The sequence below is a fragment of the Magallana gigas genome, chromosome 8 (genome assembly GCF_963853765.1).
Source record: "Magallana gigas chromosome 8, xbMagGiga1.1, whole genome shotgun sequence".
Taxonomy (NCBI): Eukaryota; Metazoa; Mollusca; class Bivalvia; order Ostreida; family Ostreidae; genus Magallana; species Magallana gigas.
Window position 1 is genome coordinate 36,932,397 of NC_088860.1, and position 121,896 is coordinate 37,054,292.

A 121,896-nucleotide genomic window follows, 5' to 3' on the forward strand; every position below is an offset into this window, starting at 1 on the left:
ACACATACAGTCTATAATGTTATCTACACAAATCATCTGCATGGTTGTTACTTAAAGAGACATGATGACGCACAAATATATCTATCATGAATGATTCACTACACATATATAGAGAATTTAGACACGATGAACTTCTGATAAATTACATCGAATAACTTCAAATTCCCCTTTTCTCAATGTGTATATACCACTGTCACTTTTTTTTAGACCGTACTCAAATCAAATAATGTCTAAAAAGTTAGTTTAGTTAGTTAGTTTACACGTGAAAATCTGGATGAGATTTAACTACTTGTAAACTTATAGGCGATTGATAATAATGCATGAAACCTCCCGTATAATCACATTTAATATATATGTTTGTTTTCTCGTTTTTTCCACTGTCAAATTCAAAAATTAAAACTTTTTTTTTGTCTCCATGTCTTTAAATGCAATTATAATGAATTTTCTTTACTTTACGTGTGATCCACTCGGCCACAAAGAGGTTGTCTCTAGTATCCATACTTAAACCCAATGGATATAATATATCACAGTTTTCAATGTAGCGGAGGAACTGTCCGTCTTGATCCAGGATGTGGATACAGTGGTTGTTCCAGTCTGCTGTCAGAATCCGACTCTGGCTGTCTGTAGTAATGCCGCGAGGATCAAATGATTCCTTGGTAGTAGAGGGAGGACCAGTGTAGGTAAACCGGAGTTTCCCGGCCTGAGTGACCACCACTACTTCACGGGCACCATTGTCTGACACACAAATATCTAGGTTTCTGTTCTCAGTGATGTATTTATAACCACCACCACACGAATAGAAAGGTTGTCCTTTGTCATCGTACTGAATACTTTGTTTCTCTGTGGAGCCAGAGTAACGCACAACTTTTGTTTGTTTATCATCACTGACCATGACAACCAGGAGATCATCAGAGGAGGTACTACAGACACCTTCAGGTCTCCACCCCTGTAGTCTGATCACTGTCTGTATCTGCATATTCTACACTATGTTGACAGTTCTATCATCGTCATCAGTATAAACCAGATCTCCACTCCTTGTCACTGCAATGTTCCATGGCCTTTTCCCTGACTTGGTTTTGATGGACTTCACAAGTTCACCCCGCAGGTTGTAGAGAAGTATTTTTTGTTATTAAAACATGTCCAGATATCTTCATCACTTTTACATGACACACTGCGTAATAAAACAGGAAATACACACTTGGTGTTTATCTCTGTTATGATCCGTGGTTCTTCAATCAGGAGTCTGACCCGGGGAGAAGAATCAGCACCAGGAGAATCTATCGTGTAGCCATGTTCTTCTGTTTTGATAGACAGTGCTGACAAAGAACCAAAATGTTGACAAAGTTGTTCTCTGTTGATCTTCTGAGGGGTAAAACTTGACAAAGAAACTATGAGCTTAGGAGGCAATCTTCGAAATTCAGCATTCCTCGATTTGTAGTCAGAAAAAAGGCTGGCATCATTGGACTCCAGAATTTTATTAAGACATGCGATGCTCTGTGTGATTTCAGACATGGTGTGTGTGATTTCATCTTCCTGTGTATTTAGGACAGTCAGGAGTTTGGTGTCTCTTTCATAAAAATCAGATTGTAGAGTGTAGATAATGGAGTCTATTTCTCTGTCTTCTCCATATTTGTTGATTGCTGTTGTCAATTTCTGGGAGTGTTCATTTAGATCAGCTTTTTGCACTGAAATGCTAGATACAATTTCTTGATATTTTGGATAAATGAAATTTTGTAAATCGTGTAAATCTTTCAGTAGGAGGTGTTTTCTTCTTTCTATACTTTTTAAAATGTCTACTACATCATGACTTTGATGTTCCTTGCAGGAAACACAGAGTGCACACATAGGAATTGTGCATTTCTCACAGTAACGTTCACATATTTTTGTTGCATGTTTATGACATTTAGGAATAGACCTCTAATATTTAAATTTTACCACTTTGTGGTCTTTGGATTGATCTGAGAGGTGTTTCCCCTCACACTCTTTACAAAGGTGTATGTTACAAATGACACAGTGTAAAAGGGGGACCTGGGTATCACAGAGATGACACCATGCCACATCTTGGAGGCAATACTCAGGGTCCATGGACATACGTGTTCTTCAAAACTTTATTAAAGACTGAAATTTCAAGAGCAACTTTTTATTCCAATTCATTTTACTGCATTGCTCTATTTTATTATTTCTGTTACATGTATCAGAATCACCGTATTATTCTACATCACTAACAAAAAATAAATCAAGTACGTGGATATTTATGAAAAATGTAATTACATATTATAAATGCGTTCATTAATTAAAAACTCTACCAACGAAATGTCGTCCAATACCGTAAACTATACATCTTTTAGGCCAAGATCTAGTAAACGAAAAGTGCCTACAGGTTAATTGAATTGAATAAGATATAGTATTTAACAATGCTGCTTGATAACAATAGTTTTGTTTCATTGGGTGTATCGGGGTAACAAATCACGTATTTTGATCTTTTTTCAGTAATGAAATCTATTTGGAATGCATTCAGTCTCTCCATAATGGCATTATACAAGCTCTATATTTCCTTTTCAAAATTTTATCAAATTGAATAAAAGATTACTTTTGCCACGATTTAGTAAAAAAAATATCAGGGTATTGCTCCTTTTTCAATTCAATTACCATAAAGACATTACCTACGAAAAGAAACATTAATTATACCGTCATAATGAATCTAGCACCAATAAGACTCTCTGTAATCATCTACTATATCGTGATCTTAAAATTGTTGGAATAATCTGCTTTGTCAATTTATATCTAACTCTGTAGAAGTTTTATGTTTTGTTGGTAAATTTAAAAAATCTTGAAAAAATAACGTGTAGAATTCACTTTTCATGCTACATAACATAGTTACGTAATTTGACATATGAACAGAAAAAAATATGAACCAGTTAGTTTTTTCCCTTACAAAAAAAAATCTTGTCAGTAGTTTTGACCTAATACCTGTCCTGTATTTACCCCAAGAAGCCTCATAATAAATAATTGTCAAAAAATCTTACTCAGAAAGAAATTAAGATGCATAAATAAAATTTTAACAAGAGACCCAATGGGTCACATCGCTCACCTGAGCAACACTGGCTTTATATGGCCATTCAAAGGATATTGTGTCATATGGCCCCTTGGTAGATTAACCAAAAATGAATATTCGAATTTTACTCTTATTTATGCATATACTTAATCTTTGACATATTTACCTTTAGGGAATACCATTTTTACCGAAAATAAGATCATATGCAATATGAATAACTAAATTTTCAGTTGGTGTTCACGGTTAACTTCCCGTTCCCTTTATTTTAGCCCCCCCCCCCCCCCAAAAAAAATCACTTTATAAAACGACTAAAATACATGAGAGCATGAAGGTACATTTTCTCCCTCCACTACTTACTAGCTATTGTATTTTATTTTAAAAAATCCTATATGTGAAAGAAGAAAAGTGTACCTCAATGCACCAGAATGAATGCGCTCAATTCCTCAATTAAAACATTGAAAAATTATAAACGATTGTCGTTTACCAGGCATGAATTATTTTCGTATGACGTTGCATATCTTTACTCACTTACCTTAACTGAATTCGAAAAATGTTGTCACATATGTTAAAGAGCTATAACTCAAATCAATGTATTGGCAGGCATGTCGCTCTATTATACCAAGGCCCACCCATTATTTTCATCTTTATTAAAAACAACAAATGTCTACAAACAAAGATGATATTCCGTTGCAATAATTTTTTAAGAAAGCGAGAATACTTTTATCCTCATAATAATGTGTCAGGACTATGGAAACTGTATTAAAGACGTCGTTTTTATTTGTGTTCGAAAAACTATCAAAAAATTGTGTAGATTTTATGCAATTCATCGTTTAAGAAGGTGCACCAGAAATTAGTTACAGCACATCATCCTTTTAGCAAGACATATCTATTGATCAACCAAAAAGGCGTCATCATTTTGGCGAGCTCTTGCATTCGCTCTGCTGAACACGCGTATGGTGGGAAAATAGGATAGAACGGGGTAACCAAGAACGCGGGTTGACAGGACAAGTTTGTCATGCATCGCAGACAGATACCTGTACTTTGGATCAACAGTCTATGGTTAATTTAATAAAACTTAATCATTAAAATGGATTTATTTGATGCAATTTCCATTTTATGATAGTTTTGATGGCAAGAACTTTCCAGAACGCAGTTAGACTAACTAACGTCATAGCGGAAAGTGAAGGATGAGTTAACCAATTGGATAAATACTAAATATAGCTGACAACTTTGCTTTAAGGAAGTAGTCTTCTCATTATCAGACATACTTTTTACATTAAGAAATTCGTGAAATTTTGATCCAGTCAAACATATCATATAACCAAATGATTCTATCAGTTTAATCAAATTTGGCCTTCTTGTTTTCGCTTCAAGGTCACGTCAAGGTCACTACCTTTTTCCTCAACTTAAAGGATGATTAAACTAGTCTAATAGTTATCTGCAGTTATGTAGATATCTGTTTAAGATATGAAGTTTCAATTTTTTACTGATCTATCAGCTTAGACAAATAAATTGCAATATTGAAACTAAAACTGATATTGCCTAGCCCGCATTTCCTCTAATTTTCTTAAATTTTGAAGATATTTTGATATTTTTTTATGCTTTCATTATTGAAATAGTTCTGATTTTTACTAATCATGAGGATCTTATATAAAAATATAACAGAAAATATATGACAGAAAAGCTAATATTTTTACCATTTAGAAAGAGAGAAAATCCAATTTTAGGGTTTTTTTCCACACAAATCTATATATAGAATGAGCGCTTAATAAAACTATTGAAAATGTAATTAGATCGGCAAATGATATTTTAAAAAAAATATTCTAAAACCCAGGTATCTTATCACTTGTTCACATTAGTTGAGAAACTCCAACATTAATGTTCTTGTTAAAAAATGCTTATTAAACTCATGAATCTACAGCATTTCTGAATTGCTAAAACATGTGATATTTTCCTACGCCAATGTTCCGCCAAAAATATAATCCTTGTTAGATTCTAAACTTTGATTAATATTTCCATGCCAAGTTGTGTGGTAGTAAAAAAGGAAAGAAAAATATGATATTTTAATTTCCTTTTATCTTGATTTAATAACAATTTAATCAAACTTACTTTTGACAAGACGAAAACCAGAAAAAACTCCTTCCTTAAAATTTGCAAATAAATATGCATACACTAGCGTTTAATTCTAAATTACATAATGTTTTAAAACGATAGATTAATAGTATCATTATGAAATAATTTGTAAACAATGAACAGATTGTAATCTACGTCTATATCAATAAATGATATGTATTTATAGAACGGGGAAGTTGAATGGTGGAGGACCCCCAGGTACTTTTTCAAAACCGCCTTTTATCTAAAAATCTTATTTGGAGCAGGGATAAAAATTACAGTGAAATTCGATTTAATGAACAATTTAGGGATATGACTCCACTAAAAACCCTCTCACTGATTTAAAATAAAATAAAAACTTTTTAATTTTTTTCCCAAACAGCTGCTAAGGCCACGCACATCACCCGTTTCAGTTTAGAGTTTTAATCCCTGCCCGATAATCCAAATATCTAGCCATGCAGTTAATTTTTATTTCAGTTAAAGATATGTTAAGAAAGCAATTAAGAAAAAATAGGACACAGTATGTACAAAAATTATCAAAAAATATGGTTCTATATATTAAGCATTGTATCATTTTAATATATTAAGTGTTAATTCCCGCGCTTGCGCGGGATATCATTAAGTTATTAATATGTCAGTTTTTAACATTCATTTTAGGCATAAACCTAGGATTTTCTTTTCAGCATTCAAAATGTAAACATAAATTTAAGCTGATTTTTTCATACAAATCAAAGAACTGTGAGCTCTGTATCTGCCTCTAACTCGAATACTGATACTCAAATTTTGATTATGTTTAGAAATACCTTACTGAAAGCATTGTAAATATAAAAAGAAAATGAATTTTGACCCAAATCGTGACTGTGCCCCTTTAAATAGTTTTCTATGTAAAGCTGGATAAGCTAAGAAAATCCCTGGCTGTTTACATTGATTTTCTTTTTAAAAAAAACCAATTACTGACCTAAATTAGCCATTTTACTATCACTATCAAAAATGAATATTGAAACATTTAACTGAATTAATGAGCCAACTATATCAATTCAATATTTTAATTTATTTAAACCTGACCCCCGTAATATTATTAAATACAAACCACAACCACCATTGCTAGTCCATGATATTTCTTCCTGGTCTGGTTACCAGGGACAACATAACATACTGTTAAAATATTCATGGCGTGACGTCAGACAACGTGAATTGAAAATGAGATCTATTTGAAGTGCTTCCACGTAAATAAGTTACCTTGTGTTATTTCATGCATTATACTTTGAGGTAAGTGTATATAACATATTTCTCAAGATCTCGCCGCTGCAGTGTCTTTCTTCATCATAACTGTTCTAAAATCTAAAGGTACACAAAATTACACAATCTTAGATCTAAAATTAGCATCTGCTAAATTCCTGTCACAGCAAGAAATTGCTATGCACTGATGGGTTTTAGGGTAAGGAACCATATTAAAAGAAACCAGGATTGATAACTTGAGCTTAGTCTTCCACATATGTGATCAATATTTCATCCTTTCAATTCGAAAACTACCGATATATTTTTCTTCAGTGTTGAAACTATGCACAAGGTGTAACCGAATATAACATTATACAATTACTTGCATTGGCTGCATGAGTCCAAAGCAACAGCTGTTTGATTTCGCCCAGGAATGAATCTGCTGTTCAAAGATCTATTCTGTAACTGCTTTGCTTTACAAATTTAATACATGTAGTGTTACACTATGCAGGATCCCTGAAGTAGTCAATGTATCCGCCAGAACGTCCGATATTGTGGAGTAAACCTTCCATCTCTTTTACCTAACATTGGCATACCTCAATTGAAGAGTGGTTTAAGGGTATGCAGTGAACTTGGACAAAATATCTATTTTCAAGATCAAGAGAGCAACAGATCTCTGGATTGAATCATTGTATTTGCGTACAGCTGTAATATTTCCCTTAATCCTATCGGGCTCATGCTTTACCTAAAGACTGCTCATGGGTAAAGGGTTTGCAGCGAAAATGAACCATATTCAAGGTTCAAGACGAAGCAATGCAATTGAAATGTCTAGAGGTTTGACACTTTGAGATGGTCACCATTTCAATGATGCCTAAAGTTTTAAAAGTTAATAGGTATATCACAGTCATTCAACAGATCAGGAGTAACTGAATTTTTTTTATGTACCTTGTTGTTTAAAACAAAGTCACTATACAAAGACGTCATTTATTACACATGCGTGGTAGTTAAAGTGCTGTAGACATCGACGAATAGAATTGATTTTTTTTCTTTTTTACGTTTCACTTTATTTGCAGGGATAAGATTTCAATGACAGAATTTTAAAAAACTTGTATGCAGGTATACTGTATACATGGATGAAACTGTATAATGTATGATCCGGTCGATGCAATCTGTCCAAACACAATTTTCATTATTACCTAGACATGATTTCACATGAGAATTTGGGACATTTTTTTCTTAAGTGTATATATATATATATATATATATATATATATATATATATATATATATATATATATATATATATATATATATATATATATATATATATATATATATATATATATATTTCCTTCCCCTCTTGGCTCCTCGCAAAATGCACATACAGCAATGGCCAGAAAGCGATCAAGCATAAACAAGGTAAAAATACCCAAGTGCTAAGACATCGGAGGAAAACTATTTTGCATGCTTATAACTAGTATTTACATGCTAGTGCTAGTCGACTTTCTGTTTCGAAATGTGTCGACAAATTATATAATGCCGCCATTTCTTATGTCTACAGGACTATTAGAGTACATGGTTAGGAAAAAGAGAATTTTTTTCGTCAAAGACGAAGGTAAGAAGGCCAAGGCCAGCCTTAATGTTATATTTTATATTAATACAAGAAGTAGTGTTTTCGATATTCAAAGCTTTTGAACCTTTTGAAATGTGTTTAAATATCATGCGTTTAAATGTTCTGCTCGATAATAAAGAATTGAGAGAATGACGCAAATCTCCTATTTTTGAAAACTAAGAGGAGAAGATTTACCAACGCAGAGATAAACTATTATTACGCCTCTTTTTCGGAACCGTTTTATTATATTTGTTGATGTAATTGTATTTGAATAGGATTGAAATATGGCTACTGGCTATGGAACTCCACAATTCCATCTAAATTGTGACCAATGTGAAGAACGATGTGGCTTCCACTGTAACATATGCGGTCTTAAACTATGTGATTCCTGCAAGGACAAACACAGCGTGGACCCAGTAACATCACACCACAAGGTCATTCAATTTTCAGACCAGGAAATTTTTAAATTCCTCAATGAGAAGTGTCAATTACACACTGACGAAAACCTATGTAAATTGTGTTCGAACTGTGAGACTCTTGTCTGTACGAAGTGCACTGTAAAGCCTATTCACAAGGACCATTTATTCCTTGACATGAGAGATTTGTATAAATGTTATTCTGAAACACGTAGAAGTGAAATATCGAAAATTCGGGAACGTCTAATACCAACGTCTAACAATATTGTTCGTGATGTCGTACAAGATGTTACAAATATAAAAGACATGTTTAAAATCATTAGGAGTGGTTTAATATCCGAAGCTGCTGTTCTTAAAACTTTTTTCGATGATGTAGTTTCTGATAAAATTGACAAACTTGGAAAAATCGAAAAAGATATTATCGAAAATCTTAATAATGAAGGAGATACTTTAACAGACTATATATCATATTTAACTAATCTCAGACAAACATACGAAGCGAAACTTCTGAATACAGATAAAAATGACATCATAGTCAGTCAAAGGGAAAATACGACAATAAAAATAATCCCTATTCCTGAAACTCACACTCCTGATACTTACGAGTACAAACCAAGAGGAGCCCCTCTTGAGGAAGTGACCAAATTGTTCGGTAGGGTCAGGCTTAAAGCAAATGGAGCAAAAAGGTTTGTGGATATTGATGATACATTGATATTAGATACAAAGCAGAAGATACCAGATAAAACAAAAATAAAACCAGAAATGGTTTTAAGAAGGTCAGTAGTGGCAGAAAAGTTGAGGGAAATAAATGTAAACGGAGTCCATGATGGGTGCCATCTTTCATTTGACATCGACAGATTATGGGTAAGCGACACTAGGTGCGTTATCCTCCAAGCCGATTTACATGGTAAACTCTTACAGAAGATCAATGCTGCTGGGGGTGAAGGATACCATTCAACAAACAAGGCTAGAGATCTGCTTTTCGCAGACAAAGAAAAAAGGGTCATCTGTAAAATGACGATTGAAAAAGAAGTGACAGACTTCATAAGTACAGAAGATTGGGTTCCGAAATGTGTGTTCTGTTCTTTGATAACTAAGGACATTCTCGTGGGTATGGTCAAAGAGACACAAGGGTCTAAAATTAGGAGTAAAATTAAAAGATACGATAACGATGGATTAATGATACGGGAATACAATAAGAATATGACAAAGCAACGTCTGTATGAATTCCCATCGTACATTTGCGAAAACAAGAACGAAGATGTTTGCACTTCTGACCACAGAAAGAAAGCTGTCGTAGTTGTATCAAAATCAGGAAGACATAAATTTTCCTATCAAGGGTCGAGTCAAAGAACATTTTCTCCAAATGGAATCTGCACTGATGACTTAGGACACCTTCTAATATGTGACGGGGCATCCAATACTGTTCACATTGTCGATGAGAATGGAAGTTTTATTGCCTTATTAATAAACGAGGAATTTGGTCTAAAGAATCCATGTGGACTTTGTCTAGATGAAGAAAATAACCTCTTAGTGGGACAATGGGACAAGAAAACAATATCCGTCTTTAAGTATTTGGATTACTGTTCTCAATAGAATGTGGTACATCTTTTGCAAATCCGTGAACTAATGTGGTGATGCCTTCTTATATAAGTATCCTTAATTCTTATTTTCATAATGATATAAACAATGTATGTTTTTACTTCTTTTCAAATGGCTCTTGCAAACCGTGTATTTAATCAAAAATAAACATAAGTTGTCGGAAGAAGAACCTACGATAGAGTTTCGTAAATGTTTCCATTATAGTCATTCACGAATATCGCATCTTCAATCCCTGTATTCATGTTAATTTTGAAATTTAAATCTACCGGCGTGTTGTACTAAGTATTGAGCCCCTTTTATAACAGGATGATTTTGTAGCTATATCATATATTAAGCGTTGCAGTTCTCAAGAATATCTTAAACAATTGTTCATTAATATATAAACTTACATCAGACTTTAAACACATGTGGGACCCAATATTTGTTTAGGGTCCACAGCCTAAACAATTTTGAATCAACAATGTCAAAGTCTGCATGTAAGTAATACTATATATTATAACACTTTTTGAAAATAATTTACTTTATCCCAATGAAAATTTTACCCCCACCAATGTAGCCCCATCAAATCCCAAGGGATCATAAATTGAACAACCTTCAATTCAATTTCAAACACTTCCTAAGGATGTTTCCACACAAGTTACAGCTTTTTTGAATTTTGTTTTTGAGAAAAGGATTTTAAAAGATTTTTCTCTTTACATTCTTATGTAAATAGTCGACCTCCTCCTCTTTGTTGCCCAATCCTATCCTTGGCTATCATGGCTTGAACAAACTTCAATATCTATCCTATCTGTAAATGTAATTCCTGAGAAAATGCACATCATTTCACTTGCAGGCGTTCAAAATACGAACGGTCCTTTATAACCATTGCAAACTGATTTTGATTATTCAAAGCAATTTGGTTTTTTACTTGATTTCGGAGCAATGTTTTTCTTTTATGTTGGAATGTAATAGTCTTATCTTAGACTAATTTTAGTCTAACACTTTCCTGATGTTGCCCTTTATTCTTTATAGGGCACCATAATAAAGTATATCTTATTTTGCTGTTTCTGTTTGCATTCTTTTTATGCCCTCCTTCGAAGAAGGGAAGACATATTGCTTCGCTGCTGTCTCTCCGTCGATCGGTCCACCAACAGTTTCCGTTCATTTTCTTTGCACAGGATGCACCTATTGAAATGGAATTTGGTATACAGAATCATCATAATAATATCAAACTTTGGGTATGATCGAGCAATTTTCGACAGAGTTATGCACCTTGAACGTGGAAAAATACCAATTATTTGCAGTTTCCTTACATTTTCTTGGCAGAGGATGCACATATTAAAATGAAATTTAATAAAAAGGTTTGTCATAATAATATCTAGGCCAAGTTTAATTTTGGGTACGCTCGTATTTTGACAGAGTTATGTGCCTTGGACTTGAAAAAATTCCATCTATTTGTAGTTTCCGTTTATTTTCTTCGCAGATGGAGGGGCATTAGTTTTTAAACAAAAATTACTCTTGTTTTTATTTATGTCCAATACCCTTGTAGTGTTTATTTCATTTAGTGTTCAATTTAGTGTTCATTTCACGTATTTAGTGTTCATTCATTACTTATTTTTCCACGTTTTAGATTTTGCTTTGAGCACCTTGGTCTTCATTGTGCTGATCTTGGGACTCTTCATTGATGGTCTGATGATCTGTCAATTTAATGTCTGTGTTGGTCACTCAGGTGTGACAGTGGAGAGAAAGTTTAAATACCCCATTCTTATTTCTGTCGATAACGTTAAACGCCTTTTGTATTTTGTATTTTTCGTCTCCTTTTAAACGTGTTTTTCTACTGTGGAGATATTTTTTGTGTAAAATGAATTAAATATGTTGGCCGGAAGTGAGTTCCCGGAAGTGGATTCCATATTGGTTTAAACTTTGTTTACATGTTACCATGCATATGTATTTTAATCATTATAGACAGCTATAAGATATTATATACTATAGTAATATAATAATGTTGCCTATGGCTGTTGCCTACATGGATTTATATACTGTACGTTTTGATACAGTTGATTCATTAGTGTTGACTTTGTAGCGTTGTGACAGTGGTCGATGAGCATGATGACGTTTGGATCCATAGGACTGTCTCACTACCACAACACACCACAACCAGCTCTAGGACTACAGCCCCAGAAATTGTGATGAGGGTGGACATGTGATTGTGTATATTGAACCATCAGCGCAGACGTTCGTATATCGATGGTTGAGATAAGTGAAACCCTATAGCGATAGGACTAGTGGACAAGAAGTGTTCTTGTGAACGTTTGGCAACATATAGAATAGAATATAATATACAATATAATTGTGTTTGCAAACTGAACATTATGAATAAGATCATTTAGCTGTCTATTATTTATTATATATATTAGTAATTGTCAAGAAGAGAATTTAATTTTGGGGGTTTAGATTTAAGCATTTAGTTTTTGAACGAGAGTGCGTGTGTGAGTGAGGGTGAAAGTGAGTGAGAATTTGTAAATATTTCTATTGATTTATTTTCTTGTAAATAAATTCATTAATTGAAACTGTCTTGAGTGTTATTTGGAGATCGCCTGGCTCAACCACGTTACATTTGGTGGCAGCGGTCGTTGAAAACCTGTCGTTCTCTAAATCAGTCAAGATTGTTTTAATTGTGAAGGTTTGCCAAACTTAAATACAACAGTCAAACGATAGATATAATTTAAATTCAAAGAATCAGTGAGTTGTTAGTCCCAGGTTGTGTGGTGATGATAGTATACCTAGAGGTAAGTTAAAGTATGGTTCACCGTTAAATTGTTAGGAGGTGAGTATACTAGATAAAAGTAAAAAGTTTAGTCATTAGACATTAGATGCTGATCGTCTTAAGGTATACTGGTTCACTTTAGTATTTATTACCATGTCTACCATCGCGGAAATGGAGAAACTCTTGGAGATGGGAGCCAAGATGGGACTAAAAGATGTGGAACTTAAACAATTTGTGCGTGATGAACAATCTCGTATGCGTGATGAACGTGAAAAAGATAGATCTGAAAGACAAGCAAGAGAAGAGAGAGAATTCAAGCTACAAATGGAAAAAGAATACAGTGATCGCGCTCGAGAAGAACGACAACATCAACTTGAAATGGAAGCCAGAAAAGAAGAGTTCGCCGCATCCGAGCATCAAAGAAAAATACAAGAACTTGAAGCTGACCAACAGTTTCAAGCAACAGAGAAAATGCAGAATCATCCATGGAATCAACTCACGTCATTCAAACTCAACAACCACTTAAAGGCCCTAAATTACCTCCTTTTGATGAAGCAAAAGACAATATTGATGCATATATTCAGCGGTTCGAAAGATATGCTACTGCGCAGAACTGGATTCGTATCAACTGGGGATCACATCTTAGTGCACCTAAAAAAAAGCTTGGAAAAGACTGGAAAAGCTTTGGATGTTTTCGCTAGATTACCACCGTTCTCTTGATTATGATGAACTTAAGAACGCACTTTACAAACGATTCGAAATGACAGAAGATGGTTTCCGTAAAAAATTTCGAACATCAAAACCTGATGGAAGTGAGACGTTTTGACAGTTCTCTTCGAGACTAGACAGTTATTTAGAACGCTGGATTGAACTATCAGAATCTACCAAAACGTATGAAGAACTGAAGGATCTCATTTTAAGGGAACAATTCCTATTGTGTTGTAATAAGGAACTTTCACTGTTTCTTAAGGAGAGATGTCCATCGAATATCCAGGAAATGGCACAGTTCGCTGATCAATTTGCGGAAGTCAGAACTACTACTTCGTCTTTCCTCACACAGAAGCCATTTGGATTCGAAAGAAACCAACAAAATAATAGACAAAACAATGATCGTCAATTTCAATCCAAAGACAATGGGCAAGCTACATCAACAAATCAAAGAGGTTGTTTTATTTGTGGAAAATTTGGACACAAAGCTAATGAATGTGATTCACGTAGACCAGTTAGAAATCAAAGTGACAGATTTAGTGATGGCGGTCGTGGCACCGAAAAATTCGGTAACAACAATAATACACGATACAGAAATCAGAATCAAAGTACAGCTAGACAGCAATCTAACAACAGAAATTTTGAAAATTTCCAAGGAAATCACGGTTGTGGAAATTATCGACAAGGCCAAGGATCGTCAGTTATCGACAAACAAATACACTTACCACATGTTAGTGAAACTGTGACATTTATTGAGACGAACATGCCAATCGTGAAAGGATGCATCGGTGACAGAATCATCAACGTTCTCAGGGACACTGGTTGCAGTCGTGCTGTGATTAGAAGAGATCTAGTTAATCCGGATCAAATGACAGGACAAAATCAAAAGTGTATTCTAGCAGATGGAAGAGTTGTCGAAGCAGATCTAGCTGAAGTTGAAATAAATACTCCTCACTACACCGGTACAGTGACTGCTTGGTGTTTTGACAATCCGTCATATGACTTGATCCTCGGAAATTTCAATGGTGTAAGAAACCCAGATGATACTCATACGTCATGGATTCGATCGACTGGAACATCAGCAGCAGTACAGACTCGTGCACAAGCAAAGAAAAGAAGTCCGACCTATAAACCATGAAGAGTTTCTGATGCAGTCTCGGAAGTTACACCAAAAGAGATCGCGCATGAACAACAAACAGATCAAACATTAGAAAAGTTAAGATCTTTAGCCAAAGACAATTCAGAAAAATCATATAAAGATGGAGGAAAAACCAAGATTTATGAACGGAACAATATTATGTACAGAGATTTCACAAATTCAAAATGTTCAAACGGCAAGGTTTTTCAACAACTTATTGTGCCAAAGAAATACAGAAACGCAGTGATGAAGTTGGCGCATGAAACAATAATGGCAGGTCACCTTGGAGTCAAGAAAACTACTGATAGATTAACATCAGAATTCTACTGGCCTGGTGTTCATGCAGATATCAGAAGATACTGTCAGTCCTGCGATATTTGCCAAAGAACAATCCCGAAAGGAAGAACCAAACCAGTACCACTTGGAAGGATGCCAATAATTACCACACCGTTTAAGCGTGTAGCAGTTGACCTCGTTGGACCACTTGATCCTCGAACCACCAAAGGAAACAAATACATACTTACCTTGGTTGACTACGCAACTCGATATCCAGAGGCTGTACCATTACCAGGAATAGAAACAGAACGTGTGGCAGAAGCTTTGGTCGATATATTCAGCCGCGTAGGGATACCAAGAGAGCTGTTATCTGATCAAGGATCACAGTTCACTTCAGACCTTATGAAAGAAGTCAGTCGATTATTATCTTTAAAGAGGATCACAACTTCTCCTTACCACCCATTCTGTAATGGATTAGTAGAGAAATTTAATGGTACTCTGAAACAAATGTTGAAAAGAATGTGTGCAGAAAAACCAAAGGATTGGGACAAATACATCAATGCGTTGCTTTTTGCTTATCGAGAAGTACCTCAAGAGAGTTTAGGCTTTGCACCATTTGAACTTTTGTATGGCCACACAGTACGAGGTCCTATGCAGATACTCAAAGAACTGTGGACGGAAGAAATTCCGGATGATGACGTCAAGACTACCTACCAGTATATATGTCATAGACTTAAGAGAGAAATTAGAGGAAACATGCAAAATTGCCCACGAACAGCTAGAGAAGGCGCAACAGAAACAGAGAAAATACTACAACAAGAAGACAAAAGTTAGGAAAATGAAAGTAGGCGACAAAGTCTTAATACTTCTTCCTACAGAAGCAAACAAACTACTTATGCAATGGAGGGGTCCATTTGACATAGTTGAAAGATTAGGAGACATGGATTACAGAGTCAATATTGATGGAAAGATTAAGACAATCCATGCAAACTTACTCAAACAGTACATCGAAAGAGAAGATGAATGCTGTGGTGCATTTTCAGCATGTGGTGTGTCATTGATAGACTTTGATGGTGACGATGACGAAACAGATGACAACGAAGAACATATTCTTCTACCACCTGCCATACAAACAGAAACTTACAATGATGTCAATATTTCAGAAAATGTCACATCAGAGCAACGTAATGCATTACAGAAATTATGCAAGTCGTTTGCAGATGTTCTTACTGATTTAACTGGAGTCACAAATTTGGTGGAACACAGAATAGAATTGATGACAAATGAACCTGTGCGAATTAAACAGTATCCACTTCCTTTTCATACGGAAAATACCATTAAAGAAGAAGTCGAAAAAATGCTTCAACTGAAAGTTATTGAACCTTCTTCGTCGCCATATTGCGCGCCAATAGTGATTGCCCGAAAGAAAGACGGAACAAATAGATTCTGCGTGGACTTTCGGAAGCTGAACAACATTACAGTGTTCGATTCAGAACCTATGCCAAATCCTGAAAGCATTTTCCCAAAGATGTCTGGAAAAAATTTTGTATCAAAAATTGACCTCAGTAAAGGATACTGGCAAGTGCCCATGGATCACCAAAGCAAACATCTCACAGCATTTTCTACACCATGTGGACTATTCCAATTCACAACTATGCCGTTTGGGCTAGTGAATGCACCAGCGACATTTAACAGGCTGATGAGAAAATTGTTGCATGGTATGAACGAGGTTGACAACTTCATAGATGATATACTGATTTCGACTGATACATGGGAAGATCATCTGGAGGTGCTGACAGAATTGTTTGTTCGCTTACAAAACGCTGGATTGACCGCCAGACCGTCAAAGTGTTTCTTTGCATTCTCCGAACTAGAATGTCTCGGACATATCATTGGTCAGCAGAGACTACGACCTGAGGAGGATAAGATTGAATCATTGAAGAATGCACCTATCCCTGAAACAAAGAAACAAGTTCGATCTTTTTTGGGACTAGCGGGGTTTTATAGGAAGTTTATCCCAAACTTTTCAGTGATCGCAATTCCTTTAACAAATCTGACGAAGAAAGGTCAGCCAAACAAAGTAAAATAGACAGAGAGTACTCAGCAAGCATTCGATACTTTGAAGGATTTGTTATGTAAGAGACCTATCCTTAAACTGCCAGATTTTGATCGCACATTTATCTTACGTACAGATGCTTCAGAAGATGGAATTGGAGCCGTACTCCTTCAGCTGGAAAATGATGAGAAACTTCCTGTGGCATATGCGAGCAGAAAATTGCAAGATAGGGAACAATCCTATGCAGTTATCCAAAAGGAGTGTCTTGCAGTTGTATGGGGAGTACAGAAATTTCACCAATATTTATACGGTCATGAGTTTTTATTAGAAACCGACCATCAACCACTTACGTACCTAGACAAGTCAAAGACTGAGAATTCTCGTTTGATGAGATGGGCATTACTTCTCCAACAATATCGTTTCCGAATTGTAACAATCAAGGGCAGCGACAATGTCGGAGCAGATTACTTGAGCCGTCAGTAGTGAGTATACAAATTTCAGAGGTACGTATTAGGTACATTTTGTAAATACGTTCAGAATATCTTCTTAACTTGTGTCTTGAATATATGTGATTGTTTTATTGAGAAAAATTGTAGACAATTTTCTTGGAAAGGTGGGAGGTATGTAACAATCACATATATCAGGTTAGCTTTACGGCCCTGTATTTTAAACCCGGCTGGGTATTACCCACAATTCTAAGGTGTGACGTAGGAGAATTTAGCCTTTTTCTCAGGTGTGCGGTCGTGTTGCAAGAGGGGCGCACGATTTTTTCTACTTGCAAGTCTATGCATACAGCTGCATGAATCACTGCATAACACGGGCACGGAAAACAGACTGTGGTGAGTACTGTACAGTGCATTCGATATGTTTTCTCGTTATTTGTTTGCATATAAAGTAGCTAGTCCACCTAAAATTTAAAAATAAAATTTTCTTCAGTAAACTTGCAAAACCTTGTTTCTTTGTCCATACCTTGACTAGAAGTAAACAGCTTTTCATTGGTTGATGGTTAATAAATATGCAAATCATCTATATATGTTGGTCAAATTAAATTGGCCTTGTGACCAAAGGGTCATAACTCCTACTCTTTATAATAGTGAAATTACCTATGAAAGACAACTCCTCTTTTTATAGTCTTTTTCAAATGTAGGAATGATCCAATCTAGTTGCTGCGTCTAAAATAAATGAAATACCGGTTATGTGTTTTATTATAAATAAAATGTAATAATATTTAATATAACCCAATAGATACAATTAACATTATACTACCTTTAAAGAATAAATTTCCGTCCTCAATGTCTTTGTTTATTTCTTGTTCTGTCAGCTGTCTGTCTTTTCTTTATCGTTCCAATACAAAACCTGAAATATTTAAATAATTGTAATGTCTGTCCTTATGAAATGATATTATGAATATTAAAATCAAAAATTTAATTATAAAATTCTTTTTTTTTTTTTTTTTAATATGACTATGAACACATACACAAACATTTATTCACAAACACTGACGTAGACAAACAAAAACATGAAACATTGAACAGTTTACTCAATTTTAAATATCTTTTGGATTCAGTGTTAAACATTATTACTCTTTTATTATTACTTTATTAAGTTTATATAAAATTTAGTAACAAATGAAATTGATATATATCAAAACACATTAAGTAAGTAAAATGCTCACCATTGTATCATTCATGATTAATGAATTATATATCTGAGTAAATATGCTATAACTTTTAATGACGTTTTACATAAAGTAATAGTAATTATTTGTATTGGTTAGGGGAGTAGGATGCCATTTACACCATTTTTGTAAGAATCATGCAGTGCAATTTTGTGACTAAATTACTTTAAAAACTCCATTAGCATGGCTTAATATTTTTTCCTCCCACTGAACATCCTCGCCATCTTCGGACCAGGTATGTATAATCTCTCTACTGAGCAGGTCCATGGGAGAAAAGGAGGTTTCGCAGACAGGTGTTTCAGTATTTTCTTTTCGTAAATTCATTAACATTAGCAGATTGTTTCTTAGTGTTCCTTCGTCAAATAGTTTTCCTTTTTTGCTAAAATTTAATAAATGTTTATGTTGTTTACTAATTTGAAATACTTTCTTATGGATGTTAATTTGTTTTTTCAAGGATGACAATCTGTCTTTTTTGGTTTTAATTTTTTGGAGTTCACTATCAATTTTACTTTCAGTGTCCCACAGTCCTTCTTCTCTGATGTGGTCTATGACTTTGTCAAGTTCGTCTTCTTTTTTCTTCTTCTTTCTTTTTATGTCCTCTTGTTTTTCTTTTAAGTTTGTGAGGTGTTTCCTTAATAAAGTCTGTTTTCTGTGTTTCTCTAAGGTCATAAATGTTCTGTTTTTTTTCATGGTTTGTACAGTGATTTTTTTTTCTCTTCCTTACTTTTGTTATTGAACCATTCTGAAGTTTTGTTGTTAACATATAATAGTTTACTTTCCACGGTATTATTTGATGACATTGAGGATGATTGTACATGATAATCAACCTGTCCCATCAACTGTTCTACACAAATATTGCTTGTGGGACAGGATGAACACTTAAAATCTAAATTCTTTTGTACATTAAAATATTTACCATCTTTTAAAAAATCAGCAAATAGTTTTTCTACTTTGGTTTTCAAAACAACACATAAACGTTTGATAAAAACACATGTTAAGTCATCATTAATAGGATATGTAAATAAAAATTCAGAAACACTATCTTCTAATTCTGGTCCTTCAAATAGTCTAATTTTCTGTCTTAAAGCCAATATAGGTTCTTTTGCACATAAATCTAAAACATGTAAAAATCTTTTAAAAACTGACCCCATTGATAAAATATTGTTCACCTCCATTGTTTTTAACCAATATGGTCCTGTTAATAATTTACATAAAATACCAAGTGCTCTTAAAATTGTTAAAATACATTTGTTTTGTAATGATAAAACAATAACATTCTGGACAAAATTAAAAGAACTCTTTGATGATAAAATGTATTGAAGTAAAAGTTTGTGTATAAAAAAAGTACCAGCAGCATTATAAAAACAAACATTAAAACGATTTCCTCTTATATTCATTACAGGAATTCTATCAATGCCCTGGCTTTTAAAATATAAATGAGAAATGTTTGGATCGCCAGTGCCATCTTTAAAAAAAAATTTGGATACACACCTTAAAATAAACATGATAAATGGCTCTTTAGTAGAGCTGGTGTGTCCATCAAAATTAATATTTAGCTCCTTTTCAATATGAAAAATTTCTTCCAAACAAACCTCAGAAAATTGAAGAAGGGGATGTACTGAACATTTAAAAGATTGAACATCATGGGATATATCTTCACATAAAATATTGTTAACCTTCTGTTCTGTAGAACTCCTATCTGTCATAAAACATGAAACAGAATTAAAAATTTGATCTTTCTCCCTCTCATTATTGACAATATCATTAAAAATCTCATTGGTAGCACTCACATACGTCTCTCCCTTCCCATCACTCACTTCTCTCACACCTGCTGTCAAAACTTTCTCCCCAGTACTAATTTGAACTGCATTAAAATGATGTCTTTTTTTGTAGTTGCATCTCTATGCATTGTAATGTTACTACTGTTTAAAAGTTCTTTATTCAAATGACATCTACTTAAAACACTCATTTCACTCGTTAAAACAGACGCAGTGCTCTTACTTGGTAATTTGTTTACACTTATATTAAAAATATCTAAAACAGCTTCTAAAACAGGACCAATATGGTGAACACCAATATTTCTACTTCTAAAAAAATAATATAGATTTCTTAATTTATAATTATATGGACAACCTTTACCATTTTCTTTAAAATCTAAAACTTTCTTTACATGTACATAATCATCTTCATCTGCTACAATGTCATCTTTTTCAGCGATCAGATTGTCGATTTCACATTTGAGTTCTTCAATATAAGTATTTAGAGTGTTGCACTGAACTCCTTTGTCAACTTTATTATCTTTTTCTTGTTGTTCCTTCCTCTGACATACATTTACTTTTTCTTCAGTTTCCTCACCTTTTCTTTGGTTCGTTTCATTTTCTGGTTAATTTCTTTAATTCTATAGCCTCGGATTTTTTCTTTAAGTTTAATATTTTCCTTCTTGAGCTGGGATATGATAATGTCTTGTTCAGTTCTTGTTGTTATTTTTTCAGTGTCTGTTTCTGACGGTACACATGTGCTTGCTGGTTCTTTATTGGATTTTGATGGACATTTGAATTCTTTCCTCTTATATTGCTCATATATCGATTTCTTATAGATTTATTGAGTCTTTCAAATTCTTTGATAATTTTTTTAATTTTCCAATGTTAGCTGCTTTTATTTATTTGACACGAATCGATGTGCAGAGTTTGGCAGATTTCTTTATGGACACCATTCATGGAACCATTATGTTTTTTATATATTTGAACAACCTTTTCATTGGTCAAAGACATTGTGATAACGTGTGATGTTATAGAAAAAGAATTTTACCACATATACGCTGTTTGAAGTTAATAAAAGCATAACTAATTTGTGATGTGATGTACACAAATACACATAGACATAGACAATGTACAAATACGTAGACACACAACATAAAACACATATATCTATATCTGTAAAATTACATGTTGTAGGAATTTTGTTAATCCATCAAAAATTGTTTAATATTTCTGTAATGAATAGTGTACTTTTATGAAACATATAGAAGTTTAGCTTCAAAACATATGCATATGAATGTTCAGTTGTACGTGTACATTTATGAAAATGCTTCATACTACATGTATCATACAAATATTACAAGATATTAAATAAATTGACTTACATTATATGGAAAATTCTATTCTTGAAATGGAAACTGTCATTGACAAGCCTAAAAGAACATACAAATATTAAAAACAGACTATAACAAGGGGGAGGTAATAAAATGCAATTATTGATATAGAGAAACGTTTAAACTGTTATCGCAGAAAAGCGCAGCATTTAAAAAAAAAATCTTTCGCACGGATACGTAGGTATATATTAGTAGAAGTTCATATGATATCCAACTAATTCCAATCTATGCGCAAATAACTATAAACTTTAAAAAATACATCACTGGTAACGAAAACAATAATTGTATTTTACTGTCACACATTGAGTTATCCAAATTTATTTCACTTTAAAAGTATACAAACAAAGTAAACATTAGTCTTTATCTATTCAACTCATTAAATCCAGTTGTCATTGTTCTAATTTATACTTACAGATAAAAATTTTGATATCGCCTATCGTGGTCGTCTCTGACCATCAAATATGGCCGTCAGGTCACAAGTAAGAGTTACCGTTCTTACAATAAAATGGCGTTAGCTGGACTAGCTATATAAAGTAAAACTTTGTCGTTTAACTTATTTCTAAATATAGCTTGGCTAGCATTCACAAAACTTACCTGTGTTGTTCACTCAGGTGTGACAGTGGAGAGAAAGTTTAAATACCCCATTCTTATTTCTATCGATAACGTTAAACGCCTTTTGTATTTGTATTTTTCGTCTCCTTTTAAAGTAAATCCACCCTCCTGTGACGTCATACATTTTACATAAACCATGAATTCATTAAAATTCTTGCAAGTAGATTTGTAATTTCTAAGTTATTATAGGTGCATATCAAAAACTCAAATCATTGTTTACTTGGAGATATTTAATAAGCGTTTTTCATCCTTATATTCGACATAATTCAATAATAACAAAGGGAAATAACTCTTTTCTATTTTTCTCTAAGTGATATATCTAAATGCTGTAATTTTTCTAATGTAAACAATTTTTTCTTTTTTTTTTTTTTAATTAATTTTAGTTTTCTGACATAGTAAGCAATAAAACTTATATAGATAAACAAGTATCCATCCACTTTTATTTAATTTTTAAACAAGAAAAAGTGTGATTTTCAGATATTTATTTCAGCCTTTGGTTTTTATTACCTTACATCTTAAATAATATGGATACATATATATTTTATTTATTTTTTGATGAAATTCAAATCCAATAAGTTAAAAAAAGTTAAGTTTTTTAACTTTGAACCCATAATTTTATAGGTACGGAGCTACCTTAAACGTATTTTTCTACTGTGGAGATATTTTTTGTGTAAAATGAATTAAATATGTTGGGCGGAAGTGAGTTCCCGGAAGTGGAATCCATATTGGTTTAAACTTTGTTTACATGTTACCATGCATATGTATTTTAATCATTATAGACAGCTATAAGATATTATATACTATAGTAATATAATAATGTTGCCTATGGTTGTTGCCTACATGGATTTATATACTGTACGTTTTGATACAGTTGATTTATTAGTGTTGACTTTGTAGCGTTGTGACAGTGGTCGATGAGCAAGATGACGATGTAGCACACGTTTGGATCCATAGGACTGTCTCACTACCACAACACACAACAACCAGCTCTAGGACTACAGCCCCAGAAATTGTGATGAGGATGGACATGTGATTGTGTATATTGAACCATCAGCGCAGACGTTCGTATATCGATGGTTGAGATAAGTGAAACCCTATAGCGATAGGACTAGTGGACAAGAAGTGTTCTTGTGAACGTTTGGCAACATATACATGTAGAATAGAATATAATATACAATATAATTGTGTTTGCAAACTGAACATTATGAATAAGATCATTTAGCTGTCTATTATTTATTATTTATATTAGTAATTGTCAAGAAGAGAATTTAAGTTTTGGGGTTTAGATTTAAGCATTTAGTTTTTGAACGAGAGTGCGTGTGTGAGTGAGGGTGAAAGTGAGTGAGAATTTGTATATATTTCTGTTGATTTATTTTCTTGTAAATAAATTCATTAATTGAAACTGTCTTCAGTGTTATTTGGAGATCGCCTGGCTCAACCACGTTACACAATGTCCGTTGATTTTTAAAATAATATTGACTGAATTATGTTTTGACCATTTATAGTGGTTTAGTTTAAGATCTTACTAACTGCAAACAGATGCAGCAAAAGGCAAAGAGATCATTTCTGTAAAGTTGTCAAAAAGTTTTATTTCCTTTTTCATCACGTATTACGTGACTCTGCATTCAATAATGTCACCTATATTTCAATATGAGAATTTTATATAATGTTTTCTTTTTTTATTTGTCTGAAGTGAGACAGAAACAGTGTGCATCCCTAACTATAGTTGATACAAATAAAATGAAGTGAATAGAAAATGAGATCTACTTGAGGTTCTTCCACATAAAGAAGTTACTTTGCGTAATTTACATTGTGGTAAGTGAGTACAACATATTTCTCAAGATCTCGCCGCTGCGACGTCTATCTTCATACATGTAACTGTTCTAAAATCTGAAGGTGCACAAAATTACACAAATACAGATCTATATTTAATATCTGCTAAAATCCAATCCCAGTTCCTGTCACAACAAGAAATTGCTATACACTGCTGGGTTTAAGGGCAAGGGGACATATTAAAAGAATCCAGGGTTTATAACTTGAACTGAGTATTCTAAACGTGTATTCAATATTTCATCCGCCCATATATATATATATATATATTGGTATTTCCTTCCCCTTTTGGCTCCTCACATAATGCACATACAGCAATGGCTAGAAAGCGATCAAGCATAAACAATAAACAAGGTAAAAATAACCAAGTGCCAGGACATCGATAGGAAAACTATTTTGCATACTTATAACTAGCATTTACATACTAGTACTAGTCGACTTTCAGTTTCGAAATGTGTCGACAAATTATAAAATGCCGTCGTTTCTTCTGTTTACAGGACTATTAGAGTGCATCATTTAGAAAACGAGAGTTTTTTTCGTCAAAGACGAGGTAAGAAGGCCAGCCTTAATGTTATATTTTATATCGATTCAAGAAGTAGAGTTTTCGATATTGAACTAAGCTTTTGAATCTGTTGAAATGTGTTTAAATGGCATGCGTTTAAATTTTCTGCTCGATAATAAAAGAATGGAAAGAATGACACAAATCTTCTATGTTTTGAAAACCAAAAGGAGAAGACTTACTAACGCAGAGATAAAATATTATTAATGTCTTCCGTTTCCGGAAGACCTTATAGTTTTCGTACTGTTTCTTATTATTTTTTTCTCCAAATTTTGTGCACGAGATTTCTCGAAAACTGTTCAACCGATTTCAACTATTTTTTCACAGAATCGAAGATGGGACTTGATGTAAACTTAATACATTTTTGAGATTTTTCCTGTCGTCACTTCCGGTACCGATTTATCGGCCATTTTGTACATTTTTACGACCAACTTTGTGCAGAGCTGATCTCAGAAACTGTCAGAGATATGACTATGAAATTTTCAGGATAGGTAGTCTATAGTTTGAAGTTGTGCACTATTATGTTGTTTTACGCCAGTGGCGCCATTTCTTGGAGCTCGCCTGTGCACGAAAATTGAGTGCGAATGTTTATTCAATATTTTCATACGTTTTGATCTGTATCTTTTTATCAGTTGATATTTTGTTAAGACATATATGACAAAAGTAGTAGATAATCAAAGGTTCTTTCCAACAAAATCAAGAAAAAAGGGCTGGTCCCTTTTTTAGGGGCCAAGACACTTGTAAACTCTATTACAAATAACTTAAAAATGATAAAAATGTTGTAATGCATTATAGAAGCAAAGTTGTTGATCGTAACTATATCTATCAGGTAAAATCATTGCCACGCCCATTTATTACGTAACTAGGGATTTTAAGGGGCCAAAGTACTAAAACTTTGACGCAATATATTTAGAAAAGGAGACATACATTGTTAAGCATTGTAGAAGAGAAAATGTTTGCATTTATAATTCTAATCGATTCCATTTATCAAAGCATCAAAGTCTGTCCCCATTAAGGATCTAAAGGACTGGCCCGTAAACTATTTAATCATTTGTATCTCAAAAATGAACAACAATTCTAGATAAGTGTAAGAACAAAAAATGTTAGTATTCGTGAGACCTTTCGAATGAACTCAAGAAAAAAGGGGCTATCCTCTTAAATTAGGGGCCAAGACACTCGTAAAGTCTATTACACATACCTTAAAAAGATAAAGATTTTGTAATGCATTATAGAAGCAAAGTTGTTGATCGTCACAATATCTATCAGGTAAAATCATTGCAACGCCCATTTATTACGTAATTAGGAATTTTTAGGGGCCAAAGTACTAAAACTTTGACGCAATATATTTAGAAAAGGAGACATACTTTGTTAAGCATTGTAGAAGAGAAAATGTTCGCATTAATAATTCTAATCGATTCAATTTATCAAAGCACCAAAGTCTGTCCCCATTAAGGATCTACAGGGCTGGCCCGTAAACTATTCAATCATTTGTATCTCAAAAATGAACAACAATTCTAGATAAGTGTAAGAACAAAAAATGTAAGTATCCGTGAGATGTTTCGAATGAACTCAAGAAAAAAGGGGTTGGCCTCTTAAATTAGGGGCCAAGACACTCGTAAAATCTATTACACATACCTTAAAAACGATCAAGATTTTGTAATGCATTACAGAAACAAAGTTGTTGGTCGTAGCAATATCAGTTTGTAAAACTCATTGCCAAACCAATTGATGACGTAACTAGGGATCATAGGGGACTAAAATCTTCAATCTTTAATGTGATGTATGTAAAAAAGCAAAACTCTTTGTTAAACATTTCAAGGGATATTGACAATCGTATGCATTATCTAAAAGGGAGTGGTTGAGGGGGAATTCTGAAATTTCATTGACATCTTATTCGTATCGTTTAAAAATTGAACGGAAGACCTACTCGTTACTAGTAACGAGATCGTATCTTGTTACACCTCTTTTCGGAACCATTTTATTGTATTTTTTATGTGTTTGTATTTAAATAGGTTTGAAATATGGCTACTGGCTTTGGAATTTCACAATTCCATCTAAATTGTGACCAATGTGAAGAACGCTGTGACTTCCACTGTAACATCTGCGGTCTTAAACTATGTGATTCCTGCAAGGACAAACACAGTGTGGACCAAGTGACATCACACCACAAGGTCACCCAATTTTCAGACCAGGAAATTTTTAAATTCCTAAATGAGAAGTGTCAATTACACACTGACGAAAACCTGTGTAAATTATGTTCGAACTGCGAGACTTTTGTCTGTAAGAAATGCACTGTAAAGCCATTTCACAAGGACCATTTATTCCTTGATATGAGAGAATTGTATGAATGTTATTCTGAAACACGTAGAAGCGAAATATCGAAAATTCGGGAACATTTAATACCAACGTCTAACAATATTGTTCGTAATGTCGGAGAAGATGTTACAAATATAAAAGATATGTTTAAAAACATTAGAAGGGGTTTGAAATCCAAAGCTGATTCTCTTAAAACTTTTGTCGATGATGTAGTTTCTGGTGAAATTGACAAACTTGGAAAAATCGAAAAAGATATTATCGAAAATCTTAACAATGAAGAAGATACTTTAACAGATTTTATATCATATCTAACTAATCTCAGACAAACATATGAATCGAAACTTCTGAATACAGATAAAAATGACATCATAGTCAGTCAAAGGGAAAATACGACAATAAAAACCATTCCTATTCCTGAAACTCACACTCCTGATACTTATGAGTACGAACCAAGAAGAGCCACTATTGATGAAGTGTCCAAATTGTTCGGTAGTGTCAGGCTTAAAGCAAACGGTGCAAAACGGATTGTGGATATTGATGATAAATTGACATTAGATACAAGGCAGAAGATACCAGATAAAACAAAAATAAAACCAGAAATGGTTTTAAGAAGGTCAGCAGCCGTTAAAAAGTTGAAGGAAATAAATGTAAACGGAGTCCATGATGGGTGCCACATTTCATTTGACATCGACAGATTATGGGTGAGTGACACTAGATGCGTTATCGTCCAAGCCGAATTACATGGTAAACTCTTACAGAAGATCAATGCTGCTGGGGGTGAAGGATATCATTCGACAAACAAGGCTAGAGATCTGCTTTTCGCGGACAAAGAAAGGAGGGTCATCAGTAAAATTACGATTGAAAAAGAAGTGACAGAGTTCATTAGTACAGAAGATTGGGTTCCGAAATGTGTGTTCTGCTCTAAGATAACTAAGGACATTTTCGTGGGTACGGTCAAAGAGACACAAGGGTCTAAAATTAAGAGTAAAATTAAAAGATACGACAATGATGGATTAATGATACGGGAATACAATAAGAATATGACCAAGAAACGTCTGTATGAATTCCCAACGTACATTTGCGAAAACAAGAACGAAGATGTTTGCACTTCTGACCACAGAAAGAAAGCTGTCGTAGTTGTATCGAAATCAGGAAGACACAAATTTTCCTATCAAGGGTCGAGTCAAAGGACATTTTCTCCAAATGGAATCTGCACTGATGACTTAGGACACCTTCTAATATGTGACGGGGCATCCAATACTGTTCACATTGTCGATGAGAATGGAAGTTTTATTGCCTTATTAATAAACGAGGAATTTGGTCTAAAGAATCCATGTGGACTTTGTCTAGATGAAGAAAATAACCTCTTAGTCGGACAATGGGACAAAAAAACAATATCCGTCTTTAAGTATTTGGATTACTGTTCTCAATAGAATGTGGTACATATTTTGCAAATCCGTGAACTAATGTGGTGATGCCTTATATAAGTATCCTTAATTCTTATTGTCATAATGATATAAACAATGAATGTTTTTACTTCTTTTCAAATGGCTCTTGCAAACCGTGTATTTAATCAAAAATAAACATAAGTTGTCAGAAAAAGAACCTGCGATAGAGTTTCGTAAATGTTTCCATTATAGTCATTCACGAATATCGCATCTTCAATCCCTGTATTCATGTTAATTTTGAAATTTAAATCTACCGGCGTGTTGAACTAAGTATTGAGCCCCTTTTATAACAGGATGATTTTGTAGCTATGTCATATATTAAGCGTTGCAGTTCTCAAGAATATCTTAAACAATTGTTCATTAATATATAAACTTACATCAGACTTTAAACACATGTGGGACCCAATATTTGTTTAGGGTCCACAGCCTAAACAATTTTGAATCAACAATGTCAAAGCCTGCATGTAAGTAATACTATATATTATAACACTTTTTGAAAATAATTTACTTTATCCTGATGAAAATTTTACCCCCACCAATGTAGCCCCATCAAATCCCAAGGAATCATAAATTGAACAACCTTCAATTCAATTTCAAACACTTCCTAAGGATGTTTCCACACAAGTTACAGCTTTTTTGATTTTTGTTTTTGAGAAAAGGACTTTAAAAGATTTTTCTCTTTACATTCTTATGTAAATAATCGACCCCCTCCCCTTTGTTGCCCAATCCTATCCTTGGCGATCATGGCTTGAACAAACTTCAATATCTATCCAATCTGAAAATGTAATTCCTGAGAAAATGCACATCATTTCACTTGCAGGCGTTCAAAATACGAACGGTCCTTTATAACCATTGCAAACTGATTTTGATTATTCAAAGCAATTTGGTTTTTTACTTGATTTCGGAGCAATGTTTTTTTTTATGTTGGAATGTAATAGTCTTATCTTAGACTAATTTAGTCTAACACTTTCCTGATGTTGCCCTTTATTCTTTACAGGGCACCATAATAAAGTATATCTTATTTTGCTGTTTCTTTTTGCATTCTTTTTATGCCCTCCTTCGAAGAAGGGAAGACATATTGCTTCTCTGCTGTCTCTCGGTCGATCGGTCCACCAACAGTTTCCGTTCATTTTCTTTGCATAGGATGAACCTATTGAAATGGAATTTGGTATACAGAATCATCATAATAATATCAAACTTTGGGTATGATCGAGCAATTTTCGACAGAGTTATGCACCTTGAACGTGGAAAAATACCAATTATTTGCAGTTTCCTTTCATTTTCTTGGCAGAGGATGCACATATTAAAATGAAATTTAATAAAAAGGTTTGTCATAATAATATCTAGACCAAGTTTAATTTTGGGTACGCTCGTATTTTGACAGAGTTATGTGCCTTGGACTTTAAAAAATTCCATTTATTTGTAGTTTCCGTTTATTTTCTTCGCAGATGGAGGGGCATTAGTTTTTAAACAAAAATTTCTCTTGTTTTTATTTATGTCCAATACCCTTGTAGTGTTTATTTCATTTAGTGTTCTATTTAGTGTTCATTTCACGTATTTAGTGTTCATTTCATTACTTATTTTTCCACGTTTTAGATTTTGCTTTGAGCACCTTGGTCTTCATTGTGCTGATCTTGGGACTCTTCATTGATGGTCTGATGATCTGTCAATTTAATGTCTTAGCAATGTCCGTTGATTGTTAAAATAATATTGACTGAATTATGTTTTGACCATTTATAGTGGTTTAGTTAAAGATCTTACTACATGTAACTGCAAACAGATGCAGCAAAAGGCAAAGAGATCAATTTATGTAAAGTTGTCAAAAAGTTTTATTTCCTTTTTCATCACGTATTACGTGACTCTGCATTCAATAATGTCACATATAATTATTTCAATATGAGAATTTTATATAATGTTTTCTTTTTTTATTTGTCTGAAGTGAGACAGAAACAGTGTGCATCCCTAACTATAGTTGATACAAATAAAATGAAGTGAATAGAAAATGAGATCTACTTTAGGTTCTTCCACGTAAAGAAGTTACTTTGCGTAATTTACTTTGTGGTAAGTGAGTACAACATATTTCTCAAGATCTCGCCGCTGCGACGTCTATCTTCATACATGTACATGTAACTGTTCTAAAATCTGAAGGTGCACAAAATTACACAAATACAGATCTATATTTAACATCTGCTAAAATCCAATCCCAGTTCCTGTCACAACAAGAAATTGCAATGCACTGCTGGGTTTAAGGGCAAGGGGACATATTAAAAGAATCCAGGGTTTATAACTTGAACTTAGTATTCTACACGTGTGATCAATATTTCATCCGCCCATATATATATTTATTGGTATTTCCTTCCCCTTTTGGCTCCTCACATAATGCACATACAGCAATGGCTAGAAAGCGATCAAGCATAAACAATAAACAAGGTAAAAATAACCAAGTGCCAGGACATCGTAGATAGGAAAACTATTTTGCATACTTATAACTAGTATTTACATACTAGTACTAGTCGACTTTCAGTTTCGAAATGTGTCGACAAATTATAAAATGCCGTCGTTTCTTCTGTTTACAGGACTATTAGAGTGCATCATTTAGAAAACGAGAGTTTTTTCGCCAAAGACGAGGTAAGAAGGCCAGCCTTAATGTTATATTTTATATCGATTCAAGAAGTAGAGTTTTCGATATTGAACTAAGCTTTTGAATCTGTTGAAATGTGTTTAAATGGCATGCGTTTAAATTTTCTGCTCGATAATAAAAGAATGAAAAGAATGACACAAATCTTCTATGTTTTGAAAACCATCAGGAGAATACTTACTAACGCAGAGATAAAATATTAATAAGGATTTCCGTTTCCGGAAGACCTTATAGTTTTCGTACTGTTTCTTCTTATTTTTTTTTTCCAAATTTTGTGCACGAGATTTCTCAAAAACTGTTCAACCGATTTCAACTATTTTTTCACAGAATCGAAGATGGGACTTGATGTAAACTTAATACATTTTTGAGATTTTTCCTGTCGTCACTTCCGGTACCGATTTATCGGCCATTTTGTATATTTTTACGACCTACTTTGTGCAGAGCTGATCTCAGAAACTGTCAGAGATATGACTATGAAATTTTCAGGATAGGTAGTCTATAGTTTGAAGTTGTGCACTATTATGTTGTTTTACGCCAGTGGGGCCATTTCTTGGAGCTCGCCTGTGCACGAAAATTGAGTACGAATTTTTATTCAAAATTTTCATACGTTTTGATCTGTATCTTTTTATCAGTTGATATTTTGTTAAGACATATATTACAAAAGTAGTAGATAATCAAAGGTTCTTTCCAACAAAATCAAGAAAAAGGGGCTGGTCCCTTGTTTTAGGGGCCAAGACACTTGTAAACTCTATTACAAATAACTTAAAAATGATAAAAATGTTGTAATGCATTATAGAAGCAAAGTTGTTGATCGTAACAATATCTATCAGAAAAAAATCATTGCCACGCCCATTTATTACGTAACTAGGGATTTTAAGGGGCCAAAGTACTAAAACTTTGACGCAATATATTTAGAAAAGGAGACATACTTTGTTAAGCATTATAGAAGAGAAAATGTTTGCATTGATAATTCTAATCGATTCCATTTATCAAAGCACCAAAGTCTGTCCCCATTTAGGATCTAGAGGACTGGCCCGTAAACTATTTAATCATTTGTATCTCAAAAATGAACAACAATTCTAGATAAGTGTAAGAACAAAAAATGTTAGTATTTGTGAGATGTTTCGAATGAACTCAAGAAAAAAGGGGCTGGCCTCTTAAATTAGGGGCCAAGACACTCGTAAAGTCTATTACACATACCTTAAAAAGATAAAGATTTTGTAATGCATTATAGAAGCAAAGTTGTTGATCGTAACAATATCTATCAGGTAAAATCATTGCCACGCCCATTTATTACGTAATTGGGGATTTTTAGGGGCCAAAGTACTAAAACTTTGACGCAATATATTTAGAAAAGGAGACATACTTTGTTAAGCATTGTAGAAGAGAAAATGTTTGCATTAATAACTCTAATCGATTCCATTTATCATAGCACCAAAGTCTGTCCCCATTAAGGATCTACAGGGCTGGCCCATAAACTATGTAATCATTTGTATCTCAAAAATGAACAACAATTCTAGATAAGTGTAAGAACAAAAAATGTTAGTATTCGTGAGATGTTTTGAATGAACTCAAGAAAAAAGGGGCTGGCCTCTTAAATTGGGGGCCAAGACACTCGTAAAATCTATTACACATACCTTAAAAACGATCAAGATTTTGTAATGCATTACAGAAACAAAGTTGTTAGTCGTAGCAATATCAGTTTGTAAAACTCATTGCCAAACCAATTGATGACGTATCTAGGGATCATAGGGAACTAAAATCTTAAATCTTTAATGTGCTGTATGTGAAAAAGCAAAACTCTTTGTTAAACATTTCAAGGGATATTGACAATCGTATGCATTATCTAAAAGGGAGTGGTTGAGGGGGAATTCTGAAATTTCATTGATATCTTAATCGTATCGTTTAAAAATTGAACGGAAGACCTACTCGTTACTCGTAACGAGATCGTATCTAGTTACACCTCTTTTCGGAACCATTTTATTGTATTTTTTATGTGTTTGTATTTAAATAGGTTTGAAATATGGCTACTGGCTTTGGAATTTCACAATTCCATCTAAATTGTGACCAATGTGAAGAACGTTGTGACTTCCACTGTAACATCTGCGGTCTTAAATTATGTGATTCCTGCAAGGACAAACACAGTGTGGACCAAGTGACATCACACCACAAGGTCACCCAATTTTCAGACCAGGAAATTTTTAAATTCCTCAATGAGAAGTGTCAATTACACATTGACGAAAACCTGTGTAAATTATGTTCGAACTGCGAGACTTTTGTCTGTAAGAAATGCACTGTAAAGCCATTTCACAAGGACCATTTATTCCTTGATATGAGAGAATTGTATGAATGTTATTCTGAAACACGTAGAAGCGAAATATCGAAAATTCGGGAACATTTAATACCAACGTCTGACAATATTGTTCGTAATGTCGGAAAAGATGTTACAAATATAAAAGATATGTTTAAAAACATTAGAAGGGGTTTGAAATCCAAAGCTGATTCTCTTAAAACTTTTGTCGATGATGTAGTTTCTGGTGAAATTGACAAACTTGGAAAAATAGAAAAAGATATTATCGAAAATCTTAACAATGAAGAAGATACTTTAACAGATTTTATATCATATCTAACTAATCTCAGAAAAAAATATGAATCGAAACTTCTGAATACAGATAAAAATGACATCATAGTCAGTCAAAGGGAAAATACGACAATAAAAACCATTCCTATTCCTGAAACTCACACTCCTGATACTTATGAGTACGAACCAAGAAGAGCCACTATTGAGGAAGTGTCCAAATTGTTCGGTAGTGTCAGGATTAAAGCAAACGGTGCAAAACGGATTGTGGATATTGATGATAAATTGACATTAGATACAAAGCAGAAGATACCAGATAAAACAAAAATAAAACCAGAAATGGTTTTAAGAAGGTCAGCAGCCGTTAAAAAGTTGAAGGAAATAAATGTAAACGGAGTCCATGATGGGTGCCACATTTCATTTGACATCGACAGATTATGGGTAAGTGACACTAGATGCGTTATCGTCCAAGCCGAATTACATGGTAAACTCTTACAGAAGATCAATGCTGCTGGGGGTGAAGGATATCATTCGACAAACAAGGCTAGAGATCTGCTTTTCGCGGACAAAGAAAGGAGGGTCATCAGTAAAATTACGATTGAAAAAGAAGTGACAGAGTTCATAAGTACAGAAGATTGGGTTCCGAAATGTGTGTTCTGTTCTAAGATAACTAAGGACATTTTCGTGGGTACGGTCAAAGAGACACAGGGGTCTAAAATTAAGAGTAAAATTAAAAGATACGACAATGATGGATTAATGATACGGGAATACAATAAGAATATGACCAAGAAACGTCTGTATGAATTCCCAACGTACATTTGCGAAAACAAGAACGAAGATGTTTGCACTTCTGACCACAGAAAGAAAGCTGTCGTAGTTGTATCGAAATCAGGAAGACACAAATTTTCCTATCAAGGGTCGAGTCAAAAGACATTTTCTCCAAATGGAATCTGCACTGATGACTTAGGACACCTTCTAATATGTGACGGGGCATCCAATACTGTTCACATTGTCGATGAGAATGGAAGTTTTATTGCCTTATTAATAAACGAGGAATTTGGTCTAAAGAATCCATGTGGACTTTGTCTAGATGAAGAAAATAACCTCTTAGTCGGACAATGGGACAAAAAAACAATATCCGTCTTTAAGTATTTGGATTACTGTTCTCAATAGAATGTGGTACATCTTTTGCAAATCCGTGAACTAATGTGGTATTGCCTTTTTATATAAGTATCCTTAATTCTTATTGTCATTATGATATAAACAATGAATGTTTTTACTTCTTTTCAAATGGCTCTTGCAAACCGTGTATTTAATCAAAAATAAACATAAGTTGTCAGAAGAAGAACCTACGATAGAGTTTCGTAAATGTTTCCATTATAGTCATTCACGAATATCGCATCTTCAATCCCTGTATTCATGTTAATTTTGAAATTTAAATCTACCGGCGTGTTGTACTAAGTATTGAGCCCCTTTTATAACAGGATGATTTTGTAGCTATGTCATATATTAAGCGTTGCAGTTCTCAAGAATATCTTAAACAATTGTTCATTAATAAATAAACTTACATCAGACTTTAAACACATGTGGGACCCAATATTTGTTTAGGGTCCACAGCCTAAACAATTTTGAATCAACAATGTCAAAGCCTGCATGTAAGTAATACTATATATTATAACACTTTTTGAAAATAATTTACTTTATCCCGATGAAAATTTTACCCCCACCAATGTAGCCCCATGAAATCCCAAGGGATCATAAATTGAACAACCTTCAATTCAATTTCAAACACTTCCTAAGGATGTTTCCACACAAGTTACAGCTTTTTTGATTTTTGTTTTTGAGAAAAGGACTTTTCTTGAGAAAGATCAATCCTATCCTTGGCGATCATGGCTTGAACAAACTTCAATATCTATCCTATCTGTAAATGTAATTCCTGAGAAAATGCACATCATTTCACTTGCAGGCGTTCAAAATACGAACGGTCCTTTATAACCATTGCAAACTGATTTTGATTATTCAAAGCAATTTGGTTTTTTACTTGATTTCGGAGCAGTGTTTTTTTTATGTTGGAATGTAATAGTCTTATCTTAGACTAATTTTAGTCTAACACTTTCCTGATGTTGCCCTTTATTCTTTACAGGGCACCATAATAAAGTATATCTTATTTTGCTGTTTCTTTTTGCATTCTTTTTATGCCCTCCTTCGAAGAAGGGAAGACATATTGCTTCGCTGCTGTCTCTCGGTCGATCGGTCCACCAACAGTTTCCGTTCATTTTCTTTGCATAGGATGCACCTATTGAAATGGAATTTGGTATACAGAATCATCATAATAATATCAAACTTTGGGTATGATCGAGCAATTTTCGACAGAGTTATGCACCTTGAACGTGGAAAAATACCAATTATTTGCAGTTTCCTTTCATTTTCTTGGCAGAGGATGCACATATTAAAATGAAATTTAATAAAAAGGTTTGTCATAATAATATCTAGACCAAGTTTAATTTTGGGTACGCTCGTATTTTGACAGAGTTATGTGCCTTGGACTTAAAAAAATTCCATTTATTTGTAGTTTCCGTTTATTTTCTTCGCAGATGGAGGAGGCATTAGTTTTTAAACAAAAATTTCTCTTGTTTTTATTTATGTCCAATACCCTTGTAGTGTTTATTTCATTTAGTGTTCAATTTAGTGTTCATTTCACGTATTTAGTGTTCATTTCATTACTTATTTTTCCACGTTTTAGATTTTGCTTTGAGCACCTTGGTCTTCATTGTGCTGATCTTGGGACTCTTCATTGATGGTCTGATGATCTGTCAATTTAATGTCTTAGCAATGTCCGTTGATTGTTAAAATAATATTGACTGAATTATGCTTTGACCATTTATAGTGATTTAGTTAAAGATCTTACTAACTGCAAACAGATGCAGCAAAAGGCAAAGAGATCATTTATGTAAAGTTGTCAAAAAGTTTTATTTCCTTTTTCATCACGTATTACGTGACTCTGCATTCAATAATGTCACCTATATTTCAATATGAGAATTTTTTATGTTTTCTTTTTTCATTTGTCTGAAGTGAGACAAAAACATTGTGCATCTTTAACTATAGTTGATACAAATAAAATTCTTGGGGGTAGTTTTACGGGGTTACCCTTTTTTCAATGTGGTGATACTTCCTTTTTCTTCGAGATCGAACCCAAGAATTCATAGAACATTCGGTAAAACGTATCTATCTGTGCTTTTAATTTGCGCCTTCTACAGAGATGTTTGGTTCTGGGGCCTTAATAGTTTTTTTTTAAAATGTATATTTATTTCTGCGCATTTTTGTTTTTGAAGGACGCTGGTATTTGGATCTAAGAGATCTTCAGAAGGAGTTTTCCCCCCTTTTCTTATATACTTGTTGGTTGTCCTTTGATTTGGAAACAATCTTTTATTTTATGCATTTACTCAATGATCTCTGGAAATGCCCTTTGTGTTAGGGACTGGTCGAATCATTTTCTAGTGTTTTCAAGTGAGAAACCGGATGATAGCGTACAGGACTTTAATGTTGTCTTGCCTTGATGTTTCTTGTTCACTTACATAATGACGCTTTTTATTCTCTATGCCTCCTGCCTCATGTTTGTACATTTATTGTAGGCCATTATATTTCCGTTTCGTTTTTGGCTGCTTTTTTTTCTTGTTTTGCTGATTGTTTCAAGTCTCGTTTTGAAAATTTCCTTCCATTAGATTTTTTCCAGTGTCTGGGAATATGTAATTTTTTAAAACTTAACAAAAAATGACTTATGTACAATACATGTATAAGACATGTGTACATTTATTTACTGTACAATGCAATCAAATGTCAAGAGATTGAACTGGCTACCTTGTTTGTTTTGCATGATTTCCGACATCAGAGTCATTGCATAGACATGTGCAATATCTGTGAACTTCCTCGTATATTCCGTGATGAACCTTAGGCCTGAACCAAATCGTGCGGATTGATTTATACATCCGAGTTATATTTGCAAGTCAATCGGTATTCGTGATATTCCATTTGAATAAATTAAATATGGAAACAGGAAACATAAATGGACAAAGACTGTCGCTTCTATAAATAAAGTCAATGTCTCCCATATCAAAATTCTATAACTAATCTTAATTGAATAAAAACTTGATCAATATACATGTATATGTCAATTTAATCAATCATTTGGTACTTCCTGTTCATATGCTATCAAATATTACTTACATTTATTTTTTTTAAAAATGTAAAAGAGCATTAAAAAGATTTCCATTCTGCTGTTTAAATTCTATACTCATACCAAAATATCAACTAGGATATTTTATAACCATAGTTATACAAAATATCCTACTTGTACACGCATGTTTAATCAAATAAGCATGGGTAAGTTAATTCCCATTGCGTTTCCTGTGAGAAGCAAAGCGACACATGGAGAAATAATTTTTTATTGTGTTGACAAATATCCAGATTTACAGACATATTCAGTCAGGTGGGGGTCTCACCTGTACAGAAACAAACTCAGGTGTCCCCGTCTTTCACAGGTAACACAGGTGTGTTACTATTACATAACATTATTGCACATGTAAAACATACAAAGGACATTTCGTGTACAAGGACCTACACGTGTGTTTGTTTCAACTATATTTTTGTTGAAAATGGTGTGCATACAAAAAAAAACAACAAAACTTTAATTTTACATTATTATATATCACTTATTTCATTATTTAGTTAATCATTAAATAAGACACAATGAATTAAGTTTTTTTTAACTCTACTTTCAAATACTTGAATGTGAAAAATGGCATTTTCACAGCTTCTATGATATCTAGAATTTCATATAAACGCATATACATTTATTTTCTTTTTTGGGACATTTTTTTCAAAATAATTCACAAAGCTGAATAATGAAATACTAAAGCAAACATGGCAAACAGTTAAACATGATAAATGCCCACATAGTTCCTTTGTAATTTCATCTGTAACATGCCCTTCAATAAGATCTAATATGACTCTTTACAAATAACTAGTGAATTTTAAAATGTTCATGATTCATGACAATTGAAACATTAAAAACTATCGACTACACATACATCATGTTTATAAGGTCATATCTGAAAGACTGAATGGACTCGTCTTTTACAAAGACCATGATAAGTTGGGGCTTAAATCATTTCGTGAGTTAAATGACTAACTCATACATATACCTTTGATATAATACAACGATAATGTTTAGTGTCATACACATGATAATAATGCCGGAAGTCTTTTGTAAAGACTTGTCAACCAAGAGGGCGGGTTTTTTGACCGCCAATCATTCAATTGAAATGCATACAATGTGTGAATTGCAAAGGCAATATGTCATGTTTAATTTATTTTTCTAATAACCTGTATATTCTCTTGATAATTGTGGGTATATCATGTCTGCATAAACCTGATATCATGTCTGCATGAACCAGATATCATGTCTGTATGAACCATATATCATGTCTGCATGAACCATATATCATGTCTGCATAAACCAGATATCATGTCTGCATGAACTAAATATCATGCCTGCATGATCATGATATCATGTCTGCATAAACCAGATATCATGTATGTGTGAACCAGATATCATGTCTGTGTAAACCAGTATCATGTCTGTGTGAACCAGATATCATGTCTGCGTGAACCAGATATAACGTCTGTGTGAACCAGATATCATGTTTGCATAAACCTGATATCATCATATCTGAACTTTTTATCATCAAACAGTAAGGTTATGATATCTTGATCAAGTTTTATGCTTTCCATCATCAGTTCCAAATATCATGTTTGACCCAGGTGAAAATAGTATTTTGCTGATCAGTTTAACACTGATGAAGTTTTTACATGACAGCACTGGTTATGGGAGAGGGGGTTTACAGGAGTAACATTTCCCCACCACATCATGATATCATATAATCAAATCTTAACAATATATTTAAAAGGGATAATTCATCAAAACAAATTAAAACAGAAATTTTAAGAAAATATGGTTCAAGTGTGTTCATCTGAATTTCTAAAAACTTATTATAAGAAAACATCAAATTTTCAAAGAAATATGAAATGAAAAGAGCGCAGAGTTTTAAGTTTCTGTTCTCATAACAATATAAGCTCTTCTACATGCACAATGTAATAAACAATTTCTCTTGTATATTAACAGAACTTGATTGAATTTACATGACATATAGGGAAACATAACAACAACACAAGCACAAGTATATTTAGAAGGAAAAAAAGGATTTATATTCTGGGTAGCGGGTACTGTCAGATTTATTAACCTAATCCATGTACCGGTACATGAACCATATCTGATGTAAGCACTTTCATTTAAATTTTAAAAAAAATAACGGCAAAACTTTGACTCGCTGCGCTCTTCTTTGATTTGTGACCAACTATACAACAAGTAAATAATTTAATCTCAGAACTATATACTAAATGCATACTTTCATAAACAGGTACCGGTTTGTAACCATGCAACCTTTTCCAATCAAATATTTTCAATTTGCTATAAATCACACATTCATTTCAATAAAAATATCATCAAACCTAACAATACCAGCAAAAGAATTCATAACATTTAAAACCCTGCTGGCTTTTAATTTCTTAATAAACAAAAATATGCCCCTGAAATATCAACGAACATGTAAAATATTTTCTCAACGAAGTCTTATTCACGAACAAGATTAACAAAACATGTGTTACCATGGCAACCATTAACTTATTTTGTTCACTTAAAGGATTGATCTCCCTTTTTCCCGAGAGAACATTACTGAGTAAATTAAACATAATACAAAGCATAAAAAAGTCTTGATATAAAAAGTACAAACTAAATTCTTTAAAAAAAACACAAACAGAAAGACTTCAATCAGGTTGTTTTGTCGCCAATTTCAGGTGACACTATCACCTGAACCACGTAGCTCTTTGGAATCTTTGCGTCCTCCACCCTCAGTTTATCTCCTAGCAGACGTCCAGCGAAAAACCAGCGTTGCCGTTGCGGTTCAATGCCCATTTCATCACAGATTCGTTTTTTGAGTTTCAACACAGTGTCCGTGGTCCTGACGTACAGTTTAAGGTCTTTGTTGGAGGAGGAAATTCGGAACTTGATGGGAATCTCTAATCCTGGGGACTGGTTCTCAGAATCTCCGCCGGCCTCACTTTCACTAATGTCCTCAATTAAGTTTGTGGGAGCACTAAGGACATAGACAGGGAGTTGATAGCGATTTCCTAACTCATCGTAACTATCCATCAAGGTCCCTGTAATTCAGTGTGAAAAAAAATTATTATTTGTAATAAATAAATGAAATTTTTTTTTGGTTCATAACTTAAATGTCTTGCAATGGGCATTTGGAATACTGTCCATAGGTACATGTTATAACCTAAAGGTTCTAATTTCACAAAATAAGATAACTACCTACTAAGAATTCTACTACTTAGAACTCAGTAGTTAAAGACAGCTAATTAGCTTTCATTTTGTTTTGTTTCAAACTTTCAAAACCTTGTGACCAAATTTTTGCTGAAAATCACCCAATTTTCAGTGAACACAAATTTGCATGATCTTTCAAGTCATAAAAGAATACAATAGCTTAAACCTGAAACAAACAAATGTACATCACAAAGAAAATCAAAACTCAAATTTCATGAAATTGTTTACAATATAATTTTATAACATAATCAAAGAATCACTGACTTACAAATAAAAGGAAATATGAGCAACAATGAAGATAAAATAAATATCAAGATACCATGTGGGAGTGATATGTTGGCCCCGTCTATAATGGCCTGTGCTAGGGAATGGTCCCCTGTCTCCAGGGCATACGCTGCGGCTTTGAGTGCATCCCAGATCTCTTTCCTCCCCTCAAAGGCGGGGGCTGTGTCCCAGAACTCATCACGTTTGGACCGTAGCTGACCATCTGTCAGTGGAACCTCGCTCTTCCATTTCGGTTTTTCTGGTTTCAAAGGTTGGTTCCGCCCTATAGAAACTAAGTGAACATATACCAGGATAATTTGCTGTGTACGTAACGTACCACTTTTAACCTATTCCTTATACTGGCGGTAAATGTTCATTCCACACCAAACTTTATCAAACCCACGTAGAAATAAAATTGAATGATGTTAATCCAAGTAATAATGCTTGCTGATCATTGACCAATCAATATGTTACTATTAAAAGAAACTGTGAGGTTGTTTTAAAGTGATTCAGCCTAGCTAGTTCAAGTACCGGTATATTTCTTTCAATCTTTGAATACAAAATATAAAATCTTCCCTTTATATAATGTATGTGATGTTCATACCGGGTATTAAACAGTGATATCCTTAGAAATCAAGAAAGATTTATAATGAGTTTTAAGAGAGCATAATTAAATGTGTATGTGATAAAGTACTACTGTATTTATAAAATTAACCAAATACTGTTTATACAAGTACAATTACATTTTTACTAGCACTAACTATACAGGTATGTACCCAGGAAGTTATGTGTTTAACCAATGTTCTCAGTAAGCAATTTGTTCATTTTAAAATTCAGCGAATCAATCAAATTATTGTAACAAAGACAAAATTGCCTTTGCTGGGATTTGAACCTATGTCTTCTAGCATGCACATCCAGCACTACCGATCGAGATAAAGAGTTAACCTACTAGCCAGAACTAGTAGAATTGCCATTTATATAAAAGCTGACTCTATCACATTGTTCCTCTCCAAGGAAAGAGTCGCCAACACCTATGGGACAAAGAACTGGAGACAATCTTTCTCTCACCCACCAGAGAATACCCAGGCCCATTGTTAGTTGCCAGATGTACAGGATGAGGGAAATAATGACCAACCAGACCAGGATTTGAAAATGTGGACCCCTGAGTCTCTAATCAAGTATACTCTATCAAATGAGCTGTCTGGTCACATTCTTTAAGTATCTGGAGAATTTGAATCTGTCTGATTGTCACATTCTGCCCCATAAATGATCTCTACGTTCTTTCCCCTGGCAGGGGGCTAACCTTTCAGTTCCAGGGGTTGGCATAGCACCACATTCATCATTGGGTGCCAAATGTTAACACTAACAGAGTCAAATACTGCCTTTGCTGGGGTTTGAACCCCAGTCCTCTGGCATGAAAATCCAGCATTCTACCGGTCTAGCTAAGAGTTAACCAAGTAAACCAGCTAAAGAGAGCTCTAGTAGGAATGCCATATACCAGACTCTACCACACTATGGCCATTTTATTTGAGACAGCAATGCCAATTTTGTAACATACAAATTAGCATTTTGCTTGCAGTATGAGTTTTGTAAATAATCATCAACGTAATTTGTTAAAGTAACAAGAGCTGTAGACTAGAATAGGTCTATTCTTTCAATAGCAGGGTTTAAATTAGAATCCATATTAATCTTTATTAAGTCTGCCTGGATGATGAACTATTCACTTCAGTACAGTGTCAAAATCACTGCGTGGTACATATAAAACTCAAAATAAACACACTGAAAACTATGAATTCATATCAGACTTTTGTAAGAAATGAGGTTGGCGCATCAGCTGATATACTTAAAGAGTTCAAGTTAAAGTGAAAGGGGCAGAATCAACAGCTGGGGAAAACAACGATACCTGCCGCTTCCGACGACTCCCCCGAGGACGGACCGTTTTCCCGATTCGACCCAATACATCCCCCCATTTCAAACAGGAGGCGTATTGAGTGTATATGGTGAATTCGTTACAGCCGAAGTGGGTTTGACGCAGTCTATTTTCCCTTATTTTTTTGACGTCCAGTCCAAAATATTGATGTGCCGGAGATCGTGAAAGCTGGATTTTGATTGGTCAAAAATAAAAATATAAATATTATTACCAAAACAAAGATACATGTTAATGTGGTATCATACTTTATTAAATCGAATCAAATTCGGTTTTCAGGATCCTTAAAGTGCTAAAAACAAAGGAAATTTAACATATTTATAAACAATATGGAAAACATAAAAAACCTACATTCATAAAGGATTTTTTTCCGAAAAGAAATCATAAATTTTTTTGTAAGATTTAAAGTTATCATTACAAATTTAAGTGAAAACTGTTTTAGTAAACACATGTCATAAAAAGTATTATCATGCAAATTATCTGAAGTGAATATGCATGGTATTATGCATTTAAAACTAATTCGGAATTGTTATTTCTGTACAATAAATGTTCACCGAATATATATCCATTTAAAGATGTCTGCGCCCATGTGGAAGAGTGAAGTTGAAAAATATATCAAACTTTTGGAAAATTCTGCAGTTGAAGTCCTTAGTAATGGTGTGTTAAACTATGAATAGTTATATTTATATATGTTCTGTGGAATTTTGAACAAATTTTATATTTCAAATAAACCTTTTAATAAAGTTATTGAGTCAACACTGTACCAAATCTACATAATTATGAAATCGTGTAAATTGAATAGAAAAGGATGACAGTGACTGATTTTAACCTTTATGAGTTTTAGGGCTTCAAGGAAAATCTGTTTCTCTTCTTGAACTCGTGGAAAGCATTGGGTAAGTTTGTTTGTTTGTGATTAATCATGCAGTGAAAAAAGTCTAAGCTATCTTGCATATCATTATTTGTAAACAGTGTAACTGTTAGATCAAGTGGGATTTTTTGGAGTTTTAACAGTGCAATTTGATTTTTGTGAAAGAGAAAATAAACTGTGTAAAATGCACATATAAAATGCATGTTACCATTAAGCCTTGCTTTGTGACACAGGCTTTGCCTCCTCTTGCTTCACTTGATGAAAACACATTCAGCAATTTGAAACCCATTTCATATTTAGAGTCGAAAATGTATTTGCTGTTCACTGTGCAGCTAAGCTTAATTATAAGCATACATGTACTTAAACATCAAATGTTTATTCTGAAATCTGTATTTACCAGGGAGCATTTGACCAGTGAGGACCATGAGATCAGGGGACGTGTGATCAAGTTACTGTCCGAGGTTCTTGGCAAGCTTCCAAACACTGTCCTTTCACCAATGGAAGGTATTTTGATATTAAAAAAATTATGATCTTTGAGATTTCAGCTTGCAAAAAAAAGTTATACAGATACATGTTTATATGTAACAGGTAAATAAATGCATGGTCTCAATGAAAAAAACCTGCTGAAGAATTATCATTGTGATTTTTTTTTTCTTCAGTGAAGACAATGGTGACTTACCTTTGTGAGAGACTTCAGGATCACCACTCCATTCAGCCTCAGGCCCTCAAAGGCATTCTGACTCTGGTAGGGCAATAACAATTTCATTTTGACTGCATGCTAGTTTATCTGTTATCTAGAACTTCAACCATTTTAATGTGACCTGTAGAAATTCTTATGCTACTTGAAAAAATATTCCCTGTTTAATGTATATTGTGTTACCTCCTGGTAATAAACTAAGTATATTAATGGATATATTCTAGATTGGTTCAAATATTCAAGAAAAAATCTATACATTCTCTCTCCTTGTTGTTTAGATCTTTTATTAAAAAGCTACAAGCTTTCAAAAGTATTATTTCATCCTTTCATGATGGTCATTCTTTCAAAGGTAAAGGAAATACAACTTTCAGAAATTTACATACAAATATATGCTTTGTCTTGCAGATATAATATTTCAAGCTAAGGCCTAAAAAAAAAAGTTGTGTGTTTAGGGTAACCCGACCTAACCTACAAAAATGCCCCAATCCTACCATTTTTAGATGTCAGTTTTTATCCGATTGTGAATTTTATATTAAAAAATCTGTTTTTAAATATGAAACAAACAAACATTCTTAGGATTCATGCAGAAAAAAAATATGATAAAATAAAAAAGAATCCCTACCTACCTAACCTACCGGTAATTTTTTCATCAGTGTTACCCTAAACACACAATTTTTTTTGAAGGCCTAAGTGATAACATGTATACCGGTATATCATGATTTTTCATGTTTGTGTTGTCAAGGTGACAGGGAGTGGATCAAATCTCCCTGACGGGTGTGCCGATATGATATGCCGCTCAATATTCAAAGAGGTTCAGGTTCAAACCCTATCACAGACAGACAGGTGTGCAGTGTACAACATTTATTCCACATTACTCAGCCATAAACTCCCAGGTAAAATCCAAATCCAGAAAATGTTTCCACAGATACTGATACTAATTTCAGAATTGTCTGCAAGACTCTCTTTTTTTAAAGTATTGAGTTGTTTTAAAAATTAAAACAGATCTTCAAAAGAAGGGCATTGACTTTGCGTTTGTATTGCAGAACTACAGAAGATGGGAAATGATTTTGTGTTTGGCTTTATTCAGTCCATGGATACAGAGAAAGACCCTCGCAATCTCTTATTGGCATTCCACTGTGCTAGAACCATCATTCTGAATTTCTCTTTAGGTAAGCAGTATCTATATTTTGTCAGTAATTTAGCAGTAATCACATTTTTGCTTCTCTTGTGCAGTATCGGGATCACTACATTAAATACAAGCTAATTTATACCTGTACCATATTTCTAAAAAATATACTTATAATCCTTGTTCTGTGAAAAGCAAATTTGTGTACCACGGTATATGCTAGGTAATCAGATGTTTGAGAAGTTTGCTCAAAATTTTCAGTGTATATATGCATTCATTTATGTATGTGCCACACAACCTATCCTGTCATTGCCATTGTTTTCCAGGTCCCTTTGTGGAGGAGATGTTTGAGGTCACTTCTTGTTATTTCCCCATAGATTTCACTCCGGTAAGACTATGGCTCCAACATCTGTAGTGTCTTGTTTTTTAGCTTCTCAGTTACCCCAAAGATTGTTCACTGTTTTTAAAAAGAAGTTGTAAGCATCTTCTACAGGAATAGATGACAAATAAAATGCACAGTCATATATTTGTATAAAAAAGATCATTGTGTAATGAACTCCTGATATTTGTTATTTCTCTTGCACATGGAACCAACTTGCGCCTGATATGCAAGATTTCAAACTGTAATATCATATTTTTCAGCCACCCAACGATGAGTTCCGAATCACTCGGGAGGACCTGATCTCCGGATTACGTGGATGTCTGTCAGCCTGCCTGGAGTTCGGACCTTTGGGTGTTCCCTTACTTCTTGACAAAATGCAGTCGGATGTTCAAAGCGCCATATTGGATTCCCTGCTTACACTGGTATATATGTCTTTTTGCATGAAGAGCAATAATTATTGAAGACATATTAAAATGTTATAAGCTAGTAATCTGCTATAGCTTAAAGCTATAGCAGATACTTTTTGGCAATTGTAAATGTATGGTAGACTGCTAACACATCAACCTTCTAGGATTCAATATTATTGACATGTTTACTGCCTTGAGAGTGTCTTCTTCCCTACCCATAATATATGAAACAAATTTTGGATGAAATCTAACATCACCTAAATACACACTCCCAAAAGAACAATTTAAACTTATGATTGTGTGACGATCAATGCTGTATGCAGGGAAATATTCGCCCCCGTTTTATTTTCGACCCCTTTCGCCTTCGTTGTCAGCTGTCAATTTTTAGACTGAGCAAATACCTGTACTTATGTCTCAGTTTATCTCTCTTAAATCACAAATGTATCTGAGCGAATTGAAGACAGAACAAAACTGTTGGAAAGTGTAGAAGGGCGAAAATTACATGGGGCGAAATTAAACTGCATACAGTACATGTATAGTCTGATAAACTGAACAATTATTGCCAAAACCAGCTTGAGATTTATAGTTACTGTACATGTACATGGATTTACTTTATATATGACCGTAATTGTAATTGCAGGCTGAGAGTGCTGTTGTGTATGGATCAAAGTGTATAAAGGAGTTCCAGGCTCCTCTCTACAGGTGTATCAAACAGGAGGTGAGCACTGACCAATCAAAATGCTTATAATTATGTAGGGGTCAGTGAGACATAAATGAAGGGGAGAATGGACTTTGAAAACTAACAATTCATTATCTGCAGTACATGGAATGCATGTATGTACATTTGTTTCTTATTATTATATATCTGTGGGCATAAATTTTCATCAAATTTAATGATTTAATGAAATTGACAGTTTCAAGGATGAGTAAATTTTGTGGCCTATGATTCGATTTATACAATGTGTTAACTTGTTAGATGTTCCACTTCAATGACAATTCATTTCATGGGTCAACTCAACAACAGATTCAATGAAAGTTGGCATTGAACGAATATGAATGAAACTTGAAACTACAGTACTGTGATATCATCATTGTTCTTGGGGGACCAGTGTTTGTGGCTTTCCTGGGTAGCCCTTGTTCATCCCCAAGAATGTATATGCAAGCATATGTTTAATATTTATTTACAAAATGGAACCTGCTGCCAACGAAATTATGTCCCCACAAAAAAAAAAAAATTTGGCTACCCACAAACATTGACCACCACGAATAAATAAGATTTTACAGTATATGATGTACATGTATGCATTGTGTTTCAGATATTTAGTCCTAGGACACCAGAGCTGGCGTCAGCTGCAGAGACTGCCCTCACTGCTATGTCAGCCACCTTGTCCCCACAGGTATCTCAATGTCCTAGTTCTAAATCAAAAGCTGCCCAGCTAATTGAAACCTTGATAACCCATCTTTCCTTTTCACCCATTAGTCTATCTCTCTCTCTCTTTCTCCCTCTCTCTCTCAATTAAACCCAAACATATAGTCATTCATAATTCATATTAGGTGTATAATTTTGAATTCATAATTAAGATATAATTTGATATAGCTGTCATTGTTATCTGTTGTAGCCTGGTCTTTCTACAGAAGATTCAGATGTAGATGTTTTTATCAAAGAAGTCATGCAAGGTTGGTTTGAGATAAGCTAACATTTTTTTAATGCCAGATTTCAAAGATTGTGCTACATGACATATATTACTTTTTGTGTGCCTTTTTGTTATTCCACTTACAACTTTAGCCTGTCGTAACTGATTTATGAACGGATGAGACAAGAATTCATGTAAATCTTCTTGTATGTGCTAGGTTTCAAGAATAGATTTTCTGTTTTCAGGCAGTGCTTTATGTGATGCTAAGTATAGAAGTTTTGTTTTTCAGACAGTAAACGTCACTTCCTGGACGAGGACCTACGACTGTTTGTCCCCTCCTGTCGCCTGCTCCTTGCCCTGGCCCTGGGGTCAGACCATGCCTGCTGTGCTGTGGTCGGTCAGACAGTGCCCCTCCTGGAAGATTTATACAACAAATTTACCGGGGTGAGTGCCAATCAAACTGTAAAATAATAAATGCATTTTCATCTATTTTCATGAATCAGAGTTATTGCCCTTTTGTAATGTACACTGTTAGAGACACTGCTTGCTGTAAATGACAAAAACAGTGTAATTATAAGAATCATTAAATATACTGTTATTTTAAAAATTTAAATGCACGATTATATTACCTAAAATCTGATTTGTGCCCAATTATTTAATGCACCAACTCACAAAATCCATTGTTTTGTTTTTTTAAAAAGGCTTCTTATAAAAAAATCATACAGCTTTGCTAAAACTGCGTAACTTTAGTAGTTAGACTGCAAAAATGTCCCATTGAAATACAGATGATTTTATGAACAATTTTATTGCTTTTATTTTTGTAGGCAACCCAAAGAAAACAGATAATAGAAATGCTAGTCAAGTTTTTATGCTGCTGCAAGACCTTTGCTGGAGGAAAGGGTAGGTAATACTTGAGGTTATGTGTGAGTGTAAAAGAGTACAAGTTTTGTCATTTGTTGCGTTCTAGCTAATGTACGGCATGTGTGAAAGATGTAACCCCTAAAAAAGTTTCTTTAATATTTGTTTCACCAGGCCCTTCCATCAGCAACTGTCCTCAAGTCATTACTCAGCCTCAAGTCTGATTATTGACCTCAAATTTATATATTTATTTTAAGGATTTGAGGAAATAACTGAGTTGAGTGATTTGAAAGCAGAGCTGGATCTTTAAATCATCAAATGATGATTTAAAACTCTAAAATAAAATATGCAAGTGGTATTCTATTTGTCAAAATCACCACTTAGGTTTTACTTTAAGTTAACTAGTTACTGTCACCTTTGAAACAATGTACCGGTATTTAATTTCATTATTATACTGCTAATATAAGTGCATTTGAAAATACACATAATATAGAAAGCAAGATATATAAGAAACGATTTTTATTGGCAGCTCCCAAAGTTGTATCAGAAAAGATATCATCTTCTCTCAAGATTCTGATGTCGTCAACATCACAGTTGAATGGAACCTTGACCTCAGCTGCAATTCAAGGTCTAGGTCAAGTTTTGACCTTGCCTGGTGTTCTCACATCGGAGGATATGAAAACGTCCTGTTGGTGCATTCTAGAGCAAGTTTTGAACTCTGAAGATAAACTTGTAAGGTAAGGGGAACCAGTTTAGTAGTTAAAAAAAAACCAATGTATATACTAGATAGAAAGTATAAACCTGAGAATGAATGGAGGAGATATCCATTAGCTCTTAACAAAAAAATCCTTGTGACAAAAGAATAAATCCAACATACATGTAAAACATTGGAAACTTGACGCAATGTATTGCCCGTAGCAATACATTTACTTAATATGTATGTTTCAACACAAAGTTGCATCAGTGTGCATTGATCATATGAGAACATAAACAGTACCATTACAGGGTTATTTTCACCCTGTGTTATTTTCGCCCTTTATTTGCAAATGGTTTGTCCCATCTTGAATTCGCCCAGACAAAGTTGTGAATAAAGAAAAATACTTTAAGACGTAGGAATTCACCCAGTCTTAAATTTGTCTGCTGATGACGAGGGCAAAAGGTGCGAAAATTAAACAAGGGAAATATATGTATTTCCCGGCATACAGTAGTTGGTCAGAATGCATGTACCTGAGTGTTTATTTTTTGCATGACATTCATTCATATTTTTCTTTCATTATTTGATTGGTTTTCTATCAATCAGGAGTTCTTGTGTGGAACCTTGTAAGGAGATGATGAAAGTTTACCCGGAAATTTCAACAGAAATTCTACCAAAGCTTATAGAGAAAATTAATCCAGGTAATTTAATTTTCTTTCTTCTTACATTTATTTTCTATGCAGTGCATCTGCATATGAAATAACAAACACAATATATATGGTGCACAATGTATCAATTTTTACATAAACATTTCATATACTAGATGCATGATAGTTTCTTCATTCTCTTTAACAGAAGAAGGAGAGGCCATTTTGCCATTTGTTGCCATTTTTTCTGTCCACAAGAGTGTGATATCAAAGACAACTGAACAATTGGTGTCCAAACTACAGCAAGAATCTCAAGGTACTGTGTAATATGGGAACATCTTTTAAGATAGAAGATGAGCCTTACTCTAATTTTATGACATCTTTTTTAAAACCAACAGAAAGCATTTTTCGTACCGCACATTCCCCGAATACACCAATATCAATTTAAATTAAATTATACAAGGTCATGCATAAAAGGGCAATTTTTAGTACCTGAGCATGTTTATTGTTAGTCCAAGGCAATGAATGTCCAGTTTTCTTAATACCGTTGGTTCTGATGTGTTCCTGGCAAGTAAAATATCAAAATCGTTAAAAATTTACCTTAGCATGTTTACGGTGTGAATTACTAATAAATGTATTTAACATTTGGTTGTGTATTCTGTTTTGTGTTTTTGGCGGAAAATGGGGCCTGCTTAATCAAGTACATCGTCAAATGTAAAATTTATAAGTAAATAAATAGGTACATTCAGAAATGCGCTAAAACAAATCCACGCTAACTGGTTGAAAAATCGTATTTTGCCAAATATCATACATGCTAAATATAGTATGTTAACAGTATGTTACATTGATAAAACATAGCAGATTGCATTAGATTTGAAATGAATTTAAAATAAATTAAATAATTATTTGTAATTTTACTTTCAGCCATGAGTGAGTCAGCCCTACAGACTTGCCTGTGGATTACATCGTGTTTAGTAGACATTTCTGTGTATGCCAGAGGAAATTCGGACTGTGTATCTGTGTTGTCTTTGGAGACTGTGCCCGCTGTATACAGAATATGTGCGTCTAATGCTGTGTCTGATAATTACAGTGACGTCTTGTCTAGTCCCCAAGTACTTCAGACACTGTCTGTGTTCATCAAAAATGTCACCACCTTGTTAGATTCAGGGTAAGGTGGTTTATGCATCCCCAAAAAATTTTTGAAGTCAGGAGGAAACAGCAATGTTAACAAAAATTTCGATTTGATTTTGAAAACAAATTTTTTAAAAATAGTTTTAAAAATGTTTATACCGGTATATAAAAGTAATCCACTGTGTGTCATGTTTGTAGAACGTATGCCAGACTGTATACTTTGGTCACAAAGCTTTATTGTGAGGATTCTAACAGTGATACTACACAACAGAAGTCTTTCAGGCCTTTACAGGTACAGTTAATGTTTAAAAAAGTGCCAAAAACTTGTCTCATTGACAAGTAGAATTGTTTATTATTCAATGTTAACATATTCCATGTCTTCCTATCCCAATTTGATAGTAATGAAGGATAAAACTAACATTAGCAGATGGTTTAATGAAACAGTTCTCAAATGTTGAGAAAATCTAAAAACAAAAGAGTTTTGATGTGCTTTATAGATGACATCTATTTTGTAAAAAAAAAAGATTTAAACTTTTGAAACTTTATATTCTCCCAGTATCTACCTGCAGATTTCCTCCATATCATTATCTATTTGATACATTTATTAATTGTTTATCTTTATCTATCATGATTTAGGTGGATTCACCATCAGAACAGACTTGCCTGGTGACTCTCCTTACACCCACTCTCTGCTCCAGTCCTAAACAGGTCAGTGATTGTTTGCTTCTAGTTCCATTTGTCATAATTGAATTGGTGTGCAATATTTGAGAGAACAGATATGAGGAAAATATATATATATTGTATATATCATTGATATGTAAACCTTATAAATATTTTCATTTTAAACATGAATTTTATGGACACGCACACAAGTAAAGCTACCCCTAGAACACTTCAATTATTATGTTATTAAATGTATTTAAAGATGAGTGTGTATGTCCTAAATATTGAAGTATACATGTAAATGTTCAGTCTCTCTCTGTTCTTATGTCTGTAAATCTGTCTTGAATACCCATAATTTTTCTTCTTTTAGTAGGTTACATACATTAAAGGTTTTACACCTGTAACACCAAAAAAAATGAATTCATCTACACCTAGTACATGTATGTGTATTAATGTGAATAGTGTTTAACTTCTAGTTCACGATGCCTGACATCCAGAAATATCGAGAACTACTGACTGATCTGTCACTCAGAAGTAACCAAGACTACACCAGATCTGAATCAGCCAAATGTTTGGCAGGAATCTTAAATAAAGCTCCAGATGGTATGTTAATTTTTTTTTTTTTTTTTACTAATTTTGTATCGAACATTTTTAAAGCCCATGTACATGTACTTTTAATTTGAATGGTACATGCATATTAATTTTTTTTTCAGATCTATTACTTAGAATTTTTTCTAAACTTAAAAAAAATTGTGAAATCATTATTTTTATGTGATGCGATTTTTGCATTTGATAGATGAAGAGATGGCAGTGTATTTACAACAAAGACGAGACTTTTATGTACAGACCTTGACCTCTACAAGCACGGACACTTCCTGTCTGCAGCAGTGTGTCTGGGTCACAAAAGCTCTTGTCATGCGTGGCCATAAGGAGGCCAACAAGTTTGTAAACATTGTAAGTATTCTTTAAAGCCATCAAATGATAACAACAAATAAAATAGTGAAAATGGATAGCTAAGATAAGTTATCGAGACTTCGTTGGTAGGACATTGAGCTGTATAAGTATTGGTTGCAAAAAAGTGCTGATAAACTCTATACATTGTTCATTTATGTGCCACTTTATGTACTGTTACAGGTTTTTACTTGAACATGGTTTGATTTTCCAAACTTTTGAAGCTAATGAAAAATCACTGATTTCTATCAAAAATTTGTGCAGACTTTAACTGTAATTGACTAAGATCTCGGACAAATATTATAAGCAGACCAGTAGTATAAGTTGTGAAATAACACTTAGTACGTTTATAGTTGATGCATGTCAGCTTGAAACAAAACCCTGTACTCATTCATAGCAATGACAAATCTGAAGATGTTATGAAATCAATTTTTAAACTTTTGTTTTACCCAATGTATTGCATTATTTATTGCCATATTCCATCAAGTATTGCAATATGATTTTTCTGGTAATATCCACTTCTATTGTAAAATTAAATTACCTCTATTTTACCTGATTGAAGCTTCTTGGTTTGCTGGACAGTGAGTTCCTTGGTGACGGGGCGGCGGAGGGGGTGGGGGTCATACTCACAGTGTATGAGGATGTCCTGAATCCGTCCATGCATGCCAACATCCGCATGCTCTACAAACAGAGATTCTTCACCGAAAATTCTAGCCGCCTCACAGAGGGATTTCAAAATGCATCAGCAGGTAAGTTTATATTGCAACTGACAATGTTATATCCAATTTTATGGTTTTGGAGATTTTACCAAAAAAGATAAGTTTTTGAAATTAGCAGTGTTTGGATTGTTGCTCAATTGTGAAATGCATGTGTATGATATTGAAAAATGAGCAAAAGTATTGATAAGCATATTAACAAATGTTTTTTAAATGATAGAGCAAAGGTGCAGGAATTAATAGATAAAGGTATTGACCAAAAAAGCAAGGAAATCAATAATGCATTTAAATAAAATAACTGAAACAAGTGTATCACATATAACAAACAACTGGTTGTTTTTCCAGGGACAAAGAAGAACTATCTGATAGCCCTGTCCCACTGTCTGCAGTCTCTACCCAAGTCTGTCCTTGTGAGAGAACTGCCTCAGGTAATCATAGACTGTAAATTTTGGATGGCCAAGAAAAAAACTCTTTTTCACTTACAAAGAACTTTATGTACAAGTGTATATCAATAATCTCCTTTGTATTTTCAATTGTAAAAGACCATTTCCTGTTCTCCATTTTGGCCCAAGAGATATTTATGTAATTTACCCATTATAGATGAGCCCACATGCAATATATTAAAATATCTATTAGGCAAACAAGCCAATCAGAATATTTGAATATTATGATGTCTTTTGATTGTTCCTCTTGTCTATTCTACATGTGCCGTATTTTTTTTTGTCAGTTGTTCCCCTTGCTGGTCCAGTCCTTGCTGTGTGATAACGTTCAGTTACAACAGTCCACTATGGACGCGCTGTGTACAATGATCACTGATGCCCCCGACTTCCTGGTCAAACATGTAGACTCGGTGATCCCCCAGCTCCTGAAACTGACCACCTACAAACCAGCGATGGTAAGCTTGAGAGGTTGATGTCAGTAACGATAATATAACAATATAGTTTCATGAACAAAAAGTATGCGTTTTAAAATTAATAAAGTCAGTTTTATAAACACTGATTTAAAATTTCATTTTTTGACTAAGATAAAAAAATAATGACTGTGCTGTTTTTCTGGCTAAAAACTTCACAATTTATTAAGCATTGTATTTCCTCTTTAGTTTTAATGCTTGATTTGAGAATGGGAATATCTCAGTTTTCTTTATGTTATGAACCAGAGAGGTTCTAGTATACAGAAAGTAACTGACTGGCTCGTATTTACAGAGGGTGCGGACTTCGGCCCTGCGATGTTTGCTGGAGCTTGTTTCCCTGCCCGCCCCTGTGATCTTACCCTACAAACCCCAGGTAGTCAGGTCACTGGAGGGCGTGCTGGACGACAAGAAACGACTGGTCAGGCTGGAGGCTGTGAAAGCCAGGAACGAGTGGTAGGTTCAAAGGTCATCTTGATTTGGTTCAAAGGTCATATGATAAGGTTCATAGGTCATCTGATTAAAAATTTGATGGTGTCACATGTCTTGGGCAAAATCTTTCTTTTTTTTTTTTTTGTTCAAAGTTTGTTGTAATTAAAGATATGGCATTTATTGCAAGAAAATCAAGCAAAAAGGTTTTGCATAATGACACTTTTATGTTCTGTAAATATTAAAACAGTTACTGTAAATTTACCAAAACAGAATGTGGGATTTATTGAAGGAAAGCAAACTTTTTTTTATCTAGGGAGGTTATTGTGTGATATTGAAACTTCAAATTTCAACTACTTTTGAAGAAGTAAAATGTACTAATATATAGCTATATAATTCGAGCAATTTTATTTTAATGGTTTTAAAAAAAAATGTTTATAAATATCATTAATACGTAACATTATTATCATGACAAGTACTTTTCAAACCTAAGATGGATTTTACATCTCATTTTGTAACAAGTTTTGACTCTTGAAATGTTCTATTTCAGGTGTCTATTGGGAGAACCTGGTGGAAAAAAGTGACATGAAAGATAAATAGATCTAAATGAATAAATAAAAATAGTTTCTGTATATTAAATGTAAATAAACTTGTACAGATGTATCTCACCTAGCATCGCTGATTTAGCTGTCTAATGTTAATATTGTGGTATATGCTGTGGTATAAATGTACCTGTATTTGGCAGAGGCCACATATTTGCGAGATTTGCTTATAATAAATATGTACTGTAAAACTCTTGTGTGCAGTTTTTTTTATGCATTCCTATATTAATATAGGACCATTTGCTAAAAAGATGGGACCAATTGCAATAGCTTAACAACGTGTTTGGGGAAACCCCCACGCTAGTATCGCGCTATCATGCATGGAACATAATTTGCATGCATATCGGCTTTAAAACAAGGTTTCCTGAAAGTTATGGATAAGTGGATTTTCTAAAACTTTTCAGATAGACAACAGAGGTCTACTTATAAAGCAACACAGTCACTTAGAAAAAGTGCCTTATTTTACGAGTTTAATGAACTGGCGTACCCCTCGGGTGAATGTTAACCGCCCTATTAGTTAAATATTATTACCCGTTCGTAGAGCTTTCTCAAGTTACGTCTCATTATATAGAGAGGATAGAGTAAAGGGGTGGGTATTTCTCTGGGGTTTTTTTTATCTGTAATGCAACATTTGAACATTAAACGACAATTTCTTGTTAAATGTGTTAAAAATCCATTAGAATGTATTTTACTTTATCTTCCGACTTTTACGTATAAATATTTACATTTTCCAGTGTATTTGTTTGTGATACACTACGAATCGTTTTTGTACTATACATTCCAATAAATTCGAATGAAAGATACTTTTATCGTGTTAAATTGTAGAAATTATTTTTATTATTATATATAAAAAATAAAACAAAACAAAACCTAAAACGCACAAAGTTTGACAACAGATATAAATGTACAAAGAAATTGACACAAAATTGCTCTAGAAATAATATAACCAAATCAGAAACTGGAATTTGTTATTGATAAGATGCTTTTTAATGTTAAGGATGCTTTAAGAAAAATAACAAGAGGCAAAAACAATATGGTTTTTAGAAGAAGATTTTTAAAGAATACCAACGAAGGACTCTATGATATGGAAATAAATTGGCCCCCTAATGAACATAATCATTTTCTGTAATTCTTTCTTTTCTTTGTACACAAATACATCCAAAACTAATAAGGGACACACATATTTTCCTTGTTCAAGGTGTCGCTCTATATTTCCAATCCGAAAAAAAATACGAAAATTATCAATTTTTGAATGATTTTGATTAAATCATAAAATTGCGTAACTTCTGACGTAATAAACTGCCGATGGATGCAAACAATTAAATAAATACCGGTAGATAAAAAAAAATATGTTTTATCAATGTTTCTAAAATATAACGTAACAATTTAATGTACCCGAAACACTTAAAGAAATGGCGAATTATGGGGGCCATATATGACCTATATGATATACATGTATAGTTCTTTTCAATAATTTTTAATCATATCACATTTAAAAAGAGTGTTGCCCTTCATTTTAACAAATTTGAATCCCCTTCATCTTATGTTTTTTGGCCAAGTTTGGTTGAAATCGGCCCAGTGGTTCTGAAGAGGAAGTCGAAAATGTAAAAAAGTTTACAGACAAACGAACAGACGAACTCAGACGAAAGCTATACCATACAATTGAAAATTGAATTATATTACTTTGAATGTATATAGATACGACCTAGATTCTTGAAATTGCATTTACCACGAAAAGAGAAATTTCAAGTCACATGTACAACAAGAATGAAACGACTTTAATAAATAAAAAAAAAATATGAAAACCAATCTTTTTATATATTTTGATATATTGCTACAGAAAACAGCTACATTTAAAAAATAAATTCGTGATTTTAATTGTGGATATATCTACAGTTATGTTGGATACAAAGTATGACAAACTTCAGATGCTAAAAGTCAATGAACATTTATTTGGCTTGAGCAAACAATTAGTTTATTTTAAAGAAAATTCATTCATTTTTAATATCACACGACAAATATAAAGAGGAGATAACTCGTACCCTCTTTCTGTAGTTCACAAGCTATATATTTTATTAATTTCTACCACTTTTATTAAAAATCGAATAACGTGTTTTAATTTATACATTCAACTAACAAATTTTAACATTTCTGTTATTTTCTATTGATAAACTTAACCTTTTTATATTTAATTTAAGAGATAAGATTATAAAGAAATTATCATAAACATCATCATATAACTGTAGACGTCTGTTATAAATCGTAGACATTTTGTAGGTACCTTATGTACACGTTACTACTGAATGTAATAGACGGTATTCTTTTCAAATATCTCTAGAAGGCGACTGCAAAGTTGCCTAAAATAAAAAAGATAGGACAATCACACTCATTATTACATAATACAATCACACCTATATAACATTAATATACTGGTATTTAAAGGTGGTTATTAATATTCCATACAGAAATACCTCACAATATCATATTCTTTTAAAGGAATAACGATTTATAATCTGAGAGTATTATGATGTGAAAATTTTGGTCAGTGCGTGATCAAATCCAATAAAGCCCGGGGGGCCCTATGATGGATTTGATGACTTCATTTGGATTGAGAAATTGCGAACCAAGATCGTAATGTGCTTACTACGGCCCTTTTTGCATGCTTCTGTAATCCTTGTAGAAAGTCTATAGATGATTGTAATTCTCCTGAACAGGAATCAAATATTGACCTAAGAACATTTGTATGCTTCTATTAAGTTTACATTTTTCGGCAGAATATTATCACACTTGATTTAGCTGCGATAAATAAGGAATAAGGAATCACTCTTAAAGCTGAACACCGCTCGTAAATAGGCACTGTCCGCCATATTTCTCTTTAATCACTGCTGTCCCTACAGCTGTACAGGACAGACCTCTAAACAGTTCAAAGTACTTCGCTGTACAGGTCTCACCTGTGTGGACGTACATTTTGCGTCGCCGTGTTACCCGGTCGCGATGAAATTATCAAATTTTACACACTTTTTGAAGCCAGGAGAATACTTACATCAAATAAATAGGTCAATGCATTATTTACGAACAGAAAATGAACATAAGATAAGAAAAAAATGCATAGAATCTAAAGACCACGAAAGGAATACTACATGTCGGCCACGAGGTGTGCAATCGGTATAACGAAATCGAAGGGTTTATATACCTGAGGCGTGTTCAACAGAGCGAGCGCTCGCGATCGCTCGCCAAAATTTGTGTTGCGGGTATAGGGAATTTTGGCGAGCGCTCGCGAGCGCTTGCTCTGTTGAACTCGCCTCAGGTATCTGTGTGACGGTGCCTATTTACGAGCGGTGTTCAGCTTTAAGTATTATGAGCTCTAGGTGATAATTTTGGTCGGGGTGTGATCAAATCCAATGTAGCCCAAGGGGCTTTACATATAGATTTGATCACGCCCCGACCGAAATTATCATCTCTTAACATTCAAAGAATGATTCCTTATTATTTATATTTATATAATCTAGTGGCGTCGGAACCAAATTGAAAGGGGGGGGGCTAGACTAATCCTCAGATATCTTGACAAGCAAAAAAAAAACAACCATAATTCCCAAAATTCAGAAAATCCGTATCGGGGGGGGGGGGGGGGGGGGCTTGTATATCTATAATATATGGCTCTCAATATTTCTGTCTTCTCAAGGTAAATTTTGGAACAAACCCCGCTGGCGCCTCGATTTGGCGTCATTTGAAGTTTTCGGTTCCATTTGTTTGAATACTAGTACATATATGCAGTGTTTAAAAGTGACTTGAGATGGAGATAGATTAATACAATATGTTATATTCTCCCTCACTACGTTCGTCCGAATATAAAACAATAAAATGCTACATGCATAAAATCAACAAGTACTACATATAGGTACATGAACGCTGCTCGCTAGCGTTATTTTATTTACACAAAAACACATACATGTAACAACCATCTGTCAGCCCAAAAGCAGCGCATTCGGTATCTAGCGAGCAAGCTCAGAGTGCCACGCCACAGCATGGTCCTACTATTTATATTACCCGATCACGTGACCCGAAACCTATTCGAGTGCGAATGAAAACCCACCATGCACATAATTTAAATATATCGCCTGCTAAGGCGGGGTAACTACTAGTACTTTGAACATTCAACACACCAGTATTTTACTATAAATTTATTTTAAAGATCATCTATATTTAATACAAGATACAAAAATGAGGATAATACACCTCCTTGTCGAACATTTTGATTATAGTATGTCCCAAGATATTTTTGCCGCATATTTTCTTGAATTATTCAATATTTTATAAATACCTCTTGATTCAGACGATGTTCATTCAATAGTTTGAAAAAATCCGAAGATTCTACAGGGATTTTGCAATGAAATTCACAATTTAGGTAGAGAAGTTAGTGGACATTATAACCATTTATTCAGTTTTTTGCCCACATGTGTGGGAGTGAAGAAGATTTTTAAAGATTTATTTCATTTTTACTAAATGGCCATATTGGCCCCACCCTAGAGCCTGAACCCCTAACACAGGGGTCATGAATTTCACAATTTTGGTACAGGGCTTCATGGACATTATAACCATGTACTCAGTTTTTAACAAATACATGTATATATGGGGATAGAGAAGAGGATTTTCTAAGATTTAATACATTTTAACTAAATGGCCATATTGACCCCACCCCTGAGCCTGAACCCCGGACCCAGGGGCCATGAATTTCACAACGTTGGTAGAGGGCTTCATGGACATCATAACCATGTATTCAGTTTTTAACAAATACATGTATCGGAGTAGAGAAAAAGATTTTCTAAGATAAAACACATGTTACTATATTGCCATATTAGCCCCACCCTAGAGCCTGAACCCCTGACCCAGGGCCAATAATTTCACAATTTTTGTGGAGGGCTTCATGGACATCATAATTATGCATTTAGGTTTTAACAAATATATATGAAAGTAGAGAAGAAGATTTTTTAAGGTTTAATACATTTTAACTATATGGCCATATTGGCCCCACCCTAGAGTCTGAACCCCTGACACAGGGGTCACGAATTTCACAATTTTGGCAGTGGGCTGCATGGACATTATAACCATGTATTCGATTTTTAACAAATATATATGGGAGTAGAGAAGAAGATTTTCTAAGATTTAACACATTTTTACTATATGGCAATATTGGCCCTTACTCTAGAGCCTGAACCCCTGACCCAGGGGCCATGAATTTCACAATTTTGGTAGATGCTTAATGGACAACATAATTATGCATTTAGTTTTTAACAAATATATATGAAAGTAGAGAAGAAGATTTTCTAATATTTAATTCATGTTAAGTATATGGCCATATTGACCCCACCCTATAGCCTGAACCCCTGACACAGGGGTCAAGAATTTCACAATTTTGGTAGATGCTTCATGGTTGAAACCATTGCCTTTGTTCATATATTGGGTTATTGTTGATTTGATATCAGAAATTCAAATTCGAGGGACATAATAATTTATTCGAAAATTTTAAATAGACTAGGCAGTAAGACAACTGGTCTAAAAACTGTCATACTTGTATAAGGCGTATAAGGTAACAATCAATCCTTGTTTCCATTGAAGAGGAATTTTACCATAGGACACTACTGAATTGTACATTTTCACGAGGCAGGTTACTATAGTGACTCCCTCCGTGTATGATATGCTCGTTTGTGACAGCTAGAGTCATGACCGGGAGCCTTACGGCGCTTTAGACATATGATTACAGCGCTGAGTTCCTTTGTTGCGATACTTTGTCCAGGTAAGTCTTGAATATCACTTTCACATATTTCGGTTAAACGAAGAATTTCGAGCTCTATTTCAGATTTAAAGTCTTGGTTAAATATAATTATATGACATACTTCATTAATGATAATGAAAAAGAAATCATCAATTGTGTGTTATAGACCTTTCATGGTAGTGTTATTTTTGGCCATTGAATATTTTTTGAAATTTTAAGAGAAGTCCCTAAAAGTTAACACTATGATTGATATTTTCTTATTTGTGAAAATAATAAAATTTCTTAACAATTTTAAAATGAAATACAGTTTATGAATGGCAGTGACAGTAAAAAGATACAAAGCATTGAATTTTGATTCACAATTTCTATAAATATTCTAGTCCGAATTTCCTATAACAGTGTCTCAAATCCCTATTCATGTTTTATTCAATTTCACAAAAACTGAATGATGATAATGCTAAAACATTTATAATATTAAACTAAGTATATTGACTTTACTCTGCTGGCATAAAATGTCAATGATCAAAATTTTAAGATATGGTGTCTTTTATCTTGTTCAACAAGTTTCATATTTTTCCCCAAACGTAACGAAAAAAAAGTGTGACAAAACTGAAGTACGCCAGACGGACAGACAGAGGGACGGACAGATGGACGCCGGACAAAAGTGATCAGACGAGTTCACTTAAGTTTTCAGCTCAGGCGAGCTAAAATGAAATCTTATAAAGCATTGTTGAAACCTTTTGAGGGATTCCCGATCGATGTTAAAATAAGGCTTTATACCAGAGATTGTCTTGGTAAATGCTTACGTGTCCAGGAATGCTGAAAATTGAAAATTGCCACCAAAAAAGACCTACAAAATTAATTACCATGCTTCTTTCTGGAGGAAATTCAATACAGATACACGTACATCGTTTAGGAACCCTGTCGGCGTCAACTACTGCAGTGAGAAAATCTGGCTATTTATATATGCGATGTTTACCCATTCGGAAGATGGTCAACTGCTGGAAAAGCCACAATTCCTTGTACAAAGTGCAAATCAATATGCTCTAAACGTCTGCTGCAACACGCTTATTAAGCTTCTTTTTTTGACATTATGCATTGATACGAAATGTTCATGAACTACAAAAAATGAGTAGATATTGTGCCTTATATTTGAGAATATTTTTACTCATCCTAATTAAGTAGCCATCAAGAATGAGACCACAAAAAATTCACAGTGTTCAATGCTGTAATTAGTTCTAAAATGTATATCTAGACAGACAAAATTAATTTACTTTCTCATGACGGTGAATAATAACGTAAACTTCATTACAATTTGTTCATACATGTATATTTATGTACATGATTTTGAAATTATTTACAAGAAAAAAATTAAAGCCAATCAATAACTATAACATAAATGCGTTTTATAAAACAACAGTTTTTATACTGCTTTACAGGGACATTTTTGAAACAAATCTGGTTCCTGGCTTGCGAAAAACAATTTAGGAGAGTTTACTTACTATACATTTTTAAGCTACCGTATACATAGAATGTTTTCGTTCTCAGTTGTTATTTTCACATGCAATGGCATTTTTTTCTCAATGCTCCTTCAACTTCGATTTCAGAACATTCCAAGAAGTCCATCATAAGTGTATGATAGATAGATCTCTCCGTCGTCCAATACTACCAGCAAGTTTTCATCTTTCAAAGTGAAGACAACGATGTTTGTTATCAAGTCCTACTCTGTTGGGGTGTCAATAGCCTATGAAATCCAACAATAAACGATTGTTAAATGAAACATAATTTTAAAAATTCAGAAGTTTCATTATACTAGGTTGAATTACTTTCGAGGAACATTTAGACTAGTCTATTCAATTTCTACGATTAATTTTAGCAAAGAAATGTATATTAACCTCTATTTGTGTTCGGCTTGTTGTTGACAATGATTTGTCATTGTTGTATGACTGTACAACAACATCGGTGATCCTGACATGTTGTCCCACAGAAACAGGTGTACATGATAGGTCTCGCCACAAAAAAACTTTACATTTGGCCGACTTATCCTTCAGAACAAGGGCTTTAATTTTTACATCCCTTCCCCGTACTAGTACTTTTCTTGTCATTTCCTCCTGTAAAAAATTAATATATGTTAAAATGTAACAGTAAGTAAGTTTAGTTTAAAGCAGGTTATATCTACATGTATATTACATTTTACAGTGTCATTCATACAAAAACAAAATATACGGCAATTGAACAATTATGTACGAAAATTAATAAAATTGTTACTAACTGCAACCACCTGTCCTCTGGTAGACATCATGGTTTTCACATGTGATTTCTCCACATCGATAAGTGGAGACCCTGGGGATGTGGGTGGGACTGCCAATTCCAGTGCTGTCCTGTCATGTTCAGCTGACACGCTGACAGGACCAGTCTTACACACTCTTGACTTGCTAGTTATGGTGATGGAATTGTTTGGCTTGACAATTATGTTCATGAACATAATAGTACTCCCAACTTCCATGTTTCTTAGCTTTTCTTGATCGTAGACAGGGCACTTGACAGCCATGGTGCTGTCAGCCACACCAACATACACACGTCTCCTTTCCTCGCGACTTTGGTTCACATTACTGCTTCTCAGCAGAAACGCAACTTGTGGCAGATAGGGTTTATCTTTTTTCATTTTAAAAAGATTCTCCGATGTTGGCATCTGAAATCACAATTGTGAGAATTCTGAAATTTATTAACACAAAAATTCCAAAAAGTTCACTAATAAAAGCTACTGTATCATGTATCCCTCTACAGTACTGAAAGCAATCTAGCTAACTTATACAGTTAAATTAATTTCAAAACTTTTTTATTCAATTAATGCAGAACTATGTATACTGGCTTGTGGTCATAATAATACGATTCTTAAGTGCCAATCATCGAAATATTTTCATTGTTAATATTTGTGTACATTTGATCTTATATAGTTCCATGATTTGGAGTAGGTTTATCAATCGTCTTAATTGGTAACTCTCTTTCACATATTCAACTAAACTTGTGCTTTCTACTAAATTAATTTAAAATCTCCCATTTTGATAGCGGGCTTCTGAAAACCATCACTTTTGCCTTACAATTTTTCAAAGACCTTTTTGTATGAATGAAAAGCAGCCTTTTTTGGAGGACAATACACAAAACACAAGAATATATCTATATATACGATTTTCAAATTGTCTACTACAATTTCCATCCCAAAATAGTTCATATTTTCGAAACATGTTGCTGACGTATGATACACTGCAATGCCAGGATATGGTCTGTTATCTGTATGATAATTTCATCACATCTAAACAAGTTATACCCATTTAAGTTGTAATTTATTGAGAGATCTGTTATTTGTCATTAGACGGATTTCTGAAAAAGCAAGCATGTCTACAGCCTTCGTTACAATCAACTTTAAAGAAAGTGGGCGCTTAAGATGTAGATTCGGCAGGAATCTGGGCGCACAAGAAGAGTGAAAATTTCATTGATTAATTTTGGACATTTTTCGAATTACAACCGTTATTTGGTTTCTGTTGGACGTAGAATGGGCAGAAAAATGTTTGAAATGCAAAGTGTTTTGTCATAATATGGGCCTAAATATAGCAACACGGCGGAATTGATGCAAAATCGTACTTATTTACAGCTGTTTTTAAATGATTCTGATGTCTCTGGGTCTTCTCTCCACAAATTTGAAACTTGTAAAGATGACTTAATTCAACATTAAAAACGTCGATTTTTAAAAAAAGATGGAGAGATGACCCAGAGATGACTAATTATATACTTTTTTCAAAATATTTTTGGAGGATAATAAAACAAAGTCCAGAGATATGACAATATTGTCCCCAACATTACTTTATACCGCAATTTCAAAGTCTTGCATGGCTCACTGGTTTCGTTCTGGATTTTAAAGTCATTAACGAAGTGTTTTGGGTTCAAATCCTGCTCGAGACTCAAAATACCTTTCTTTTTTTTTTTTACTTTTTTTTAAAATGTATGTTGATATAACATTATGTTGAATTATACTAGAATACCGGTATATTTTAATTAGTCGTTATTGATTTCTGCCGTATGAACACTATTTTCTGTTCTTATTACTAGTTTATTTATACAGTATAATTGAATTAAAATATATATGCATGTGTATTAAAATTTCCAATATAAAGTTTTATCGGTTTACCCCTCATTTCCCTTTTCAGAAAGCTTGTGAGTTTTATTCAATAGCCAGAATAGACTTGTACTTAATCTCTCAACACAATCAATTTTTTTGTTCAAACCTGTACATAGCATTTCGAGGATATAGACATTTAAACCCAAATTGGTTCGTGTCGATGGTTCCTGCAAACTCACTATCTTGTGCGCCCAGTTTCTTTGGAAATTCCAAGATTAAAGTTGGAAATTCCAACTTTAAAGTTAGAAAAATACTTCAAAGTTGGAAATTCCAACTGTTAAGTTGGAAATTCCAAGATTAAAGTTGGAAATTCCAACTTTAAAGTTGGAATTCAAAAAATATATACATTTGTATATAGAGTGGCACTAATACGCTTCCGTAGTATTGTTATACCGTTAATCGTTTAAAATTGCCCCTGAAATTAATTATCAATTATAGTACGTATATATTTTTTCACAAATAATAATTGTGCATTGGTGTGCACTAATTCACTAAATATAAAATGATTCTACTAAGTAACGATTTCGTACTAATGTGATTTATTTCAAAATGTTAAGACACTCCCACCCCAAAACAAACACAAAATCACCAGACAGGCACACAAATCACGCTTCGACGACAGTTTAGATATTCTAATTTATGATTTCATCGTTATTTGCTAAGAATCTCATTCTTTCCTTAAACATGCAAAGAAATATCTTGAGACGCCCTCAGATACGACTCTGAAAAATTCAAAAGCATAAATTATGGCTGCTGGTTTGTAGTTTCAAATAAAGGTATTACGCAACCCTACCTTACACTTTGTTTTTTTGTCCATTATAAATCGATACAACGACTTGCACGTGTTATTAATTTATTACAATCGATTCACAAGAATCTTTAAGTCAGTTGCCACCTGGAATTGCCAGATCAACTACGAATGTGCAACAGGTAATATATACAAAGTCATGTAAGGTTTCAATTAAATGTAAATGTTATAATTGTATTTTAAACTTTATGTATTACCCCCAGGATGAATATATAACTTTAAGTTACTACCGAAAAATATGTATAAATACTAGTATATAACAGTTTCCTTTTCATCCTTTTATTGATATTCTTCTGCAATGGTACTTTTAATTACTCACGTACTTACTGTCCCGTGACACCTTTGGCATATAGGGCGTTTTGGAGTGTGCCCTAGCTTCTCCTTTGTTCTTTCATTTCGGCTTCCACTGTCTACCGCCAAGTGACTTTGGGCCTTCCTCTCTTCCGTTTCCCTCTGGGGTCCAGAGGAGAGCTGTCTTTATAATGCCATCCGAGTCTAAGTACATGGCCAAGCCAATTCCAACGTCTTCTGAAGATGATTGTGGCCATCTCCTCTTGCTGACACCTGTCGAGACGGTCCTAAATTGAGATGGTCCTAAATTGAGATGGTATTGGACCAAAAAAGTCTTAAGATCCTTCTCAGGAAAGTTGACAGTTTGCTTAGATCTCTCTCTGTCATTCGCCAGCACTCTGGTTCGTACAAAAGGATAGGTAGGAAGCAGCTTTTGTATAGCTTTAGTTTTGTTCTAGTAGTGCACTGACTAGATCTCCAAACAGTTTGTAGGTTGTAATTTAGATGCTGTTCTTGCGTTGGATAGTCTCTGTTCGATATCAGTCTCTTCTCCATGGCCACCATCTGTTGTTACTTTGCTATCCAAGTACGTAAAGGTGCTTGTATGTGGGAGGATGTGATCGTCCACTTTGACAGCTGTTGGGTTGTTAACATTTAGGGTCATGACCTCTGATTTTTTGGTGCTTATCTTTAGCCCAATGCTTCCTGCGTACTTGTGGAGTCTGTTGGTCTTGTCTTGAATGTGCTGGTCGGAGTGGAAGAATATGTCTATGTAATCTGCAAAGTCCATGTCTTCTAGTGTCGTGAATGTACCCCATCTGATGCCTCTCGGGATGTCAGATGTTGTATTCTTCATGATCCAGTCAATGATTATGATAAAGAGTGTTGATGACATTACACATCCTTGACGGACTCCTGTTTTAACATCAAACTCGCTGCTGGTGCTTCCAACTCTGCATCTGAAGTTGACATAAAAACTCTTGATAATATAGTCAGATAATTTTTCAGAGAGTGTCCCTATGAATGCTGTCGAAGGCTTTTTTTCAAAATCAATAAAATTAATATATAATTGTCGTTGCCATTCTGTACACTGTTCTATGGTGTTTCTGTGTGTAAATATTTGATCAATACATCCTCGCCTTGGTCTGAATCCAGCTTGTGTTTTACGCAGTTTGACATCCAAAGCTATGGATATTCTGATGATTTTGGGCATTATCTTTCTGGGGTTGGAAAGAAGTGTTATTCCTCGCCAAGTGTTGCAGTCATTCAGGTTGCCTTTCTTTGATATGTTAATGATGACTCCATGGTTCCATTCATTTTGTATGGTGTTTCTTTCCAAGATGTCATGAAAAATTGGCTAAGAAATTGTGGCTGTAAGTAAAGGATCTGTTTTGAATAATTCTGCATTTAAGTTGTCATATCCAGGGCTTTTCCATTTTTTAGGGATTGTATTGCAGAGACAATCTCTGGAATTTGTAGTGATTCAATGTTGATGTATAGGTAATTTGCTGGATCACTGATATCTCAGGTTCACGAGTTGGAAGTGGCCTGTTCAGTTTTACCTCAAAATGCTCGGTCCATGCAACTGTCTTCCATCTCTTTCTCTCTTGACAGCAACTTTCCTTTTTGTGCTTGACAGGTAGGTTTGGAGATGGTCTATTCCTGCCACTCACTGCTTTTGTTATTTTGTAAAATTTCCCTGCTCTCCTCTATTAGCTATCTATTCTGCTTTTGTTGCAAGGGCATCTAGTGTGCTCTCTTATCTGTGCGCAGAGCCTTCTTCACTGTGTAACAGGTAATATATTAGGTTTCGATGAAATGTAAATGTTATTGTACTTTGATTGTAATGTATGACCCCCAGGATGAATATACAAGTTTAATTTACTATCGCTGATTGTAAACCTGGTATAAATACTATATAGCAGTTTCCTTTTTATCTTCTTATTGATATTCTTCTAAAATGGGTTTTTTAAAATAGTTTTGTATATATATATGTGCTACCAATAAAAGGCATATTGGTGGTATTTGTAAAAAAAATAATCAAATTGATTATTCTGTTTGCAGCAATTTCACAAATAACAAAGACGCATAACAATGGACACCGATTTCCGTCTCCAGGACGTTATACGATGTTATGTATGTGAGTCCCCTACCCCTCTTATGTATTGTGACATTTGTCGCATTGGTTTATGCAAGGCTTGTGTTGCGGAACATCTCTCAGATGAATCGAAGGAGCACCGTGTGGTTTTGTTCAAAAAGCGTGGATCAACTGCTAATCATCTGACTTGCATCGAACACCCTACAAAGAATTGCGAACTTTTCTATGAACAATGTGACGTTCCTATTTGTGTGCATTGTGTTGCATCGCAGATGCACAAAGGTCATGATTTTCTACAACATTTTGAAACTAATATGAGCAAAGTTAAAGTCATACAGAAAGATTTGGGAGAGTTGGAAAAAATGATTTATCCGAAATATCAAGAGATTGCAGCTGACATTCAGTATCAGAAAACTGAACTCTATAACAACGCCCAAAGATTGACAACTGATATAGAAAAACTGGAACTAGATTGGCACAGAAAAATAGAGAACCTTTCCAAGACACTGAAATCTGATATCGATGAAATGTTTTGTAAAGATTTCTTAGTTTTGGATAGACAGGAAAACGAAATCTCGAGGAGTATTTCTGAAATCTTTCATAGAATTCTAGATTTAAAAAGAATGCTATATTCCAGCGATTCAACCCTAGTTGATGCTTATGTATCCAGAAATTTTAAATTCAGAAAACTGCCACTAATTCAGATCACGAAATCGTTACCGTGCTTTTCTGCAAAAGAAATAGATATGGAGGAACTTGCTCATCGTTTTGGAACTCTGTCCGCATCATCTACTGTGGTGGAAGGATATGGGTATGTCGTGTTGAACCATTCAGAAGAGAGCACATTGGCGATGCTTGAAGAGCCAGAAGTTACCGCAAAAATTGATTCTGGGTTTGGGAATGGATTGCATAACGTAGTTGCTCAGAACGATGAGGAGATCTGGACTAGTGGTTGGGACAAGATCTCAAAACTCTACAACCTTAATGGGGAACCGATAAAGTCAAAAGTTCAAACAAAGTCAGGAAACGCGCCTCAAGATATGACAATCACCGGCAATGATGATCTAGTTTACACTGATGACAAAGATGGAACTGTGAACATTTTGAAAAACACAAATATTGAAGAGATGGTTTGGCTACCGGGGTGGAAACCTCAAGGTGTATGCTCTGCATTCTCCGACCACCTCCTCGTTATAATGGTCAATGATGATTTTGATCAAACAAAAGTTGTACGTTACTTTGGCTCCACAGAGACACAAACTATTCAATTTGATGACAAGGGTCGAGGTCTCTATTCATCAAGTAGACTCACCCATCCAAAATACATTACCGAGAACGGGAACCGGGATATCTGTGTGTCTGATTGTTGGGCTGGTGCCGTAGTTGTGGTCAGTGAGGGTGGGGCACTACGCTTTAAATACACGGGTGATCCTTCTACCTCTAAGGGGCCGTTTGATCCATACGGGATCGCAGCAGACAGCCAGAGTCGGATTTTTTTTTTATATCAGACTCCAGCAGTAACCGCATCCATATTCTAGATCAGGACGGACAGTTCTTACGTTACATCGAAAACTGCAATTTGCGATCTCCAAGGGGAATATGTGTCAACACCAAAGATGAACTCTTTGTGGCAGAGTCTGGAGATGATGGTACATATGGAGGGTAATCGTGTTCAAAAATCCAGACATCCGAATATGCAATCGTGTTGATGTGTAAGCCTGAGCATGAATATGTGTAATTCTGATCGTGTAACCTATAAAACTCGGGCATAAACACGTGTAAGATTTGACTCAGCTCCTTCGCATGATGCACATTTTGCAACTTTATTGTTTACATTAGTTAATTAAACCTTCAACTCTGCACACTTTCAATCCGTAGTTTCTGCATTTGTAACTTCAGGCTCGGCAATAGCACATCTGACATGATACAAATTGACAAATGTAAAGTCTACAAGTTTGTCGAATTTTGACATGACCTTATATGGAAACAGTGACGTCACTGATAGAAAAAGGCTAACTGCAGGTAAAGGCATGCCGTAATCGCCGGAATAGGGACGGAATACATAAAAAAAAAATATTAGGTAAGCCTATAATCATATTATCTCTGGATAACAAAATTTCATAGAGTATTATTTTTCGGAAAATTAAATTATGAGATTGGTGTACATTTTATCAAGAGAATGTATAAAAGATGCGAGTAAAGAATTCGATCGGCTTCAGATATCCTCTTAGAACTGAAAAAAATTACATTAAATGACTTTGTTTCAATACACGTGTATAAAGATATATACGCATTTTTATTCATAGGCGTCTGAACCGGGGGGGGGGGGGGCTAGGGGGGGACTTAGCCCCCCCCCCCACTTTTTTGCCAAGTTAGACCTAACCATTAGGAACATAGCAACAGGGAGGATTCAAACCCCCCCCCCCCTACTTTTTCCTCGCAACAAACAAAATTGTTCCCTAAAAGTGCATAAAGAGAATGAAATATTAATAGTGATATTGAAAATTAGAGTCATAGTAGGTATACTAGCAACACCCCCCCCCACCACCACCACCACGGATTAGGAATTTCATGATTTGGGGGGGGGGGGGGATTGGGCAGGTAAGATTGGAGTTATTGGTATACCCTCCCCCACGGATTAGAATTTTCATGATTATGGGAATTCTTGTCAATATTTTCCATGATTAGTTTAGCCCCCCCCCCTTTCAATTTGCCTCCGACGCCACTGTTATTAGAGTACATGCAGCAAATTGTTAAAGTATGGGCCTCGGCTGAATAAAGAAAATATCTCCAAATGCAGCCTTATCGCTACCACAAAGTTGTGACAAGACCCCCCCCCCCCGCGAAAAATTACACGGGGTCCGTCAGCTGAGTTGCAAAGTTATCGATAAGAAAAACAAACTATTTAAAGACATTGGTTTTGAGATTGTGATTACCCGGTAATATGAGACATAAGAAGCGACGCCCTCTTTAAAAAAAATGAATAAAAATTCCAAAGATAAGGTTAACTGTCGTGAAATTAAAATGTGTATAAATTATTTTAAGAAATGTTTCTTTGTATTGTCGGCAATATATAGGAAAAAAAGCCTATCATGCAGGTAAAAATTGACATTTTTTAAAAATTATTTTAAGCAATTATTACGGGATTGAGTATGACGTCCTGAATGTCGGTTCAATACAGACTCACTTTGTGAAGTTGTCTGATAAATTTTCTGGAGAGCTAGTATAATACAGCTTTACAGTCACTTGTGAACTAGCTGCAGGTCTGTAGCTCCCTGTCTAAAAATACAGATGGACGATCTTTGAGCTACAGTGCCTCCCATAGAAAACTTCAATTTACGGCGCACAAAAAATATGCGCTATTTTTATTATTATTGAAGATTGTGTTATTATTTATCTTTCACTTACACAACAACAAAAAGTATAAATACATGTAAAGTAACATAAATTTTTCCGCGAAAAATTACCAAATCCTTGCAGGTCGTTTATTCTAACTAATTCAGAAAAATAACAAGAGTAAAAATGGGGTACTCTATATGCAATGTTTTTGCCCAAAAATGACGAAGTTCAACAGCTGATATTTTTATATATTATCAGAAATCAAAATCCTAGCAATTTGAAATTTCTGATATATATGTATAAATGATCTGCAAAAGAACAACTTCCTATCTTGAAAACTGTTCGAGGAGTTATCGGTACAATAAGGGTACCTTTTTGACAGCCACTCTCAAAATTCTTAGAATTCAGAAGCAATGGAGTTACATGGGACCTCACGGCGGTCTTCGAACCCCATGCCGCTCAAAATATATTTACCCCCTTAGGAAATTTCTTGATCCGTCTCATTTCTAGAAAAGAGTACGCATTTCAAAAATTAGCGCATTCGTCACATCGGCAACGATTTTTTTTTCTACATGAACCTCTTCCTGTTTGGTCCAGTTTCAATCATACCTCAATTTTTTTTTCTAAAAATAATACTTGTGTTTTCGATAGAAAGGGTGTCGTTCATTAAAAGCTTATTGCAACAGTTTAGCTGAATATTATGTTTATTTTTCGTTCATCCCGGTCCGGCGGTTACGGCATGCCTTTTCCGCAGCAAGGCAGTTGCCATATAAGGTCATGTTAAAATTCGACAAACTTGTAGACTTTACATTTGTCAATCTGTATCATGTCAGATGTGCTATTGCCGAGCCTGAAGTTACAAACGCAGAAACTACGGATTGAAAGTGTGCAAAGTTGAAGGTTTAATTAACTAATGTAAACAATAAAGTTGCAAAATGCGCATCATGCGAAGGAGCTGAGTCAAATCTTACACGTGTTTATGCCCGAGTTTTATATGTTACACGATCAGAATTACACATATTAATGCTCAGGCTCACACATCAACACGATTGCATATTCGGATTTACAAGTCTACATGTCTGGATTTTTGAACACGATTACCCTCCATAGGTACAGTCAAGAAAATAAAATATACCAATTGAAACAAAATTTATACTAGAATTAAAGGTGCGCTGAAGTTTCATTTTTGACATTATATTGTTGCATTAAATACGTAAAAAAACAGTTGGAGATAATGAATTATAGTAACATAATCATGCTTTTTAAGAATATTTTGATCGATTTTAAAAAGCCGTCGTCAGCTAGAACCAGTACATGGGATGCGTTCTATTCGTTCAGTGTATCTTACATGGCCATCAAATAGTCAATTTAGACAAGCTTGTTATGGACTTACTGTAGCATTTGATAAACCTGGTGTAATATGGAGGCTATAAGACTAGCTCGATTAGAATTCTACAAAATTATAATGTTTGTCGCTCTTATGTTGGGAACTTGATGAACACACGGAGAGGAAAATACAGAGGTCAAACTGACCTTACATGTTTTAAAATAACTGATGAGTAAATAAATGTTCAACACTTTACGCGTAGATTCCATCGTCGCATTAACAGTTGGCAAGTGTCTGGCTACGAAACGACAATGTATACAATTACATGTACCTCTACATGCTGAAACTTTCAAAATGTTTCTGAACAATAATTAAGGTCTGTATTGTAATACCCGGTAACAATTTAATCATGAATGTACGCGCAGTTCATTCTTGATGCTTATAGTAAATAATTTTTGTACTTCAATGTGTGCCAATTAAATAATTTTCAACAAAATTCTTTTAAAAATCTTTTTTTGAAGGAGAGAGAAAGAATGCGATGCGTAATGAACCTGCTTTATTCATTTCAGTTTGATTTATTATACTAAGTGTTTGCATACTGATGTATGCGTTTCCTCTTATCGAAAACAAATTGACTATATACCTTTATTTGCGGAGGAGGCAAACCCTTTAGTTTACAATCAATTTCCATTTATTTTAGCCTCGCCCTGTTCAAATGAAAACAAAGGCTTTAAAATATTCCAGTGCAGTTACGGTGTATATGCAATTAAGTACAACCTTTGTGGTTGGTATTTAGATCTGGAATATCTCCGTAAGTCGAGTATATCGTAGGTTTGTGAGTAGCGGAGCGGACTTGAGTTGGAGAGATGGATCCTGTAAGCGCCTGGTTTACACACTAAAACATCCTGACCCATACATATATCCTATAGTAATATACATATCATACATTTCTCTCATTTTGACTAAACATTGGGATTGGTTTTTCTCTTCTTGATTTTTCACAACTAATATCGTTTACCTCTTATATGAGTATACACGTGTAAATATATGTAGTATGGGGATGGACTATACATGCATCGGATGATGATACCAATAAAGGCATGTATATTTCACTCTTAATTTTTATTTCTAAAATTACATCTGACCATATAGTCATATATTTCTTCGTAATAAATTCAGATGGTGTTGCAAACTATATATGTTGTTTTGTGTGACGCGATCTTTTTTTTTTTTCTTTTTTTTTCATATGTTTCGTTTAGTTGTGTTTGGGTCTGATGACATAATTTTTCACTGTTTAACATCACTCGCGTGTACATATGCAAATAGACATCTTTACTCAGTTTGTAAAACTTGTCTACTTGAAAACTCCACTGAGCAATCAAAGAAAATTAATAATATATTTTGCAATTGTTTAAACTTGCATTGTGTTATGATTAAAGGGAGAGGACGAATCAAGTTTTTTATAACTTGTGCTCAATTCCATTGAAATACAATATATATAATGCAATAAAGTATGTTCAAATCAAATCAATTAAAGATTAGGTTATAATACCGTGTCCTCCTCGCGATCGTCAATTTCAATATATTCAACGAATTTTGATAATGGCACAAATGTCAGTGGTAATCTTTAAAGAATGAAAGAGTTTATTTTATCTTTCATATTTCCCTTTCTTTCATTAATCAATCTAAACAATTGAAATCCCACTCATTTTGCACCTTCTATGTAGGCCTATATCGGGAATTCACGAATTTCATATTCCGAGTCTAATATTACAATCTCCAAGTACTTGACATGGTTTCGTATAAATATGAGCAAACATATTCAGTCGTAATTGATCTAAGGTATTTCAAAAATACTATATTTAAAAAAAACATGAAAATTGATGAACAGTTCCGACATCTTATTAGAAATTCACATTCGTAAACAATGGCGCCATGGCAGCATCATAAACTTCCGGTTCACGTACACGCACTGAAACATGGCGAAAGATAATTCTTTTGCAGGGCCATAAAAAAAATCCTCATTGACAATGTGATTGAATGACGTATAGCAACGTTAAGTACACGTTAATTCGTTGTTAGCTGTGGTGGTAAGTGAATTGTAAATTATACCTTGTTATAGCCCTGCGTGCTTGAACTTCTATTCATATGTTCATCATGTTCATAATCCATTCATTGACAATGTTGACATTGCATTGTTGAGCAAAATGAATTAAAACCTTAATTTTTGTCGAAATTTGATTAAGTTAGAATGTATACTTTGAAATTTTAATGCAAGGTTACTGGTCCAAATCAAACTCTTGTTAAAATTGATGACCCTTTCCCGACGTACACGCAGACAAAAGGGAATAATTTGCATTGATTAAAAACAATCAGATTTAAACATGTATGACAACTTATTCAATTTAGGTACTCTTCTCACCAATTAAATACATTAGGTTGATTCATATGTAAATAAAGAAAAAAAAATACTGTCTTGATTTATTTAAGTTTTAAAAAAGTTATTTTTATCTGCAAGGAACTTGTAAAAATTGTTTTTATTTTATTTTCATTTATTAAGTAGGCAAGTGTTATTGATCCAAAATTCAGACAATAAAAAAAATGGCAGGTGTTGGAATGGACACAAAGATATACCCCTCAGAGAAATATGACAGGGTTCGATTTTCTTCGGACCAAGGGGGAGCTGGTCCATCGGCCATGAATTTGAAAGAAAGAAAAATCCAACAGGATCGGTTTTATGAGGTGCAATCAGCTTTGACACTTGAGGAGGCGCGATACTCAGAAATGCGTAAAAAGATCCCTGGACTTGGTCGCATTCCTAAAGATCGCATTAATACACAGAGCCAGGATTTGGAATTTCAGAAGGTTCATGAGATAATGATGATACAGATGTTTGAATTTTGTTGTCTTTATATACAAGCAGCTAATATTTGAATTTGAAGTTAATAATAAATTGATGACATGAATATTATTTTGTAAACATATATTTTTATTATCAATATTTTATAATTATTAAATATTTCGAAGGAATAGAATACATTGTGCATCTACTTTTAGTGCAGAAAATTGATAATATACAAGAACATGTATATTGCTTTAATTTTGTCAGAGAAGAGAAATCATTTGTGCTCTCTCAGTTAGCTGAATAATGTGTATTTACTTTTTTAGAGGAAACAAGACCATGTGGTATTTGTGAAGCAAAATTTTCGACAAATTGAGTGTAGCAAGTTTGTGCCAGACCCTAAAAAGCTTGGAGTGAAGAAGATCAGGGACTTAAAGTAAGATTAACTTAAATGAAATAAAATTTTTATTGCTAATCTCACTGAAATAAAATTTGTGAATAAAACATGTAAAAGTTAAAATGAAAATCTTACTGCAAATTGATATGAATAACCTAATAACATGAATAACAGTCAAAATGAATGCATATTTAAATGTTTAAATTTGAAGAAATAATAAAAATGAAACAATCTTTGTAATAGTACTTTTAAATTCAATATTTAATACTGTTTATCTAATTTTCTGTCAGATGCCACTGTGGAGAAATTTTGACAGAGCATGCTGGACTTTCCAGTGCTCAACCAATGAACAATGTTCAAAGGGACATTGTGGAGGCATATCTTATTCCAGAGAGTAAGTTTCCCTATCATTTAAACATTTTGATGAAATGGGAAATAAAAATAAATATATTTACCAAACATTTTAAACACAAATTTTTACTCAGTCAGACAGGTATAATGAAATTTTTGTGAAATTTGTGAAGATTTGAAGAATAATTGTAAAAAGTGAAACTTTTATAACAAGACAATTCATTACGCTGAGATCTTTAAATTTCAAACTTTTCATCTGTTGCAGAGTTGAGAAGCCACATAAATCGGGAGACCCTCTTCAAAGCTCCTCCAGAAAATTTAGCCTCACTTTTACACTCAGTTCCCTGGAGTAAAGAGGATGCGTTCCGGGAAAACATCTGTACAACATTCGGCAAAATCAGTTTTGTGAACAATGACAACTCCAAACCTGCCAAGGTACACAGATTTAACTTTATTCAGTGCATGCATCTCTTAGAATATACCCGTACTTAATGAATGCTACTGTAATATAATAAACTTGAAAAATCTATAGAGTATAAATCTTCAATTTTTTATATATATAAAGTCTGAATGTTAATGAAATTGATGTCACAATTATTTCTATTTTCCGTCATTAGTATCATTGTCAATGACCCTTATGCAATAACATTAGGAAAAAAGAAGGTATTGAAAATAAATGAAGTACAGGTTCAGGTGAAGTTAAAAATGAGCCACTGTAGATTTCTATTTGATGTGTGATTGTTTTAGTACAAATTAAGCTGATATGGCATGTTTTTGCCTCAAATTGTATTGTGAATTTTACTGATCAGTGATGAAAATGTTCTTTCAGTATGTGCGACTAAGTCACAATGACTCCGTAGACAGATGCTTGGAACTTATGGAGAAACACTGGAAAATAATGGAACCCAAACGTCCCAGCTTGTGTATATCTGTGATAGGAGGGGCAAAGAGCTTCAAGCTGGACAACAAGATGAGAGAAACTTTCAACACTGGTCTCATTAAGGTATATTGTTTGCTAGAATCTTCTTCTTGCTCATCCAATTCTTGTTCTTTTGATCTTCTTACCTGGTATGCATAATACATTTTTTTTTGGGGGGGGGGGGGGGGAGGCAAATAGTTATATAGCCAACTTTTTTAGAGGGGGGGGGGGGGGGTTGGCTGTTCGAGTTGGTCAAATTTTCCTAGTTATAAAAAAAAGGCCATTTTCAAATGAACCAGTTTTATGTTTCATGCCAGATATTAATATTATCACCAACTTTTTAAAAAAGTAATGAAACCTTAAAGAATTAACCTTCTCAACAATAAAATCAATCGTTTATCAAATAAGGATTATGAAGAAGTTCATACTTTTAAATCAAATGATTTCAAAAACAGGTTTGTAAACCAATAAGATTCTCAATGGTCTCTTTAGCGGGTACTGTCTGGAATTCTTACTCTTTGCCACCATTTATAATGTTGAGTAAATTTTCTTTTCAGGCAGCAAAGACAACAAACGCTTGGCTGATCACAACTGGGTCAAATGTCGGGGTGATGAAGGCGGTCGGGAATGCGGTCAGTGAGGGACAGTCCTTCCTGTGGGACGACGACCGCATCACCCACACCCTGCGTCTGATCGGTATTGGGCCCTGGGGATATGTCAAAGACAGGAAATACCTGGAGAGTGATGGAGATGTAAGTGCATTTAACATATTATGGTTCATTTTAAAAAACATTTTGTTACGAACTCTGCACAGTTGTATTGCTTTGGACACATCTTAGGCATTCTGTTAAACTTTTAAATAAGGTGGAATTCTTGTTTTAGATTTTCAAAGATGCATAAATATCATGCATTTGTGAATGAAAGTGGTCAGTATATATTAATTAGGTTTTATAAGGGTTATTTCACCTTAGTCCAGCTATGTGGACTATTTTTTGATTGTCATTGTCTGTATGTAGTGAAGTGCTAAATAAGCTGACATAATATTCTGTATTTCTCATCAAGCTGTTCTATACTTTTTTTTATATACAATAATTCTAAAAGTTCTTTTCTAATCAGCTTATATTTGAACATGAATACTCAATATGGGAAACGGAGGTCTTTAAGAAACATCGTTACATGTGTAACCATTACTAGACTTTGTCTATTTGTTCAATCCATAATAATCACTCGGATACATTCCAAGGATTCACCATCTGTAATTATTTTTAAATTTAGGGCTGCTTTCCAGTTCATTTCAAAACCAGCAACATTATTCAACATGGTAAGCCAGTACCATTAAATCCGAATCACACACACTTTGTGTTTGTCGACGATGGATACAGGAACAATTATAAAGGAGCGTCGGAGTTTCGTGCATCATTTGAGCAGAAAGTCTCCAAACCTACAGAGGGTAGGAAAAGAATTTTGTTTATATAAATTTTTCCTTGTTTTAATTTTATGAAAATCATTTTATATGTTTTTCCTCTTTTTAGTATTTTGACTATTTTGTTCCATATGAACAAATTCAAAGAAAGCCTTAAAAATTTATGTGTTAGAGGTACTTTTATATTCTTACAACTAATACTAAAATTCAAGGTGATTGTGATTAAAATTGCCAGCATGTAATTTTCTTGATGTTGTACTAAGTTTTGTATTATTTTCTTAGCTGGTGGGTTAGGGATACCAGTTGTGTTGGTGATCTTAGAGGGCGGGACTGACGCTATCAGTGACGCCATGGTGTCTCTCAATCACCATATTCCCGTTGTCGTCTGCTCAGGAACAGGCCGGGCGGCAGACATCCTGGCCTATGCTTATTCTCACACACGCAGCAAGTAAGAGTTATTGCCCTTGATGGTACTTAAATCTTAGACATTCTTGTAGCACTAATTTTGATCTTGTGTGATATACTTTATTTTGAGAATGTTTTGCTATCGTGACATTTAAGTCTTGATTCTTTGCCTGTTATACAAATAATAAATTTTTAAAAAATTAACTAATGGTATACAAATCCCAGAATTCAAAATACATGTTCATGTGTAGCTAATAAATGTTTTAGATATATCTAGTTCATTATATACAAAATGTACATATGTTTTGAATATAACTGCAAATCAGAAATACCTATAAGTACTAAGGTTTAGTGAACATTCAACAATTTTTTCTCAAATCTCGGATAAATGCAATATATATGTATTATCTAAATTGCTCTTGCCAATAAAATTTGGTATCTTTAAATTGTGATAAACTTGTTATATGGCCAATCCAATTTTGTGTTGCAATAGAAATAAAAAAAACAATTTCAGTATTATTCATAATGATGTAACATATACTATATCTGATGGGTGACTTTCTGTATATACTTAGACATCATGATTCTAAAACTCCCAGAAATCGGTAACTACGGCTTAGAATTTCTTCTTGCAGTGCTAGAGTGTGATTTACTTGTACCATCTGCCAATCATAATTTCATGTATTACATCCAGCTTGGAGTGTCAGTTTTTAATGTTAAACAACTGAAGCTGTTTACTCTTTAATCCAACTTTTCTGTCACATACACTGAAAGCCTGCTTGAAAATATAATTAAAGCATTTTGTTGCTCTTCACTTATCTTTGGTAAGATCAGTTGATATGAGAATGAAATCCACATGATTGTACACTTTGATGATAAATTTTTTATACAGATGACGACGATGATGAAATATCTGAGATTCACTGTGTTGTGTTATCAATGATCAATATGTGCATTTATTGATATCCAAATTCTTTACATTTTTAAAAGTCAATTTAAGACATGTTTTATATAATCTTAATCTGATGAAAGTTCACCTCTTTGACAGACAATTGCTGCTAGTAAGCATATGTGAGACTGGGAATAGATTTTCAGTGATGAACTTATTATTAAGTTGAAGATATCATTTAATATATTGTGACTGTTAGTTTAGAATATATGATAACTATGAAGCACTGACCAAAAAAATATTTTGAATTACCAGTCAATTTCATTTTGAATATAAAATTTAGCGATGAAGGCATTTCATATTTATTTTAAGTATAAAGAAAGATGGCACAATTAAATATTAAAAAAAAATAATTCCATTAACCTCTTTTTACATTATAAGTAAAGGGGAGTTGAAGCCAAAACATGAAGACAAACTGATAGAGAAGATATTTGATGCTTATGGAGAAAGATGGAAAGAAAAGGAAATAGAAGAAAATATCAGATTACATTTGACCAACGTCAAGAAATGTATGGAGCACCGGGATTTGGTATGTACCTGGTTTATGATTTATGCATTTTTAAACCAAACAGAAACTAGCCATTGTATGCCATCCTAATGGTTCAGCATTGTGTAAACATCAGTATTGTGGATTTAATGGGAGCAAATCAAGGGTCCCGTTGAAAACGGCTAGTTGCTCTTGATAACCATAATCGATAGTGCATGACTCTGGAAGAATAACAAAACAAATTCTTAAGCTGTGATAAAAATATTTTTACCGAAATCTTCAAATTGTGCATTTACAACAATGCAAGGTAAATAATTTCATTTCAAACTATTACATCCAGATTATATCTTTTCATTGATAAATTATGTCTTGAACCAAGTTATATTTTATTCTATACCAAAATCCTGGACCACAGAAATGCTGAATCTGTTAATCTAATAATCAGTTAATCTGATAATTTTTGTCGGACTAATTGACTATCAGATTAAGCGGAACCCTCTGTACTGGAATGATATATCGTTCTTATGGTATTTGTATTACTGTAGGGTTTGAAAGTATACAATATTATCAATAAAGTAAGAATTAAAATTGTTTCTATGAATTTAGCAATGAAAATGAGAATTTTTTTAATGAAAATTTTGAATATACATGTAATCAACTTCTTGAACATTGTGTTGACTCAAATTTTCAATGATTTTTATCAGATGTTGTAACTGGTTTTGTTTTATCTTCATTTCTTCAGATCAACATCTTCCCAATGAACAAACATGAAGACCTAGATATTGCTATTCTTACAGCCTTACTGAATTGTGAGTTCTTTTATTGTACCTTGTCTTATTACTGTTTAATTTTTAAACTTGGACGAATCTATTGTGGACATGTCATGGTCAAAGTTTTTTTTGGCCTGTGTTTTGAGTTCTGCAGTTTGACGAAAATCAAATATCTTATAGGAATATATGTGTAATTATCTTTATTTAGTTTCACGTTATTTTTAAATTTTCAGCCAAGGCCGGAGAGACGTCTGATGAAATCCGACAGAACCAGCTGAAGCTAGCTTTGACCTGGGACAGGGCTGATATCGCTCAGGAGGAGATCTTCAGGGAAGATGTGTTGTGGCCGACAGGTATGGAAGATCGGATTAAATATGCATGTTTTTTGAACTTCATATTTTGAACACCATCATTAATCCAAAAATATGCTTTCAAAGAAATAGTAGAAAATTTTTCCTTTCCATATCTTAAGGATCATATTTTGACCAAAAAACTCTTGATATTTGTAATTATATGTATATCAGCACACACAATGTTATGTTATATATGCAAATTATTTCTGTGTTTTTAGGAAGTTTGGATGATGTTCTGATGGAAGCCATCATGGAAGAGAGAGTGGAATTCGTTGCGCTGATTTTAACTCAAAACGTGGTGATGAAGGAGTTCCTAACCACACAGAAATTACAAGAGCTTTACGACAAGGTTAGTGTAATATAGTTATTGTAATCAATCTGAAAAATAAGAAAATGTAGTAAAAAAGAATCTGCGTACTGTTACATGTAATTCCTAATTAAACGCGAAGGAATAAATATCCGCGTAAAATCGAAGCATCCTTCGCGGATTTTAAAATCTCGCCATTATTTTCTGAGAGTTGAAAACTATAAGAAAAAAGGAGAAAAGTTCAACGTTCGCGATTTTATATTCTCGCGATTTGATACAATTCAGCGGGATGGCAGAACTAAGTACTCGCGTAATATAAGGAATTTACAGTATTAAAGTATTTGAGGACACATTTTTTGCATCTGATTCTGTGATTTCTTCAATATTTCTGATGAACCAATTTTCATGGATTTTGTTATTGAGTTGATCCATGCATGAAATCAAATGTCATTGAAGTGCATGGTCTGATAAGAAATTGTATTGAAAGAATCATTGTCAATTGATTTTTTATAACAATCCAACTGATTTCACTAAATCCACAAAAGTTGAAGAATATGCTTGATATAAATGAAAATCTTTATTCCTTTATCTAACACACTGAAAAATAGGTAGTGAAACAGTAGGTTGTACATTTTGTATACACTGATCTTTGCAGTCATTAAGTCGTATGGACTCTCACCATTTGAAGAAATTGATGCGTCGTACGATTAATAGTGAAGAGTTCTCATATGACAACTTGGCTCGCCTCATGGAGTCTCTGATGGATAAATACGACCACAATTTTGACGAAAGCAGTATTGTTGACACAGGGCCGGGGAAGAAGTTTTCCCCAGTGTTGACCAATGCTCAGCAGCATTTCAAATTCCCTTTCAAACAGCTGATGATTTGGTCCATTCTAATGTTAAGGTAGCCTTTATTTATTAAAAACTTTTTTTTTCAACTTTCTAACCTTTACATTCATACATAAATACATACATGAATATATGGGAGGGCTCATCTTATTTGAATTTTGATGCAAGAATTATGCGACATATATGCGCAATTGTACATAACATAAATGTGAAATAACTTACATTTTTCTTTAGGCAAAAGATGGCGATGTTCGCCTGGCAGATGGGGAATGAGCCAGTCACCAGTGCCGTCGCCGCCTCTAGAATTTATGGCAGCATGGCGGAGCACATCCATCGAAACGAATCCGCATTGAAAGAAAAAGTGCTGACTTACAAAGAGTGAGTCTTTATATGGCCACTGAAATAGTAATACATATTTTCAAAATGTTAATAACTGTTAGAGCTGATACATTATTGCACTGTGGCAAGGATTTTCTCACTGTAATGCCACAGTTAATAATACTACAGCCCAACAGTGATTACAGAACTATACCGACAATGTGATTTCATTGCATGGAAAGTCGCCAATGGTAACAATGATGTATATGTACTATCACAGTTGTTATATAACTATAATCCCTATCCTCATCTGGTAATATTCAGCCCCTGTGACAGTGGTTAAATTACTGTAAAGTTTTAGTAGTATTGTAACTGAAGTGTTACAGTGGTCACATAGCTGTAGTACCCATGCAGTCATTACATAACTAATTCTTAAAACACCAAAGAGTTAATATTACATAGTTGCAGAAGCCTCCATATTTCCTTTTTGACAGTGAGTTTGAGCACCTGGCCAGGAGCGTGTTGGACGAGTGTCACATCAAGCACCAGGAGAAGGCGATGATGCTGGCGGAGAGGAAGTCTCCGTCCTGGAGTTCAATGACCAGTCTACAGATCGCAGCCTCCGCCGGTAACAGGGTGAGTTCTGGCAAACGTACACTACAACCTTCTCAGTACTGGAGCAAATAATTTGGGCAATCAACTTTTTGAAAATGTCAGAAGTCTTGATAAGAAAATATTATGGAAGGACATGATGCTGATTTATGGTGTGCTATGGTGTGTTTTTTGGTACACATTTTCCATACTTAAGAATCTCAGGATTCTGGGTGAATATTACTCTATATGAGTGATTGTGGCATCATAATGGAATCTAAAATTTAAAGTAATTCACTGCTTACCTTTTTTTGCTCATTAAATTTTGATGATCTGTCAACTCAACAAAGCCAAGATTTTTATTGTAACAAAGTGTCAGAGGTTTGCATTATATGGTATGATAATTGCTCCTTATTTTAAAGGCGTACTTGTCCTCAGTGTCGTGTAAGAACTCCATTGATACCTCCTGGAATCGAGGAATTCAATCGTCCCCTTCCAAGGTAAACAAAATGTCCATTTTTATTTGACGAGTAATGTTGTATTTCTTGTGTCTTTAAAGGTATATCTTTCCTCTGTGGCTTGTCGAAATTCAATCGACGCCACATGGCGCCGTGGGATTTACTCTCGATGGAAGGTAACCCAAACACCCGCGTGAATCGTAGTCACCTTGTCTAACTATAGTCAACTTGTCTAATTAATCAATGTGTTCTGTCACCAAACTCATCTTTTTTCTCTTTTATCCCCTCTGGCATCTTGTTGTGGAGGGGATATAGCATTGCTAACTCTGTTCGAGAGCGTGTTGTGCATTTGTGTGTAAGTGTGTATTGTGGGCAAGATTGAAAGAAAACCTTAGCACTTTAAGTATATAATTCTAAACTTTGCATGTACATTTAACTTATAAGCATTATAATAAGTCAGTCATTCCTATTCATTTACACAATTATTGGTGATTTTTTCTCTAAGTACATGATATTATAGAGTATTAGACTGAGTATTAAATTATACTCGATATACTGTGGTTTCATCAATATTCGTTGAATACCAATTTTCGTGGATTTCGTTTTTAAGTTAACCCATGAAATTAAATGTTCATTGAAATGCAATTTCTATTAACATTTTGTATTGATAGGGTCATTGGCCACGAATTTACATATCATTTTTACTTTATCCACGAAAATTGATACCCTTGAATATTAATGAAACCACAGTAATTATATCATTTTCATACATGTAGTATTTATGTAGTATAATATAATATATGTCTAAATTGAGAAATTTGTATAAGTGTTAATCAACACTCTTTAATTATTTATTTGATGTTTCAAATAACTGCACAATTTAACCTGTATGTTGTATGACTATATTTTGTGTGTGTGCAAAAAACGAAAGGTGAAGGGCCAGGATACATTTTTGCTAGAATCTTCTACTTTGGAGAGAGGTTTGCATAGGCTTTGCCTGTTACCAAATCCATTTGAACTTTCAATATAATATTTTCTAATTAAAACTAAGATCTTTTACTTAATAAATTCATAATTTTAAGTTGAAGTTAAGTCTCTTAAGCCAGACCACATAAATGGGTATGATTCTTGAAATTTTGTAAAGATCATAACATTAAGTATCTTAAAGGAACTTTGAATTTCTTACTCAAAGGATTATATAATTATCAGAGATTTACACTGCATGATAAAACTCCTCACATTCAAAGCACGTACTTCTCCTTTATTATCTTCTTGAAGCATATGTCAACTTCCATTGTCTTCATGAGTGTATTATTTACATTTATAAATACAGAGGGTTCCACTTAATCTGATAGCGGTTAAGGTTCCCCTATCCTCGGCCTCAACATGTTTTTGTCATGATCGTAAAAAAAGTTATTTATCCTTCAAACTTTATGAATGAAAAAAAATAACAGAAAGAAATTCTTTGATGGTATCCATGCATTTTAGAAAGTTATTTCAATTTTGGCCACTTTGAATATGATTGAAAAAATACACAAGTTGAGATCAAATTAGAGGAAAATAGAGTTGTACTTGTGTACCTGTGGCTGGAACCCCTTTAAGCTTACCTTATTTGTGGGACTCCATGTAACCACTAAGCCAAGCAGTTCTGAAGAGTGGGTTGAGATATAAACACTATGGGACCAAAAAATTTTTTTTCTATAAATGGTAGATCTATGGTACAAATGAAAAAATTCCAGATAATTTAGACATACATGTATCGAAGATTGCTTAGGATCAGAGATTGTTAAACTGCAGATATTTCGGTTATTCAAGTATAATATTTGTGTGATATGACTGTTAAATCATCCTGTTACAAAGAGGCTCAACGATAAACATAAGAATATGCAGAGGAATTTTTTTTTATACATGTTTAACTGATTGCTTCATTGTTTCATCAATTTGATAGAGCTAGAGATTCAATTTTGGTTGTAAAATCAACCAGACGAGTGATGTTTAAAAAAGAACTGGTATTTAGATATTGGATGTAACACAGTCAAAGTGTTCTGTTGTTGTGTTAATAAAAATATGAATTGTGTTTACAAAACTAGTAAGTTAAAGTGAGGGAGATGGAACGATGTCTTTAAAAATTCTAATTTCAGCATTCTTTTGTTTACTGGTTACATGCAATCAGGGTAAAATTTTTAATAAATGGTATATACATGTAATCTTATATATGAAAGAGATTCCTATTTTTATTTTTGATTCAATCATGTTTTAATTACATATTGGAAGATTAACTGCATAAATTTGTATAGTCTTAATCATGATGAATTTTATCATTATAATTTACATTGAATTCCTTTCTCCTTTAGGTGCTGGTGACTGTATTTTTACCTTTCTTGCTGTTCACACCCTTTCTAGAAGTCAACGCAATGGGGGAGAAGAAAGCCAAGACTTTCCAGAAAATCCTTACGTTTTACACTGCTCCCATTACAAAGTTCACTCACCATTCGGTAAGTTATACACTGTTATATTTTAAGATGAAGCTAGTCTATGAATGTTTTTTTTTTTTTTTTTTTCTCTCATTTATGTTTGTAAATGTATAATTGCTATATTTACATTTAACTTTAGTATTCAGAATTGTTTTATTTTTACAGTTTGTATACATGTTCTTGGTGATCTTGATGAATTATTCAGTGTGCACATACAGTTCTTTTACATTTTTTGAGGCTCCGTTGACTAAAATTTGTTTACAGATCCTGTACATGTTCTTTGTGACTCGGTTTACAGTTTTATGCGTTCTTTACAGATCCTATACATGTCCTTTATGACTCTGTTTACAGTATTATTCATTGTTTACAGATCCTGTACATTTTCTATATGACTCTGTTTACAGTATTATTCATTGTTTAAAGATCCTGTACATTTTCTTTATGACTCTGTTTACAGTATTATTCATTGTTTACAGATTTTTTTACATTTTCTTTGTGATTCTGTTTGCAGTATTATTCATTGTTTAAAGATCCTGTACATTTTCTTTATGACTCTGTTTACAGTATTATTCAATGTTTACAGATTTTTTTTACATTTTCTTTGTGACTTGGTTTACAGTATTATTCATTGTTTAAAGATCCTGTACATTTTCTTTATGACTGTTTACAGTATTATTTATTGTTTACAGATCCTGTACATGTTCTTTATGACTGTTTACAGTATTATTTATTGTTTACAGATCCTGTACATGTTCTTTGTGACTCTGTTTACAGTATTATTCATTGTTTACAGATCCTGTACATGTTCTTTGTGACTCTGTTTACAGTATCATTTATTTTTTACAGATCCTGTATGTTTTCTTTGTGACTCCCTTAACAGTAATATTAATTTTGTTTTTCACAGATCCTGTACATTTTCTTTGTGGCCCTGTTTACATACTTTTTGTTAGTGGACTACCAGTTCTATGAAATCACGACCATAGAGATTGTTTGTATTGTGTGGATTTTCACATTCATTGTGGATGAACTTTACACAGTAAGTTTACATACTTTTACTGTAAGATATAGTCACTGAAAGGTACTAGCTGTAAAAGTGGTTTTTAAGCTGGTGGTTGAGAACGCATTTTCTATGGTCAAACAATACACGTGGGTATTAAATACATGGATGCATGATTAATCACTCTTAAGTTTTGAGTTTTTCACCACAATGGTATTTAACACAATTTTCAGCTTTTCATGTACCTAGACTAGTTTAAATTTTCTGTACATGTAAATTTCCATTTTTACAGTACTACTCAAATGCATTCAAACAAAAAAGATATTTCTATGAGTTGGGTACATGGACTAGCTTGTACGCACAGTCTTTTAAATAATATAATATTTATATCATTCTTCTTCAAAGAAATATGTTTAAACAAATAAAATTTTGTTGTAGTTGCTGACTTTTCCATCTCCAACTTTCCATGGAAAGATAAGAGACTGGTATGGAATGTTAAAGTGTGTGGACATGCTGAATCTACTGTTAGCACTCGTAGCATTCTTGGTCCGGATCATCGACATGGAGAAACATGCTGAAGAAGCCAAGATCATTTTCTCAATTAACTGTATCATCTTCTATATACGTATCATGAAGCTCTACACGGCTAACAGCAGTCTTGGACCCAAGCTTGAGATGATCAAAATGATGGTGAGTTGGAATTTGGAAATCCTGGAGGACCTTTTACAAATGTTGCAGAATTATAAAAATGTGCTGTTGTGAATGCCGGCAACCTTGCTTTAAATTTGATTCTGTATTTTCATCATAAAAAGCATTCTTTTGAATATTACTGTATGCACTATTGTAAAAATTATTACCTCCACCTTCATCTTAACCTCCTTCCCTTGGCTGTTGATGTACAGTTATATGTGAATTTAAGGGTATTGTAAGTCATTTGTTGACTGGGAATTGGGCAGAATACTTTTTTTGAGACCTTGACTTCTTGTGTCTAGTTTTGGCCCCATTTGCAGCTAATGATAATTAGATTTATGACAAAATGAATGTACAGATACATGTACAGTGTATATACACACTATTGATCAAGATGTGCTCTTGTTTTTGACAGTTTGATGAGCTGCGGATGTTTCTCCTTGTGGTAATCGTCTTTCTCCTGGCTTATGGAGTGGCCAGCCAATCGCTACTGTTTCGACAGAGAGATGCATCTTGGGATATCCTGAGAGACATTGTGTTTTATCCCTACTGGCAGCTGTATGGAGAACTGGACTTTGAAAATGCAGTGCATAGTAAGTTAAATGTATTTGTCAATGCATTGTAAGTTATTTGTCAATGCATTTTAAGTTATAAATCAGTGCATTGTAAGTTATTAATCAGTGCATTGAAAGTTATTTGTCAGTGCATTGTAAGTTATTTGTCAGTGCATTGTAAGTTATTTAGAAATAAAGTACGAGTTTTCGTGAATGTTGCAGAATAACCTTCGAGGTCAAGAAATGTTGTTTTGAAATATAAAAGCCGAGGCGTTAGCGGAATAATGTCCACGGCATCTCTTTGATCTCAGCAATAACTGTAGTAGAATAATCAGTGCATTGTAAGTTATTTGTCAGTCACTGCATAGTAAGTTAGTTTTATATTTTCGTTTCTCAGCGGACCAAGAATGTTTCGAGTCGCTGGGGAATTTCAGCAGCTCATCCATGACAAGGATGGCGTACAATGTGGCCAAGATGAAATGCAAGAAGGAATACTGGCTGGTCTACATCCTGTGTGCAGGTTACCTCATTATGGGCAACATCCTGCTCTTTAACCTTCTGATTGCCATATTCAAGTGAGTCCCTCATTGATTGATATATCATGTATATTTGAAAATGATATGGACCTTCTTAATCTTATTGAACAGTATATTAATAAGTACTGTGTTGTAATCATATTGCAAATGAACTAAAATTGCATCATATTCTGTTGCCTTTGATAGTCAAGATTAAAAGATTTTATGATATTATCTGATAGTTTGAAAATAGCTGCCAAAATTTTTTCTTAAATTTGAATATATTATTTTGGCATTCCCACCGAAGATGCTCATTTCTTTTAAAATGCTGATGATAACATGTACTTTTTTTTTCTTCATGTTTCCATCTGTAAATTTGCATTTTGATTTTGTAAAAATTTTCTTTTCTCTCTAGTCACATTTTCACTAAAGTGGAAGAGAAATCCAACGAGATCTGGAAGTTCCAGATGTACTTCTTAACCATGGAGTTTGACAACAAGACTGCCTTGGTTCCTCCATTGAGTATAATCCCCCATCTCTACCTGTTTTTCAAATGGATAGCAAGAAAAACTTGCTGCAAAAAGAGGTCGAAAGGTAATTAGCGAGTTTTTAAAAAACACTTCTATTTTATTTCTAAAAATTTTTTTTATTATATTTATGATTTATTTTTCATTGTTATTACATTTTAGGGGTACAATTTACTCAGCGTCACCTGGAATTTTTGCAACTTTTTGAGAAAGAGGAAATGGCCAACTATCTGCGGCATAAGAAATCGGAACAGAAGGACTCAGCTGAGTCTAAACTTCAGAAAAGGTAACATTAAAGTTCTAATTACATTGTGCAGATCCACAGAGCTATTGGATCAAAACTGCAGGCTACATTATAGACCAACAGCAACAAATTGAATACGCATAAAGATTTATCTTGACCCTTGGGCAATGAATTTCACATTTTCATAATGTTGATGGAAGAAGCTACCCGAAATTCATGACCCTTAGATTAGTACCCGTCCGGTAGTCCTGATGTGGGAAAAGATGGGGTTTAAATGATTTTAAACATTTTGAATGGAATTGTATAACTTGTTTTTATTCTTTGTCCCGGCCCATCAACTTATTATCTACAAACTGCGGCAGCTCTGTACAATTCAATCAAAACAAAAGGCCTATGGGCCACATTATTTACCTGAGATGTACGTACTACTGATGTGATACTGGTATATGGCTATGACAAATATTGCTCAATTTTCATATTTGAAAAAAAACACCTTTTAGAGTTGAGGAACTCTTCAAATTGGTGGAGGAGGAATTAACCGCAGACCAAGGTGGCAGCTCTTTCAACCACACTCTCATTGCCACACAAACCACCAAACTACCACGAGAGACCACATTCGAATCTTGTCCACTGGAGCCTAATGGCTGGCCCAAAACAGAGGCTGTCATTGAATTTGCCAAGAAGTTGGAAGAAAAAGAGCAGAAGGAAGTCATAGAGGAGGAGGTGGCAGAGGTCAGTAGGGGTCATTGTCATGGAGATTGTCATGGTATTAATTCAGCCAATCATAGTGTGATGAAATTGATGTTATCAAATATGATATCATAATTTCATCATCAAATTGTGACAAGGTCTTGGTGAACTGATACGGTAAATTCCCTATTTAACATTAGTACGTAATTCCGCAATTCCACTGCTTTGCATCAAATCTTGAGAGTCATAAATACATATAGCTCAAAACTCTCTGAAAAATAAATTAAACAAGATTTTAAAATCCACAAGGACTGCTTCTCATTATTTTGCGCAGATATTAATTACCCATGTTTAATAAGGAATTTACAATATATGAATCAATACAATGGTACATCCAAAAAATGTTGATGACTGCATGTCGTTACATTTAGGTATTTGATTTGTATCCACACCGCATTCCCAAATGGCGAAAATGAAAGGAGACTTCAGATTTATGAAATCTGAGATATACATTCTTTCAATGATGCTTCATAAAATAGCTTGGTTTAAATTTGTATCTGACCTTTATTTTTATATATTAAATGGAATGAAAAAACATGTTTCAGATTTTTATTTCAATGATCTATGAAGAAAATTAGGTATGAATCAAATTTGATTTCAGTGCTTTACGAATAAAATATATCCTGAATGCGTACACTCTCAAAAAACGATATTCAATATGTCTTTACCTCTTGTTTAAAATGACTCTAAGTTTTAAATAAAAAGTCGAAGCTTAAAATAATGGAAAAAAGATATATCAAATCAATTATGAAGTCATAATTCATCTAGCGCTATAATTTTTTTCACTTATTCTTTTCTTGCCTTGCCCTTGATGCGATATTTATGTTCATGTGTATGATTGATGGCGTATTGTATTGTTTATTACCAAGGATAGGCTATTTTGGGATATATTTTGACAATAATTTCAGACATTAGATTGAGAAGATTTTACAATACTCTTTGATATAACTAATTACATATTTGCGTGGTTAAGTATTTGGGTTTACATCGTATTTGGCTATTCCGATGATAAATTGTGCTAATTGATTGTCTGTATATTTAAAGATGGCTATTAATTAGTTACTACTCTGCCTGTTAATACAAGTTTTAAAAAATATGAATGAAAAGTTATTATAGTTTTAAACCCTGAAGGTGAAAGCTAGGTGCAGCAAGCAGAACAGCTGTCCATTTTAGATTCAAAGCAAGATCATTTGAGACAGATGATGATATATTAGTATCTGTTTGATTTATCTTATTCAGGCGTTGATGGATGAGGAGCAAGCCAAGAAAGAGAAGAAGAAAAAGAAGAAAAAGAAACACAAGAAGCACAAGAAAGAAACACAAGAGGAAGAGAAAATAAACAACATGGACGTACAAAATAACGCAAAACCTGAAAGTGAGGCACAGAAAAACATTCCCGACAACGCATGGGCATCGCCATTGCCTCCGACCACAACCAGGAATCTGTCTCCGCGGTTGGCGAGTCAGGAGTCGCCATACAAAAGTCCTTACTTACAGCGGCGCCTCACACCGCTCAAAGTGCAAAACGATTCATCTGAAGATTCAGACGACGTGGAAGACAATGCCCAAGTAAAAACTCCGGAACCATATAACATTCTCAGCACTCCAAGAAGATCCAGATCAAAATTACCAGCGAGCGATTCCGACTCGGATGTTCCGAGGAAATCCAGGAAAAAGAAATCACTAACCAGGGTCGAGAGTAGCACAGAAGATGAGCGACGATCAAAATCTAAATTTTTCAAGCGATTTAGAAGTCGACAACTATCTGACACAGATTAAGGCATTTATTTACTAAGTTGTCGCAGAAAATGTATGTATCAAATTGACTTGAAGCCAGTTTTTGTGAGTGCACTTATTTTAGGACAGCAGGGCAATTTAAATAAGAACTTATTTTAAACATGGTTATTAATTTTATTGATGTGGAACTTTTTGATTTGAAACTCTCTGATTTGATATTTTGGCCAGTGAAAAAAAATTTGCTGTAGATATTAAGCTACTTAAAGAATCTTCATTTGTTGGATTTTTTTTTTTTATCAGCAAATATTTTTTTTTTAATAGTGGCACAAGGGTACAAATGTATTAGATCAAATGAGCTCATAAATAAGGTTTTTCTTCTTTTTTTTTGTCATGGAACCAATTGCTGCAAATTTAGCACATGTTATATGCTTTCCTTTATAAAGATGGAATGAAATGAAAGTAGAAATGTTGCAAGTGTGCTATTTTTTAATTTATTTGCAATGAATGTCAGCGTTTTTCAGTATGGTTCTTTATTTGCCATATGATCTGGTCACAAATAGTTCAAGTTTAGTTTTTGTTGGGAGTCTTAAAGTACATAGACTATTAAAATATTCTTTATATTGTAAAGCATTTGCTGACTACACCAACTTCAACTTATCTTAAAGTTTGAAATTTCATCAAAACCCTTTTAATATGTATCAAATGTTAAAAATTTTATTACCAAAATGGCACTGCATTGCTAAATTGAAATATTAAAAAGTTTGTTAACTTTTAAATGGGTTGCTTTGAATCTTATCAAGCTTCATATGAAGATTTCTCTCCCTTTGATCATCATGTTTTATCAGTGAGTGTTGGCTATCAGACGTGTCTAGATTCACTGTGATTTTGACCCAAAATCAGGACCAAGCTCTCTGTGATATAATGATTTGAATTATGTTGTTGTAGAGTATGTATAATAACACTGTATATGATTATGATTCGAAACCTTTTTTAGTTTCATTTACACTATTTATTAACTTTTTGTCAAACTACTAGTCATGGAGTCAATTTTTAGTCTTGCATATGACACCAATAGAATCAACTTTGTGAATTTGTTGTCCATATTGCCCAATACTTTGACTTACTGCAATTGTTTTCTTTAGTTTCACCTTATCTTTTGCTTGAATGATGTCATGAGATTATAATAATCATGCGTACAGCAAATCTGAATTCTAGAAGTAAATAATGCCCATGATATTGGCAACTGAAGGATGTAAATGCTGTTTAAAGCCTGTTTTTTTTTTCATGTAATGTGAATTTTGACCTTTTGTACTTGTTAAAAATATGTAGTGATAATGACTTAATGAACAAATAGCATGATCAGTTATTGACTTCATTCCATCAAAATTTTCCACATCTGTTTCTATGTTACATTCCTCAAAGCTCCAATCTCTTGATGCATGTTATTTTTATGAACACTGTATTTATATTATTTTATGTTTATGAAATGGTTTTTTTAGCTTTTCTTTTTTTTTTTTAATTTTATTCTGCCTTTGTTTTATTCAAATTTAATCTCGGTCTTTAATACTTTTTTTTAATTTCAGATTTTCACACCAATGTAGTTTTTTTTTTTTTTATAAGAAATGAAATTTGAAAATCAATACTTTTTTTCAGTTTAACACCAAAAACCTTAACATTCCAACTATCAGTATACACATACAGGTCTTTTAGAATAAAGCAAGTTCCATTGATTCTGTTCAATACTGGTTCGTAATTTTTACTTTTTTAAATTTCCGTCCAATTTGATACAATGTCTCATCTGACATTATCTGCATACTATTTTTATTCTCAAGACATTTCACTCTCATAGAGCAATGAATCCTCATTGACACAGTGTCTTCTGTGACATCATGTATGATATATTTCTTGTTTTATGAAGTCTGACCTTTCTTATTTTTTATTTTTGTATCAAGGAAAAATATGCCTTTACATGTTGCTCATTTTATATTCCGCCCCAAACCTCATTTTTACTATTTTGATTTATATTCTTATTTATTTATTTGCATGTGTTAACACAATTTTTTTTATTTTCCTAATTTTCTAATTTATTGATCCCTTTTAATATTTTTTTTTGTTAATCCGTGTTAATGGATTTCAAAGCCAAATTACAAACAGTAACTTACTGAAATAGATATATATGTATTGAATATATGTAATTGATTGTGTATTGGTCAAGCAAAGATACTTATGAGACACCTTGAGATTTTACACATGTAATTTGGATGGAAGAATTACATCATAACCAAATTAAAGTAGGATAACCTTTTTTTCAAAACTGTTCAACAATTCACAATGCATTATTTTGAAAATAGAAATGACAATGAAAAAAAATGTTAAAGCCTCGGAGATTTCAAACTCATGAGTTGCAAATTTAAATGAATAGAAGACTTAAACCTTTGTAATATACCATATAAAACATCTAGATGGTATACAAAACTTAAAGATAAATAAATTGTTTCCTTTAGTTTGAAAGAAAGCTGTCTCAATATGAAGGTGTCCCACACCTTTAAATTCATATTAATTTTTCTTTATAACCAAGAAATTAGTCTGCCTAAAAATATTTAATAATTATTACAGATGGGTCTTACAAGTAGGGAGATAATGTAGTGTTTTGAAAGAAAACCTTAAGTTAATGTCCTTCTTGGTGAAGATGTTAGTCAATTATTTATAAATGTTCACTTTTTTTAGTAATGTAGTGCACATGTACTTATATGATGTTAATTAACTGATGTTCCCTGTATTTGTCTGTAGAAATATGATATCTACATTTTTTTAAATTTATATGATTTATTGTTGAGTATCTTATATCTACAGGGAATAAGACTTACATGTATCATATCAAATGCAAATCATATCATGATGCTATGTATGATGGTATTGTTTAATTAGTATTGATGGTTTCTGCTGATCCTATGACTTTGTTAACATCAAAATATTTGAATTAAGAATAAAATTAAAACAAAATCTATAACCTATCAGTTCCTTGGTATCAGGAAATGCAAGGAAAACACACAAACAGAGAGAGAGAGAGAGAGAGAGAGAGAGGAGAGAGAGAGAGAGAGAGAAGAGAGAGAGAGAGAGATTCCCAGGCTAATGCTGGAGCCCCAAGAGGGATTTAAAGATTAACATTATATAAATAGTGCTTGTTTGGGAGGGTAACAGTTGAAATTGACACCCTTAGGAAACCATTGTCAACCGACGCGAGGCACTATTTATTTTATAACACTGAATGTCTTAATTTTAGGGATTTTTTTACTGCTTTTTATAGAAATGACGTGAATTCTACGGCGAACCGTACGAGCATAATTTACGCGCATGTAATCTTTAGAAGTGTGTCATACGCCCTTAAAGTCCTCACTATTTAAGGGCCAATAAGCCTTTCCAGCCTTTTGGACTGAAACTCAGTTTTATGTTCCATATGACTACTGTGATTTAAATTGAAAAACAAATCCCTGTATTGGCTAAAATAGTAAAAAAAAGTAATAATTCAGTAGACTTGTAGAAGAGAAGTGCGCCTCGTGGATATTCTGTAGCCGAGAGGTTTCTCGTAGTTGTACGTACTAAATTTGGTTACCTGTATGTGTTGTTTGCAAGTAGTTTAAACACGCTTCTTTCGTAGGGTAATATCTTCCTTTTACAGCTTGCAGTCCAAGTTCAACCTGTATGATATATGAATGCGAAAATTACTTCAACAAATATTAATAAATGTACATATGCGTTGATATTAAACATTTAACAGGATACTGTACTCTTGAAGATTACATGTTTTTCGATAATAAACTTTAATTATATCTTACATAGAAACTAAAATGTTAGTACTTTAAAAATGCAAAAAGATAATGACACCAGGAAATAAGAAACCCTTTTTTTTTACAGTCACAATACATATCTTGTTACTTCAATTTTTTTTAAAAAGGAAGCTGATTTGCATCTATTAAGCAGACATTTTAAATCTGGTATTTGTCGTATTCTGTATACTTTCTGTAGTTTGTTTCAACCATTTACTTGAGCACAAACGTCACGGTCTATTTTAATTTATTGTCGGCCATTTGGTCATTGGCTGATTGTAATTAATAATTTTCCTACTCCATGCTAAATCAGCATATCTCGTATATTACACAAAATCAATTTCTATTTTGATGAGTTGCCACGATGCATGCAAATGCATGCAACACGGATAGGTGTACAGGCATTTTTTGTAACAGCATGTCAGTTCGCTTGATGAAGCGACTTAGAATAGTACCGACACTAAAGACCAATCCGCACTTTACGAAAGTTATGTCCTTTGGCCGCCATCTTTGGGGAAAAACCCATAGGTTTCTCAAAATAGCCTTTGAAGTTTAGAGGTTTGTAACCTTGTCATTTGACAATAAAATTCCTTTTCCGTTGTGTATTTTGATTGCCCCATTATATGGGACAACCCATACATCGAATGAATAAATTAAAGTCAGCGAGATTTTATCACAGGACGCCCAAATATTTGGGAGCATAAAGAAGGAAAAAGTTTGTTCTTTTTCCTTTTGACCTTTGGGTTGACCCCGCAAAGGGAAACAACTTTTGCAAAGTGCCATGCATGTGGATTGGACTAAGTATACTGACTAATTGCAATGTTTGCAGCGGGTTTGATTTAACACGTGTTGCTACAATTTTCTACGAATGTCGTTGTATTCGTAAACAACGTATTTTTTGTATTTGTGTTTCAATTGTCTCTGAATTTGTGCACTTCTATGAACTGTACTTTCAATGAGGAACATTAGTCACAATCCATATACGTTTCTCCCAAAATCAAAAAGGTTTAACAAATCATATGGGGTTTTCCTTTCGACAAACCACTTAAGTGATTAAGTGAGTAGATTTTTTGTTTTATTAGCTACCTTCTTGTACCATTCACAATTTGTGAATGAAAAAAACCATACCGTGGATTTGTAAGAACTCTTGATATCCTTTCGTAGAAAAATATTTAAATTTATTCAAATAAAAGACATAACCATGAACTGATTTGTATTTTCCTCGTTGCGTGAGTAATATGATATATATGGTACACATTAAACAAATAATACTCAAAACGTAATTCAACATAATATCTATGGTCACATTGCGGCTATTTCGTCGTCGTCTAAATCAAATTATTAAATGCTAGGATATAAGTATATATTTTATTGACACTGACTGAATTCATTTATCTTTATTTCATCACAGAAAAATGGAATACTTGAAGAAAAAGTGGTCAGTTTGGTTCCAAACATTAGGTGGTGACCACGACGGCGTAATATCCACGAAGGACATGGACATCTCCACCAAGAAGTTTGCGGAAATTAAGAAGGAATTAGAAAGCAGGGACAACTTAGGAGACAAGGGACCAGAGAGTGGGGAGTTTGACATCAAAAAATGGTGGAACGACTACATTTTCCGTAAGGGTCCCGAGGTGAAGATGACGAACAATAAATTCATGAATTCTCTCGCGGAGGCCTACCAAAAAGACAATGCTGCTTTCCGTAAGGAAATGGAGCGATGTTTCGAGGACATTGCAAACTTTCTCACACCCGACATGAAGCGAGATATTACCGAAAAGGAGTTTGCCGGTGGGTTCAAGGCTTTTAAGTTCGGCCAGGTAGACGAGGGAAAGATTAAGAAGGCATACAAGCTGTTCATGGCCGCCCATGAAAAGATCACCGTACAGTTGTTAGTTGACGCTTGGGTCCAGTTCACAGCAGATGTCGATCAAAGCAAACAGGATATCGTCATGGAAATTTATGGAAACTAACCGTTTGCTTTTGAACATTGAAATTGTACGATATATTTTAGTATTTTCACAATATAGTTAAAATGATAAAATGGCAAATGAATTATGAAAGGCACTACCCTGATCAAAGTATGGCTTTTGAGCACGAAAAAAAAGCAATTTCGATACATTTTGAAGTTTATGCTCTGTTGAAATAAGCTGAATGTGGCAAAACAAAACAACAATACAGTAAAACACGCTTATAACGAAGTTCCTGGGACGGGCAATTTAACTTCGTTATAAGCGTAATTCGTTATAACCGTCAAGTTTACAACATGAAATAGAGACTTGGGGAATAAAATTCACTTCGCTGTAAGCGTCAATTCATTATAAGCGTGTTCGCTATCACCGTGTTTTACTGTAAATCGTTTAAAGAATTCTTGAATCGGTGTCAGCTTTTCAGTTTAAGATTGATTTGAAGATGATATAATGAAATATCTTGAACTGATCATTATTATACTGCACACACTTCATTTTAAACTTATACATGTGAAATTTTATTTTTGCATATATAATATCATAATTGTACATTTTATTTCTCTTATGGATAAAAAAATGACAATAACAAACTGTTCACCATCTCAAAAATCCATACAATGAAATACAAATTCAAGGCAGAGCAACACGGACCTCTAAAAAGATAGAGGTAGGATCAGGTGCGTAGGAGGAGTAAGCATTCTCTGCCTACCGGTCACACCCACTGTGTGCTCTTTGTCGTAATCGGGAAAAATGGAAAAGTCCTTAGACAATTAGGCGATTAATTATGGTCTAACAATTAGTATGAAAAATGTCAGTTAGCATGCAACCCAGTGGAAGATTGTATTTGCTGATAAGGTCGATGTATCGACCATAGAACTTACGAAAAGATTACTTCAAACAAGAGTGTTTTATCAACTTGTTTGTCAGAAGCTTTCCTCGCCTTAAAAACTGTTCATAGGAAGAGCATGCCTAAATGTATCGAATTAACTGAGAGACAAAAACACAATATGCAGGTGATTAAGGTATATTGCTACATATGTGAGGAAAGTTGACAATAGAGAATTTGAAGTTACCGCGTTTATTATTCTACATTGGCAATTTCGCCACATATGATTCTCATATGTAATTGCCTTTCATATGAGAATCATATGATAATCATATGTGTATCATATGCATATTGAATCATATGAGTATAATATGTGGCAGATCATAAGAGAATCATCTGAACACTCATATGTGGATCATGTGAAGCAATATACATATGATTCACATATGAAAATTCCTTCATATGATGATCATATATATAACACAAGTGTATTTATATGAGAATCATGTGAAAGAAATTTGTAAATAATTTCATGATATTTTTTAGTGTTTATAAAAATATTTCTTTATTTGTTATTTATTAATTTTTTTTATTTTTTTTTAATTTTTTAATTTTATTTTGCATATTATTAATATAATCAAATTTGAACAACATTATTTAATGTTTACATATCCTGTTACGTTGTATAAGCCGTACTTAGGTTTAATGTACAATAATGACACAGCTACATGTAAGCATGTAGTACATATGTGTTGGCAGACATGCGTCTTAAAAGAATTAATTTTAAAGTATATGTTACATATGTACGTATCCACATTTATCCTTCTTAGAACGAATAAGTAACTCTGAGAAAAAAAATAATTCATCCAAAAAAATAAAAAAATTAAATGGTCACTTACATACATGTGGACAGGATCAGGTGGTAAACTTAGCCAAAAGTATGTTTTTATAATTTTTCCTGCTCTAACTGACCTGTTTTCTACAAGAGGCAATTTAACTTATTTATTTATTTGATCAACATATTAAAGGGGCATGGTCACGATTTTGGTCAAATTTTATTTTTCGATTTCTATTGCTTATAATGCTTCAGTCAGCATTTCTAATAATCAAATAAAATTTGATAGTTATTCGCAGAGTTAAAAGCAAGATAAAGGGCTCACAATTCTTTGTCATGTAAACAAGGCTCGTGCCCTGTTTTTGTTTACATAGATTCAATATATCAGTAACAAATCTTTTTCCAGCTTATTTTTCTATCTTTTTATTTATTTTAGGCAAGGATAAACAATTCCTAACGTTTAATACATTCGTTTTAAGTTTAAAACTGAAATTTTTATTTCAGCGTTCATAATGTAAAACAAACGCTTTGTTTACATAGCGAAGAATTTCAAGCTCTGTAACTCGCTTATAACTCAACAAATGACACTCAAATTTAGGGTGCCTATTAAAAATGCCTTTCTGAAGCATTGTGAATATTAAAATCGGAAAATAATTTTTGACCCAAATCATGACCATGCCCCTTTAAGCTGGAAGCACTCAGTTATAGTAAGTTCTATTTTTTGGTATTCTTGAACATTAATAAATAATTTAATAGATAATAATAATATTTTCTGTTAATTGGTACATTTGGCTAATTCTACTTTTTGAGGTTATAATACTTTATTTATGAAAGAATGGACGTATTTTATAAATTATCCCAGTAATTCATACTTTTGATATCTAAGCTATAGTATCTCATTTATAATATATGTGAAAGGTTAGTTATTGTTACCATATTTAATACTTGTAGTTAGAGAGTACTACCATGATCAGATTAATCAGGATTGTGAAACCTTGTTCCATAAACAGGTGATCGTTGCAAACTTATATTTTCATATTTATTATATGTACCTTGATATAATGTAATCTACAAATGAGCTACATTGAAAGTTTGTTTAATTAAATATTGATAATGATATAGAGCATATTTCTATATTTTTGTAAATTGTGTTCAAGGGCAGTAACTCTTCTTGACCCTGAAATTATGATGCATTATAATCAGAATTTCATGAATATGTAATTGAATATGATTGTATATTTTTATGCTGAACCTTATTGTAAACATTGATCCTTTTTATGCTGATATCTATTAATTATATTACAGGGTTTAATCCTTTAAATCCATGTATCTGAATAAATGAAGAACTATTAAGTGGACTTGCTTATATTTGGGACAACCCAATATCACACTTATTGTTAGGATTATTGAAAAGTTTATTTTTTATGGTTTTTGATTGCTGAGTGCTCACCAGAAAGCATGTTTCAACTAAGCAAAACTGCACACAAAGATATATACACAAATTCTGGGTTTAAAAGGATTTCAAAGGTAGCATATTTGTCAACTTTCTGATAACTGTAAATTGCATTACAAGTTCATAACATTTCATTCATGGTAATTTAAAGCACTACTTGTATTTTAAAGAACCAGTAACATTGTATTATTTTTAATGTGAATCAGGCTTTGGGCGAATTACATTGTAAAGTAATGCATTACATTACCATTACTTCATGAATTTGGGCATTAAATTACCATTACTTGATTTTCTTGAAGTAATGCATTACATTACCATTACATGAGTAAAGTAATGCATTACCATTACCATTACTTTGTTTTAAAAAAGCAAAGCTAATAAAGAGTTTTCGCAAATGTTTCAAATATAAAACACTCTTTAACATATCTACAGGTTCATGCTCAATATCAGGTTCAAATTCAATGACTATACAAGAGTCATTCTTTATTTTCTCAATATATAATCATCTTGTGGCATTATGAACAACATACGTATTACATAAGTAAAATGATATTTATAGACATTTGGCATGATACAATGTAGGATACGAAATAGAGACACAGAATAACATGCATAACAAAAAACAATTTATGAAATAATGTTGCGGTTATTGAAAGCTAAATTGAGATATTTATATATAAATAGAGATTACACAAATCTTTATAATTTTGGACACTTAATTGTAATAATTCATAAACAGATGGTTTTTCCCAGTTATATTTCTTAAGATACGATGTTTTAATCGTATTTCTTTCTACTGAGGGCACTTTAAGACAAAAGATTGCTTTTGCACTTTATGATCGAAGTTTAAAAGGGTTCATCTTTTAACTGCATCTTGTTAGTTTGAAAATCTTCCCAGCTATACTAAATAATTTTTTTACAGGAGCAGTCGAAGCTTGGACTGAAAAGTACTGTTTGAAGATCTTTATCTTAGGATATATTAAGTGCAATAATAGCAAAAATACATGAAACTTGTATTTTCTATCAGTCCAAACTAATGTACAGTGTACTTAATATTAGAGAGAGAGAGAGAGAGAGAGAGAGAGAGAGAGAGAGAGAGAGAGAGAGAGAGAGAGAGAGAGAGAGAGAGAGAGAAATAAGTAAGTACATGTATAATTATTTTCAAATGGGTTATAATATTGGAAGTGATAGTTATTTTCATTATGGATGGACAGTGTATTCATTTTGCTTTTAAAGGTGCATGCCTGTCTCCTATTCTATTGGGACATAGCGAAGGTAAGGGAATTGGGGTGTTTAGCACTTCTTATAACAATAGAATGTTTTGATACTTAGATTATCCTGGGGGGCATAGTGTGTTGTTGACACATGTCTTATTGAAATGCAAACTAATTGAAGTAAATTGTTTAAATGATTAAAAACTCTTAATAACAACACTCTTAAAAATGTTATGAAATTGTGCTGTTATATTTAGTAATATCAACAATTCAAAAATGTATTTTGAAAAATCTTTTTTAATAATACAATCAAAACATTTTTATCTCAAGAATTCTTTCTTTCTTCTTTAAAAATAAATTTAATCAAATTCAATTTCAACTATTCATTTATTCATCACATTTTTAAAAGTGAACATGCATAAATAAGCATAGTAATGCAAAGTAATGCCATGTAATTCCAGCATTACACTAGATTTTGGAAAGTAATTAATTACATTACCATTACTTGTAATGCTAATTTTGTGGCATTACACATTACTAGCATTACTTTGAAAACATGTAATGCATGCAATGCATGCAATGCATTACCATTACATTTAGCATTACCCCAAGCCTGATGTGAATACTTTGAGATGTTTTGATAATATCTTGTGTGTTGATTTTTTAAATTTTTTTTTAACGAAGAATAGTTATGTACCACTATGTTCAGTAATTGTTCAATTATTTATTTTAGTAAATTGTTAAAAAAGGATCATGTGCACTACAATCTTAAGCTTTAAAGTGACTTAATTATTCTGAGGGATTCATTAGTCCAGACTTTTGCTTAAGGTAAGTATTATATAGCTGCTATCAAAAAAATTGTTTTTTTCATTCAGTTCCAAATAAATTCAAGAGTTATTGAGAGATTCAAGATCATGAGCATATGCAAAAGTCATTAAAAATAAACTAATGAAGTCTACTATGTTTTAGGTGAGTTGCTTTATTCTCATTTATAATAAGTTGATTTAAAGATGTTTGGAATATTGTACATTACAAATTACACTGAGTCTAGTTTTTAAAATATTTTTTCATCATTTTGAAGGGACCATATATTCTAAAGAAAATTTAGTCTGCAACCAAGGAGATACTGAAGAATTATAAAGAGATACTTATTCTAAGAATATTCTGGCCATTATTCTATTTCATGACCATGGACAGCAAGCAGATAAACAAGAGAACAGAATTAAAACATGAAATTCAGAGATTTCTAAACAAGCGCTGGACATTGCTTTTACTCAATTTTTAGCTTTGATGATGACTTTAATGATTTTTGGTATATGTACTCATGATATGACCTCATTGGTATACATGACAGTACTTATACATTTATGAAATCAATTGTCCAATAATTTGTATTCTTAAGTAGAATATATGTATCGACAAATGCTTATAACTTTTTTTTTCTATTTTCTTTGAATAATTTCATTATGTGTACTGTGTAAAATAAGCTATTTCTTTGTATGGAAAACAAGACATTTTAGGGATAAATCTGTAGAATAATATGCTTGTGCCTACAAACTTTAGAAATATATTGATAAATTTTATCTAAAGCAGAAATACCTTATTTTCTGTGTGCACAAGTGTATATTTTCCTTTTGATAAATATGAAAAAAAACCACATATGCATGTTTCATATGATTTGCATATGATGCCCCTTTCATATGATTCCCATATAAAAATAACTTCCAACACACATAAAAGTTTCATATGTTAATCATTTGAAAGGGCTATCATATGTAAATCATATGTAAATCATATGTGAATCATATGTGGATCATATGATTTGTCACCTATGATTAACATATGATCCACATATGATTCACATATGTGAATCATATGTGGCGAAGTTGCCTGTGTATATCAATTATTAATTAAATCAATTTCAATCTCTCTGCTATGATTTTATTTAAAAAAAAACCTGCATTTTTGGGCATTTTAATGGACTTGGTATTGCCAATTTTTCAGGTTTGGTTAAAGTTTTTCATAGTAGTACTCAAGTTAAAAAATGATCTTCTCATCTTCCAAAACATAGCCTAGTCTCTAATGTCGACAGATACCACTTCTTTCCCATTTCCTGCGCTGTCATAAAATGATGATTTTCAGCAATGATATAGAAGTGATATAATTTAACGTCTTTACTTGGGCTAATCAATTAGGATCATTTTTTTTGTTAATCTGTGTTAATGGATTTCAAGGCCAAACTACAATTAGTAATTCTAAATTAGTGATTTACCAAAATAGATACATATGTATTAAATATATGTAAATGATTGTGTATTGGTCAAGCTATGATACTTATGGGACACCATGAGATTATACACATGTAATTTGGATGGAGGTATTACATCATAACCAAATTAACGTATAATAATTTTTTTTTCAAAATTGTTCAACAATTCACGAATCATTATTTTGGAAAAAGAAATGACAAGGAAGAAAATGTTAAAGCCTCGGAGATTTCAAACTCATGAGGTGCAAATTTAAATGAATAGAAACACTTATTTTTTTGTATTCTACTACAGTTATTGCCGAGATCAAAGAGATGCCGCGGACATTATTCTCCAATATACCACGAACGTCATCAGTAAATTATCAGATCAGAAATACCTATTTGTCTCGCACTGACTATGAAAGTACAACTTCAAACCGTAAAAAGTTTTAAAACCATGTCAGTTTCACGTGTTAGTTCCAGTCAAAACGATGTGTATTGCCTCAAATGTTTATTTTTAAGAGATCAATGCGGCTGTTCCTAGCACCTCCCTAGCATTTTTTTACTGCATGTTTTTACATAAAATATGTATCGTGTAGTAGTAATAATCGTATTAAATTGCCTTTATAATATTAGGAACATGATTCAAAGATATTTTATAAATAAGATAAGAGTATTAAAAAACCAAAGAAATTTCTGTCGTCTGCATGTGATTCCTTTGATCGATACACATGTAAACATTACCAACAAAACCATTAGGGTTACACGGAACAGCCGTCAAAATGACCTAGATCGTCTCTCTATAGGAGAAACGATCCGTAGAAATACTGGGCTGTTAGTAGAATAGAAATAAAGTTCTTGTTATCGTGAATGTTGCAGGATAACCTCCTCGGTCTCGAAATGTTGTTTGAAATATAAAAGCCTCGGCTAACGCCTCGGCTTTTATATTCTGCAACATTCACGAAAACTCGTACTTTATTTCTTAATTACAGGTGGGTCTTACAAGTAGAGAGATAATGTAATGTTTGAAAGAAAACCTTCATGTCCTTCTTGGTGAAGTTGTTAGTCAATTATTAATAAATGTTCACTATTTTAGTAATGCAGTGCATATGTACTTATATGATGTTAATTAACTGATGTCCTCTGTATATATCTCTAGAAATATGATATTTGCATTTTATTTTAAAATTAATTTATATGATTTATTGTTGAGTATCTTATATCTACAGGGTATGAGACTTACATGTATCATATTAAATGCAAGTCATATCATGATGCTTATATGATAGTATTGTTTAATTAGTATTGATGTTTTCTGCTGATCCTATGACTTTGTATACATCTTGATTCCTTGAAAATATTTGTATTAGGAATAAAATTAAAAAAAACAAAATCTATTACCTATCAATGGTTTTAGGAAATGTAAGGACACAGCAGAGAGAGAGAGAGAGAGAGAGAGAGAGAGAGAGAGAGAGAGAGAGAGAGAGAGAGATATTCCCAGACTAATGCTGGAATCCCAAAAGGGGTTTAAAGATTAACATAGAAATATGTTATTATGAAAATGTTAAAAAATTTGTACATTGCTACATTTTGTGAGATAACTATGCAACTACCATCAAATAATGTAGATTCTAAATTATTAAAATCGTAACCCGGACTAATATTGGGGCCCCCTAGAGGGGTTCGAAGTTTAACGAAGAAAGATATAGGGAAAATGACTTAAAAGCTATAATAAAATGTTCAGGTGAGCGATGTGGCCCATGCACGGGTCTCTTATTCTCCCCTGGCACCTACCGACTTTTTAACCGATAAATTTAGATATTCCTATATATACAAGACTTAGTGTTGGTATAATGATAATATAAAAAAATTGTCGTGGTGAGAGGGGCGGAACAAACTTTACTCTTGATGGTTTTGCCGTCAAAGCACGTGTGCAGGAGATCATGACCGGGCAGAGCGATGTCCGTATTATTAAGAAAGAGTCGTATTGTAAGAACATAGGCGTCAGAACTGGGAGGTGGGGGTGGGAGCTAGGGGAACGTTGCCCCCCCCCCAACCTTTTTTTTGCAAATTATTAGGAATTTCATGATTTTGGGAAAACACTTTTTGGCAGGTAAGAGTTCTAGGTATACTAACCCCCCCCCCCCCCGGCTTAGGATTATCATGATTTAGGGAATTAGTTTTTTAGCTCACCTGAGCTGGAAGCTCAAGTTAGCTTTTCTGATCAAAATTTGTCCGTTGTCTGTCGGCGTTGGTATTGGCGTTAGCGTTGTTGTAAACTTTTCATATTTTCATCTTCTCAAGAACCATATTTCAACCAAACTTGGCACACTAGGTGAAGAGGATTCAAGTTTGTGGAAATAAAGGGCAACATCTTCTTTCAAGGGCAGATAATTTAGATATATTGAAAATTTGTTGGTATTTTTCAAAAATCTTCTCAAAAACTATAAGGCCAGAATAGTGTAACTTGTACTGAAGCATCCTCAGGTAGTGTAGATTCAAGTTTGTTCAAATTATGGTCCCCGGGGGTAGGATGGGGCCACAATGGGGGATGGATTTTGATATAAGAGTGTATGGAGAAAATCTTTAAAAATCTTCTTCTCATAAGTTTTTTTGACATGAAAGCTTCAACTTGTGTGGAGGCATCCTTAGGTAATGTAGATTTAAGTTTCTTCAAACCATGGTCCCTGTGGGTAGGGTGGGGCCACAATGAGGGGTCAAATTTTTGCATAGGAATATATAGAAAAAAGCTTAAAAAGTCTTTTTAAAAACTATTTGGCCACAAAAGCTCAAATTGGAGTTGAAGCATCTTCAGATAGTGCAGATTCAAGTTAATTCAAATCATGGTCCTTGGGGGTAGGGTGGGGCCACAATGGGGGGGGGGGGGAGGGTCAAATATAGTATAGATTCAAGTTTGTTCAAATCATGGTCACCGGGGGTAGGATGGGCCACAACAGGGGGATGAACTTTTGCATAGGAATATTTAATGTAGTGAAATTCTTTTAAAATCTTCTTCTTACAAACTTTTAGGCAAGAAAGGCTCAAACTTTTGTGGAGGCATCCTCAAATAGTGTAGATTCAAGTATGTTTAAATCATTGTCCCCAGGGGTAGGGCGGGGTAAAAAGGGGGGGGGGGTGAATTTTTACATAGGAATATATAGAGAAAATCTTTAGAAATATTCTGGGAAAGTTTTTAGTCCAAAAAGCAGTAACTTGTGTGAAAGTACGGGTTGTGAAGATTAAACTTTGATCAAGACATGATTCCCTAGAGAATAGTGGAGCCCCAATGGAGGGGGGGGGGTGTATAGAAATAGAAGAAAATCTTCTTACGGGTACAACAACAAAAGAGGCTTGATATTTACCATTTTAATATGTTGAAAAAAATCGGTAGATCTAAAAAAATATGAGTAAGGTCTACTTTACTAAGTTGTCGAGATATTTTGATTTTGATACTGTAATGCTTATTTAATCAGAGTTACGGATATTGTTGCTCAGGTGAGCAATGTGGCCCCTGGGCCTCTTGTTTTTGCCTGTCAAGATTTTTAATGATTAGTTCAAACCCCCCCCCCCCCCACTTTCAATTTACTTCCGACGCCACTGAATAACGATAAATTTACTAGAGCAAAATTTCAAATAAGTGTAGAGAAAGCTCATTCATTGTTAACAAGGGGAAACACACACTCCAATTTGATAATGCTGATACATGCATTGGCGGAAATCGAAAAACCCACTATGTTTCTAGAAAAAGATTTCGAATTTCCATTAGATAATTGACACAAACCACATTTACATAGTATGGTGACATATTTTTGCCCCGACATGCAAGATGAATTATGTCAACATGCAAGATAATTATGTCAACATGCAAGATAATTATGTGTATATGCAAATAACTGAAATCTTTAAAGAGAACCTGATTTTTATTTAGGTAAATCACTTAATTACTTACGCCCGTATCTGACATAATTATTTTGCAAGTCAACATAAATAAGTCGCATGTTGTGATGAATATTGTGCATTTTTCATCTAATATAATGTATGATACGGCATAAGTAAATGATTTTACCCATTTAAAAATTAAATTACTCAAAAGGATGTGTAACTTGCATGTCAACATAATCATTTTGCACGTCGACATAATTATCTTGCATGTTGACATTATTTTTCTGTATGTTGACATAATTTATCTTGCATGTAGAAGGCAGAAATATGCCTCCATTGTTCCCGATTAAAACACAAACCACTTCCTTTTTGTGCAGAGAAGGTTTCTTGTGCTGATACGGCTGAGCTAGAATATAAAGTAGGTTTTTTTAAATAGTATTTTTCCTATAAATTTCAATGAATGTACCATCATGGATATTTTTCTTATTGTAAATAAATGCTACATATACTTTGATTTAACACATGTTGCTACTATTTTCTACGAATGTCGTAGTATTCGTTAACAACTATTCTTTTGCATTCGTGTTCTTAAAGGTAATATGAAACGATTTTTAACACTATGATTTTCTTTCATAAATATAAAGCTTGGTATAAACAAATGTTAAAATACGTGATGTAAGATGTTTTTGCCTTTGCATTACTGAGAAATAACCGTAAAAACTGAGCGCCTGAAAAAATTCTTCCCCGCTTATCGTTCTTGATTTTGTGGATTTATGGCGTCACACAGACCCACCGATGTAAACAATGCATCAAAACTAGTCTAATTTTACAGTAGTTTTTCGATTAAATTTTAGTAATTTTTGCATATATGAACGTGTCTTTCTTTTCAAATGAGATCATTTGATTTCGTAGTACAGATGACTTAGTTTTAATTGGTCGTTATAATGAATAAATCTAATATCAGCTTCACACCAGAGTAAAATCATGATGAAGATCCCGTACTGCATTGGAAATTTAACGAAGGAAATGCTTCAATTTTAACACCTTATCCTTTTAAAATAGAAACATCATTTTTTTTTTCGGTACGTATAATGATTAAGCTACATTTAAAGGGAATTAAAGCATTTTAATTGATTTGATTTATTTTGTCACATCAAAAAGTATAAGGCAGGCCAATGAAAATGTTTGAGGCATTGTGTACATTGTTTGTATTTAAGAGCTGCTGTAAAATGCCGCAAAATTATTCCAAATTTTTTTTTTGAAATGATATGACTTTCTGACTTATTGATATATACATGTAGCAATATCTTTGGAAAATACTTTGTGTACACGTGTATTAACGATTTCTTAAATTAGTTCGCGGAAATATGGCATTAAAGGATTTAGAAATGTATCGGTAAAATAAATCGGTTGTTTGATAAATATAGTTGTGAACGAATGCGAAGATAATCAAGAGATTTTTATTAAGAACAAGCATCAATAATGATAAAAAAAAAGAAAGAAAAAATGCGGAAGAAAGTGAGATAGAAGGGATCTGTGAGTAAACACCGCATATACACGTTGTAAAATCAAAACACCGCACATACAAGTACACGTTTCAAAATCAAAACATTTGAAGAAATTTTTCTTAGACTAAAAATAATTAAATGGTAACATATTTGTAAATTTGAAAACGAAACAAACAATTTAATCGTGAAGCGAATGAAGCACCACGAGGCCTATAAGTTGTTTAGAAAAAAAAATCTTAATGAATTGCATGAACGTGCAAATGGGAAAAAACGATCAGTTATTTTTGAATTTATCAATTTCATTAAAAAGATCAAAATAAAACACATATACATGCATATATTAAAATCATATTATACTTGCATGTTGATCTATGAAGAAAATCATTCATTCTCCGTGCAGTCTCGAAACTGAATATGTATACACGCTAATAAATATAAACGCACACGATTTCATTTCTTGAGAGAAAAAATACTGACGTGGTTGTTATTGTATAATTATACAAGTTTTTATATAACATAGTATTTTTTTCTTTTAAAATGCTGCAAAATGACATGGATATTTGTATTCGCAACATAGCTTTATAAGGCTATTGGGTCTTACTGACGTCATAAGCAAGGGAGGTAAGCCGCGTAAGTCAATGTTCCTTTTCCCAATTAAGTGATCGACCGACTGTGGCGCTCAATCCAAAAAACAATGTCAGTCGTATTAAATAGGCACTTATGAACTCATTCCCGTATATAACTCAATATGGTCAGGATATCGTTTCATATGACCTTTAAATGTCTCTGAATTTGTGCACTTCTATTACTTTCAATGAGGAACATTAGTCACACTCCAGATACTTTTCTCCCATTTAAAAATCAAATTCCTCTAAAAGGATGTGTAACTTGCATGTCAACATAATTATCTTACATGTCAGCATAATTATCTTGCATGTTGACATAATTTATCTTGCATGTAGGGACAGAAATATGCCACCATAGTTACCGAATAAAACAGAAACCACTTGTTTTTCGTGCAGAGAGGGTTTATTGTGTTGATATGGCAAAGCGAGAATCTAAGGTAGTTTTTTTTTAAATAGTTTATTTTGACTATAAATTTCTATGAATGTACCAGCATGGTTTTTTTTTTCTAATTGTGAATCAATGCTACCTATTCTTTGCAGGTAGTAACAATTATCAAGAATGTATTTAAGTCCCTTGTAACAACCGTTAATAATGATACAACGCCGTTTAATGCTATAAGGAGCAATACGCGTTGTAATTGCAACACCTAATGCTAAATAGTATTTCATTTATTATACAAGTGAATTATTTCTGAACAACAGTCCTTGTATCTCTTTTGAAATTTATTTTTAAATTTAAGAATAGATAAAAGCTATGAATAAAATGAAGCCTAATATTTTTTGGACATAATTCTTAATATGATGCATCATTCAGAGATGCATCAACTGACTAATCCTAATATCTTTGGTCTCAACGAATCAGAAATAAAAATAAATGGAAAATTAACTACTACCAAATATTCACAAAAAATAAGGTATCACTGTAACCTTGCTATGATAATATGAATATGTGAGGGTGCTTACATAATGATATACTAAACATAGCATTGTATCGGTTAACTCATAGGCAGCTGCCCGCCCAAAATTTTTATAACCGAATTTTTACTACGGAAACCCAGTTTAAAAGTATAACAAGTCCACTTGACTTTCAAGTGTTTACATGTCTTGTATCTGAACATTTAAATCGTTCAGAGATTAAAACTTAGCCAGTAAAGTTTGTTTTACAAAAACCCCACAATATGCACTGAAATATTAATTTTTTTGTTTGACTTAGGCACTATACTAGTCATTACTTTTCTGCAGCCCGGTGAACAGAGTGTTTATCAGAGTGTCTATCTATCTATCTATCTATCTATCTATCTATCTATCTATCTATCTATCTATCTATCTATCTATCTATCTATCTATCTATCTATCTATCTATCTATCTATCTATCTATCTATCTATCTATCTATCCTTTATGAAGATTTATCATTAATGCAGAACTTGAAAATACAGTACGGGTACATGTTATATTAAAATAACCCATTACTAATGGGAAATCAAACGGTGTTATTTGATTGAAGACTGCTTTCAATTTTACAATTTCGTATCATTAAAGGCTCGACACCTAATGATAACAAGCGGTTGACTGAGAGTGTAGATATTTGCTTGTTTCAATAAGCGTTACGGCTGCTGTGCATTTGTGACGCTGAATGATACAATTCCATCATTAAGCGGCAATATATCATAAGCCATTGGCGATGTCAACTTTTATGCAATATTTCAAAGCATGATAGGCGTTGCGATTGCACCGCTTCATGATATTTATATCATTAAGCGGTGTCAATGTATCATTAACAGTTTGATTAACATCATGATCAATGAAATCTTTAGAAGTGTGTCATACACCCCTACAATCTTCACTATTTAAGGTTCCTTAAGCCTTTCAAGCCTGTTGGACTGAAACTCAGTTTTATGTTCTATATAACTACTGTGATTTAAATTGAAAAACAAATCCCTGTATTGGCTAAAATAGTAAACAAAAATTAATAATTTAGAAGACTTGTAGAAGAGAAGTGCGCCTCGTGGATATTCTGAAGCTGAGAGGTTGCTTGTAGTTGTACGTACTAAATTTTGTTACTTGTATGTGTTGTTTGCAAGTAGTTTAAACACGCTTCTTTCGTAGGGTAATATCTTCCTTTTACAGCTTGCAGTTCAAGTTCAACCTGTATGATATATGAATGCGAAAATTACTTCAACAAATGTTAATAAATGTACATATGCGTTGATATTAAACATTTAACAGGAAACTGTACTCTTGAAGATTACATGTTTTTCGATAATAAACTTTAATTATATCTTACATAGAAACTAAAATGTTAGTACTAAAAAAATGCAAAAAGATAATGACACCAGGAAATAGGAAACCCTTTTCTTTTTACAGTCACAATACATAATTTGTTACTTCAATTTTTTTAAAAAGGAAGCTGATATGACCTATTTAGCAGGCATTTTAAATCTAGTATTTTTCGTATTCTGTATACTTTCTGTAGTTTGTGTCAACCATTGACCTGAGCACAAACTATTTAAATAAATTGTCGGCTATTTGGTCATCGGCTGATTGTAATTATCCTACTTTATACTAATTTTATACTCCAGGCTAAATCAGTATAACCTGTATATTACACAAAATCAATTTCAACTTATTTTGATGAGTTGCCAAGATGCATGTAAATTCATGCAAAGCATACGTGTACAGGCATTTTTGTAATAGCATGTCAGTTCGCTTGATGATACGACTTAAAATAGCACCGACACTAAAGACAATCCACACTTTACAAAAGTTATATCCTTTGGCCGCCATCTTTGGGATAAAAGCCATATGTTTCTCACAGTAGTCTTTGAAGTTAAGAAGTTTGTAACTTTGTCATTTGACAATAAAATCCTGTTTCCGTTGAGTATTTTGATTGCCCCATGATGGGGCTACCCACACATCGAATGAATAAATAAAAGTCAACGAGATTTTTACACAGGACGCACAAATATGTGGTAGCATAAAGAAGGAAACAATTATTTTTCCTTCTGACCTTTTAGTTGGCCCCGCAAAGGGAAACAATTTTTTTGCAAAGTGTGGACTGGACTAAGTATACTGACTAATTGCAATGTTTACAGCAGGTTTGATTTAACACGTGTTGCTACTATTTTCTACGAATGTCATAGTATTCGCTAACAATTATTCATTGTATTTGTGTTTCAAATGTCTCTGAATTTGTGCACTTCTATGAACTGTACTTTCAATGAGGAACATTAGTCACAATCCATAAACGTTTCTTCCAAAATCAAAAAGGTTAAACAAATCATTGTGTTTTCCTTTCAACAAACCACTTAAGTGATTAATTGAGTAGTTTTTTTTTTTAATTATCTATCCTCTTGTACCATTCACACTTTTGTAAGACGCAAATCATTGTCCTCAAACTATAAAAAAAAGTTTATACATAGCGAATTTTATTTTTTAAAGCCTAAATGAGTGGCATGCTAAATAAACATAAACTTTAGAAATGACAATTACTCAAGTTTTAAGTTGGCAAAAAAAAGTTTTGCACTTAAATTTTTGTATCCATATTACGAACATAACACTAACATTTTTTAAATGTTTATTAATTTAATAATTTTGTTTTATTTTGGAGAAGAAAATATCAACACCTAATTCAATAAATCAGTACATTTATTGTAAAACAGAAGATAATCTGAGAAAAGTGTTCCTTTATTTTTCTATATAAAAAATTGAAGCAATACATGGACTGCATGATCTAAAATGATTTGAAACACAAATTGAAAAGCGAAAATATGATTGCCACCCGGAGGATCAGAGAACTCTATCCACAAGCTTAGGGTTTAAATAACCAATAAAGTAATAAAGATAAGAGCTAGAGATGACGGTAAATCAAATGAATAATTCGATGTCATGGTAATTTAAATAAGCATCATTCTTTCAAATTCAGGCTGCTTCTAGAGATAAGAATGAAATATATTTGTGAATGAAAAATCAATTCTTCATAGTGAGGTATTCAATGAACGAGCGTAATTCTGTTTAACAATTTATTGGAAGGACAAACCACTCACATTTGCAGGATGTTTTCTTGCCCTTAGGAACAAGTTTTATCATCTCCGTTTGGAGGAAAAAGCGATTCGTTTTACCTTCCCTTTAAAATACTTGGTCCCAAATTGGGCACTTGTATGATTCTTGCAATAAACAAAGAAAACTTTTTATTGAAGGAGGTGGTAAAAAGGCCAGTTCCTTCAAACCAGGACTAGTATATATGGTTATGTTTTTTATTTGAATGAGTTTGAATATTTTTCTACGAAAGTACGATCACGATTTCTGACAAATCCACTGTATATTTCTGGTGTATATTTTTCATTATGTTGTTTTTTTTGTTACATGTTACAAATTAGAGCAGGCCTCGGGATCATGAAGCTTTTTATATATAAGGCCAAATTTCAATCATTCATAAAATGAATATTTATCATTAAATATACTCTACGTTTGTCAGTATTAACATAACATAGAGACTCATTTTAAAAGCATTTCATTTGTTCAGAGTTTTCAATCACAATACAATGTTTAAGTTTTCACTTTTGTCTTGGACTGCTTCATTATCGTGGGACTCGGTATCGTTACAGACGTCATCGATGGAAAAAGGAAACTGTGCTTCATTCAAAGAGATGTCACAGAGCACGTAAGTTTTATCAGTGAGAAAGTTTCCAATAAACCTCCATGAAGACTTCATCCCGACTAAGCCTCGAGAAATATATATATATCATCTGATTTGTATTTTTATCGTAGCGTGAGTAATATGGTACATATGATACACATGATACAAATAATACTCAAAACACAGAACAGTGCGTAATTTAATATCTATGGTCACATCGCGGCTGTTTCTTCGTCGTATAAATCAAATCATTAAATGCTATGATATTAGTATCTATCTTATTGACACTGACTGAATTCATTTATCTTTATTTCATCACAGAGAAATGGAATACTTGAAGAAAAAGTGGTCAGTTTGGTTCCAAACATTAGATGGTGACCACGACGGCGTAATATCCACTAAGGACAGGGACATCTCCACCAAGAAGTTTGCGGAAATTAGGAAGAAATTAGAAAGCGGGGACAAATCAGGAGACAAGAGACCAGAGAATGTAAAGTTTGACATCGAAAAATGGTGGAACGACTACATCTTCCGTAAGCTTAAGGGTCCCGAGGTGAAGATGACGAACGATGAATTCGTGAATTCTCTCGCAGAGGCCTACCAAAAAGACAATGCTGCTTTCCGTGAGGAAATGGAGCGATGTTTCGAGGACATTGCAAACTTTCTCACACCTGACATGCAGCGAAATATTACCGAAAATGAGTTTGCCGATGGGTTCAAGGCTTTTAAGTTCGGCCAGGTAGACGAGGAAAAGATTAATGACGCATACAAGCTGTTCAAGGCCGCCCATGAACAGCTCACCGTACAGTTGTTAGTTGACGCTTGGGTCCAGTTCACAGCAGATGTCGATCAAAGCAAACAGGATATCATCATGGAAATTTATGGAAACTAACCGTTTGCTTTTGAACATTGAAATTGTAATATATTTTAGTATTTTCACAATATAGTTAAAATGATAAAATGGCAAATGAATTATGAAAGGCACTACCCTTATCAAAGTATGGCTTTTGAGCACTTAAAAAAGCATTTTCGATACATTTTGAAGTTTATGCTCTGTTGAAATAAGCTGATTGTTTCAAATCAAAACAACAATAAATCGTTTAAAGAATTCTTGAGTCGGTGTCAGCTTTTCAGTTTAAGATTGATTTGAAAATAATATGATGAAATATCTACCACAAGCACTAAAAACTTATACATGTGAATTGTTATTTTCGCAAATATGATATCATAATTGTATATTTTATTTCTCTTATGGATGAAAAATGACAATAACAAACTGTCAACCATCTCAAAAATCCATACAAAGAAATACAAATTCAAGGCAGAGGAACAGGGACCTCTAAAAAGATAGAGGTAGGATCAGGTGCGTAGGAGGAGTAAGCATCATCTGCCTACCGGTCACACCCGCTGTGTGCTCTTTGTCGTAATCGAGAAAACCGGGAAAGTCCATAGACAATTAGGCGATTAATTATGGTCTAACAATTAGTATGAAAACTTTCAGTCAACATGCGACCCAGTGGAAGATTGTATTTGCTGATAATATCGATGTATCGACCATAGAACTTACGAAAAGATTACTTCAAACGAGAGTGTTGATAATCGTGTTTTATCAACTTGTTTGTCAGTAGCCTGCCTCGCCTTTAAACTGTTCATAGAAAGAGCATGCATTTGTGTATCTAATTAACTGAGAGACAAAAACACCATGGTGATTAAGGTATACTGCTACATAAGTAAGGAAAGTTGACAATAGAAAAATTGAAAAAATCAATTATTAATTAAATCAATTTCAATCTCTCTGCTCTGCCCTAATTAAAAAAAACACTAAACCTATTTTTGGGCATTTTAATGGACCTGGTGTTACCAATTTTTCAGGGTTGGTTAAAGTTTTTCATAGTAGTACTCAAGTTAAAAAATGATCATCTCATCTTCCTAAACATAGTCTAGTCTCCAATACCGACAGATACCTCTTCTTTCCCATTTCCTGTGCTGTCATAAAATGATGGTGTTCAGCAATGATATGGAAGTGATAAAATTTAACGTCTATACATGGGCTTATCAATTAGCTGCAGAAAAAGGCATACCGTAATATCCGGAATGAGGACGGAATAAAAAAAATCAGGTCTCTTCATATTATCTATGGATAACAACATTTTTAAGGAACTATGATTTTTGGAAAAATAATATTATGAGCTCGATGTACATTAAATCAAGAAAATAGATACAAAAAAATGCGAGTAAAGAATTCGATCCGCATCGGATATATCTTCTTAGATCTATAAAATTTTACATATTATGACTTTGTTTACAGATTTAACTATACATATACACGTAGTTTTATTATTGTAGTGTAAATGAAACAAATTGTTAAAGCAGTAAAGAGCTCGACTGATTAAAGAAAATATCCACAAAAGCATATCGCTAAACCATGAGTTTGATATAAGACCCCCCCCCCCCCCGAAAAAAGAATTAAACGGGGTCTGCCGGTCGGTGAATTAAATAATTGAGTTACACGTTATCATATAAGAAAAACACGTATTTTTATTATCTTAGTGTATGAAACAAAATGTTAAAGCAGTATAGAGCTCGGCTGAATAAAGAAAATATCCACAAAAGCATCATTATCGCTAAACAATGAGGTTGATACAAGACCCCCCCCCCCCCGAAAAAAGAAAAATTCAACGGGGTCTGCCGGTCGGTCAATTAAATAATTGAGTTACATATTATCAATGCGAAAACAAACTATTTAAAGACACTTGTTTTATGATTTCGATTTAGACATGAGTGTCGACATCCCTTTTTTCAAAAATAAAAATTCCAAAGATAAGGTTCAAATTAAAATGTGTATAAATTAATTTTTAAAAATGATTCATTTTGAAGGTAACATATAGAAATTAAAGTACTGAAAGTATTGACACGAGCTGATGCTTCAGAAATCAAACATTTATTGCCCCTTTTCTGCTCTCAATAAGCAGAAATTGAAATAAATAAAGTATATAAGTATCTTATTATACTAGGCCACAACATATCAAAGATAAAAAATCATGAATCGTGAAAGATCATTTATTAAAATTATATAGAGGAGCATATCTAAATATTCTTTAAATTGACTTCGACAGATCATTTTAAATTTCATTTTTCCTTTTTCTTTATGTTCAGAATGGATAATTTAAAAATTAAACGATACTTACAAAGTAGAAGTTTGATTGTAATTCTCCGAAGTATGCGTCAGTATTAGAGATCAGGTGAGATTGCAAAGCTATTCCCAGAATTCAATCTTAAAAGGTGCTGAGGCCACAAACAGAGACTCTCAATACAGGGTGGGTGCGGTGTGGCACCTGATCTCTAATACTGACGCATACTTCGGAGAATTACAATCAAACTTCTACTTTGTAAGTATCGTTTAATTTTTAAATTCTCCATCAGTATGCGTCAGCATCGAGATCACGTGAGAGATTTAAAGTGTGGTCACAGCACTAAATATGACAAATGGACTTAGCAATAATGTCCTAATTTCTACTGAAAGCATTAACAAATTTTTTAGTTTACCAAATTTATTAAAACAAACATTTTCAACCTATTGGGTTGAATTGTCACTTGTGGAATATTTGGATAAAACTGACAGTCCAAAATTATCACTATTTACAGTTCTGTGGTAAAACTTATGAAATGTTCCTGAGTTAGACCATCCTGCAGCATTCATGATACCGGTGAGCGACATTCCCACAGACTTTGCAGCACTAGTGGCAGCGGAGCGTGTGCTATGTGCACTAAAAATGTTCGTGTCTATGCCAGCGTCTGTCATCACTTTTTTGATCCAGCGAGCTACCGTTTGACTAGTTACAGCATTATGTGGTTTTCTAATCATCAACAATAACTTAGTTGTATCTCCTCTAATATCTGCTGTTGTTTTTAAGTACAGTTTCAACAGTGAATATACACACAGAGGTGGACTATCTGAAAACTTTCTTAACACTAAAGGCGCAACTTGAAAAGATGGTCTTGTTTGCTTGAGTAACACATTAAACTTAAATACTATACAATCATCCTCTATATACATATCTCTTATATCTAAACAAGCTAAGGACTGACAACGTTGTCCTGAAACTAAAGCTAATAACATAGTCAACTTAAAGGTCATATCTGGTAAAGACAAACTCTCATTTTCTAACAAACTAAGGTATTCTAACACTATATTTACATCCCAAGTAGTACCATATCTAGGCAAACAAGGTTTAATATTGAATACACCTCTCAAGAATCTTTTCACTAAAGGATGTTGGCCTACAGGGAGATTATCTACAATAATGAAACCTAAAAGTGCTGATCTGGCTGTGTTTATAGCACTATAACCACAACCCTCTGTCATAAGTGATGCTAAAAAATCTAACACATTAGAAATAGTAGGTACACAACTGTTACACTGAACTTGACTTGAATATTGAAACCACTTCTTAATGTACACATTGTATTGTTTACATGTGGAGCCTCTCCATGATTTCATAAGAACTGAAATTGATCTTTCCGATAAATCAAGTTTCTTGAAATTTTCCCTGAAACATGGCACACCATCAAATGAAGTTTTCGGGCCAGAGGAAGCACTTGTGTAGGACTGTTTTTCAACTGCAGCATTGTTTTGGATGACTTCAGAGCAAGTGGAGGTTTCACACACATTCTCAAGATGATTGGGTACCAGTTCTGTGTGTCCCATAGAGGTGTAACTAAGAGGCCTTCTGCTTTGTCCATCCGGATTTTTTGACATACTCGGTCGATAATGCTAAACGGAGGAAAAGCATAAAAAGACAAATTAGTCCAAGAAATAGTGAATGCATCAACAAAAGATGCTCCAGGTTCATTTTTCCAACTTACAAAACATTCTAACTGTTTGTTAAGTCGAGATGCAAATAAATCAATATGTGGTTTAAAATATACACTAGTTATAGTTTTAAAAAGTTTTTCGTTCAACATCCATTCTGTTTCATCTCGAATCATTCTACTCTCCCTGTCTGCCACTACATTATCAACACCTGGTAAATGTACAGCTGTTAACC

At 33.4% G+C, this 121,896-nt stretch overlaps 7 protein-coding genes and 3 long non-coding RNA genes across 18 annotated transcripts; 6 read left to right on the plus strand and 4 right to left on the minus strand.

Annotated features, from left to right (window-relative positions):
* The first annotated feature begins 6,339 nt into the window (after positions 1 to 6,339).
* Positions 6,340 to 12,055, plus strand: LOC117689668 (uncharacterized). The gene is made up of 3 exons (XR_010708408.1): positions 6,340 to 6,436; positions 7,947 to 8,000; positions 8,273 to 12,055. It is a non-coding gene; the product is annotated as an uncharacterized lncRNA (long non-coding RNA).
* A 5,710-nt stretch (positions 12,056 to 17,765) lies between these two features.
* On the minus strand, positions 17,766 to 18,259 carry LOC105319591 (uncharacterized). The gene is made up of 3 exons (XR_010708410.1): positions 18,206 to 18,259; positions 18,043 to 18,111; positions 17,766 to 17,846 (listed from the first exon to the last, which is right to left on the minus strand). It is a non-coding gene; the product is annotated as an uncharacterized lncRNA (long non-coding RNA).
* Positions 18,260 to 22,290, minus strand: LOC136270593 (uncharacterized). The gene is made up of 3 exons (XR_010708409.1): positions 22,181 to 22,290; positions 21,760 to 21,807; positions 18,260 to 18,295 (listed from the first exon to the last, which is right to left on the minus strand). It is a non-coding gene; the product is annotated as an uncharacterized lncRNA (long non-coding RNA).
* An 8,687-nt stretch (positions 22,291 to 30,977) lies between these two features.
* LOC136269671 (protein wech-like) lies at positions 30,978 to 35,517 on the plus strand. The gene is made up of 2 exons (XM_066068667.1): positions 30,978 to 31,161; positions 33,186 to 35,517. Exon 2 carries the CDS (start codon positions 33,195 to 33,197, stop codon positions 34,920 to 34,922), a length of 1,728 nt encoding a protein of 575 aa, XP_065924739.1. The 5' UTR covers positions 30,978 to 31,161; positions 33,186 to 33,194; the 3' UTR covers positions 34,923 to 35,517.
* A 5,017-nt stretch (positions 35,518 to 40,534) lies between these two features.
* Positions 40,535 to 43,552, minus strand: LOC105336063 (ubiquitin domain-containing protein 2). Of its 2 annotated transcripts, none has more exons than XM_011440241.4 (3): positions 43,361 to 43,552; positions 41,513 to 41,740; positions 40,535 to 41,024 (listed from the first exon to the last, which is right to left on the minus strand). In XM_011440241.4, the coding sequence occupies exons 1-3, from the start codon at positions 43,425 to 43,427 to the stop codon at positions 40,636 to 40,638; spliced, it is 684 nt and encodes a 227-aa protein (XP_011438543.1). In that variant the 5' UTR covers positions 43,428 to 43,552; the 3' UTR covers positions 40,535 to 40,635. The 2 variants fall into 2 exon arrangements, with proteins under 2 accessions (XP_011438543.1, XP_011438542.1); XM_011440240.4 differs by having other exon boundaries at positions 41,513 to 41,749.
* Positions 43,553 to 43,908: 356 nt separating this feature from the next.
* Positions 43,909 to 56,287, plus strand: LOC105318909 (MMS19 nucleotide excision repair protein homolog). The gene is made up of 26 exons (XM_034473640.2): positions 43,909 to 44,041; positions 44,229 to 44,277; positions 44,653 to 44,756; positions 44,912 to 44,997; positions 45,692 to 45,842; positions 45,993 to 46,118; positions 46,402 to 46,463; positions 46,718 to 46,879; positions 47,505 to 47,582; positions 48,181 to 48,261; positions 48,484 to 48,541; positions 48,788 to 48,942; positions 49,323 to 49,398; positions 49,886 to 50,093; positions 50,657 to 50,751; positions 50,906 to 51,013; positions 51,622 to 51,865; positions 52,027 to 52,120; positions 52,465 to 52,536; positions 52,968 to 53,094; positions 53,288 to 53,445; positions 54,005 to 54,191; positions 54,504 to 54,586; positions 54,886 to 55,053; positions 55,361 to 55,521; positions 56,045 to 56,287. Exons 1-26 carry the CDS (start codon positions 43,960 to 43,962, stop codon positions 56,076 to 56,078), a joined length of 3,009 nt encoding a protein of 1,002 aa, XP_034329531.2. The 5' UTR covers positions 43,909 to 43,959; the 3' UTR covers positions 56,079 to 56,287.
* A 2,924-nt stretch (positions 56,288 to 59,211) lies between these two features.
* On the plus strand, positions 59,212 to 117,963 carry LOC105343596 (sarcoplasmic calcium-binding protein). Of its 5 annotated transcripts, none has more exons than XM_034473631.2 (4): positions 110,444 to 110,494; positions 112,547 to 112,647; positions 116,817 to 116,872; positions 117,170 to 117,963. In XM_034473631.2, the coding sequence occupies exons 2-4, from the start codon at positions 112,627 to 112,629 to the stop codon at positions 117,738 to 117,740; spliced, it is 648 nt and encodes a 215-aa protein (XP_034329522.2). In that variant the 5' UTR covers positions 110,444 to 110,494; positions 112,547 to 112,626; the 3' UTR covers positions 117,741 to 117,963. The 5 variants fall into 5 exon arrangements, with proteins under 5 accessions (XP_065926084.1, XP_011449314.3, XP_034329523.1 ...); XM_034473630.2 differs by lacking the exon at positions 110,444 to 110,494 and adding an exon at positions 114,202 to 114,252; XM_066070012.1 differs by lacking the exons at positions 110,444 to 110,494; positions 112,547 to 112,647 and adding an exon at positions 59,212 to 59,216.
* LOC136270993 (uncharacterized) lies at positions 67,615 to 68,358 on the minus strand. Its single transcript, XM_066070046.1, has 2 exons — positions 68,285 to 68,358; positions 67,615 to 68,104 (listed from the first exon to the last, which is right to left on the minus strand). The coding sequence occupies exons 1-2, from the start codon at positions 68,356 to 68,358 to the stop codon at positions 67,615 to 67,617; spliced, it is 564 nt and encodes a 187-aa protein (XP_065926118.1).
* LOC105348053 (transient receptor potential cation channel subfamily M member-like 2) lies at positions 75,843 to 96,828 on the plus strand. Of its 4 annotated transcripts, none has more exons than XM_034473635.2 (27): positions 75,843 to 75,999; positions 76,470 to 76,774; positions 77,078 to 77,187; positions 77,439 to 77,542; positions 77,765 to 77,934; positions 78,329 to 78,502; positions 78,976 to 79,170; positions 79,694 to 79,868; positions 80,124 to 80,289; positions 80,822 to 80,851; positions 81,577 to 81,724; positions 82,425 to 82,491; positions 82,686 to 82,805; positions 83,024 to 83,154; positions 83,768 to 84,018; positions 84,198 to 84,341; positions 84,776 to 84,917; positions 85,295 to 85,372; positions 87,685 to 87,825; positions 88,709 to 88,840; positions 89,240 to 89,491; positions 89,907 to 90,084; positions 90,443 to 90,620; positions 90,976 to 91,154; positions 91,250 to 91,373; positions 91,832 to 92,063; positions 93,321 to 96,828. In XM_034473635.2, the coding sequence occupies exons 2-27, from the start codon at positions 76,511 to 76,513 to the stop codon at positions 93,858 to 93,860; spliced, it is 4,425 nt and encodes a 1,474-aa protein (XP_034329526.2). In that variant the 5' UTR covers positions 75,843 to 75,999; positions 76,470 to 76,510; the 3' UTR covers positions 93,861 to 96,828. The 4 variants fall into 4 exon arrangements, with proteins under 4 accessions (XP_034329526.2, XP_034329529.2, XP_034329530.2 ...); XM_034473638.2 differs by lacking the exon at positions 85,295 to 85,372 and adding an exon at positions 85,432 to 85,506; XM_034473636.2 differs by having other exon boundaries at positions 75,846 to 75,999; positions 76,473 to 76,774.
* LOC105335648 (sarcoplasmic calcium-binding protein) lies at positions 99,061 to 99,621 on the plus strand. Its single transcript, XM_066070047.1, has one exon. It carries the CDS (start codon positions 99,061 to 99,063, stop codon positions 99,619 to 99,621), a length of 561 nt encoding a protein of 186 aa, XP_065926119.1.
* Positions 117,964 to 121,896: the final 3,933 nt, after the last annotated feature.

Excerpts from the sequence above, each read along its gene's own strand:
- LOC105343596 (XM_034473630.2), top strand. The coding sequence starts at position 112,627 with ATGGCAAAGCGAGAATCTAAG. Across the intron at positions 112,648-114,201 it reads TGGCAAAGCGAGAATCTAAG|AAGAGAAGTGCGCCTCGTGG; the intron begins GTAGTTTTTTTT and ends GAAGACTTGTAG. Across the intron at positions 114,253-116,816 it reads CTGAGAGGTTGCTTGTAGTT|ACGTCATCGATGGAAAAAGG; the intron begins GTACGTACTAAA and ends GTATCGTTACAG.
- LOC105348053 (XM_034473635.2), top strand. The coding sequence starts at position 76,511 with ATGGCAGGTGTTGGAATGGACACAAAGATATACCCCTCAGAGAAATAT. Across the intron at positions 82,806-83,023 it reads AGATGTGTTGTGGCCGACAG|GAAGTTTGGATGATGTTCTG; the intron begins GTATGGAAGATC and ends CTGTGTTTTTAG. Across the intron at positions 92,064-93,320 it reads TAGAGGAGGAGGTGGCAGAG|GCGTTGATGGATGAGGAGCA; the intron begins GTCAGTAGGGGT and ends TATCTTATTCAG.
- LOC136269671 (XM_066068667.1), top strand. The coding sequence starts at position 33,195 with ATGGCTACTGGCTTTGGAATTTCACAATTCCATCTAAATTGTGACCAA.
- LOC105336063 (XM_011440240.4), bottom strand. The coding sequence starts at position 43,427 with ATGGGGGGATGTATTGGGTCGAATCGGGAAAACGGTCCGTCCTCGGGG. Across the intron at positions 41,750-43,360 it reads GGAGTCGTCGGAAGCGGCAG|TTTCTATAGGGCGGAACCAA; the intron begins GTATCGTTGTTT and ends ATGTTCACTTAG. Across the intron at positions 41,025-41,512 it reads CAACATATCACTCCCACATG|GGACCTTGATGGATAGTTAC; the intron begins GTATCTTGATAT and ends ACTGAATTACAG.
- LOC105318909 (XM_034473640.2), top strand. The coding sequence starts at position 43,960 with ATGTCTGCGCCCATGTGGAAGAGTGAAGTTGAAAAATATATCAAACTT. Across the intron at positions 49,399-49,885 it reads GACCTTTGCTGGAGGAAAGG|CTCCCAAAGTTGTATCAGAA; the intron begins GTAGGTAATACT and ends TTTTATTGGCAG. Across the intron at positions 52,537-52,967 it reads TCTGCTCCAGTCCTAAACAG|TTCACGATGCCTGACATCCA; the intron begins GTCAGTGATTGT and ends TTTAACTTCTAG.
- LOC105335648 (XM_066070047.1), top strand. The coding sequence starts at position 99,061 with ATGGAATACTTGAAGAAAAAGTGGTCAGTTTGGTTCCAAACATTAGGT.
- LOC136270993 (XM_066070046.1), bottom strand. The coding sequence starts at position 68,358 with ATGCCCAAAATCATCAGAATATCCATAGCTTTGGATGTCAAACTGCGT. Across the intron at positions 68,105-68,284 it reads CAAGCTGGATTCAGACCAAG|ATGCAGAGTTGGAAGCACCA; the intron begins GCGAGGATGTAT and ends TGTCAACTTCAG.